The sequence below is a fragment of the Nomascus leucogenys genome, chromosome 23, assembly GCF_006542625.1.
Source record: "Nomascus leucogenys isolate Asia chromosome 23, Asia_NLE_v1, whole genome shotgun sequence".
NCBI lineage: Eukaryota > Metazoa > Chordata > Mammalia > Primates > Hylobatidae > Nomascus > Nomascus leucogenys.
In genome coordinates this window covers 11,368,248-11,490,143 of record NC_044403.1, presented here as the reverse complement: position 1 = coordinate 11,490,143, position 121,896 = coordinate 11,368,248, and the positions used below count along the sequence as shown (strand labels likewise).

At 36.7% G+C, this 121,896-nt stretch overlaps 2 protein-coding genes across 2 annotated transcripts; both read left to right on the top strand.

The window, feature by feature from the left end:
* The first annotated feature begins 456 nt into the window (after window positions 1–456).
* Window positions 457–66,095, top strand: ETNK1 (ethanolamine kinase 1). The gene is made up of 8 exons (XM_003265594.3): window positions 457–968; window positions 19,514–19,773; window positions 34,613–34,753; window positions 36,666–36,808; window positions 46,927–47,010; window positions 48,846–49,006; window positions 59,885–59,958; window positions 60,284–66,095. The coding sequence occupies exons 1-8, from the start codon at window positions 546–548 to the stop codon at window positions 60,354–60,356; spliced, it is 1,359 nt and encodes a 452-aa protein (XP_003265642.1). The 5' UTR covers window positions 457–545; the 3' UTR covers window positions 60,357–66,095.
* Window positions 66,096–97,966: 31,871 nt separating this feature from the next.
* Window positions 97,967–98,206, top strand: LOC115832911 (40S ribosomal protein S27-like). Its single transcript, XM_030804720.1, has one exon. It carries the CDS (start codon window positions 97,967–97,969, stop codon window positions 98,204–98,206), a length of 240 nt encoding a protein of 79 aa, XP_030660580.1.
* Window positions 98,207–121,896: the final 23,690 nt, after the last annotated feature.

Below are 121,896 nucleotides of genomic sequence, written 5' to 3'. Positions count from 1 at the left end.
ATGGTCGAACATCTTACTCCACAAATAACTTCTGAAGTGATGCAGTTGTCTTACCCAAATACCTGAACTCAGCTTGTCCCGATTACTGCGATCCCGTGTACTGCTAATGGGGAATATAGTTAACCCAACTAGTATGAGGTCCCCAGTACACAGCAGCTCCATGATCAAGGCGACCGAGTAACACTGCTTGCCTAGACTCAGGCCAAGTTCGGAGAGTGATCCTGGGGTTATTTTAGAACGTGTCCCTAGCTTCCCAGAAAAATTCAGTCGTTAACTCGAGTCTGGATGCCCACGACCATTCGGATAAGGTGAGCTAAAGCTTCAATGCCTTGAGGGGCTTGGCAGGGCTCGGGCTCATCCAGGAGAAGCAGCCCCGCTTTCCAGACTAGCAGTTCCCAGGGATGGGTGTGTGCTAATCGCAGGCCAACAAGCCCAGCGCGGTACAGCGGTCCCATTGTGACGGGAGGCGAGAAACCCCGCCTCGGCCCCCTGACGCAGCGCAGGCCCCGCCCCGCGCGTGACGCCAGCGTCAGGCCAGCCCCGGCATGCTCCGCGGCCGCCCGCGGTCCAGCGCCGACAACGGGAATTTTCCCCGAGAGCGGGCCGGGCTCAGTTCAGCTGCTGTCCAGACCCGGATCGGCGACAGTGCCGCCTCCAGACGTTCTTCTGCCGCTCGCCCGCCCGTCCCAGCGCCCCCAGCCCTCCCGCGAGGGCGCCCCGGGACGGAAGGATCCACCAGTCTGTCGGCGCCCGCCGTTCTCGTGGTCGCCGTCGCCGTCGTCGTGGTGGTAGTCTCCGCCGTCGCCTGGGCCATGGCCAATTACATCCACGTCCCTCCCGGCTCCCCGGAGGTGCCCAAGCTGAACGTCACCGTTCAGGATCAGGAGGAGCATCGGTGCCGGGAGGGGGCCCTGAGCCTCCTGCAACACCTGCGGCCTCACTGGGACCCCCAGGAGGTGACCCTGCAGGTAACGCCCACACCTCAGCTCTGGGTCTCTTATGCCCCTCACGCGGCTCTGGGGGTCCTCACCACAATCGCCTGTGTCCCACGATGACCGAGGAGGACCTAGGGCAACATCTCCTTAAGTCTATTGGGAAGTGACCCTGTATTTCCCCTCACACCTAGGAAGGTCACTCCCCCTTCCTGTCGCAGTTGCTCTTTGAGATTGACCTGAGGGCACATTTTCTCTTTCTAGAAGCGGCTGCGTAAGTGACGGACCCATCCACGGGGGGAGATTCCTGTTGATAGTCGCCCCTCTTCCCACTCCCCAGTCCACGGTCACTGCAAAATGAACCTTTCCACTCCCCTTGCACGGGGTCCTCGTCTACCTCCTCCCCTCCCACCAGTAATGCAGTCATTAATCCTCTCTGATCTTTTCCTTCCTCTCCCCTCCCCCTGCGCTGTGCTTTCATTGATGCCTCACACTGCGTTTTGTCTTCCCAAACCCTCGGATTGGCGAGCGTTCTCTATTCCCAAAGTAATGACCACGACCAGGCATCGCTAGGTCGGTTCTTAGGTAGCACCACACACATTGTTTTGTTTGAGTCGATATTTCTGAATTATTAAAGTCGTCTTAGTGAAATTAATACCTGATACTAGAAGGAGCAGTGGCTTGTGACTATTTCCTTTTCGTCAGACACCGTGTTGATAGATAAGAGAAAAAATTGGGAGGAAAAAAATCCCTTAGACGCTACGAGTTTTCTAATAAGTTGGAAGTTATGATTTCCACTACGTGATTATTTTTGAATACTAATTTGTTTTTAGCTTTAGTTTCAGGAACTAGATACGAAAATAGATCTCTTTTTCTCCTTTTCCCTTGCAAACAACAACAAAAAAACCCAGTAATTTTCAAGATTGGGATATTTGGGATTTGTTCTAAATCTGAGCAATAATGTAAGAACGTTCATTTGAATTAGCCAAATCATCTGCCTCGTTTTGATGACTAATTTATTCACCAATATTTGTTGATTTATTTGCTAAATTCTTTGCTAAACTAGCCAGCCACCCATACAAAGATGAATAAAACATGAGCAGTGCCTAGGGCTCAGAACAGTTCCTGACACTTGGGTTTTCATGTGTTAGTTTCAGTTCTTATTACCTAGAAGAGTTTTTAAGCAGATTAAAAGGACCCGAATGTTTTGGAAAAGAAACTTGTTAGACAACAAATTTTGAAATTTAAGGGAGTATTTGTTAGCCGAGTATATAGGAAATAGTGAATCCAAAGTGATTTTTATGTCATTTAAAAAATATATTTCCTTTAAAGGAAATGTGTCTTCCAAATTGAAATTCAGTACTTGTTTAGTTTATCAATTTATTTGTATTTTATTATATAAGGCTCTAAAATGTATTAAGATGATTCATTTTCTGGCAGTCACTTATACATAAAACATTATTAATTAAAAAGTGCTACTTCCTGGTAAACTCTAGTGTTGGCAGATCAGTTACTTTTAAGCAGTGACTTTAAAGTTTAAAGCTTTGAAGACTGGAATTTCCTTTGATGTATTTGTCTGTAGAATAGTAATGATAGCTACTGTGGGGTTAGGTAAATTGTATTTTTTTATCTTAGTCGCCCAAACAACCATATTAGGTAGGCACTATCTTTTTAGGTGAAACTCAGTGAAGTAAGCCAGGATGTAGGTAAAAAAGGGCAAAATGTAGTGACATTAAACTGTTTTTGGTTGTTGGAAAGTAACTACGTGTGATTAAATCTTGATTTCTTGTAGCAACTTTTAACCTAAAGACCTTTGGGTTTATAATCCGAATTTTTAATATTTATAAGTGCAGGTAAATACTACCATTTATTTTTCCCTAAGATGATTATTAGTTAGAAATACATTCCGTCCATGTGCAAGCAAAGCTTTGGTCTAGAAGGTGTCCTAAAAGCATCTGCTAAGCTGAATTGATGATTATTCACCTTTCAACTCAGCAGATCTGGCTCCTTGCATTCTAGGTCATTACAAACCCTACTTTCATAATGGTTCAGAATTTCTTTAGTAAATCTCAATGGAAATAATTTTCTTTTGAGATTTTATTGTATTTCCCTTGAAATAGATAAAAATCATACCTCACATTTCAGAGGAAGTATGTATTATATAGTCAACAGAATATAATGTAATTTTAGAGCAGTCAAGTATCAGTAATTTAGCCTGTTTTTTTTCTCAGTTTTTTTCCAACATTTTTGTATGTTTAAGATATACTTTAAATGTACTTTAGAAACTTACTGTAGTAATACTTATCTGGTGATTGATTATTCCTGCAAGCTGAACTATCCAGAGCATATCAGAAAATAAAAAGAAAAAAACAAGCTAAAAAAGACTTACTAGAGTCAAAATGATAGAAGGCCCAGTCTTTGCTCAGAACTTGTGGGCAGATGGAATAATATATCTCATTTTAGACAGAATTCCTGTTCTTACTAGATTAAAAGAATAAATTATAAAGGAGATGGTGAGGTTTTCAGAGTATAGTAGCAGAATAGGCGGAGTAAATCTAAAACAACAATACGGCCACAGTGCTTTGTATTTAATAATCCTTTACTGTTTATAAACCACTTTCACATACAGTCTCCCAACTATCCTGTGAGGTAGATGTAGATGGTACTGTTAATATGTATTATATAGTTAATGAAACTGAATTTGCCATTTACAAATGGCAGATCTGAGATGATAAACCATCTTTATTGTTCTTTGACCAAGAGTTTTGTTTGTATATTATGATTTAAGCAGGGAAGGTGCTTCTGTATAAAATTAATTTCTCTAAAGCTTTGGCCCATAAAAAGATTCTGCTTTAGAGTTCCCTTGAACATAAATTTGCATTACTTTTTTCATATGTGACACCATTTTAGGAAAAAGGGATCACTTCAGCTTTCCTTCACGAATGACTTTTGTTGTGTAACAACTCTCTAACTTATGTGAAGATTTGGATTTTTGATTTTTATACTTTGGATCGTCATTGTATAAAGGAATAAAGAATCAAGTCAGATCTCAGGTCCATGATAATTCTCAACGGACTCTTAAAATTGTTTTTCATTTTCTGAAGAGCTGATGAATTAGTGTTTGGAATATTCCAGTTATGCTGTCTCAGGGTCTTTCTGTTTGCAGTATTAAGCAATGTTGTTTTTCTCACTAACTTGTCACTGTGAGTTTTTCCATTACTTGGGACTTATAGTAGATAATGGCAAAGGCTTCATTGGTAGGAATTAATACCGTAATTATTATTTAACATTACAAAACTAATATATTTATTCCTTTATTGGGTCTAAATGAGATTGCTTGCTATATGGTACCTTATAGCAACTTAGCTTTTCAATAACAGTATGTTACAGTGCTCAAGAGCATGGAGTTTGAACACAGTGCTAGTTTTGAGTCCAGATTCTGTACTTTACTAGCTTTGTTACTCTGGTCAAATCATTAAACTTCCTGTCTCAGTATCCTAAGCTGTAAAATTGATCCAGTAGTTATCCCTACCTCAGTGGGTTATTGTGAGGGTAAAGTAAATGCTGTCTTTCATGATAATTATTATTGCTGCTGAGCACCTACTATATATTGGATACTTGAATCAAAAAACAAATATTTGCTCTTTGAAATTCCTAGTCCGATGGGGAACACAAATAAGAAAATTATAACAACGTAATGTTTATGGAATGAATATTCAAATTTAGTTCACATGCAAAGATTACCCAAGAAGTTTAAAAAATGTACTGTTCTTTCTGCTTTACTACAGGTTTTTGCATGTTATTGAATGCATGTTTTAAAAGATCTTTTCATTTTTTTTTTAAGCATATGTATTCTATCATGGAAATTAATCTTTGTGTTAGGTTGTGTAGCTACACAGCAGTTTTCATATCCTTCCTCTTTCTAACAGTGTTGGAGGTAGTTACCTAAATAATCTATTAAAAACCTGTAACTCCTCTTAATATTGATAGTTAATATTTTATATTGGTCTTTGTCTTAAAGGGAGAAGAAAAAGCCAGATCTATACAATTGCTGTATTAAGTTCTGTCTCCATTAGTGTTCTAATATAATAATTGATTTTCTTTTCTGTTTTTAAAAAGATGAGTCTGTTCCTTTAAGCAGTAGCTTCTGAAAAGTCTTAGGTAAGCTAATATATTAAGTTACGGCTAATTTTTTAATATATTAAAAAAGTAAACAGTGTATTAGTTTACTTTCCCTAAGATTATAGGAAATCTTGAGTCCTGTAGATACAAATAAGGAGTCATAGTTTATATTCAGTGTAACTTTTAGTATTAGTGGTTATATCCAGTTTCCTGTTTCCTGTTCCCTCCCTGTCTTCAGCATTTTAGAATAATGAAGTATATAATGTTTAATAGATGCCCACCAAAAACATGAAATGTTTGTTAGGCTCCCATGTATTTTATTTAGATGTGACTATGAAGTCAGGAGCCTGAAGTGCTAGTTTGTTTTCATGTATAATAGCCATGTAACTTGGACTACGCAAACTGCGTCACGTCTTTTTGGGGACTGAGCATAATGTGGAAAGAGGATGGTTTTTGAATATTATTTTCAGCCATTTGTAACCTTTGGCAAGTTTTAAAGTCTCTATAAAATGGTATAACCTTGGAAAATAGTCATGAGAATTCAATGAAATACCTACAATTATGCATCACATGTTTTGCTACTGTGTTCCTCCACCTCTCATTTCCAATTCTCCCATCCCAACTGAGAGAATTGTGAGCTCCTAAAATTCAGTAATTCTGACCTGTGTTTTTTGTACTAGGTGTAATGCTAGTTTTCAGTAAGAGTCCTTGTACAACTAACTGTAGCACAAGGTAGGCATAGAAGAATGTAGTACAGAAGGCTTCATAGAGGTGGGGGTACCTGAGCTAAGCTTTGAAGGGTAGATGAGATCAGATTGAAAGGGGAAACATTTCTGAGCAAGGAAAACTATCTCACAAAGGCAATGAAGCTAGACTTTGAGTAGCTTACTCATCATTTAGGACATCATGGGAAGCCACTGGATGTTTTTCTTTTTGTATTTTATTTTATTTTTTTTGAGACAGAGTCTCGCTGTAGCCCAGGCTGGAATGCAGTGGTGTGATCTCAGCTCACTGCAACCTCTGTTTCCCGGGTTCAAGTGATTCTCGTGCCTCAGCCACCCAAGTAGCTTGGATTACAGATGTGCGCCATCACGCTCAGCTAATTTTTGTATTTTTAGTAGAGTCGGGGTTTCACCATGTTGGCCAGGCTGGTGTCGAATGCCTGACCTCAAGTGATCCACTCACCTCGGCCTCCCAAAATGCTGGGATTACAGGCATGAGCCACCGCACCTGGCCTGGATATTTTTAAGCAGGTAAATTATATCACGTATTACAGAAGTGACAGGCAACAATGTAGAGAAGGGCTGTTTGAGGGAAATGTTTTAAATTGGGAAATAAGTGATCACTCAGGACATTGGTTTTGAAACTAGTGGTTACCATAGATTAATAGGATGCCAAATCAATATAGTGTCTTGAGACCACTACAGTTTAAAAAGATGAGTTAGAGTAAGTTATGGTAGAGGATACATCAGACAGAGCCTTGCAAGTAGTAAGGTAAGTACTCTTTTTTTTTTTTTTTTTTTTGAGATGGAGTTTTGCTCTTGTTGCCCAGGCTGGAGTGCAGTGGCGTGATCTCAGCTCACCGCAACCTCCGCCTCCCAGGTTCAAGCGATTCTCCTGCCTCAGCCTCCCGAGTAGCTGGGATTACAGGCACCTGCCACCACGCCCAGCTAATTTTTGTATTTTTAGTAGAGACGGGGTTTCTTCATGTTGGTCAGGCTGGTCTCAAACTCCCGACCTCAGGTGATCCACCTTCCTCGACCTCCCAAAGTGCTGGGATTACAGGTGTGAGCCACTGCACCCGGTGGTAAGTATTCTTTTGTGAAGCATGCTTTAGTTTTATATAAAAGTGTCTATGTACATATTATATCAAATGATAAATATATTTCTTCCTGTGTATTGCATTTAAAAAGTTTGAGAAAATAATTTGAAAGAGACTGTTGTGTTAGTCCAGACAAGAGGTGCTGGGCCCAGATTAGGACAGATGAGATGGAAATAAGGTACAGATTTCACATTTCAGAAAATAAATGTGCAGGACTTGTCAATTGATTACAGGTTAGGGAAGGAAGAAGATTAAGGGTGTTTTTTTGTAGGGGAAGGAGTGGATGACAAAGATAGGGAAGCAGTAGAAGACCTTTATTTAAGAAATCAGAGGTTCTATTTCTCTTTATTTTGTTTTCTAAGGAGTTATTTTACTCTCTGATATACCAGATTGGCTATAAATACATTTTTAACATTCTTTTAAAAATTGTAAAAAACAGCAAACATATAGAAAAATGGATGAATCATAAATTGTTGTAAAACATATACCCACCCCAACCCAGGAAAAGAAAATTAATTTCCAGCAACTGTGTCTTCATTTTCCTTCATAGTCTTGATCTCTCCCTCCCTCTAGTGGTAATCATAATAGCAGATTTTTTTTTCCAATTAACAAAATAGAATGTTTTGAATTAGTTCCGTTTTGAAAGTAAGTACTCTGGGAAGATAATAAGTGCGTGAAGGTCTTTGTACAGGAAACCATATGAACATGAAATAATTTAGTTTTACTAAAAGGTTGTACCACAATATTATATTAAAACTGAATAGGAGAAAAAAATCAATTTCCTATCATCAATATTCTATTCACAACCGTTTTATTTTTATTACCTTCTACTTCTCCTAAACATATTTTACATAGTTGCAATCATATACATAATTTTATATTCTTTTTTTCACTAGCCCTTTATAAACATTTTCCCATGTTTGAATGGTATTGACTAATTTTTGATAGTCACAAACCTAATATTTGATGATCATGTTAAGCATAATGTGACTTAGTTATTATTTATTATTTTTTAAATTTTTACTTTTTTTTTAAGAGATGGTGTCTCGTACTATCATCCAGGCTAGAGTGCAGTGATGCTATCATAGCTCACTGCAGCCTTGTACTCCTGAGCTCACGCGATCCCTTCTACATCAGCGTCCAGAGTACCTGAGACTAAAGGTGCATGCCACCATGCCTGCCTAATTTTTAAATTTTTTGTAGTGATGTGGTCTTGCTGTGTTACCAGGCTGGTCTTGAACTCCTGGCCTCAAGTGATCCTCTTGCCTCAGCCTCCCAAAGTGCTGGGATTACAGGTGTGAGCCACTGTGCCTTATATCAGTGTTTTTCCTCTTTTTGAATTTTATTTAATGGCATCATATGAAATATGTGTTTTTTAAAAATTTTGGTTTGGCATATGCCCAGATTTTAAGAGATTTATTCATGTGTATATAGTTGTAGTTCTTTTCCATGACTGACTAGCATTCCATTTTAAGAATATACCTCAATTTATTTGTCTCCTACTGTTAATGGACACTTGGGTTGTTTTCATGTTTTGGCTATCACAAATTATGCTTCTTACAATTATACTTTTTTTGAACACGAATATCCATTTCTGTTAAGTGGATACCTAGAAGTAGAATTTCTGAGTCATCTAGTTTGTGTATTTTCAGCTTTGTTAGACACTTTCAGTTTTCTGAAGTGAGTGTCCCGATTTATATTCCTAACGGCATTATGTGAGAGTTTCAGTTATGGTATATCTTTACCAATAATTGCTATTGTCTGTCTTTATTTTTTTCTTTCACCACGTTGGCCAGGTTGGTCTTGAACTCCTGGCCTCAAGCGATCCACCTGCCTTGGCCTCCCAAAGTGCTGGGATTACAGGTGCGAGCCACGGCGCCCGGCCTATTCTTTCCTTTTGGTCCATTTTGTCTGTTACTGCAGCAGCACCACTCTGTGTGGATTACTCTCAGTCATTGCTACAGGACTTGGTATTTGACGTAGTTATTATAGGCTTTGGTGTAGGACTCCAGCTTTGTTCGTTTTTAAGATTGCCTTGACTATTCTTGACTTTTTAAGTTGCCATATAAGTTGTAGACTCAATTTTGAGATTCCCACAAAAGAAACTGGATAGGATTTTGATTATATTTTGTGGAACCAATAGATAAATTTGGGGAGAAGTGAATTCTTTTAACAATACTGAATCTTAAAATAAATTTTTAATTTCTCTCAAACTTTTGAAGTTTTCACTGTGGAGATCTCACGTGTTTTGATTTATCCCTAGGTATTCATGCTTTTTGATATTATTGTAAAGGGTATCATTTAAAAAATTACTTTGTTGTTGGTATATAGGATTATAATTAATTGTTGTATGCTGAATTTTTTTCACACACTCTAAAGGTTTTTACGTAGATTATTTTGCATTTTCTCTATGTATAATCTGAAAATAATACATATTGCTGTCTCTCCTTCTGTCTTTTTGTCTTACTGCACTAGTAAGGACCTCTCTAACACACTTGAAAAAGAAGATAAAAGGTGATAGTGGTCATCCTTTATTTCCCAATCTTAGAACATTTTCAATAATTTATTGTTAGGTATGATATATGCTATAGATTTTCTTTAATGACTCTACCAGATTAAGCAAGTTTCTTTTTATTCTTAGTTTGTTAAGTATTTTCATCATGAATGATGAATTTGGCCAAATGTTTTTTCTGCATTTCATGATGATTTCAAGATTTTTCTTAATTTTTCTCTTATTGAGGTGAATTACTTTGATTGAAAAAAATTTGAATGCTAAGTAACCTTTGCATTCCTGGAGCAAACCCTATTTGGTTGTATATATTCTCTTTTTTATTATTGTATCAATTGCTAATATTTTGATTAGGATTTTTGCAGCTCTGCTTATGAAAGAGATTGGTCTGTAATTTTCCTTTCTTATAATGTCCTTGACAAGTTTTGGTACCAAGTTCGGAGGTGTTTCTTCTTTTTCTATTTTTGGAAGAGTTGCTTTTAATAATACATGTTTAAAGTCTGTAGTGAAGTTCATTTCTTTATCATTTGTGTTGCTTTATTGTCTTCATACATTTTGCTAAGAAGTTATCAACTGTAGTAATCTTTTCAAAGAACAATTTTTGTTTTGAGGCAGGGTCTCACTCTGTTGCCCAGGATTGAGTGCAGTGGTGTGATCATGGCCCACTACAGCCTCGACCAGGTGCTCGCCCCATGCCCGGCTAATTTTTGTATTTATTTATTTATTTATTTGTTTAATTAATTTATTTTTTTGTAGAGATGGGATTTCATCATGTTGCCCAGGCTGGTCTTGAACTCCTGAGTTCAAGTAATCTGCTCACCTTGGCCTCCCAAAGTGTTGGGATTACAGGCATGAGCCATCACATCTGGCCCAAATAACAATTTTTGACTGTTGAGTTTTTCTATTTTATTGATAGTTTTGTCCTTCATTATTTCCTTCCTCATCCTTTTTTGAAGGTTAATTGGCTGTTATTTTTCTAGCTTCTTGAGCTGGAAGCACTAATTTTTTGCCTTTTAAATTTCTATTATTCATTACATGTCTTTGTAAGTATCCACAAGTCTTGACGTGTTGGAAAAGGCCGTCTCATGCACACAGCCTTTCCACCCCTTCTCCAAATAAAAATGGGCCTTGGGCCTGAAACACTTTCTTACCAAGAGATAGAGTCCTCACAGCCTGTGCTGGACCTGTCACTCTGTGAAATATTTTTCCCTGTTTTACACTCAGTGTGTCCTCCTTTGCTCTGCTTCAGCATGTGTGTCATATGTCACCTGGCTCACCTACAGTATCTCCCCATTGGGGAGGGGATGGAGGGACGGGGTTGGTCTGCTGTAGCCCAAGAGGGGTGTGTGTAGACCAGTTGTTGGCATCAGCTGCTGGGAGGAACTTGCTCACCGTGGGATACCAACACCTATTACTGAAGCTGATCTTGCTTTGTCTCCTCTCTGTGTGAATAAAGCATTGTTCCATGCAGTGCGTGACTGTGCATCGTGTTTTCTTTGGTGACTATAATACCAAGATACAATGAACAGAAGTTCTAAGACTTCTACTCCTGATATTAGGTGACAGATACCACTCTTGACAATATGTGTTTATTATCATTCAGTTCAAAATGTTTTCTAATTGCCATTGTGGTAGTTTTTTCTTTATCTCACTCATTTTACATGTGTATTTGATTTATTTCCAATGAGTTGATGCATATTTAATTTGTTAAAAAAATTGTTATAAAAACATAAAAATTTATTATCTTAACCGGTTTTATTTGATGTGTGTGTTATTGATATCTAGCTCATATCCACTGTAGTTTGAGATGATACTCTAAGTGATTTTCATCCTTTGATATTTGTTGAGGCTTGCTTTATAGTCAATTTTGGTAATGTTTTGTGTAGTCTTGAAAAGAATGTATGTTCTTGGCTGGGCACAGCCCAGCACTTTGGGAGCCTGAGGTGGGCAGACTGTTTGACTCCAGGAATTCAAGATTAGCCTGGCCAACATGGCAAAACCCTGTCTCTACAAAAAAATGCAAAAAATTAGTGGTGATGCACGCCTTAGTCCCAGCTACTCGGGTGGCTGAGGTGGGAGGATTGCTTCAGCCTGGGAGGTTGAGGCTGCAGTGAGCTGTGATTGTGTCACTGCACTGCAGCCTGGGTGAACAGAGTGGGACCCTCTCTCAAAAAAAGGTCAGAAAAAGAATATTCTGTTGTTGAGTGTAGAGTTCTGTGTATGTCAGTTAAGTTGAATTTTTAATTTTGTTGTTTAGAGCTCTTATTACATAATGATTTTTCTCTGCTAAAAAAATGAGGTCTTGGAAAAAATAGTGTCATCTATAAGCATTAAAAAATTTAAAATGAGGTCTTGAATGGTGTGCTCAAATTTCCTACATTTATTATGGGATTTGTTTAATTCTGTAAGTTTTTGCTTTATATCTTTTGAAGCTGTATTGTTGGATGCATGCACATTTAGAATTTTTATATCTTCTTGGTGGATCAATCCCTTAGTCATTATAAAATGTCCCTCATCTTTAGTAATGTTACATTAAGGTCTATTTTATTTATTTAATGTGACATTAAGGTCTATCTCTATATGAGATAGCTACCTCAGCTTTCTTCTCTATGTCTTTTGTAAGCAGCATATAGAGTTGTCCTTTCATATCCATGGCTTCTGCATCCATGGATTCAAGCAACTGCAGATTGAAAATATTAAGAGAAAAAAAAGATAGTTGTTTCTGTACTGAACACATGCAGATATTTTTTCTTGTCATTATTCCTTAATACAGTATAACAACTATTTACATAACATCTACATTGTATTAGGTATTATAAGTAATCTAGTGATGATTTAAAGTAAATGGCAGAATATAAATAGGTTATGTGCAAATACTACATCATTCTATATAACAGGCTTTCAGAACATGTGAAATAATATGAACAAAAAAATTTAAAACAAAATATAACAGGCTTGAGCATTTGTAGATTTTGGCATTGTTGTGGGGGTGGGATCCTGGACCGAATCCCCCTCGGATACCAAGGGGATACAGTGGGGCCATTTGCAGATCCTCTAGAGTGCTCTCTCCTTTCTATCTCCCTGTCTTTCCGCTTTAATACTCTGTCCTGCATACTCTAGCTGTTTTGACATCCTCCGATGTTCAGTTTATCTCAATTAATGAAGTCCACACAAGCTCCATCTGGGTTCTCTTTCCCTTTGCTGGGACCTGAGAATTCTCTCAAGACATTAAGCTGGGGTAGTCATAGAGTTCATGTTGTTTGTTTCCCATCTCTCAGAGATCACTGTTCTCTCTAAAGTCCCTTGTCTTAAAAATTGTCATTTCTTATGTTTTGTCTGGTTTTTATTTGTGGGAGAGGGGTTGTTTCAAGTAAAAGGGTGAAATCCTGTCCCCATTACTTTGCCTTGGCCAAGAGTGAAAGTGGCCCATTAGATGATTTTTATCAGTGATGTTCAACCTTTTCTATAGGGTTAGAATTCTTTGTTCAAGTAAAATCTTATCCCCAAGTGTATGTATATGTGAAATAAATGAGGGCAAGATGGTGGTAGTGTAGTATATGTGCACATGTGCCTTTGTATGTGTTGGGGTTATAGCAGAGCTTTTTTGCTCACTTGGATTCCTATTCCCATTCCCTGTGGGCTTTATAGCCCAATTTGAAAGTCACTAATATAGAGAGTACAAATAGGTATATAAAAAAGTAAGCAAATAGAAAATAAGCTAGTTATTAGTTAAAGAGGAAACAAACTATCCAGGAAATGAAATTTACAGTATATCTCATGTTGGGGTTTGGAAGGATGTGTACAAAATAGTGTAATTGAAGATTGATAAAATAAAAAATCTAATATACTTATATTGGGTAAAGGAAGATAGGAGAAGTGACAGAGACAGTGAGAGAGTGTTTATGTGTGAAGAAAGTAAGAAAGCTCAGTCTTATAAGAAGTCTCAGATAATGTGTAGACTTTACAGAAAAGCAGTTTAAGAATGGTATTTAAAAATAAGGAATTAAATAGCATGAGAGTTGAAAAGTAGTTTAGGGGGAGGTCTACTGTTGATTGATAAAAATAAAAATTACAAAAAAAAGCAGATGGTAGGTTTGGAAGTGGAAATAATTCAATACAAAATTCTCTTGCAAGAAATTTGGCAGAGAAGGGAAGGAGAAAGAAGTTGGCCTCTAGAAGTGGGTGGGCTACATGGCCACATAATCTATTTTTCCATCTCAAAACACTTGGACCTTTGGACCTTTTAAATTTTTTCCCCCTTTTTAACCTATCTTTAAGGTGGGTTTTTTTTTTTTTTTGAGACGGAGTCTTGCGCTGTCTTCCAGGCTGGAGTGCAGTGGAGTGATCTTGGCTCACCGCAACCTTTGCCTCCTGGGTTTAAGTGATTCTCCTGCCTCAGCCTCCCGAGTAGGCGGAATTACAGGCCTGCAACACCACACCCAGCTAATTTTTGTATTTTTAGTAGAGACAGTGTTTCACCATATTGACCAGGCTGGTCTCGAACTCCTGACCTCAAGTGATCAGCCTGCTTCGGCCTCCTAAAGTGCTGGGATCACAGGCATGACTTTAAGTTTTATCATTTATTTGTTTTGGAATCTGCTAGCAAGTGAATCTTATATACTTGTGCTATATTATATTATGTAATTCTCTAATAGACACTCTAGAATTTCTCATTGATGCTTTTATATTTTGTAATTCTCTAATAGAAGCTCTAGAGTTCCTCACTTATGCTTTGATTAGTTGTATCATGCAAGTTAAAAACTATAATTTGTAACATACTCAAATTGAGAGAATAAAATATTCATATATTACCCAGAATCCATATTTGCTTCATTTGTTTTTTAACCCCTTTAAAGTATTTTAAAGCAAGTCTCAGTCAGACCTTGTCATTGTCTTTGTGTATTTCAGTATAAATTTGTAAACATAAAAAGTTGTTTTTTTTGCATGATCACAGCACCATTATAACACTGAGCAAAATTAGCAGTAATATCTAAGTACTGTTGAATACCCAGTTCATAATAAAATTTTACCTCAAAAAGTATTTTTATACATATTTGTTTGAGTTAGGAAACAAACTAGATCCATGCATTTGTATAAGTTTCATAAGCCTCTTTAAACTAGACTGTATGCTATTGACTATTTATTGGTGGGGCGTTTGTGTAAAAAGACCTACATTCTGGATTTGTATATTTTTTGTTGTTCTTCTTTGTGGTGTTTTTTTTTTTTAATTTTTAATTTAATTTTTTTTTAGAGAAACGGGGTTTCACCACGTTGGCCAGGGTTGTCTTGAACTCCTGACCCCAAGTGATCCTTCTGGCTCCCAAAGGGTTGGGATTATAGGCATGAGCCACCGTGGCCAGCCATGTGGTGTTTCTTTAACCCGTATATTTTCTTAAGCATAGGAAGATCTGCCCGGGCGCTGTGACTCACACATGTAATCCTAGCACTTTGGGAGGCCGAGGTGGGTGGATCACCTGAGATCAGGAGTTCTAGACCAGCCTGGCCAACATGGCGAAACCCAGTCTCTACTAAAAATACAAAAATTAGCCGGGTGTAGTGGCAGGCACCTGTAATCCCAGCTACTTGGGAGGCTGAGGCAGGAGAGTCACTTGAACCTGGGGGGCGGAGATTGCAGTGAGCCGAGATCGTGCCACTTCGCTCCAACCTGGGCAAAAGAGTGAGACCCTGTCAAAAAAAAAAAAAAAAAAAAGAAGATCTAGAAGCTTGATTAGATTTCAAATCATGGGTAGTGCAGTGTATTTCATATTGCATCACATCAGAAGGTATAACATGTCAGGTTGTTTCATGAAATCAGGGGGTGACAGATGACTCCTACCGTTATAAAATTACCTATCAATCTTTCATCTAATGGTTTTATTCATTGAAGATTGTTTCCTGAATACTTTTTCTGTTGTATCTTCCACATTTGTCAACTGGAGTTCTTTGGTAGATAACTTTCTCTCGTTAATTAGAGCGGTTTGGATATTATGAAATATGGTTTGTAGAAAATGTAGGATAAATGCTTAATTCTATTTTAATTGCCAATTTTCAGAGTAACAGTGATAACTTCACCAATATTAAGCAATTAAAAAGTAGACTCTTGGGGTGTTGGAATTTGTTAAAGGGTAAGTTTAAATTGTATTTTTAACCAATATAGATGTTGTTTTTAAAAATTATGTGATGAGGTAAGGCAAAAAAACAAATTGAGAATCCATTATTAATTTCCCTAGTATTTAAAGCTGTGAATATTTAAACTAAAGATTAGAAGTGATTAGTAGCTAAATTTACTAGCTTAGTAGTATACATTTTAGGGATTAAAGTTTAACAGGATATAATTCGTCATGCAAAACCAAACACATATAGGGTAGTACTAACTTGAGAAGTAATGTTGAATGGCATTTCTAACTAAATTGAAAGCCTTTTTTTTTTTTTTAAGATGTGAAAGAGAATTTGCCCAGAAATGATATTTAACATTTAGCTATTTGGATTTAAGCTACTTTTAGAGACATATTGAAATTGTTGTTTTTAAATATTATTTTAACATATATTTTGGTCTTAGTTATTATTTTATAATTTCATCATTACTTTGCTGTTTTGTATTGAAATTTAAATGTATCATTGGCTACATTTACAAGCTTACTGTGTGCCAAGCACTGTTCTGAGTACTTTTATGCATATTAACTTACTAATCTTCAGAACAATGCAAGAAGTAGATTCTAATATGCTGATTTTATATATGAGATAGAGACACACAGGGTAAGTGACTTGCCTAAGGTTACTTGGTTTGTATGTAACAAAGCTGGGATTCAAACTCAAACTCTGGCTCTGTAGCTCATCCTCTCAACTACTACTATCTGAAATACTTGACAAATAGTGCAGGATAAACCCCATTAAAAGGAGCTCACTAAGATTTATATTTTGTCTCAACTCTACTGAGGTGGAATTTTATATTTCTAGTATATATTTAATATAGTATACATAGCTAGAGTGTGTATAGTGTATTTTAATAGTATATTTTAGATGGTTCAGCACATTGAGTTACTTGTGGTTTATATATGAGGTGGGAACAATGCAAAGGTAAGAAGTATTACCTGTACATCTTTAAACTGAAGTCATTGTTCTCCAGCCAGAGACCAGTAGAAACTCATCTGTAGCTGAAGAAATTGGGTTTATTACTCACTGCAGTAAGGGAGAACTACATTGAGAATGGTGGGGATTTGTCTGGTGGAGGGTTTGTCTGGATTTGGGGGAGGGTTCGAGGTAACGGTATTCTCTGGATTGGATGGTGTCAGGAAGGAAGTGGGACAAGCCTATGACTTACGGGTATCTTAATAGTACCTAGAAGGCTGAAAAAATGAAGCAGGGCCAAAGTTTGACTGGAAAAGAGCAGCAGTCACTCATATTAGCCAGGATAAGGAGGTATTTGGTAATTTTCGTCATTTGGACAAAGTTCCTATTTTTTTCTACCTTCAGACATGATTACAGAGTGGTTTTGTTGTTTTCTTGATCCATTATGATCACAGAGTAACCCTGTCTAATGTTGAATGTTGATGTTCTGTAAAACTGTTTATGTTCAGCATGACTTCAAGGCCTAGTGAGTGCCAGGCCATTGTTTTGCTACTTATTTTTTCCACTAGTAAACCAGGTTCATTGCTGTAAAAATACAAGTTAGTAAACATACATAAGCCAAAAGAAAAAAGGTTAAATTACTTATATAGAAACAAGAAAATAAAGAAACAAGATTTAAACTACCTAGTATCTTTGTATACAAATAAATATTTATACATAAAATATTTTGATAAATCGGATTATATTATTCACGTATCTTTTTATTATAGCGGTTTCTTTGCCTATCATTTCATTTCCAATTAGGTAGCTGCTGCAATACAGAAAGTTAGGGCTAGGGTCATTGGAGTCGTGACACTCTGTCATCTTTATAAATGTTTAATTAGTGTTCAGTAATCTGTATTGAGTAATCATATTTGTCTCCAGCCCTTAAATGCACACATCTTTTTATGTTTGTACAAATAAATGTATAATATAGCATGGTCAATTTAGGGATATGTTTAATCATTATAGGCAAGAATAAGAGAATGCAATTTTTATAAGCTAGATGAAGACATTAATGTTGGTAACTACACGAGTTCTAGTGTTTAAGTATTAAGTACCTACTATTTGCTGTGAAGATTCAGAAAATGGAGATGATGATTTCTGGAGTTTGAGGAGCCTAGAGTTTCTTTCATTATGAGCATTTCACAATGTTAAAAGGTTTCTCGATCTTTATTGCCGTATTTGAAATATTTTATCTATGACATATGAAGAAGTTACAGAACAGCATGTGTGAATTGATAGTGGCATTGTGATAAGAAATAACATGTTTTTCAATGCAGATTTTAATAAAATTATGGTTATGATAAAAAAATAGTCGTTTTAAGTATATATTCTTCCTGACAGTGTCTTTCATACAGTCTTTTTGAAATCTCGGTGGCAGGCAACACTAGTATGCACATTTTTAAAAGATGGGGATATTCAAAATAAGTCCCTTTATACTAGTTCATGAAGCTTTACTGCATTATGTGAATAAAGGTAACAGCTAAGCCCCATATATAATAAAAACCATTATATAAACACTGGTTAGTTGTATATTATTAATAGTTTCAGTAAATACTTTCACATCTTTTTTCATATGTCATTAAATATCATATCAATCTAATTGAAATAGAAATATTTACCCTCTTTCTTAAGCATTAGTTAAATGTATATACATACTTTTAAAACTTCTGTTCTTTTTTCCTATTCTTGCCCCATTGACATGAAAAAAAATGTTCTGAATTCTTGCTTTCGCTTTCCTCTTTTCTCTCTTTGTTCCACTTGGGAGCCTTCCAAAGTTCTGAATTATAATGGAAGTGAAGTGTTAGTTCTAGTGTCAGATTAATACAGAGGAAAATGAAAATTACAATTTTTAATAGACTTTTATAACTAGTATTGCTAATCACCTGTTTCCTTTTGAAATACACCGTCTGTGCTCAGATCTTAAAAAGGATTTGAAGTACTTGACTTAAAGGTCTTGACAAGCCCCAAAATTCTCATTTTAAAAATACCATAGAAATCTCTACTTACCTCTTTTTTCTTCCTGTAAGGTTGCGTTTTTGTTTATAGCCAAAGTGGTTAAATTATAATAGTCAAAACTGTTATACTCTGAGTGTATAACACAGTGTTTAATGCATGTTATGTTAGATAATCTTTAAAATTAATATATAAAATTGAGTTTTTGGTAAGTTGGAGATTTGCCATAATGTAAATTATGGTAGATTGTATTTGTATATTTATTAACAAATCTATGAACGTTGTTAAGGACTTCTATAAGTAATGAACCATACTAGGAATAGGGCAGTGTTCCCATTCTCAGAGACTTTCCAATCTGTTGGACATAAGAGAGATTCCCTGTATGTGTACACACACACACACACACACACACACACACACACACGTGCAAAGATTGTGATACAAGGCAGACTGTGAGAAATGGCAAGTATCAAAAAAGTTATATAGAAATATTGGGCTGGGCGCGGTGGCTCACGCTTGTAATCCCAGCACTTTGGGAGGCCGAGGCGGGCGGATCACGAGGTCAGGAGATCGAGACCACGGTGAAACCCCGTCTCTACCAAAAATACAAAAAATTAGCTGGGCGTGGTGGCGGGCGCCTGTAGTCCCAGCTACTCGGAGAGGCTGAGGCAAGAGAATGGCCTGAACCCAGGAGGCTGAGCTTGCAGTGAGCCGAGATTGCACCACTGCACTCCAGCCTGGGCGACAGAGCGAGACTCCGTCTCAAAAAAAAAAAAAAAGAAATATTGAAGACAGAATGGATAATTAACACTTTGGATCAAGGAAGGCATGTTATATGAATTAAGGGCGATATGTTAACATTGGTGGTCCTCTTTGTTTAAATATAGAATTTAAATTATAGATGTTAGATAAAATTGTGTTCAAAGATGGTTCTTTTATGTGAAGAAGTTGGTGTTTTCTTTAATTAGTATTTACCTCATGATTTTCAATTTATCTTCTGTTCTCTAAAGATAGGTAATTGCTTTTTTTTCCCATTCTTTTTTTTTTTTTAATTTTTGGCAGCTCTTCACAGATGGAATCACAAATAAACTTATTGGCTGTTACGTGGGAAACACCATGGAGGATGTAGTCCTGGTGAGAATTTATGGCAATAAGACTGAGTTATTAGTCGATCGAGATGAGGAAGTAAAGAGTTTTCGAGTCTTGCAGGCTCATGGGTGTGCACCACAACTCTACTGTACCTTCAATAATGGACTATGCTATGAATTTATACAAGGAGAAGCATTGGATCCAAAGCATGTCTGCAACCCAGCCATTTTCAGGTACATTTTCTTTTCTGAATTTTTCCTTTTGAAAAATATGGGCATTTAAGTGCATTAAGGAAATATTTTTTAAAATTGCATTGTCTTTGAGCAACTATTTGGTTAACTTAGAAACTTTCTTTAGCTAGGGTTTTTGTTTTTGTTCTTGTTTTCCCTAAAAAGAAAGAAGTAAATTTCTTTATATTTGCAGTTTATCATCGTTGACTCTTTGCAAATGAAAAACTACAAGAGCTTTTGGATTAACTGGCTGCAGAGAGTCAAGGCTTCTGCTTAGTTTTTTCTAGTTAGTGTTTGAGTTGAAGTGTTATACATTTCTTACTGCCAATTGCTTATTACTTAATTGTTCATGTTTTCAGAGTTCTTGCCTATTAAAATTTTATTGATTTGGTTAACAATTCTTTGTTCTTTAAGTTATTCATTATTTAATTTAATATATTATGTTTTCTATAAAGAATAACGTCACATATGCTTGATCATTTTTCCAAAATTGCCAACTTTAAAAATTCTCTTTCTGCTCTTGAAAACTCTAGAAAATGTTCTGGATTTGAAAATAGCATTCATAGGTTAGACCAGCAGTTCGCAACCATTTTGGTCTCAAGACCTCTTTATAGCTCTTTGAGGCTGAGAGCACAAAGAGCTTTGTTTTAATATTTGATTAATGTTTATCAATATTTACCATATTAGATATTAAAACAAATTTTTTAGAATACAAGAATATCAAGTACATGTCCTGTTAGCTATCATTGTGATGAAATTATCACATATCATGTAACCTCTTGAAAAGTACACTGTACACTTGTGAGAGAGTGAGAGTGAGAAAGGTAAATAATGTCTTGTGAAAATAGTTTCAACTTTACAAAGCTCCTGAAAGGATTTCGGATGGCCAGGGGCTCCCTGGATCGTAGGTTAAGACTTGCTAAGTTAATACACTGACAAAAACGGAATGTACCAGTATCACTTACCTATTGTAAACCTATATCAAATAATATATTAAAATATTTTGTCATAGAAATCTGTTCAAACCCTAGTTTTTAGCCATCACATATATTTTCTTCTTTTACATGAGTCTAGTCTTTAGATGTATTAAAAGATTCTGATTAATACATTTGTGTTTACTGTGTGTCAATTGTTTCGTGGTCTTAGGCTTGCATATATTTATAAATCCTCAATCTTGTTCACAGTGGTTGACAAATACCTATATAACAGCATTAAAAATTAATAGATGCATAAATTGGATCCCCCCAAAGCTGGGTTTGTATATATATAAAAACATATTTCATGAAGTTCCTAGAGAAGGACCACATGAGTTGCCTTGTAACTAAAGCAGAGAGTAAAACATGATTGATTGATTTCAGTAAACTCAAATAGAAAAAGTAAAATAATTATAGTTTTTGATCAAGAACAGTGAAGGTTTGTCAAGGCTGACTTTGGTATTTGATACAATGTTATAAACATGTTTTCAGTAAAAATATCCTTTTCTATACTTTTTGGTTAGATCTACTTACTTATTATTTCTTTCCAAAATGCCAAAGCCTTTATTTTTTCTCTACTTAGATCTTTTTAAAAATATATTTTTTATTGATATATCATAGTTGTACATATTTTTGTGATACATGTGATGTTTTGATACATGAATATACTGTATAATGATCAAGTTAGAGTAATTGGTGTATCTATCATCTCAAACATTTTTCTTTGTGTTGGGACATTACAGTTCTTCTTTTCTAGCTATTTTGAAATATGCAATAAATTATTGTTAACTATAATTTCCTTGCTGTATTATTGAATGCCAGAGCTTACTCCTTTGATTTAACTGTACTTTCGTACCCATTAACCAACTTCTTTTCATTACCCCCCTTCCTAGATTTACTCAGAATATGTGTAAGTGATACTAATGTAGGCATATACACATTTCATAAAAAGAATCTACTGTGTTAGAAACCAAACATCAATACTCTGAATTCTTTGACAGCTGACTTGTAATAAGTGATACATTGAATTGCCCCACAATTTTGCAGAGGAGAAGCAGAGTGGAGGCTGAGAAAGTAAGCAAAAGAAGATGACACTGAAGAACCCTGTATGATAGGATATTGTTAGTTGGCATTATGAATAGTAACATTTGGTATTTAATTTGTTTTGCTGTTAAATTTATTTCAGATTGTATTCTAATTCCTATGGCATTTCTTATTGTTAAGCAGGTCTTAGTCATTATAAAACAGAAAATACGAAAAGAAAAGCTAAGGGAGGGAAAAGCAAGTTTTGATTAACAAAACATCTGAATTACACATGATTTTAAACAGGAGTGTGGTTTCATTGTTTTCAAATATGTACAGTGAAATACTTCTAAAATACCAAGTAAGCAAATCAGTAGACGATGGTCTGGAGCCCCAAGAAGAGGTTAAAGATGTAAATTTGGGATGATGTGCTTATTTAGCCCCTTTTAAATGAATTTTATATTCTATGGTTAAAAAGAATCTTTGATTTTAATTTAATAGGGACTTATTGACAATTTGGGGTTAGTTGTCACATTTTGATTAATCCTTACGAGCTTTAATGTTTGAATATAATCATAAACTTTTAAGACACTATTGATTGTTAGGTCAGCCTAATAATATGCATGCAATGATCTGGACTGATTAATCAGTAAATGTTGATTAGCGCTTTAGATCAAAGCCGACAGTACTTTCTTGAATTGGCTCATTCAACCATAGCTGTATGCTTATATTATGATTATGACGAAGGTATCTCATTTGAATGTAAAAAGCTTATGTTTATGTTTGGACTAGTCTGGGGGAGGAAGAAGAATCTAAACTGTCCTTGCTGTCTTAGTAATTTACCATTTGTGACACAGTAACCTTGGGGGAAATATGACCTAAATATTGTACAAAGAAGAACAGAAAAGGCTTTCAGAGAAAGTACAGGTAGTAGATTTTGGGCATACATAGGAAATTAGTATGTTTCACTGTGATCACATTTGAACTGAACTTTAAAGGACAAGATAGCTTGTAGGAGATGAGGAATGGTATAGGTAAAGACAATGAGCTGTAGTGCCTGACGGGTAATTCCACTTATGGAAATTTATCATTCTCTGTTTTATTTGAACTTTTTTGTAGCAATCAGTTATTACGGACACCTTCAGAAAATTTTGTAAAATTCAAAACTGTTTAGAAATTTTTTCAAATTTCTCATCAGATATTTCTTAGAAATTTGCCTCTTGTCAAGAACCTAGCTGAAGTTTAATGACAAACCACCCAGTGACAGACATAATGGAAGAAATGCAGTTTCAAATCAATTGTTGCAAGTTTATCGAAGAGCATACTGAGGGTACTGTAGTGGAACTGGCACCTTGTGGGTTGTGTGCATGTAAAATTGGTAGTGTTTTCTTTTGGAAATCAAAAGGACAATATATAATAACTCAAAAGAAAGTTACATGCTATATTTCTGGCAGCAACAATTAGAAGTCTCTTATATTCAGATATAACTAAGGTACCTCAACACAAAGGAGAATTATGCTACTGTTGAAATGTAACTTTTTGACTATTGTCTAATACAGGCAAAATGGCTGATGCAGGGCCAACAGGAAAAAATCAGCTTAAAAAATAGCTTAACTGTGGCTACAATTAGGCAGTAATTTGCTCATGCAAAAACTCAAAGGGGATATATAAAAATGAAATACTATGGGATGGTAAGATTAAAGATTATTTTTCAGTTTCAAAATATTTTTGTTATTGTTAGAGTATATTAAATTTTTTAAAAGCTTTCAAGAGAAGTAACAATTAGTGTTAGTGAATATTTGAGGAATTCTCTGAAGCCTTGAGGGTTTGAAACATTTGGCTTTAATGAGTGTGGAATTTTAAAGCAGCATTTGACTTGATGTTACTGTAGTAAAACCTCGCTTACTGAGACAAGGTAGGAGAAGGACCAATATATGATAGTGAAAATCAGATATCTTTTAAAGATTTTTAATTACCTTATATATACAAAACAGAAATTAATGGTTATTAAATAATGCTAAGTTATCTGAAAGAAGAGATTTTCCTTTTAAAGATTTTAGTTTTTTAGTGCATTTTTGATTCACGACAAAACTGAGGGGAAGGTACAGAGATTTCCCAGATCCCCTCCTTCCTCCACAGATAACCTCCCCCATTATCAATATCAGAGTGGTACTTTTGTTATAATACATAAACCTATATTGATACACCATTATCACCCAAAGTCCACAGTTTACATTAGCGTACACTCTTGGTGATGTACATTCTGTGGGTTTGGGCAAATACATAATGCATGTATCCACTGTTAGTAGTATCATACAGAGGAGTTTCATTTTCTAAAAAAATCCTCTGTGCTCTGCCTATTCATCCCTCTTTTCCCCTTAACCAGTGGCAACCACTGATATTTTTACTGCTTCCACAGTTTTGCCTTTTTCAGAATGTCATATATTTAGAGTCATTTAATTAAGTAGCCTCATTAGATTGGCTTCTTTGACTTATACTTCCATGTCTTTTTATGGCTTATTGGCAGATTTGTTTTTAGGGTGCTGAATAATGTTTCATTGGATATACACCAAATCTATTTTGTTCATTCAACTGCTGAAGGACATTTTGGTTGCTTCCAAGTTTTAGCAATTATGAATTAAGCTGCTATAAGAATCCCTGTGCAGATTTTAATGTAGACAAACAAATTTTTAACTCCTTTGGGTAAATGCTGACGAGCATGATTGCTGGATTGTATGGTAAGAGTATGTTTAGTTTTGTAATAAACTGCCGAACTGTTTCCCAGAATGGCTGTGCCATTTTACATTTCCACTAGCAATGAATGAGAGTTGCTGTTGCTCCACATCCTCACCAGCATTTGGTGTTGTAAGTGTTTTGGATTTTGGCCATTCTAATAGATGTATAGTGGTATCTTATTGTTTTTGTTTGCATTTCCCTGATATGTGATATGGAATATCTTTTCATATGCTTATTTACCCATCTGTGTATCTTTGATGAAATGTCTGATAAGGTATTTGGTCCATTTTTAAATTGGGTTGTTTGTGTTCTTATTGCTGAATTTTAAGAGCTATTTGTGTATTTTGGATAATAATCCATTACTGGATACGGGTTTTGCAAATATTTTCTTCCAGTCTGTGCTTTATCTTTTTATTCTCTTGACAGTGTCTTTTGCAGAGGAGAAAGTTTAAATTTTAATGAAGTCCAGCTTATCTGTTCTTCCTTTCATGGATCATGCCTTTGGTGTCATTTTTAAAAAGTCAATTTATTGAAAAGTCTATCTTTTCTCCATTATATTTCCTTTGCTCCTTTTCAAAAATCAGTTGACTGATTTATGTGGGTTTATTTCTGGGTTCTGTATTCTGTTTCTTCATCTGTTTGTCAAATCTTTTGCAGATGTCACACTACCTTAATAACTATAGCTTTATAGTAAGTCTTGAAGTCAGGTAGCATTAGTCCTCCAACTTGTTCTTCTCTTTCAATATTGTGTTGGCTATTCTGGGCCTTTTGCTTCTCCCTATAAACTTCATTTTTTACATTTTAAAATTGACTTTTTAAGAATTAATTTTTAATTGACAAATAGTAATTGTGTATATTTGGGATACAGTATACATGTAAACTTTAGAATCAGTTTTTCAATATCACAAAATAACTTGCTGGGATTTTGATAGGAATTGCACTGAATCTGTGTATCAAATTGGGAAGAACTGACATCTTGGCAGTATTGAGTCTTTTTATCCGTGAACATGGAATATCTCTTATTTAGTTATTTGGTTTATCAGAGTTTTATAGTCTTCCTCATATAGATCTTGTACATAGTTTGTTAGATTTATACCTAAGGATTTTATTTTTGTGGGTGCTACTGTAAAAGGAGTGCATTTTACTTTCAGTTTTCACTTATTCATTACTGGTATGTAGGAAAGCAATTGACTTTCACATTTTTTTTATCCTGCAAGCTTGCTATAATTGCTTATTCTGGGAGGTTTTTTTGGTCCATTCTTTTGGATTTTCTCCATAGAAAATCATGTTATTTGTGAACAAAGACAGTTTTATTTTTTTCTTACCTCTTATTTTTTTTCTTGTCTTAATGCGTTAGCTAGGACTTTCAGTACAGTGTTTAAGAAGGATTGGTGAAAAATGATGTTCTTTCTTTATTCCTGATCTTAGTGGGAAATCTTCAAATTACTTGTCATTAAGTAGGATGTTAGCTGTAGTTTTTTTGTAGATATTCTTTATCAGATTGAAGATATTCTCTCTTTATTCCTAGTTTGCTGAGTTTTTGTGAGTGCTAGATTTCGCAAAATGCTTTTTCTCACATGTCGATAGGTTCATGTGATTTTTCTTTTTTAGTCTGTTAATGTAATGGATTACATTAATTAATTTCAAATATTGAACCAGCCTTGTATACCTGAGATAATCCCGCTTGGTCACAGTGTATAACTTCTTTTTATATATTGTTGGATTTGATTTGCTTATGTTTTGTGTCAGCAAATATACTATATAAAAAATAAACATTTAAAAATAATCTTTTAAATAAATAGGAAATATAAAAATATACCGTTTTCTGTTGTATATAATATTTGCTAATAGAAAACAATTGAGGTATACTTGATTAAGTGTTTTTAAGAACCCTTTTCTTTTTCAATGAGCATTTTGTTTAGTTAATAAAAATTTGATTTGTTTATAGTTGTTCTGAAAAAATTTGATTATGGTAAATACTACATAAAATTTACCATTGAAGCAGCATTTTTATCTGGGGTAATACCTGAGGTTGGTTGTCCCACAACTACAGAAAACTAGGATGCAGACAACCAGAGTGAGGTTAAGAGCGGAAGTTTAACAGGCAAAACAAAGAGAAGAGCTCTCTGTGCAGAGAGGGGTCAGCGAAAATGGGTTGCCAGTTCTGTGGTGAAATGCACAGGGTTTTATAGATTGACTTGAGGAGGCAGTGTTTGATTTGCAGAGGGCACGAAAGATTGGTCGGACCAGGCGTGCCTTTTGCATAAAGCGTGTAGAAGCTGGTGGCCCCACTTTAATCTTTTATTATGCGGATGGTTCTCTACTTGGCCAGTGCCATATTGCCTGCTTCTTTTACTGGACACATGGTGACAAAGAAAAGGGAAGATGGAGGCTCCATTTTGAACATACCTGGCTTCCAGGTAGCCCTTTTCTATTGGCACAGCTGCCGGCATTCACTCATGCAAGCTTCTAGCTTGCTTATATATATCTGCAGCTTGAATTTTCAGGCTGCTCTTTGTTAGAAGTGATTTGGGGGCTGCTTTCTATTAAAAGGGAGCCCTTACTGAGAACTCCTTTACCCTCACTATCTGCCTAAATAATTTCTTTCTGGCTCCAGTGTCACCATCTTAACCATTTTTTAAAATGTACAGCTCAGTAGTGTTATTGCTTTCACATGGTTGTGCAACTAATTTCCTAAAATTTTTTTTTATCTTGTAAAACTACAATTCTATCCTTTTTTTTTTTTTTTTTTTTTTTTGAGACAGAGTCTCGCCATGTCGTCACCCAGGCTGGCGTGCAGTGGTGCCATCTTGGCTCACTGCAACCTCTGCCTCCCAGGTTCAAGCGATTCTCCTGCATCAGCCTCCCGAGTAGCTGGGACTACAGGTGCCCACCACCTCGCCCTGCCAATTTTTGTATTTTTTAGTAGAGACAGGTTTCACCATGTTGGCCAGGCTGGTCTCGAACTCTAGACCTCAGGTGATCTGCCCACCTCGGCCTCCCAAAGTGCTGGGATTACAAGCATGGGCCACCACGCCTGGCCAATTCTATGCTTTTTAAACAACAAATCTTCCTTCCTTCCTCCAGTCCCTGGCAACCATCATCTACTTTCTATCCCTAGGAATTTGACTACTTAGGTACATCATGTTAGTGGAATCATGTAATATTTGTCTTTTTGCGACTGGCTTATTTCACTTAGCATGAACATGTCAAGGTTCACCTTTGTTGTATAGCATGTGTCAGAATTTGTTTTTCTTTCAAGGCTTAATAATATTCCTTTGTATTTATATACTACATTTTGTTTATTCATCCATGGGTGTATACTTGGGCTATAGTCACTTTTGGCTATTGTGAATAATGTTGCTGTGAACATGGATATGTAAATATGTTTTTGATACCCTGCTTTCAGTTCTTTTGGATGAATGCCCAGAAGTGGAATTGCTAGATCATAATGGTAATTCTGGTTTTAATTATTTGAGGAACCACCATACTGCTTTCTGTAATAGCTGCACCATTTTATATTCCCATCAACAGTGCACAAGGGCACCAATTTCTTTACATTCTTACCAACAGTTATTTTATTTTTGTAGTAACCATTCTAATGGATATGAGGTGATATCACATTGTGCTGTTGATTTACATTTGCCTGATGAGTAGTAATGTTGAACATATGCTTATTGACCATTTGTTTACTTTTTCTAGAGAAACACCTATTCAAGTCCTTTGCCTATTTTCTCATGGGGTTATTATTTTTGGTTGTTGAGTTGTGGGAGTTTGTTGTATGTTCTGAATATTAACTCCTTGTTAAATATATGATTTCCAAATATTTCATCTCATTCTGTAGGTTGCTTTTTCAGTCTGTTGATTGTGTCCTTTGGTGGGTAGTTTTTAATTTTGATGCGGTAGAGTTTATTTTTACTTTTGTTGCCTGTCTTTTGGTGTCATATCCAAGAAATCATTGCCAAGTATCCAGTGTCATGAAGCTTTCCCCCTATGTTTTCTCATGAGAGTTTTAATAGTTTAGTTCTTACATTTAGATCTTTGGTCCATCTTGAGTTAGTTTTCGTATATGGTGTAAGGAAAGGGTCCAGCTTCATTGTTTTGGATGTGGATATCTAGTTTTCCCAGTGCATTTTGTTGTCCTTTCCTCATTGTTCTTCTCTTCCCATTGTTGTCCTTTCCTCATTTAAGGTTCTTGGCACCCTTGTTGAATACTGTTTGTATAATTCTGGGTTTGTTTCTGGGTTCTCTGCTCTATTCCATTTATCTATATGTTTTTCTTTGTGACAGCACCACAATATTTTGATTACAGTAGCTTTGTGTAATAAGTTTTGAAATCAGGAAGTGAAAGACTTCCAACTTTACTCTTCTTTTTCAATGTTATTTTAGCTACTCGGGTCCCTTGAGAGTCCATGAATTTTAGGATAGCTTTTTCTTTTTCTGCAAAAATTGCCTTTGGGATTTTGATAGGGATTGCACTGAATCTGTGGATCACTTTTGGTGGTATTGACATATTAACAATACTGTTTTCCAATCCATGAACATGGGGTGTCTTTCTGTTTATTTGTGTATTTAACTTTTTTCAGCAATGTTTTATTATTTTCAGTTTACAAGTCTTTCACCTCCTCAATTACGGTTATTCCTGAGTATGTATTTCTTTTCGATGCTATTGTAAATGGAATTGTTTTCTTAATTTCCTTTCTAGATTGTTCATTGTTAGCGTAGAAGTGCAACTGATTTTTGCGTGTTGATTTTCTGTTCTGCAACTTTGCTGAATTCGATTTTTAGTAAAAACTAAATTTTCTTAAAATCATTCTTTACAAATTTCATGCTTTGTTCAATCCTTATTTATCAAAAATTTTAGATGAGTATGGAACTTGTAATTAGGCCGTGGTTAATTTTTTAAATCTCTTCACAAAGTCTAGTTTTTAAGTATATAGGTGGCTGCCATGGTTACAATTGAAGTATACTTATTTCCATGAGAAGATTTGTGTTGTAAATGAACTTCCTTCCTTTCTGCTATGATCTGAATATTTGTGTCCCCTCAAAAACCTTTTGTTCAGACCTGATTCCAGTGAAATAGTATTAAGAGGTGTGTCCCTTTGGCAGTATTAGTCATGGGGGTGGAGCACTCATGAATGGCATTAATGCCCTTATAAAAGAGGCCCAAAGAAATTTGCTTGCCCCTTCTACCATGTGAAAATGCAGCAAGACGGTTCCATCTGTGAGGAACAGAACTGTGAGAAAGAAATTTATGTCACTTATAAGCTACCTTGTTTATGGCATTTTTGTTAAAGCAGCCTGAAAGGACTAAGACACTTTACATGTTAATTTTGTTATATAAAAGATAAAAAAGACCAGTAATTCTGAGACCTGTAGATACTGGCTTGAATTCTGGAGTGTGAGAAGAAGATGATGTGGCCTTATTATCAAAGAATCAACGGTATTTTAAATGGATGCTCATTTGGTTTTTGTATAAGAAAACATTACTTTTGTTACAATTATTAGTACATGAGATTATTAAAAATCCAAAATAGATTTTAATCCCCCTGACAATAAACCTAATACTGGAAGACTTCTCTGGTCTTATGGTGAATTTCTAAATGTATTCCAGGTCTGTTGCTAAGATAACTGACTCTAATTTAGAAAATACCTGTTAAGTACCTCCTCTAAGTTCTGACCACAAGAACAGATCAAAGAATAAGACATAGTCTTTGTCCCTTGAAGGATATCTTAGTGGTTGTATTTATCAATTGTATTAATAAAGCAATCTTTATTATTATTATTGCTATTCTCTTTTGAATTGTATAGGAAGATGCTGACTAACATTTTAAATAACAACAATATATCATCTTATGTGGCAGATGTTTTAAAATTATATAAAAGTAATTCTCATTTTATCTATAATTTTAGAAATTTGTTCAAAGGAATAATTGTATTTGATACATTTTTAATAAAAATCACTGTAGTTGGAAAAATTTTACCTCTGTCACTCCATGACTTGTGTGCATTTAATCTTTCTATTGTCACTTGTAGGAAGTTTTTGTTTTTGAAACGTAGTTTTTCACTCTTGTTGCCCAGGTTGGAGTACAATGGTGAGATCTCAGCTCACTGAACCTCCGCCTTGGGTTCAAGTGATTCTCCTGCCTCAGCCTCCGTAGTAGCTGGGATTACAGGTGCGTGCCATCATGTCCGACTAATTTTTTCTATTTTTAGTAGAGACGGGGTTTCACCATGTTGGCCAGGCTGGTCTCGAACTCCTTACCTCAGGTGATTCACCCACCTTGGCCTCCCAAAGTGCTGGGATTACAGGCGTGAGCCACTGCGCCCGGCCAACTTGTAGGAAGTTAGTGTGAAATGGGAAGTTAGTCTATAGGATATTTGGGGTTTTTTATTTTTATTTTTTATTTTTTATTTTTGTTTTTTTTGAGATGGAGTCTCGCTCTTGTTGCCCAGGCTGAAGTGCAGTGGCATGATATCAGCTCACTGCAACCTCCACCTCCTGGGTTCAAGCAATTCTTCTGCCTCAGCCTCCTGAGTAGCTGGGATTACAGGCATGTACCACCACACCAGGCTACTTTTTGTACTTTTAGTAGAGACAGGGTTTCGCCATGTTGGCCAGGCTGGTCTCAAACTCCTGACCTCAGGTGATCAGCCTGCCTTGGCCTCCGAAAGTGCTGGGATTGCAGGCGTGAGCCACCATGCCTAGCCTATAGGATAGTTGTATATGAATCTGAATGTGAAGTTCATATTGTCATTATTGAATTTTAAAGTTTAAATAGATCAAATTTTTTGTAGATGTTAATTTTTTTTTCCTGGTGTTTGGGGACATATGACATTAGATCTGAAAGATAACTTCAAAACTATATAACAGGCCAAATATTTCGCTTTCCTTGTAAGAAACCCAAAAACCAGATGAATTATTTGTTTAAGTTCACAATGCAAATACAGTGGCAAAGTCACAATGAAAACCCAACTAATTTTGTGCAGCGTTATAGGGGTATTCTATAGTGATACAACTTGGCCTTTGCATCACATTATCAGTTCAAATCCTAGCTTAGCTCGTTAGGTACCTTCTTGCTAGAAAAGGCAAGACTTTCAAAATTAGTTAATACTTTCTCTTCTAACTGCTATTGATGTTCAACAAATTTCATTAACCTGTAAATGCCCCTTGGAGTTGTGGCCATACTGTATTATTCATTTTTTAAGTATTTACAGTAGAATTGTCATTTCAGTTACTATAAGCTGAGTAACTGGAAAGCTTCTAAGATTACATTTTTTTAATACACAGAAAATTCAAGTAATTTAAAAACTGCTTTAGATTCATCTTGAAATATATATTTGCTCTGGAATGACCATATTGCAGCATGATTCTCATGAACTTCAAAATACTTTATTTCAAAAACAACTTGAGGCAGCAAAAGTATTATAGTTGTCTGACTTTATCCGTGTGATGTGCAGGGCCTCCTTGTCTTCTGATCTCAGGAAGCTTACACTGATTGTTTCAGATCAGAAGAGCAGAAACGGCTTAGTTCTAAAGAGACTGTTTGGAAAACATTTCCAAATAACTGCAGCACTTGGATGACTACTTCCCTAAGTTTTGCTTATTCACTGAAAGCAGAACTACTGTGCCGAGCCCTTCAGTGACATGGGCCTTCTGCTCTCCCAGACGCTTGCCTCTCTTCATACCTGTTCTGAATCCAGCATGGAGCAGATGAGAAGTCATGGAGTTCTGACAGTTCCAGCACGTGTGTCCCCTTTGCAAAGGGAAAAATTATGTTTTGTGAGAGACCCCAAATCAGAGTCTCATATAAACCCTGGGGTAAAACTATTAAAAATGACATTATTATTCATTTATTTTAAAAAACCAAAGCAAATAAAATTTGTTAGAGTTAAATACATGTGACCCCCTCCTAAATCATCTGTTTCATTTCAGTAAATATTTCTAAGATATAATATTCTGTTGACATAGATCGCCCCTTGTGTTTCTTGTAACACAGATTGCATCTTTCTTTGAGCTTTTTATTTCCCCCTCTTTGAAGTTTTAAAACCAGTTTTAACTGGCTTACTGTGTGTGTGTGTGTGTGTGTATGTCTGTGTGTGCATGTGCGTACGTGCATGCATTTGCACTTTCCTTTGTTTTGATTTTATCACCACCTGGCCTTTTCATCAAGTTGCCTGGTGCTTAAGTACCACAGTTCATTTGGGCTTAGCTTTCTGTGTATATATGAGACTGACATAAAAATAGATTTGTTTTCTGTGTTCTTGTGGACATGAGTGTATGGTCTTAGGGAGGGTCATTCAAAATGACTTAGTTTGTAAAAATAAATGTTTATTTACTCATTTGTTTGAGAGGTATGAAGCAAAGTACACTTATATAAAAAGGTTATGGATTTTAATATTTTAATGTATTGGATTAAAGATGAGGCTAATACTGTTGCTTGAGGATGATAATTTGACAATTTACAGTGACATAAAGGAGAAAGAATTTATTGATACTTGTAATTGAGAATACTGAGTTCAAACATGGGGTAAATCCAGGGACTGTAACAATGTCATTAGGAATATCACTTTATTCTGTTTATTCTTTTACCTTTTTTTTCTTTTTCTCACAAACTTTCCTTAGGACTATCCATAATAATAATCAGTAGGTTTCTCTAACTGGTTTAACCACCCCAAGGGGAAAATTTTCTTAATTTTCTAATAGCTTCAGACAAAGTTGATAGCTTCAACAAAATTAGGATTAAGTCTCTGGCTTAACTTGGGTAATATGTGCTGAACCAGTCACTGTGGCCTGAATGATAGAATGCTCTGAGCAAGTCAGGGTCATATGTTCACTTACTACTGAAGTGAGTGATGCACATGGGATGCAGTTAGGATTGAGATCAACTCTGTAATAATGACATGAACTAAAAGTAAGAGGGATAGAAGTTTCTCCAAAGGAAAATCAGGACTCTTTAGTTACTAGGAATGAGATAAAAACAAGAATATTCACAATAGTATAGAAATGTAATAATAAAAATGTGTTATTTAAGGATTGATACAACTAGATTCTCTATGGGCCTTACTTAAGTGGTTTTCAAATGTTTTTGCATATTAAAATCACTTGGGAAGGTTTTAAATATCTCAGTGTCCTGGCTGCACACCAGGCCAGTTAAATCAGAGTTTCGTTAGTACCTAAGCCTGTATAATTTGTTTTGAAGTTCCTTAGGAAAATCGTGCTAACAAGAACTAGGTAGACAGAGCTGGTAGAGTCAAGGTGCAAAAAGAGGGATTTCAGGGGACAGAGAAGTTCACATGGGAGAAGCAGGATCCAATGGAGAGAACAGAGGGGCTTCAAAGAGAGACAGAAAGAAGGACCTCCAGCCTAGGAGGTACCTTTCAAAAGAAGCCTGGGACTCCAATCTACTTTCAGAGAGTACACTCAATCTTAAGTATCAGAGTTCTTGCCAGCTTCAATGGATGTTCAGTGGTTCAGGAATCTGACTCACCAGTGGATCCCTATTAATCAGTCAGAAGTGAATTCAAAGGTGCAAACATAGGGTCCTGGGTCCAGTGATGAATCTGATTCTGAGTCACAGCACCATAACTGTTAAAGAAAAAATTATTCAGTGATACTTGTTAAAGCATGATAAGGCTGAGTTTCTTCAGAATCATTGAGATATAGGTATAGGGACCACAGCAGTGGGATTTTGGAATTGGAGAAGAGAGACTGGGCCCAACTCCAAATACAGTATGAGCAAGTGGGAACATATACCCAAGGAGCAGGGTCAGGGTTGGCGGATAGCAAATTAAGAGTAATATCAGGGTAAGGGGTTTCTGGGTAAAACAACCTAATGGTTCTTGCTGAAGATGGCCAGAGTAATCAGAGTAATTAATTTGGGGAATGGTGAAGGATAAGGAACCTGATCAGATATCAAGGGTGGGGATACTCTTGCTAAACTGACTCAGCAGGGTTCTTGCTAAAACTGGTTTTTACAAGAGAGAGCACAGGTAGGTCTACAAGAAGATTCAGGAGACTGACTAAAGTTTCATCAAGAATCTTTGTCAGGAGACATGACCTTTATGATACTTAAGTTTTTCTTTTTATGCGGTTTTGTTTTAAACAGGCTAATAGCTCGTCAGCTTGCTAAAATCCATGCTATTCATGCACACAATGGCTGGATCCCCAAATCTAATCTTTGGCTAAAGATGGGAAAGTATTTCTCTCTCATTCCCACAGGATTTGCAGATGAAGACATTAATAAAAGGTAAAATTATTTTTACATTTGAAATTATGTTTTACATTGCTTTGCTCTATGATAGGGTTTCAAAGGTAATTGTAAAGTTTCATTGTATAAAATCTGGTTTTCTTTCTTTGCATTGAAGTAAAATAAGCATTGATTCTTTGGCTGTCAGATAGCACTACAGAAATAACTGCCTCTCCATCCCCCTCAGTGTCCCCTCCCAAAAAATATGCCCTACAACAGCAAGGGGCAGAGGTGGAAGTAGGGGAACACCACTTAAAAATAAAGAGGTAGGTGGTAATGGTGAAGCAAGATTTTTCTTGACTTTTTAAGGTACTGCAGAGTTGAGAGACAAGTCTAGTATTATATAGAATAAGAGCACAAGAGCCTGGAGCCCAACTGAGATTAAATCTCAGTCCTGCTAGTTAACATTTCTGTTGTGTAACTCACTCAACTAGGAAACTTAACCTAACTGTTTTCTTATCTATAAAATGGAAATTACAATAGTAGTATATTAACCATATAGAGTTTTTGTGAGGATTGAGATAGTATATGTAAAGTTCTTTAAAACAGTGCCTGGTCATCACTTATGTGTTGAGGTAGCTGCTGTTTTAAAAATTACTATTGTTATTCAAAGAAGGTTATTTGAGTTATATTTTTTCCCTAGGCTCTCCAAGGTATACTTTAAATCCTTGAGGTTAATGATTCTTTGGAAAAGCTGGAGGTGTACTATGGTAAATAATAGGAGGAAAACCCTTGCCCCAATAGAAAATAATACAACTAGAACATAAAACACAATTAAAATATTAAATAGATTTTGTGTTTCTTTTATTCCATTTTGTTTGTTCATGATTATAAGTTTTATAATCCTTTGAATCCCACAATTTTCATTTGACACTACCTTTAAAAAACAAACAAACAAAAAAAACACCGCGTTTTTGACCAGTCATACCATTTTGAAAAGAGCATTATGAGGATTACTTATGGAAGTTGTATGTAGAGAAGAATACAGTAGTGGGGAAAATATAGGTAGAAACCACCTGAACAGGCAAATTAAGTAATGTAAAAAGAATCTGTATTATACTGTTAATGGAGAAGCAAGGAGTAATTTGAGAGACTTTGGAGAAAGAATCAAGAGGTCATGACTTAAAGTATTAAGGGAAGGAGGGAAGGAGTATAGCCGTTTTGTAAGCCTGATTGGTGTTATTGAGGAATTAGTGGTAGTAGCCCAATTTTGTTTCCTTTGATTTTTTAATCAAATTAATACAAGTATAGATAATAATCGATATAGATGAGGATAGGACAAAAAGCTTCGATTTCTAGTCCAGCTTACCATGCTGTCTCCCACCCTTCACAGTCTCACTACTGTGTGGCAATTTCTATAATAGTTCTGTTTTTAACATAACTGGATTATATAAGGATAACTTTACTTTTTATCAACTGTAGACAGTAATCTTTTGACTTTTCTGAGAATTTAGATTTATATTGCATTCACCCTTTCAATCTTGAAGTACGTATTTTTAATTTTTAAAATAGTTTTTGTAACTTTAAATAATATACTTAAACCTCTGTTTATTAAATGCTTTGTGTCTTAGTTTTGTCATCTATAAAATTGACATAAATGTAAATTACTTAGAATAGTACTTAGTAATTGTTAGGTATTACCTATATATATTACTTAGAAACCCAAGTTTTTAGTGAGTTTTTTGACTTTTGTCCTACATTTTAATTACTGCTCAGTTTCTTTTATTCATGTCTAAACTTACTATATAGGTTTTCTTTATTCTAACTTTTCAAATAGAATAATTGGTCTGTTGTTTGAATTCAGCAGTATGTGCGATTAAATTGAAGGGATTTATTCAAAATAGATTTTAATCCTTAATCAAACTTGAAAAAAAAGTCACACAAGATATAACTCTTCTTTTAAAACTAAAAGGTTCCTAAGTGATATCCCAAGCTCTCAGATTCTCCAGGAAGAGATGACTTGGATGAAGGAGATTCTTTCCAACCTGGGCTCACCTGTTGTGCTTTGCCATAATGACCTATTGTGTAAGAATATAATCTACAATGAGAAACAAGGTAGGTATTTGACCTTAGCAGTAAGTAAAATTGATTTCTTTCATGTTCTTAATGGTCATTTTATCTCTATATCAATAAAATAAATTTAAATGCAAGGAGTAAGATCGTGCATGAAACCTTTAAAGATTTTCTTTTAGTTTATCAGGTTAAGGTAACTGTGAAATTTAGGATATATATTCTTTTTATATTTGTATAAAATATATTTTTTAGAATTCGTTAGAAACAGTTTGTGATTTCTGTGGGATTTTAAAATATAAAATGATGAAATGATTTGTTTATAAATTTAATTGCAAAACTTACTTGGTTATTCATGAGTTGAACATGTACCTGCTTGTAACGGGGGATGTGGAAAATCAACAAATTGACATTAAACTGCTTTATAAATAGAAAAATTGTCTCACAGTGTTGGGAAGGACAACAGTATTAAAAACAAATGTGTCTCCAGGTTTTTTATTATCTAGTTATTATGTTGATTTGTTAGACATTTTGATACTAAGGAGAGAGCTACAGATAGAGGAGAAATTATTTGTAGTTGCTCAAATTTATATCTACTAAAGTAATCAAGAAACCTTGGTAAATAATTTCAACATTTTTTGAGGTAGACTGATACTTTTTGGTGAAATGTTTTTGTGTTCATATTTGTACACTGTATTCAATTTCTGTTTTCATATTTAAGAACCACTTGGTTGTATTATATTACTGGGTAAAGTGGTTTGAGGTTTGGTTGCTAAATGATAGATGCCCTTCAATGCTAAATTGAAATTCAAAAATAAAATTTTGGTTGAAGGATTCTTACTAACTTAAAAAGTGTTTTTGAAACTGTGTTTTCATTTTATAGGAAACTAGTTTTTTTCCCTTTTTTTTTTTTTTCTTTTTTGAGACAGAGTTTCGCTCTTGTCACCCAGGCTGGAGTGCAATGGCATAATCTCAGCTCACTGCAACTTCCGCCTCCCAAGTTCGAGTGATTCTCCTGCCTCAGCCTCCTGAATAGTTGGGATTACAGGTGCACATCACCATGCTTGGCTAATTTTTGTCTCTCTCTCTTTTTTTTTTTTTTTTTTTTTTAGAAGAGATAGAGTTTCGCCATGTTGGCCAGGCTGGTCTCGAACTCCTGGCCTCAGGTGATCCGCCCACCTCGGCCTCCCAAAGTGCTGGGATTACAGGCGTGAGCCACCGCGCCCGGCCTTCCCTTTTTTTTTTTTTTTTTTTTTTTTTTTTTTTTTTTTTTAAGTGACTGGATCTCAGTATGTCACCCAGGCCTGGAATGCAATGGTGTAATCATGGCTCACTGCAGCTTCAACTCCTGGGCTCAAGCAGTCCTCCTGTCCCAGTCCCCTGAGTAGCTGGGACTACAGGTACATGCCACCATGCTTGACTAATTTCAGAATTTGTTTTTGTGGAGATGGAATCTTGCTCTGTTGCCCAGGCTGGTTTTGAATTTGTGGCCTCAAGTGGTCCTCCTGCCTTGGCCTCCTAAAGTGCTGGGATTACTGGCATGAGCCACTGTGCCTGGCCTGGAAACCAGTTTTTGAAGATAGTTATTACAGTTGGAAGAGCTGATTTTGAATCAAAATTGTGCTGTTGTAAATATACTAAAGCCTAAGAATTCACATTAGCATGGTCATAATTATATTAAATTACTGTTTATGACCCTTCTTAGAGTGTAAGGCGGGACTATTCAAATACAAAGGTTGATAGATATAGCTGACTTTCACTTTAAGAAAACCAAAGGTACACTGTCAAGAGTGGTAGGCTTAAGCACATATTGCCAAAAATATATTTGAGAATTTTTTATGTTTGATATTTCAATGTTGATTAGAGATTCTATTTTTCAAAAACATACTGAGCTAACATTTTTGTTTTGAATCATCTTGAAATGCTTGTGTGGAATGATTTTAAAAATTTCGAGTGTACCCTAAAACATTAAGTACTTGACAGTGTCCTTGAATGTCTTATTGTCTGTTATATATAATTATCATAGTACATATGCACTAGATTATATACTGGTAACCAAATCTCAATGCCATTTGTGAGACTAGAGCATTAGTTACGCATTAAAGCAGTGTATGAGCTTGTAAATTCAGTGCAGGACCTAATAACACATTTTATATAATGGAATTTCAAGTGAGGGACTTCATCTTACATTTGAAGTGGACACTCAGCTTTATTTTTAACTGCAAGTTGATCAAAGAGAATCTGTTATTTCCTTTAGAATATAATTTTAAACTTTCATATTTTTATTTTTGTAAGTTTCTTTTGCATATTCATTTCACAGAACAAAACTTGTTTATAAAACCAAAAAATAAGGGACCAAAAAAATCAGATTACTTTGTCTTGGGTATTAAAAAATACATTTTCACTTTTTACTTAAATGGTCACTTATCTCTAAACTGTTGATCAGTTATGTGAAAAGTTCCCATGTTTTCACATAAAATCTTTATTCAGTTTGGCTTTAAGAATGCAAGGTTGTCATTTGTTTTTGTGCCAAGTTACTTGAATCATACTTTTGTGTCTAATTTTCCTTTCACAGAAAAATTTTACAGCTGTACAGATGAACTATTTTGATACATTTTTTAGAATTTGCCTTTTTTATTGAAGTCTAGTTTGTATCATTTGTTTTTTCTTTGTCTTTGTGGTTATGTATGTGTCTTAGTTACAGAAATGTTCTGTTTTTTTTTTTTCTCTCCTTACCAGTGGTTTTATAATGTTCATTAGGAAGGCTAGTTTTGATCCCATGGTATCCGTTTAAAAAAGTAATTTCTATGTGATTAGCTCAAACATAAGCATTAAGAAATATGGTTAGAATGTTCAAATAAAAATCTAAAACTAAAGTATGACAAGAAGCTTACTTAACCTAGTCTTTAGTATTATGTTTCAAGTAGGAGCTAATGGTTTTAAGGTAATTTAACTATATGACATATTTCAGTGTTTACTATAGGTAGAAGATGCCATGCCTTATACTTAAAAAGTATGGATTATATTATTTAATAAATTTAATAGTCAGAAATAGTCAATATTGAGTAAATTTAATATGCAAACTAGTTATGTTTGCATTTAATATGCAAATAATGTAATATGCATATAATATAACTAGTAGATATGTTTGCATATTAAATGCAGGCATATAACTAGTAGATATAGGACTTAATTAACAGATATGACGATTCAGTTCACTAAAAGTGGAACTTTTAGTTTCTATCTTAACTATAACTTGAGAGATTAATTTAGATTAGAATTAAAATGTGTATGTATATGGGTATATGTATTAGTAACATATTTATTCACAAGGCACACATACTATGAGCACCCTGCAATTTGTAGGCATTTTTACATGTGAATGTTATTGGAACTGATAGGCATCACAGGAAGAAATTTTATGTATTTGAGATTGTAGCATAGCATTAACACTTATGGCAGCAATTTTGGAAAGGTTAATTAAAGATACAGACTGCAGTTATTTACCTTCTTTTGTTGCCTTATTATAGCATATAAATGCCATGTTGAGTCTTTCGAGATTAAGATAATTTCCATATAGAATAAATGATTAAGCTGCATATTCACAAACATGTTTGATTTGTTATTACTTCTTAAGTCATTCATATGACTTGAGCTCCAGGTTTCATTATTGTGTACCCAACTTTGAGATACCAATAGATAAAACTTAATAGGATGAAAGCCAAGGGACTGGCCTTGAAATCATCAAGCTCAGTATTTGTCTGCAGTATGTTTCAGACCCCTAATTTCTCAGAAGTACAAATTTTAGGCAAATTTCTTAAATTTATACTGGATTATCTTGATGTCTCTGCGTATATGTTTAAACCATAGTAACTTAGATTTTGTACTAGAAAATCTCTAACTCTTAAAAGCAGATACATTTATAGCTTAGTTACTACCAAGAGAAGTCAGAAAGAATATAGATTTTGGAACTAAGCACATTTGAGTTTAGATCCCTACCCAATTACTTACAGAAATAAGTAGTATTAGACATATTTTATCTCTTTATGTCTTTATGTCAACACAGACTGTTCTTGACAATTTACATCAGAATCACCTATGGTACTTGGGAAAAAATTTGGATTTCTGGGCCCCACCCATGACCAATTACACAGTAATTTTTATAGATAGGCTTAGAAATTTTGTGTTTAACAGATTTTGAGGCAGTTTTTGTACTATTGATAGTCTAGAACTTTAGTTTGCTTTGTAACTTAGAGACAATATCTACTTCAGATGGATGCTAACAAGATTTTAGATCATGCATATAAAATATATAGCACTGGACCAAGGACTTAGCAGCTCTTAGTTGTAGCTATTACACTAACAGGGGTTGGCAAACATTTTCTGTAAGGGGCTATGTAGTACAACTTTTAGGCATTGTGGGCTGGATAGTCTCCATTGCAACTTTTCAGCTGTGTGTTGAGGCATGAACACAGCCATAGACAATACATACCTAAATGAGTGTAGCTGTGTTCCAATAAAACTTTATTTCCAAAAATAGGTGGTGGATTGGATTTGGGCTGAAGGTACGTGGTTCACCAATCCTGTATTATGTTTATAGCATTTGTTTTACAAAATGTATCTGATTCTGAAAAAATGAAAAATGGTTACTATAGGCTAGAAGGTAGGTAGTTAAGTCCTGTAACTACTAGTAGGTAGTTACAGGGCTTAATTAACAGATAGATATGATGTGACAATTCAGTTTGTCTTTAAGTGCAACTTTCAGTTTCTATCTTAACTATAACTTGAGAGATTAATTTAGAATTACAAATGTGTGTGTATATATATATATATGGGTATATGTATACATAACATATTTATACACAAGGTACACATACTGTGAGCACCCTGCAGTTTGTAGGCATTTTTACATGCGAATGTTATTGGAACTGATAGGCATCACAGGAAGAAATTTTGCCTCTACCTGCTCTCACCATGTCAGTTGACAGGACTCAGGACATGGGAGAAGAGTGAGCTTCCTTTCTGAAGTTGATGGTAGCTGTCAAGATTTTTGAAAAGTTAGTGCCAGGAATTAGGTGATTGGTAAGCAGCGGCCCATTCCTTGCCTTCAGTGAAATGACATCCTAAAAAGGTAAGAAAAGAATACTTAATGATACGGTGATAGAATTTGATATATAATAAGGAAACCAAAAGCAGCAGTTCTTGCTCCAGAACTATAGGAATTATCAGTCATCTTTTAAATCAATCATTAATTTAATAGACTTTATATTAAGTAGAACAAATTGTAATATTGCCTATGACTAACTTCAAATCTAATATTTTAATTTCAACTAATCATTTAATTACTGACGTCAAGAAATTACTAAAGCTGTTGAGATTTCTATCTCATGTCTTGATGCTCTCTCAGAATGTTTATTGGTCTCATGACTTTTGGTGACTTTCATTTCTCCTCCTGTCCCCCATTTCTTCATAAAAGCTCATGTAAATACCTAATATTTAACTTTAAATTTCAGTAATGGCAATCACTGTTTATTTTCTCTGTCAGCAAAATACAAGAAGCTGATTTACAGCTGTTTAAGGAAATACAAATGAGTGGAAGAAAAGGAAAGCTTTTTCTGGGAATTAAAGAGTAAATCAGGTTTTGTTTTATTTTGCTTTGTTTTAAGAGTTCTATACAATATAAATAGAAGATGGGTGAGTCCCCATAGTCACTTGTTTGGCTCTAAATCTTATCCACTCTATTATTACTCCTGAGAAAGCTTTGTAGTTGTCATGTTATTCATGTTTTAATGACTGAGAAGAGTTTTTTCTTTGGTAGTTTTTAAAAATTTAAATAAATACAAATTGATTTTTGTGTTTGGTAAACTATGTTTTCTTAGGGTGGTGTTTTTAAATGTAGTTTAATCCTTAACTCTGTTTTAATTTGTATTCTCAACCACTAGTTAGCAGAAAATAAAATATCTGTAAGTCAGATAATAAAAAACTTAAATGAACTGTAAAAACCTGAAGTTATTAAGAAAGAGTGACCTAATATAGGTACTAGTTTGTTTGTTTTTTTTTCATTCATGCATTCTGGCCCACTGTGTTCAGTCTTGTACTTGAATAAAAATGTCAGAAACACCACACTTTTTTCTTCAGTTTTTCATGCTTTTTTGTCTTTTCCGCTCCCCCAGCAAATGTGTTATTGTGTGTCAGCATTTTCTGCAAACTTCTATTTTTTCTACTAGCATTTAAATATTTCCTGTATCCTAGGGATTGCTCTGTGGATTGCAGGATGAAAGAGGAAAGGGACCCTACTGCCCCTCCAGGAGGCTGTGTATCTTGTAGCGGAGGAGTCCAATCACTGAACAGATACTTACATTTAGAATGATGAGTGCTCTGGTGAAGGGGTACAGAGTGCTACAGGACACCAGCCTGAGGACTGAAGGGAAAGTGTTTCAGACGAGAATACTCCCTGTCTTTTTCTGTATAAAATAGAAAACATTTTGCTAACAATAGTAGGATTATAGTTACTTTTCGTATTGTTCTCTTTGAACCTGCCTAACATTGCAGAGCAAGTAGGGTGAGTTGGAAAGATTTTTCAGGTTCTCATATTGACTATTTTGCTTTTCATTTTTATTCCTTTCTCCTAACAACAAAATAAAGGAATTCAGACAAACATGTCATGTGATAATTATATAGCCTTGGGTAATACATTATTATTTTTTGGTTTTAAAGTACTTTAAAAATTGGCAGACTGTTTTTAGTATACTAAGATTTGAACAGTTTAACCAATAGTGTGGGGATTTGATTACTCTGATAAAGATATGCAAGAAATAAAGTAATAAAAGACAAAATGTAGGTTTGGAAAATTTAAATTGTAGTTTTATCCATGAATCATATACGTTACCCATTATGTGCTTGTCATTGTGATAATTACATAAAGATAAATAAAATAACACTCTTAGCCCTTAAAGTAGTAGTTCTTTACTTTTTAAAGGTCAGGGGTCCCTTGAGAATCTGAAAAATTGAGAATCTCTTCCTAAGAAAGTGCACATACACATAAAATTTTAGGGAATATTCTAATTGTCTTTTCATCCTTGAAACCCCAATTAAAAATTCATGTCTTAAAGAACTGACAAGATGATCATGCTATATGAGCTAGTTAATTATTAATGCTGATGTGGATATTCGTTTAAATAAAGGGAAATTTTAGAAATCAGAAGTTAAATTTATAGAAGGAAAAAGTATATTTTCTGTTGTTAGGAAAGCATTTTCCAGTAATTTGATTTTTCTGGCACCCTAACTAAGGGAAGTTGGCTTTTTAAATTTTACTTTGTTGCAGAAGATTAAATTTAAGGTTGAGTTCCACTTTGTTTGCAATAGTTTGAAAAAGAATAGTTAATGCAGATTTTTTTTTAAATTTTTTTCCTTTTAAGCTTTGTGTCTTGTACAATGTGAGTTTGCCAAATTTTCTTCATCTGCTACAGATTAGGTATGCCATTGTTGCTGCCATGTGGCGGCGCACCCCGTGCTTCTTAAACGCACTGACTGGAGGTTTATCGCATCACTTGTTCACATGCACGGAGCCTGGTAACAGCCTCATCTGTATCTTGTTAGCTTCATTTTCTTATTTTTAAAATTTCATTATTTATAAACTCAACATAGCATTTAAAAATAAAGGCTAGTTTTAATTAATTAATGTTACTACAAAAAGTCATTGCTAAAATTTTCATAGTGAAACAGATTTTAACTTTTGTTAAAATGTGCTATGCTTTAATTAAATTGTATTTACTCTACAAGCAGGCATGTTTTACCTGCCATTTTAACTGTATTTGCCAAATTCTAAATATAATTTTGAAAATTGAAATTGAAGCTTATGTTTATGTGGCAAAAGTAAGCTTCAGGACTGGGCTGTGTATTTTTATTGGCATGTAACAGTTAATATGAGCTCTACAAGACTTTGTTTTTAAAGAGCTAAAGCTATCAACAGCTGCAGATTTAAAAAATTATATATTAAAACTGTTAGGTTAGCTCAGTTGTACAACTTAGTGAATCTTGTATCCTGAGTTTCTGAAGGCTGGTGGATAGACATCTCTGAAATCATTGTGTTTTATTCTTTTTATTGATAGTTTTGTATAGGGAATTCATCTTATTCTCTTTTAAAATAACTTTTTTCTTCTAATTTATTTCTATTACTTATCGTACGTAAATTTTAAAATAACAAAAATAAAAGAAAAAAGTCACTTGTCTATCACCTGTTAATAGTTTAAACATTTTGGTTTATTTCCATTCATCCTTCCCCCCATGCATTATTTACATATATATTTTTTCTCTGTAGGCATATTTTAATTTGGATCACATTTTACTACTTAGTATCTCCTTTTCATATGACATTTGTAATTTCCCTGGTCATTATTTTTGAAAATGAGATTTCTTCATGGTTTTATTTCATTTTATTTTCATGCCTGTGAGTATTTTATCATGATGGTTGTCTTCACTCTCCTACTCCCAATGATTCCCTCTCCTACTCCCAATGATTCCTAGAAAAGAAACTTTAAAACATGTTTCTACTTCCCATTCTGCAGTTTAGTAAAATGATTTGGTTAACTCTAAGACTTTTTGTGGAATAATATTCTGTGAATTCAAGTATACAAGGCAGGAGGATCACTTCAGGCCAGGAGTTCAATACCAGCCTGGGCAACATAGCAAGACCCCGTCTCTACAAAAAACAAAAAGAGAAAAAAATATATAATACTCGAGGTAGTTGAATTGCCATGATTTATTGTCACCAATATTTTTAAATCTTATATTTATTATAATAATACACATTACATTTTAATAACTGGGTTATAACATTGATTATTCTCACTTATTCTAGATGTGACATATTTAAGTTTAGAATTATATATTAAATACAATTATATTAAAAAAATTTTTGCTTTTATGTAAAACACTATTTGCCATGACATTTTTTGTCATATAATTTTGTTTTTCTTTGTGTTTGAATATGATCAAATACTTCCCAAAATTAAACTTACAAATGTATATCAACGTATTATAATTCAAAAGCTGTTCTTATTTGGGAAATAAATAACAATGTGTAAAGACCGAGAATTTGTTCTCCTACCTAAGCCTGATGATTAAAAGACAGTGTAACTATGCAGATGTTAAACATTTTCTATATTCTTACAGCCATCTCTGTTCATATATCCATTTTAACTCCACGCCCCTGTAAGCCTTTGAGTTGTGATCCCTGGTGAAGACAGTGACCCACATTGATATATATATTTTTTAAGGTTTCTCTCTCTCTGTTTTGCTTTTTCTCTTGAATATAGAACCTATATCTTTGTTAAGGCAAATCCTTTATAATATTCATTACTCAAAAGTTAAAAGTTCCTGAGTAGTAGTATGAAAGAACTAGATTATCTTTGGAGAGTTATAATGACATGCCTATATATGGAGCAGTAATTTAGAATAGGCATCTATTTAGCTTATGTGAAAATTTCTCACACTTATAAACGTTAAAAGAAACCATACTTTTGCTTTTTATAAGGTAAAACCACTACCTTAATGCACCTTAATGCAGCTCAGATATGGAAACCTTAGTTAGGTAGTATTACAGGAAAGTATAAGCGTATGATAGCAACTAACTTCTTGTTAGTGATCTTACATTGCTCAGCAAGTATAGCATTATTGCAAGATTTACAGAATTCAGGTCTTTAAAAGTTTATATTTTCCATATGTAGACAAGCTTGTCAGTTTACTGTTGGAGTATCATAGATAAAGTTTTTGTTAAAATTACACAGATTATTAGCAATTTCCAAAGATAAAAATTATGTTTCTAATTAAACTTGAATTTTTAAGTAACTGATGCCCCCATGTGGCAAAAGATGTATTTTGCTTTTGCTTAAACTTGGAGAATGACTGTCTTTTCATTTTTCTTTAAAAAAGTGGACATTAGTGTTTACAAAGAAGCTGTTGACCAAGAGACATAATTTGAATTTTGTAAAGCTCATTGCCATAAAATTCACAGCCCCTTACCCTGTATTGTCTCAGAAGTGCATGTAATCAAGCACGTACAATGAGACAAAATATTGGAAGCTATTTAATTACAAATAGCATAGGGATTTTCTGATCTTATATGTGATTTCTTAATGTCTTTGTTTTTGTGTCTCACATAGGTGATGTACAGTTCATTGATTATGAATATTCTGGATACAACTACCTAGCATATGATATTGGAAATCATTTCAATGAATTTGCAGGTATAACTAATGGAGTAACTTATTTAGCTTTGAAACGATATTTTCAGAATATTTTGTTCTTTTTTTAAAGTAGATAAACCATGAGCAGGAGCAACGTTTTCCCACGTGTTGTTGACCGTTTTTCTTTGCTTTTGTTTATCACTGGCGGAAAGCAGAGATGACCAAAATTTCTTCCTTAATTGCTATCAGAAAGTAATAGATAGAAGAAAAATAATGATTGTGGCTTCTGTTGAGACCAGACATAGCATAAGGTGCTTCATAAATCTTACCTCATTTTTTTCTCCACAGCAGCCCTACAAGGTAATACTTGCCGTTTACCTATCAGGAAAGAAATTCACCAAGGTCACAGTAAAATAGAGAGAACTAAGATTTGAAGCTAATTTTTAAGCATTTAAAAAGCCTTTACTGTTTCCATTGTAAACTGAGGCTTTTGGAATATTAGTTCACTAAAAAGTTCAATAACCTTTTTTGACTTTGTGTATAAATATTGAAAAGTTGCTTATTTTTATCCCTGTTAATTTATAATTACTTAAATTAAAATTACTAGTTTTTAAAATGTAAGTGGGAAGAATTTAAAATCCATTTTATCACTGTTTATTTAGAAACGTGAAATGCTCTAAAAACTAAAGATTAGAACATAACCCTGAATGGCTTATATCTAGTAGGAATTTTTTATTGTTGAATTTATATTTGTATAAATTTATGTATTTATATATTTTTATATACTTCAGATTACCAGACTGGGAAATACTCTGGGAAAAAATTTTAATTTGATGTTTCCAGTTATTTTGGACTACCAAGCTTATTATATACATATAAGCTGTACATATTTTTACGTATCTCATCTATGGAAGGGGAACTAGCTGTGCATATAATAAAATATTACCATGTTAGTAATATAGACGGTGACTGCTGTGGATATGAACTAGAAAGCTCCAGTGATTTTCTAATGATTTGGTGGACAAAAAAGGTGAGCTAAACCTTGCGAGTTAGGGAGAGGTTGGATGTGCACACTAAAGAGAAGGAAAGGGGAAAAAACTTTAAGATGAACTACTTACTTTTATAGGATATAAAATTCATGAAGGAGACTACAAAGATATAGGAGTAGTGAGGTAGATTTAGACCAACTTCTAAAGAACCTTGGATGACAAAATAGTATGAACTTTGTCTTCCTGGTTAGTATTTTCCAAACTATAGATCATGAAATTAAATTTGTGGGGTAATGACTTTTTTTTTTTTTTTTGCAAGGAATGGAAAAGAGAAACAAAATCTCAGAGTTGGAAAATGTTGTTGGGATAAATACTGTTTTGTGAAATTTAGTATCAGCTGGTTCTGTGTATAAGGTCTCAAAGAAAATGTATTCTTGGTTGCAGTGAGCCGAACTCATGCCACTGCACTCCAGCCTGGGTGACTGAATGAGATTCCGTCTCCAAAAAAAAAAGTATTCTTACCATGAGTCATGGTTTAAAAAGTTTTATAGCCACACTTTGAGGTAGTGCTCCAAATGTCAGCATGCTTAAGAATTTCCTGGGTTGCTTCCTAAAATGCATAGTTTGGGTTTGTGATGCACCTGGTTCAAGCTACACACTTTGAGGAAAAATTGAAGCTATGAGAATTGATTTGGTGATCAACAGTAATGTGCCTTAGCGTTTAAGCTGAAATACAGAATGATTGGTTTATTATTTTAACAAATGCTATTTACTTAACATGCAGTATTCCAGCCAAAATGGAACTTTTCATTTTTTATGAAAAAATGGTGGTTTTAGGGATTATTAAGGTATGCAGAAGAGTTTATGTTTTAAAATTTTTGAGTGTATTTTTTTTTTCTTCTAAAGGTGTGAGTGATGTAGACTATAGTCTGTATCCAGATAGAGAACTACAGAGTCAGTGGCTGCGTGCTTACCTTGAAGCCTACAAAGAATTTAAGGGCTTTGGGACTGAAGTTACTGAAAAGGAGGTAGAAATACTCTTCATTCAAGTCAATCAGTTTGCATTGGTAAGTTTAAATGTACACAATTAATGAAAGGTTCTTACTGTAATTTAAAATGCTTCTAAATTTTCGTCATCTTAGACAATTTCCTATTTTATGTTTTGTGAATTTTTGTTCAAAATAATGAAAATACATGACCATTTACAGTATGCATTACCCCATTGCATTGGTTTTAAGGACAAAAATTTTGTTTCATTTCCTGCTATATCCCCATCCCCTAGAACAATGCCTGGCCATATGATAGGTACAAAGTAATTATTTGTTTAATGAGTAGATTCTTATTAGGGTTAGGATTGATGCATAAAACAATTTCTTAGTCTATTCCTTTCTTTACATCAAAGTCAAATTTTACAGGAGAGGAGCTTTTCTACAACACATTTTATGGTTAGATCTTATGTGATAAAAGTAGGTTGGAAGAACCTGTAGGATTATGTTTTTTATGACTTATCCAGTGTTTTGTCTTCTTGACCTTCATTTGATAAGCAGTTATTTCCAGCTTTATTGGTGTCTTAAAGCTTTATTATTAAGACCTACTTCTCTTTACATGCATTTATATTTTAAAAATTAGCTCATTATCTTTTGAGAATAGTATGATACATTAGAATGATCTTTCAACTAAGGTGTTAGATAATTAAATGGAATAATAAGCCAAAGCTGTTTTAGCTGCTGCTTTTTAGTTTTAATATAATTTTGTATAGTTGAAATGGGAAATACTTGTTATGTTGTCTGTACAGATAGACCCTAGTGGTATACAGGTATACCATTTTTATAGTCTTAAAAGTACCATATGCCCAGAGTTACTCAGAATACATCCCAAGTAAGAAGGTGTCCTGAAATGTTCCTTTACCTGCTGTTCTTTTATCTATTTTCAGTACAATTACTGGTTCAATTAATTACATGCTGTACAGCTGGTCCTAGGATGCCTGCTTTTCTATTTATTGTACTTAAGCATGATCTTAGAGAATGTAGGGTTTTCTTTCTCATTCGGTGATTTAATGAATTTCAGAATCAACCTAATATTCCATTTATGCACTGAATTAGTTAATTTCCACGTAAAGTACACATAGCTCATCAATTCTTAACCATCAATCCCATTGTTTGCTATTAGAAAGCTGACTTGGATTTCCTTGCAAACTTTTGATGACATTTAACATTTTTGGGGGATGCTGTGACTGTATCCGTACATGGCATTGAAAAATACCTTTGCTTCTGATTTGATGAATTGTTTATAAATATTCATCAATCAGATACTAAGTACTTATTGTTATTCTAGGTCAGTAGATTGGAAAAATAAAAAAAAATGCATTGTTTTAAATGCTTGTAATTTAGAAGGCCAAATAAGATGTATAGAATAATTCTTTTGGTGGTAAAAGTTGACACTCATTTCTTTTTAAATTGATTTTATTTTAATATTTACTTTTATTTTTATTTTGAGACAGTCTTTGCTCTGTCATCCAGGCCTGGAGTATACTGATATGATCACAGCTCATTGCAGCCTCAACCTCCTGGGCTTAAGCAGTCCTCCCACTTGAGCTTTCCGAGTAGCAAGTGTCACCATGCCTGGCTAATTTTTTAATTTTTTTGTGGAGATGAGGTCTCTCTATATTGCCCAGGCTGATCTTGAACTCCTGGGCCTAAGTGATTCTTCCCGGCTCAGCCTCCCAAAGTGCTGGGAATTTGTAGGTATGAGCCATCATGCCAGACCTATTTTTTATTAGATACAAGGTCTTGCTCTGTCATGCAGGCTGGAATGCAGTGGTACGATCATAGCTCACTGCAACCTCAAACTCCTGAGCACAAGGGGTTCTCCCAACTCAGCCTCCCAAGTAGCTAGGACTACAGGTACACGCCACCATGCCTGGCTGATTTTTTTAAACTTTTTGGAGAGGCAAGGTCTTGCTATGTTGCTCAGGCTGGTCTTGAACTCCTGGCCTCAAGCAGTCCTCCAGCCTCAGCCTCCCAGGGTATTGGGACTACAGGCATGAGCCCTGTGCCCAGCCATAACACCCATTTCGGTGTAAAATTATTAGTAAATTGGAATTAGAAGGAAACTTACTTACTCTGATTTAAAATGAAAAAGAATATCTTCATGAAATGAACAACAGATATATTAATAAATGTCATACATTCAGTAGAAGGTCTGATTGAAAAAAAGATAAAGGACCATTAATAGAGACATAAAACTTCAGTACCTTTTAAATAACATTTCTGAATAATTTAATATGTCCTCTGAACTTACATATACTAAGTTTTTTCATAAGGGCATATAGTAAGTGTTATACTCTGAGATTCTGATACCAATTTCTAGTTCTTCCTCATTAAGAAACATTAAAAGCCCTTTATTTATTTCAATTTAAAAAATTTTTTAGTATTATACTTTAAGTTCTGGGGTACACGTGCAGAACGTGCAGGTTTGTTACATAGGTATGCATGTGCCATGGTGGTTTGCTGCACCCATCAACCTGTCATGCACATTAGGTATTTCTTCTAATGCTGTCCCTTCCCTAGCCCCCACCCACTGACAGGCCCCAGTGTGTGATGTTCCCCTCCCTGTGTCCATGTGCTCTCATTATTCAGCTCCCACTTATGAGTGAGAAAATGTGGTGTTTGGTTTTCTGTCCTGTATTAGTTTGTTGAGAATGATGGTTTTCAGCTTCATCCATGTTCTGCAAAGGACATGAACTCATCCTTTTTGATGGCTGCTTAGTATTCCATGGTGTATATGTGCCACATTTTCTTTATCCAGTCTATCATTGATGGGCATTTGGGTTGGTTCCAGGTCTTTGCTATTGTGAATAGTGCCTCAATAAACATACGTGTGCATGTGTCTTTATATTAGAATGATTTGTAATCCTTTGGGTATATACCCAGTAATGGGATTCCTGGGTCAAATGGTATTTCTGGTTCTGGATTCTTGAGGAATTGCCACACTGTCTTCCACAATGATTGAACTAATTTACACTCCCACCAAGAGCGTAAAAGCATTTCTGTTTCTCCACATCCTCTGCAGCATCTGTCGTTTTCTGACTTTTTAATGATCACCATTTTAACTGGCGTGAAATGGTATCTATCTCATTGTGGTTTTGATTTGCATTTCTCTAATGACCAGTGATGATGAGCTTTTTTTCATATGTTTGTTGACTGTATAAATGTCCTCTTTTGAGAAGCGTCTGTTCATATCCTTTGCCTACATTTTGATGGGGTTGTTTTTTTCTTTTAAATTTGTTTAAGTTCCTTGTAGATTCTGGATATTAGCCCTTTGTCAGATGGATAGATTGCAAAAATTTTCTCCCATTCTGTAGGTTGCCTGTTCACTCTGATGATAGTTTCTTTTGCTGTGCAGAAGCTCTTTAGTTTAATTAGATCCTCTTACAGCTTTGGCTTTGGTTTTGGCTTTGGTTGCCAAAACCAAATTTAATGAATTTCAGAATCAACCTAATATTCCATTGCTTTTGTTGTTTGTAGTCATGAAGTCTTTGCCCATGCCTGTGTCCTGAATGGTATTGCCTAGGTTTTCTTCTAGGGTTTTTATGGTTTTAGGTCTTACGTTTAAGTCTTTAATCCATCTTGAGTTAATTTTTGTATAAGGTGTAAGGAAGGGTCCAGTTTCAGTTTTCTGCATATGGCTAGCCAGTTTTCCCAACACCATTTATTAAATAGGGAATTTTTTCCCCATTTCTTGTTTTTCTCAGGTTTGTCAAAGATCAGATGGTTGTAGATGTGTGGTGTTATTTCTGAGGCCTCTGTTCCATTGACCTATATATCTGTTTTGGTAGCAGTACCATGCTGTTTTGATTACTGTAGCCTTGTAGTATAGTTTGAAGTCAGGTAGCATGATGTCTCCAGCTTTGTTCTTTTTGCTTAGGATTGTCCTGGCTATGCAGGGTCTTTTTTGGTTCCATATGAAATTTAAAGTAGTTTTCTGTAATTCTATGAAGAAAGTCAGTGGAAGCTTGATGGGAATAGCATTGAATCTATAAATTACTTTGGGCACTATTGCCATTTTCACGATGTTTATTCTTCCTATTCATGAGCATGGAATGTTTTTCCCTTTATGTATGTCCTCTTATTTCATTGATCAGTGGTTTGTAATTCTCCTTGAAGAGGTCTTTCACATCCCTTGTACGTTGTATTCCTGGGCATTTAATTCTCTTTGCAGCAATTGTGAATGGGAGTTCACTTATGATTTGGCTCTCTGTCTGTTATTGGTGTATAGGAATGCTTGTGATTTCTGTAAATTGATTTTTTTTCCTGAGACTTCGCTGAAGTTGCTTTTCAGCTTAAGGAGATTTTGAAAAGCCCTTTATTTATCAAGTCAGTTTTTGTTTTGATTCCTGTTCTTATTTTATCAGAATTTTGCTGATTGTCTGTTGTGTGCTTTTCCTGCCCTTCTGGGATGTCACAACTTTCTTGCATCAGGGCCTCTGTTGCTATCTTCTTTGGACATATCTTCTTTTCTTTTTCAGGACTTTCTGTAGCTTCTTTTTAGCTAGCCATTTACCTTCCTTTCTTACCAACTCTTAATTTCCTCCGACTGTTTATTAAGTATGTGATTCTCACACCTCAAGCATTTGAATGAATCAGTAATTGTGATTGCAATGTGAAATAAAAGGAAACCCTCAGTCTTACTCCCTTATCCTTCATGCATTTCTCAGACACTGCAATCTGCCTTTTCCCTCACTACTATAAAAAGGAAATCAGGTAAGGCTTACCAATCATGACATAATTGCCAAGTCCAGTGTAAATTTTTCAGTCCTTATCTTACTTGATCTGTCAGTAGCATTTGACAGTATTTACCATTGATTTAAAAAATGTTCTCTTGTTGACTTTTGTGGTAGTTTTACGTATGGTGAAAATAAGGAAATGATCAAAGTCTAGTTTCATGAATTACACACTTTATTGCCATACAAAGATTATTTTTTCCCCTTAGGTTCACAATGCTTAAAGAGAGGAAAAACAACCTGAACACATCTCACAGGGAATATACTCAATAGATGAGGGACATTAACTACATAATGAGTGAGTTCCAAATTGTTAAAAGTCTAGTCCAATTAGGATGAAAGCAGGAGAGGATTGAGCTGTACCTTTTTACGATTAGTTTCTCGGGCTTGACCAACATAGGAGAGATCCATGAAAACACTTGAAGTTCCTGGACACAAGAAGTTGGACGTCAGTGTTGTGATGACAAGACTTCAAAGCTCCAAGGCCTAGAGAGGCCTGAACTCTGCTTTTGGAGAAGTAGCTGACAGAGTGCAGTCTGTCACAGACTAAGTGTTCAGAGTGTCAAACTGTTAGGTTTATATGTATTTTGAAGTCCACTAGTTAAGGTCAGTTATTCACATGGGGTCTGAGAAAGTGTAATGTAACATTCCCAAGAGGAGAAGGAGTTCACCCCAAGTACTCACATATGGAGTTTGTATTAGCGTTCTCCAGAGGGACAGAACTAATAGGATATGTGTATATGTGGAAGGAAGTTTATTAGGGAGAATTGGCTCACCTGATCACAAGGTGAAGTCTCACAATAGGCCGTCTGCACGCTGAGGAAGAAAGAAGCCAGTAGTGGCTCAGTACAAGTTTGAAAGCCTCAAAACCAGAAGAGCCGACAGTGCTGCCTTCCATCTGTGGCCAAAGGCCCAAGAGCCCCCTGGCAAACCACTGGCGTAAGTCCAAGTGTCCAAATGCTGAAGAACTTGGATTCTGATGTCCAAGGGCAGGAGGAGCAGGAGGAAGCATCCAACATGGGGAAAAAGAAGGAAGCCAGAAAACCCAGCAAGCAAAGTTATCCTACCTTCTTCTGCCTGCTTTGTTTTTGCCATGCTAGCAGCCAATTGGATGATACCAGCCCACATTGAGGGTGGGTCTTCCTCTCCCAGTCCACAGACTCAAATGTCGTCTCCTCTGGCAATACCCTCACAGACACACCCAGAAACAATACTTTCCTAGCCAACTAGGCATCCCTCAATCCAATCAAGTTGACACCTAATATTAACCATCATAGGGTCTGATGAGACTTCGCATTCTCCTAGGGAGTGGGAGTAGTTGCATTTTACATATGCAATCTGATAGTTCTCATATTCGTGTTTTTTTTTTTGTTTGTTTGTTTTTGTTTTTTTTTTTTTTTTTTTTGATATGGAGTCTCTATCGCCCAGCCTTGAGTGCAGTGGCGCAATCTTGGCTCACTGCAACCTCTGCCTCCTGGGTTCAAGCAGTTCTCTGGCCTCAGTAGCTAGGAGTACAGACGTTTGCCGCCACACCCAGCTAATTTTTGTATTTTTGGTAAAGACGGGGTTTCACCATATCGGCTAGGCTGGTTTCAAACTCCTGACCTCAAATGATCCACCCACCTCGGCCTCCCTGAGTGTTGGGATTACAGGTGTGAGCCACCTCACTTGGCCATATTCTTGAAGGGTGGGGGAATACATCATTTTAAAGCTGTGTGACAAATTCTCTTTTTGTACTGTCTTGCTCAGTCTCTTAATCTGGCTCCTCTTTCCTCCTCTTCTCCCAGCCCTCTTACATTTTAACAGTATTCCCTAGTGTTCTGATTTGGATCTACCTCTTCCAAGTTCTGTTCTTGGTTCCTAAAATGTTCTTGATTTCAGCCCCTTCTCCTTTTATTTTCGACTTTTGATTGAGGACTGAATCTCTTACCAACATTAGCCTTTACTGGTCTCTTTGCCTTCAGTTTTTTTTTGTTGTTGTTGTTTTGTTTTTCCTGTCTTTAATTTATTCTGCATATGAAAAAAGTGATCCTTTCTAGTAATTAGAATTTAATTAATTAGATTGTGTCACTTTTCTATTTTATGGCTCCCTGTGACCTACAGAATGAAATCCAAATGACAGCATCTGCAAACTCTTATTTCCCACTACTTCACACCTCCTACTTCTGCTCTAGCAGAGTCATTTTGTGCTGGCATACTCCATGATGTTTCATGTCTGTGTACTTAGAAGCTTATTCCTTCTACCTGGAATGCCCTTTTCCCTGAATCTCTTGGCAGATTTCTCTTATTCCTTATGGATGTATCTTAAGTGCTGTTTCCTTCTTAGATAGTTTATGAAGCTGCTTTGATAAAAAGAAAAGCAGGTCTGAATAATAAGATCAGGGCATACATGTTTTGAAATATTATAAATGGTTAGTAAATGTTGATTGCTCAGGCCATGATACAGACTTCTAAAGATTATAAGACTTCACTTGTCATTGATTGTTTAATGTTGAGATGGTGGCAAACAAAAGTAGGTATATGCATTATAAAACCAAACAGAGTACACCTAATGGCTTTGTGGAGCTTTTCTTTTTTTTCCCCCCATTATATCCACCCTGGGGATTTATTTTAGTTATTTATTTACCATATAAAGCTTTGAATATTTCTTTGAAACAGGGGTAAGTAGTCTAGAAATTAAAATACCCTTTAACAGAGAGACTTCCATATCCATAACTTCCAAATGTGAAAGAGATAGTATAGTTACAGAATTTATTTTTTGGATGTACTTGTATTATAGGGGAATGCAAATGATGAATGGGCTGTTTTCTGCCTTTGTTTCTCATCCATTTAGAATCTACTGTTATATATTAATTTATCACTTTTCCCCCTATAAAAATGGTTGCCTACACAAATGAGATTTCAGTGAGGTTTTATGGATAATGCTTCTCTAGTGTAGGATCATTTAGTTAATTTATATAAGTATATGAATAAAAAGTGATTGAGAAATATAGTTACCATCTCTGCTTGACAATGGTGATAAGAGCTAAGTTGGTATGTTTTTAAAATGCAGAATGACTCTTGATTTCTCAGTCTTTTCCACTACAGAGCAAATTTAGTAGGAAGAAGAGATTAGGATACCATCTATAGGTGATTTTATATCAGCGTAAAATATGCAAGGCGATTTAGACTAGTGGTTCTCAAATTTTTCAATCTTAGGACCCCTTCATACTTAAAATGTTTTTGAAGACCTCTACAAGCTTCTGTTTTTGTGAAATAATTAACAGTATTTACCATATTAGAAGTCAAAATTCAAACATTTAAGTATATATATATATATATTTAAAATAAACTCATTACATTAACGCAAATACCATAAATAGAATAGCTATTTTTCAAAACAAAAAACAATTTAATGAGAAGAATGGCATTATTTTACACTTCTGCAAATTTCTTTAATGTCTGGTTTAATAGAATACAGCGGGATTCCCGTATCTGCTTCTGCATTACATCTTTTGTGATGAATTGTTTCATTTCAAGTATATGAAAAACAGTTTCACACATGCATGTTGGAAAAGAGGAGTATTTTGCCTTTTCAGATAATTGCGGATATTATTTTTTGATACTAGACCAAAACTCAACAAGTGATAGTTTCTTAAAGGTTAGTTGCCATGAATAATCTGAATGTATCAATTAACTTTTTACTCTATTACATTAAAATCTACTGGTTTATCTTGCACATTGAATGATTCTTTTACCTGTATGTGATTTTGTAATTTTAACTTATTAGTTATTTGGAAAATAATTGATTCACTGAGTTGTATAGATCTTCCAAATGTTGACACATCTCATTATAAGATAGCTAAAGATCACATGTGTTGATATCACCACGAGTGTCATCAGAAAAACTTATAGTACTATATTGAGAAGCTGTTAAGCTCACAGAATCACATACAACTTTTCTCATGTTCTAATTTTAGGGTGAAAACTTGAATTTTATCATTGGCAACAAATACTGTCAGTTATTTTCACTGAAATGACAAGTTATCTTTTTTATAGTTGAGAAAATGTCTGCCAAATACCCAAGTCTGATAACTCTAGTTTGATAACTCTAGTTTGTATATTAGTCATTTTTTTGAAGTAAAAATTGTGTTCCATTAAAAATGTGCACATTCAACTCAAAAGTCAGTTACCCAAGTGTTTTTCCTGGGACAACCATTGTACTTTGGATATGCAGTAGACATGCTTTATGTGTACTGCCTATTTCCTCCCACAGAATACTAGAGCATGTACTCCAGGGTAGAGATTTAATAAAATTAATAGTTTTAACGGCTTCCCAAAGGACATTCTTTAGTGACATTGGCTTTTTACTGTTACTGTGTGATGGTGAAGAATAAGACTATTACACTAGTGTGATTTGCTACCACTGCCTTGACTTAAGGTAATAGTAGTTTCACCCTCACTGCTTTTGAACCATTGGTGCAAATGTTAACATAGTCAAAAAGGCAGGTAACATATCAGTGTAATTATGAAAGTAATTTTGGGCCTCCAAAACCTCCCATAGGTTCATCGACCACTTTAAGAACCTCTGATGTAGACTTTGAAAAGAAGGAAGTCCTCTAATTTCATAATTACATTTCTCAATACCTGATATGCTTTTTTAGATAGAAGACCATTTTTGAAAATCTTTATCATTTTTAATCATTCTGGTTTCATATAGTAAGAATAGCTAGCATTCTATTGAATGTTTGTTATATGCCAGGTATAGGTACTATTATGACCTACATTTTACAGATGAGGAAATAAAGGCACCATGTTAAGTGCTTAAAGCCACATGCCAGAGCCCAGCTTGTTTTTTTAACTTTTATGCTTCATGTGCAAGTGACTTTAGTTGTCTAGTCTTTGCTACATTGTTTATTCTTTTCTATCCCTCTATCAGGTAAGAAATTATGTTCCTGTTCTTTTTTTTTTTTTTAAGAGACAGGGCCTCACTCTGTTGCCCAAGCTGGAGTGCAGTGGCATGCTCCTCACTGCAGCCTTGAACTCCTGAGCTCTAGCGATCACCAGCCTCCTGAATAGCTGAATAGTTAGTGGTATTTTTTTGAGGAAGCCAAAAACAAAGTGCAGTGTGCTTTTTAAATAGAGATCTTTAGGTTGAAAATTTTTTTTTACATATATTATTTCCTTTAGTCTTTAAAAGAATCCTGTGTAGAATACAGAATGGCTAATATTCCCATCTTGTAAATGATAGATCTGACACTAAAGTTTGTGACTTATTAAAGGTTGCAAAGGTACTCAGAGATAGAGCCTGGACTGGAACCTCTACATCTTGTAATTCAAATTAAGAATTCTTTTTGGTATACTGTGCTGCTAGACCTTGGTATTTTTAAATGCCAAGGTTTGTTGAATACTTTTTTGTTAGAGCCCCTTTGTTACTGTTGCTGTAATGAATTTAGCTGAAACGAAAACCTTGTCTTTAATACTTTTTCTACTTAGAATATTTCTAGTTAGAATATAGTATTTCTGGGGAAGTGAAATCTTGTTCAGATTTTAAAATATTACCATGTTTAACTGAAAATAGATTGTAAAGCACACATAATTATTTTACAGTTACTAAATACATGCTAATTTCCCTGTAAGTCCAAAACCCATATTTTTCCTGACATAAGTTGTGTTACTTTATGTTGTGGTCTGTTATGCAGAATTAAGCCAATAAGATCATTTTCAGATGTTTGTCACCCTTAGAACATTTTTCACATTTAAATATATTTATTGCTGGTGAGATTTGGATTTTCTTTTGTGTTTATATTTTTATGTCAAGAAACAAAGGCCTTTGATATACTAATGTGTAAGCCTGTTAGCAATTATAACCATTAAAAACACTAACATCGATCAGTGCTGATGGTAAACTTTGCTTTATAAAAAAGCACGTCCCAAGAACTGGCCTCTGTTTTTCAAGTGATTATAATTTACCATAACCTCCTTTGGTGTTAATAAAAGTGATCTGTAGCCATCTAGTAGGTGTAGATGTCAGTAGGATCTAGGTTTTAGATGCTTTATATAAAAAGAACAGCAAGAAAGTGTGGTGCATGGAGTTGATTTAGAGGATAGAATTAGCAATTCATGTGTGTTTTACAGAGAAATTCATTATCATAATTTTTGATTTCTCTTTCCTTCTTTTAAGGCTTCTCATTTCTTTTGGGGATTGTGGGCTTTGATTCAAGCCAAATACTCCACTATTGAGTTTGATTTCCTTGGGTAAGTTAAATTTTATTATATGCTTACATTGGTCTCTGCTTTTGTTTGGATTAACATTTAGAATTCACAGGGAATATTGTAGTTATTTGCAATCAATTATAAAAGTTGTATACATTTAGTAATTGGTCTGTGAAGAAATTGCTATAAGCTGTTAAGTGCTCACAGGATTAGAAAAGTGTCCAGTAGGTGGTGCAGTAAACTAAAAATATGTCCTTTGAAAATCTTAAACTTTAAGAAAACCAGCTTAGAGGACTGAGTGAAAATAAGGGAAGCACCAAGTTTTTCAACTTTGACTAATTTTTTTGTTGTTCTCTTTTCTCACTAGGTATGCAATTGTTCGTTTTAACCAGTACTTTAAAATGAAGCCTGAGGTTACTGCATTAAAAGTGCCTGAGTAAAGAAGAGATTTAATTATTCTCCAGTAGCTGAGCAATGCTTGTGAATCTTTTCTTAAGAAATCCCAAAAAGCCAATATTAGTTAAAATTCTGTTATTTCATTTGGTTATCTTGCTTTATAAATTATGCCTCTAAACAATCAAATCTATTTTTGAAATAGACTGAATGATGTCAAGAAATATACCTACTGCTATCCGTATGTGGTGGATTAGAAATGTGTTAAATGTGCAAAAGGTATAAAGATGTCAGTTTAAGCATTTCTTTGATAATTTAACCTATGTTGTATGTGAATTATTTATTATAAACTTAACACGATTCTGTGACTGTTTTTCTGTTTCATGTTCGTTGAGTGTAAGCAATGAAAATGTCCCAAATACATTTTTTTAAGTTTTACTTTAATAAGATTAATTTCAGTAAACATTCTAGTTGTTCAATGTAACCTTTTTGTCTTGATGCATTGTTAGTAAAATGAATCATTTACTCTTGAAATGCCAGTCATTGACTGATGTAGATAATTTAGGATTTTCATATAAAAATGTCTGTTTAGGAAGGTGAAATACATTCACTGTCTCTGTTGGTGGTACATCTTGTTGAATTCAATATTAGAAAGTATTTCTTTTTGAGGTAATATAACTTAGAATTAAATCCCTGTTTCTCTATGTAGTCTGGCAGTATAAATATAAATATTTACCATATAATCTTGGAATAAGTATGAGTTAATGTTACCAAAATCTGTATTAAATAATGTTTTCAAATGCTAAATACGGTCAAGTTACTATTTTCAGTTCTAAAAATTTTATTGTATCAAATTGTTTCTAACCAAAAATTTCCTTTTACTTCTAGAGATGCTGTATGTTTTTGATTATTAAATAGTCACTAGTATTGCTAATTTTTGAAACAAATATACAAAATTTATCATATGTAGAAATAAGAAAATATTGTTTAGGTTAATTATTTTTTACCTATCCAGAGTCATTCCTTACATTTCAGTTTCATGTTTTAGTTTCATGTTTCATTCCTTACATTTTAGTTTCATGTTTTAGTTTGATTCTATGTTTTTAGACTGATAGCAAATGATTACTTGATACATGTAAGTTCAGCATTATATGTTGAGGCAGTTATATAATTAAATAAGGAACACTTAGGGCATTTATCTTGTACACTTAAAATCTGAGAAATGACAAAATGTGAATTAAGCATAAATAGTCATGGCAGGAGGGCTTTTGTTTATTTCTCTTGTTTTTGTTTAACTGTATTTTTAATTTTGTTTGGTGGTAAGAGGGAGGTAATTATTGTATGGAAAGAAGTTAGATCTTTCAGATAGATAAATAGGCTTCAGGTTTTGAAGTCTGCTGTGTGTAGTTGAGCAGTCATGGTTAACTTTGCTTAGAAAATTAGTCTGACAAGCTTTGCACTTCGGTCACATAAGTGCCCATGTACAAAGTTGGCTTACTGGATCTGCATATTCAAAATATGCAACTACAAATTTATCCTCTGAGAAATCTTCTGAGGAGTCTAATGTATTCCAAATGACTTAATATTCTCAGACAAATGCTTTAAAATACTTGGATTATCTCAAGATTTTTGAAGCTAATAAAGTAAACAGAAACACAGGCCATTTTAAATGGTAAATTCTAGTTACATAAGTAGAATCTTAAAATATGTTTGTATCTATAACAGTGTTAGACCAGATTTGGTTTCTACCTCCCCAATGTTATAAATGTTCACTTTTGTTTTTATAAACCATATTACTGTAAGATCAATAGAACTTCGCCTAGTTGATTAAGTGAATGGAACCAATTAAACAACTAGTAGCTTTTTATAATGTTAGTGTGAACTTGAAGAATTGTTTTTGGTGGAATTTTTGTCTATGGTTAGAACATTTTCATAAAACAGATAAAGAATGTGTAATACTCTTGTTTTTTTTTTTTTTTTTTTTTTTTTTTGCTTTCTGCCTTCTAAAGTGCAACAGTATATATCTTGTAGAACTGTGAGAGGAGAGAAGATAATTTTTCTACCTTACTCCATATTCTTACTTCAAACTATTTTGAATAGAGGTTCACTGAGCCATTGCTGATAGACTGTGCATAGCTACTAGCTGTCACACTATTGTAGGTTTTTTGGAGAGATTCATAGGGAAGTGAATGTAACCAGGAATAAAGGCTCTCACTTTAGCTCTCGGCATATGCAGTGGATCTTGGGAACAAAATAAGATATTTAATCTATTTTCCCTATTCTGGCTAGATTTTGGTTGTTGTGATGCTCCTACTTCCTGTATAGGTTTTTGGGATTGTGGTGCAGGCTAGTAATAGGGTTCAGAATTGCTTCCCTTTTATATCGACCATGTAAGGGATTCTAAAGGAGGGTAAATCTCAAAGTGCTCTAAAATCATCCCTCTAAAATTTGTCCTGTGGTGTGCTGAGATGTCTGTTGCCTTTTTGTGTTAAGCTAAGGAACTTGAATGCCTTACCTAATAACTCAACTAGTAGTAAGCTCATTTTGTAAATATGAAAATGGCTGTAAGAAGTGGCATTCATGTATATTCAATGTTAGTTAATAGACCATAGTGGCCTGGATGCTTTAACGAGCAAAATTCCGCAATTTTTTTTTCCTTTTTTTCCCCTTCATACTTGTATGATCTCACCTGACCAGTGATTTCTTTTCCTCCTAACCCCATGCTACCACCATTTTCTGGAAATCAAAGAGATGTGGTAGTAAATCATACAGTACACATGATCATCTGAGATCAATATGAGCACAAAACTCATCAAGTAGGTCTGCCTGGAATGTATATAAAATAATGTAAATAAAAATTTGTAAATTAGTGTGAATTGTATCTTGCATATGAGATTGTGTATTGTTTTGCATTCTCTTCCCTTTTGTAGAAATTTTTCTGTAAGGAAATGATTCAGCTTGTTGGTTTTAGAGTAAAAATAGCCAACAGTTATGGCTACACAGTGAGATCACAGGAACTGGAAATAGGGTTTGTCGGCTTTGGTTCAATGTCAGTACTTCTTTATTTAGCCTCTCAGTGCTTAATAAGACTTTTCTTTATTTTTTAGTTAGCCGTTAGGTTTTGTGAGGTTAAATTCCTGGAAGCAGTGAATTTATACACTGTTATATTAATAGAGCTCCGTTCTTTGAGTCATGATTCCAAGCTAAAGGAAATTAAAAATGTAATTTAATAATTTCCTATTTTTAGGGTTGTTGATTTTTTTCTACAAAAAGCCTTGAAATTTTAGATATCCCAATGTGAATCTAAGTTCCATATATACAGAAATTAGACAAATAATAAGTCTTTAGTTCAACTTAAGCATATCTCAAATGACTTCTCTAAATTTAAAGTTGATCACGATAGGATCATAAAAGACAGAAAAGACATAAGTAATCTTGTAATGACAATTATTTCCATTTTTGCTGAACTAAAAATATTTAACTTCATAAATATATGTTACTACAGCTTCCAGATTTAAAGAAAAAAAGTTTCCCCCAAACACCCTCAATTAAAAGTTAGAACCCTCCACTTTTAAAATTATACAAATATTTCTTTTTTATATTACACAGAAGCCGCCTGTACCATTTTATGAATTTCATAATATAAGTGAAAATACTGTCATTTCGATTTTCTGCTTTAAATTGCTTTTAATACGCATTCCAAAGTGATACAGACTTAAGCTTTTAATCAATCAGTCATTCAGTTGATAGACAAAGTTAGCGATGTTTTATGCTAGGAAACTTGTTGACAGTAACTTATGCGACTTTATGCAGAAGACAAATGCTAGTAATTATTATGCACAGAGGAAAAATAATTTTAAGTATGTGGTAAAGCAGCTTCATCTTTCAAAATTGATTTGCTCTGGTTTTTCTTTAGTCCATTAGATTGCAGAATGTCCTTTTACTGGGAATTTAGTTGTGTATTAAGATAACCTGTTTTCAGTTCTTTTTGAAAAGAAGACATTATTAGTTATATTGAACCACCTTATTTTAAAATTTTTGACTTTTATATACCACTTGTGTGATTCCAGTGTCACGTCTTGGGTTTGATGTTGTTGGACAGAAAAGTGTACCAATTATTTTAAATGAATTTTTCCCCATGTTTGAGGCTTAGTCTGTAAATGTGTTGCTGTAACAGAAAATACTTGGGTATGCATTACTTGAATACTTGAAAACTGAAATTAATAAGATGTATTACATAATGAATTAGATTTTTCTGAACAGTTTTTACACTGAAAATCTTCATTTCTGGATTGCAATTTGAAATGGAATGAAGGCCTGAATTATTTGGGTAGAAAAAATTATGATAGTGCTTATAAGAACTGTAAACTCTTTTAAACTCTTTTGTGTTTGACGCATCAAACTTCAAGTTTTTTATAAGTTTCTCTCCTGAAATTTTCTTTCTCTTCTGTACTTTATGCACTTACTATACTACTGATGTAATAAATGGGCAGGGTTAAAAATATTGTATCTGTATTCATTGTGAATCCTATAGCTTTTCTAGTTAACAAAAAATCGCTTTCTAAAATACTCTTCATCCCATTGTTTTGGTTAACATCTTACCCATTTGTGGTATTTCAAATGCCATTAATCATTTTAGTACAACACCTATGTTTATAAAAATTCGAAACATTACATATTGTGTTTGAAACTAATTAGTGAAGAGTAAGAAAAAAACTAGCCAACAGAATTGTAGGTGATGCATTAGTTAAATTTCAAAACTCAAAATAAAGGAACTTTCAGAGATCGGTTGAAATCCAGTGGTATCCCTGTAAATTAGCTCCTGTGACTGGAAAAGACCCCAAAAAGGCAGTGGAGGAGATTAGTGTTCACTTGCTGTGGTTGTGGTGTGCTGCTACTTAATTATAGGTAGTGACACACTGAAATTCTTACTGTCCAATAATCCGAAGTAGTTTCCTGTATTTATCTGTACTAAATTGACTATAAATTGAGTCTGCAAAGGAAACTTTTTGACTCTACTGTATTTAGGAGCCTTTGTACAGCTTGGTCAAATCTCCATGATATGAAGTATTTGAGTTTTAAAATATACTGTTATTAAAAGGAAAAAGACATGGCCATTATTCCATGTGCTTAAATGATAATTTCCTTATTCAGTTTCGGAAGAAAAAGAATGAAATTGGGTAACTGTCATTGCGTTAGCTGTATGTTGAATTGGGAAATTGTGGCATAAAGCTTAAATTCGTGTTTATCAAATGTGAACCATAGTAGTATAATGCTGCTTTGTATATAATGTAAGTGCTACAAATAGTCTCAGCACTGAAAAATGTATTGATACCTCTTAAATGAATGCAACTTTTGATGTAGGTGTTTTGATATGCCTCAGAAAATATCTGAGTGTCTGAGAATTTGTTAATCTGTTTGGTAATGAAGATACTTCCTGTTTTTTTTGTTTCATATTTTCATGTTTAAAATTTAAGTTTTACATTTTTACTACTGGTTAATTTAAATAAAATTTGTTCTGTGGATAAAATGAGGTTGGCAGTGAAGAAAATTAAAAACAGCCTCATTCATGTAACTGGTTAAGTAAAAATACATTTTCACTATGTGTTCATAAACTTTTAATTGAAGCTGTTTGTCTTTCAGTTCAAATATAAGTGATGTTTAGGCTTTATTTCTGTTAATAAGGCTTTTTACCATTGATTAAATGAAGGAATGTATCTTTTTGAAGAGATTTATATTCTGTAAATAAAAATTGGTTGTAACAATAAAGTTGAGTTCTAACTACAGTGTATTCATAAATTTTATTGTTACTTCAACTTATTTTTGAGGTTTTCCTTGTGAATATCTGCAAACAAGACTTTCCAAAGTTAGTGTATAAATGTATATGTGGAGTGATTCTTTAAATTCTAGTTTTTTGTTTTTTGTTTTTTTAGTTTTATATAGATTAAAAAGTTTTGAAAAAATGTTTACTTTTGGAAAAATTTGATTGAGATGAGACTATGGAATTTACATAACTTATAAACATTTCTGTTTACCTAGTTTAAAAATTCATTATTCTTCTAACTATTATGCTTTGTGTCTTCACTATTCTTTGGAACCAGAGTTGGGAAACATAGAGGAATAAAGACACTGTCTGAGACGTAGCATCTTATGGTCTAGGCAGGGATTATCCATTTAAACAACAAACTCTTAAAATTATCAGATAGTGTGATAGATGATCTCTGCCTTCAGGTAATGTTTATTTGCCATGAGGATCAGTTGTCCATAACAAAAATAGTCACTAATTTGTCTTTGTGTGTGTGGTTTTGGTAGAATGTTTTCCAGTTTGGGTTTGTCTGAGACTTTCTGATGATTAGTTTGCAGTTATGTATCCCCAACTGGGGATAATATCAACAAATTCCTCATCTCACGTACGATACCTTAACAAGTGATATGTCCTTGTTAAGGTATCACATGTGAGATGAGGAACTTGTCGACGTTAACTTTGATCACCTGGTTAAAGTATTGTTCTGTGTCTTCACTGTATATTTCCCCCTTGCAACAAATAGGCAATCTGTGGGAAAGTGCTTTAGATTGAGTATTTTGTTCCCGTTTTCCTCCCCTGATTTAGCAATACTTGATGATTCTTACCCAATCCAGTCTTTATTATGATGATTGTAAGATGGTGTTTTAAAAATATTGCTATGTTCTCCTTTTCTCAGCATTTTACTGAAAGGAATTTTCCTCTTATTGGCATCTATCTACCTACCTACCTACCTACCTATCAATCATCTATCATCTGTTTGTATTTTAAGTATAGACTCGTAGATTTCTGTTTTATTCTGTGCATTATAATCTGCTGTTACTACTGTATTTATTCGTGTCATTGTTAAAATTGTCTGAGATTGGTCTTGAGGGAGCCCCTCAAATCTGGTTCCTTTTTGCTATGCTCCCAACATGTTTTGAGCACTTACTTTCTGGCAAAAGAAGTCATTCTAGATTCAGCTTGTACCTTTTCTGCCTCAGCCCTGGAATCAGCCATTTCTCCAAAGAACCTGAAGGTTCCATGTAGGAGGAATGGTGTTTAGAAACTAAGATCTGAGATCTCGGTGTGCTTATTGGCTCCTGAGATATTACTGATCCATCCTAGGTTCTTTTGGCTGGCAGAGCAAGAAAGCACGCGCACACACACATTTATGTACAAATCTCTTTTTTAGAGATTGTGAGTTCATACCGTTACCTCCAATTTCTACACTTGATCTTAGCCAAAAGGCGAAGTTATACCTCCAGCTTCTAACTAGAATTTTTCCTTGCCTCTCATTCATATTTGTTTCTCCCTTTACCCGCTATGATTACATTTGTGTGTGTTTTTAGGAATTCCACATAATTGATGTGCTTGTTTAGAATGTGTCACATTGTGTCCGAAATTGGTGGGTTCTTGGTCTCACTGACTTCAAGAATGAAGCCACGGACCCTCGCGGTGAGTGTTACAGTTCTTAAAGATGGTGTGTCCGGGGTTTGTTCCTTCTGATGTTCGGACGTGTTTGGAGTTTCTTCCTTCTGGTGAGTTCGTGGTCTCACCAGCTTCAGGAGTGAAGCAGCAGACCTTCCTGCTGAGTGTTACAGCTCATAAACGCAGTGCTGACCCAAAGAGTGAGCAGCAGCAATATTTATTGCAAAAAGTGAAAGCACAAAGCTTCCACAGTGGGGAAAGGGAGCCAAGCAAGTTGTGGTTGCTGGCTCAGGCAGCCTGCTTTTATTCTCATATCTGACTCCACCCACATCCTGCTGATTGGCCCATTATACAGAGAGCTGATTGGTCCGCTTTGCCAGGGTGCCGATTGGTGTGTTTACAAACCTTGAGCTAGACACAGAGTGCTCATTGATGCATTTACAATCCTTTAGCTAGACACAAAAGTTCTCCAAGTCCCCACTAGATTAGCTAGACACAGCACCAACTGGTGCGTTTACAAACTTTGAGCTAGACACGGAGTGCTGATTGGTGCATTTACAAACCTTGAGCTAGACACAAAGTGCTGATTGGTGCATTTACAAACCTTTAGCTAGACATAAAAGTTCTCCAAGTCCCCACCCAACTCTGGAGCCCAGCTGGCTTTGCCTAGTGGATCCCTCGCTGGGGCTGCCGCTGGAGCTCCCCTCCAGTCCTATGGTGCACTGCCACACTCTTCAGCCCTTGGGCGGTGGGTGGGACCGGGCACCGTGGAGCAGGGGGCGGCGTCTGTCGGGGAGGCTCGGGCTGCGCGGGAGCCCATGGGGGTTGGGGAGAGACTTGGGCATGGCGGACTGCAGGTCCGGAGCCCTGCCCTGCGGGGAGGCGGCTGGAGGCCCAGTGAGAATTTGAGCATGGCGCGGGAAGGCCGGCAGTGCTGGGGGACCCAGCACACCCTCCACAGCTGCTGGCCCAGGTGCTAAGCTCCTCACTGCCCGGGGCTGGCGGCGCTGGCCAGCCTCTCCGAGTGCGGAGCCGCTGAGCCCACGCCCACCCGGAACTCGCGCTGGCCTGCGAGGGCCACGCGGGCCACGCACAGCCTCGGTTCCCACCTGTGCTTCTCCTTCCACACCTCCCTGCAAGCAGAGGGAGCCAGCTCCGGCCAGCCCAGAGAGGGGTTCCCACAGTGCAGCAGCTGAAGGGCTCCTTAAGCGTGGCCAGAGTGGGCACTGAGACCAAGGAGGTGCCGAGAGCGAGCTAGGGCTGCCAGCGTGCTGTCACCTCTCAATATGAGAGTGTATAAGGTGTACAAATTACTCGTTTTTGTAAACTTTAATCATTTGATTAAAGTGGTATCTGCTGGATTCCTCCCAATTCTGCCTCTCCCTCATCCCTCCTTTTTTCCCCCCGTTTTTCCCTTTTAATTAATATCCTGTGTGTGTGTGTTGAGGGGGATACTTTGAAACTATGCAAATCTTTTGCCATTAATTTTAGCATCCATTGGTGGGTTTTGTTTGCAACAATTAGGTGTTTGTCTAACATTGATTTTCTATTTCCCTCTTCTACATTTGGAAATGGGAATTTTGCTGGAATGAGGAGTGATACCTTTTTTTACACTTATTTACTTAACTATATCAGTAAGGACTCAGATACTTAATTCACTGGCCTATAATCCACTACAGTAATTTTTTTGTCCAAGTTTTTGACCGAAAAATAATTTTATTGCTCAAGTTTTTCGTTTTGGCAATTGGGAACTTTTTCAGCTTGGCTTCTGTATCCTTTCAACATGCCTATGGTACAGGAATTGAGAAGAAATTACTGATGCAGATAGTGAGGGTATGGAAGTCCTCAGTAAGGTTTTCCTTTTAACCCGGTGGCTCACGCCTGTAATCCTAGTACTTTGGGAGGCCAAGGCGGGTGGATTGCCTGAGCTCGGGAGTTCGAGACAAGCCTGGGCAACACAGTGAAACCTTATATCTACTAAAATACAAAAAAATTAGTCAGGTGTGGCGGTGTATGTTTGTAGTTTCAGCTACTCGGGAGGCTGAGGCAGGAGAATTGCTTGAATCCAGGAGGCGGAAGTTGCGGTGAGCTGAGACTGGGCCACTGCTCTCCAGCTTGGGCAACAGAGCAAGACTCTGTCTCAAAAAAAGAAAAAAAAGAAAAGGCAAGCAGCCCCAAATCATTTTCCCTTCTAACAAAGAGCAGCCTGTAAAATTGAGCTGCAGACATAGATGCCGGCAGTTGTGCCAATCATGTTCAGAATGGCGGCTGGTCTTCCCTTCTTTGCCAGCCATGTGTACAGTAAGGAGCAGATAAGATGGTGCCGGCCAAGGGGAAAGTTCATTTGCTTAATAAGCTTAGGGTGGGGCGTCCAGCATTCCCAGCCAATATGATGGAACCAATCTATTAGCCCAATCTGTGAGCCCTACATAAATCAGACACTGCCTCCTCAAGCCAGTTTATAAAATCCAGACATAGGTGGTTGGCTGGCCTTTTCCTGTCCAAAGTCCCTTCTCTCTCACTAGATAGCTGTTTTCCTTTCTCTTTCTTTTGCCTATTAAACCTCTGCTCCTAACCTCCTTGTGTATGTCTGTGTCCGAAATTTTTATGGCAGGAGATGACAAACCCCAGGTATTTACCCCAGACAATGTAGCCACTTCATCTGCATAATTATTTTATGTATTTATTATTTCTTAACCTCTAGCACTTGCAATGTAAGCCTACATAATTTTTTGAGCACTTCTTTTTCTAACAACATGAGGTGTTTCAGGCTCATCTTGTACCTTCCCTGCCCCAACCCTCAATTCAACTATTTCTTCAAGGAGTTCTGATCTCTCTCTTTTTTTTTCTATTTATTAGAGAATGGTATTTAGAAACCAAGACTGGGTGCCAGGTGTGCTTATTGCTACTGAGTTCTTCCTACTTCTTTTTTTTTTTTTTCGAGATGGAGTCTTGCTCTGTCACCAGGCTGGAGTGCAGTGGTGTGATCTCAGCTCACTGCATCCCCCACCCCCCAGGTTCAAGCAATTCTTCTGCCTCAGCCTTCTGAGTAGCTGGGAGTACAGACATACGCCACCACACCCAGCTAATTTTTCTATTTTTAATAGAGATGGGGTTTCACCCTGTTGGCCAGGATGGTCTTGATCTCTTGATTTTGTGATCCACCCACCTCAGCTTCCCAAAGTGCTGGGATTACAGGTGTGAGCCACCACGCCTGGTCTGAGTTCTTGCTACTTCTACATTCCATCAGTGGACATTTAGAAAATAAATATGCGTAGACTAATATACACACACATGCCTCTATCCTTTTTCATCCATGTTTGTAACTTTTTATTTTGAACTCATTTCAAATACACAGAAAAGTCACAAGAATCATTTAGTGAACTATTTTTTCCCATGTCCTCCAATAAGTATTTGTTTTATCATTTTCTCTCTACATGTATATTTTTGTGAATTATTTGAGAGCAAATGGCACACATAAATTTCCTTTATTCCTCAATTCTTGTATTTTCTAAAAACACTATTTTGACCCCCATTGTTTCTGATGAGCAGTTGATCATTCAAATGAATGTCACTCTGTATATAGTGTGTTATTTTTTAGTGACTACTTTCAAGATTTTTTTTTTTTTTTTTTTTTTTTTTTGTGAGACAGAGTCTCGCTGTTGCCCAGGCTGGAGTGCAGTGGCGCGATCTCGGCTCACTGCAGGCTCCGCCCCCTGGGGTTCACACCATTCTCCTGCCTCAGCCTCCCGAGTAGCTGGGACTACAGGCACCCGCCACCTCGCCCAGCTAATTTTTTGTATTTTTAGTAGAGACGGGGTTTCACTGTGTTAGCCAGGATGGTCTCGATCTCCTGACCTCCTGATCCGCCCTTGCCGGCCTCCCAAAGTGCTGGGATTACAGGCGTGAGCCACCGCGCCCGGCCAAAATTTTCTTTTTTCATTTGGTTTTCAGTAATTTGATTATGGTATGCTTTGGTGCAATTTACTTTGTATTTATTATCTTGCTTGGGTTTTGAACCACTTGGATCTATAAATTTATGTCTTTTATGAAATTTGGGAAATGTCATTCTCATTTTTTTGTCCCTATGATACGTTAAAGTTTGATATGTTGAAGTTCCTGATCGTTATGTGATTCTGTCAATTTCACCTTGTATCTCTTGTAGTTTCTGCTTCATATAGGTTGTTGCTGTGTTATTTGGTGCATAAATATACATAATAGATGTTCATTGTAAATTGTGGCTTTTACCATTGTGAGGTTTCACTCTTCATCTCATTTAATAGTTTTTGGTCTGAATTCTAGTTTGACATTAGGATCATAACCCTCCTTTCTTATTTCTAATTGCCTGGTTTATATTTGTTCATCCCTTTAACTTTTTTGAGTTACTGTTTTAATGTGTCTCTTATATACAATATATAATTGGATTTTACCCTATGAGTCAATTTGAAAATCTTTTCATGTTAATGTACCCATTCATATTTTTTGCATGACTGATATGTTTGGACTCAACTCTGGCCATGTTAGTCTGTGTTAAAATTACCATGTATTGTTAACATTTGTTATTTTTTCTGTATCTAGTTTGTCTTTTTTGTTATTTTGCTATTTGTATTCAGGAAGGTTTGTATTTTTGTTCCAGTGGTTTTCTTTATATAATTTTTATAGGGGCCTTTTCTCTTATTTAGCTTTTCCTGTCTTGCCTGTCAGTTTTAAATTCTATCCTCTGACTCCAACTTATTTATTGAACAGTCGGTGATGTTACTCTACTTCTCTCTCTCTCTTTTCTTCTCCCATTTTATTTAATTAACATTCTTTGAATGTTAGAACATATAACATTTCCATACAGTCAAACAATGTCCCTATCCTTGTTTGATTCTTACCTCTACAATTAGATACACTAAATTCATTTTTTGTTGTTGTTATTCATACTTTTCTTCTAATGCTCTTGACCAGGTTAACTCTTACTCTGTTAAAACTTTTAAAAACTGTTTTGGAGGTAAGACTTTCAGGGAGCCATCTTTCTGCTTCGTCAGCTGTCTCTTTTGCCCCCATCCCCTTCTCAGTGCAGTGCTGTAGGAACACATTCCACAAAGACACAAAGACAGGATTTGATTTTGGAAAGAGATAAAAACTGGAAATAATTGTCCAGAATAGTTTTTTTCTGAGTTGATATGATGCTCTCAAATCTGCTGCATTGAAGAACCTATACTTCAGTACTTTGGAAGTTGTGAATTCATTTTTTTTAACCACATATTTCTACATGGTTTGGTTTTAATTTATTTAGTTGAGCCTGAATTGAGGGAAGTATTTAAATACTTTGTAAACTGCCATTGATTTCCTAGAGGTGACTAGAATTCAGTCTTCTTAGAATCTAGCATCCCAGCAGCTTTTGAAGTCCCACCAGTGTGTAGTCTTAAAAATGTGTGTCCATAACATTGAAACAAGCTTTAAACGATTTTATCTCTCTAGATGAGTTTCAGCCAAAGCCTATAATTGTTTTTCTCAGACTATTGCATAAAAGTCAATAAAACCCAAGCCAAGCATTATTGACTTTTGATACCAAAACTTTATTTTTAAAAATGGCTGTCATTAAGATTTGGCAGTTGCATTGCTTTATCTCCTCTGACCCCTTCTGTCAATGAGATTATCACAAAAGAAGAATCAGCCTAAAACTCTTCTTTGACATATCAGGTATTTTTACTGTATTATTTTAATTCAACACAACATCATGAATCAAACATTCTGGTTTCTACTGTTGGTTTTCTCAACTATATTATGACTCTTAATAGTTGAAAAATTATTTAGACTTATAAAAATATATATTTGGTAATCAGTTGATAAGGATTGCCATTTTAATCTTCTCACCACATTTCAAGAAGCTAACTAAAACTGTTCTCTTTTTTTTCTAGTTTTGTAACACTTGGAAAGAATTTAAAATGTTATTGTGCTTCTTGCAGGTTTTCTTTTTTCTTTTCCACATGGAAACAGAAGGCTGTGTAGGTGCCTTGTAAAAGTCTGTCTTGGTGACATCCCTAACAAGAACCTAAAGCAATCTTGCTAAAAAATATTTCTGAGTTACAGCTTTGAAATATTCTAAAACAGAAAATTCATTAACTAGGAAGAAAATGTAACCATTTGACCACATTTGCCAGTGAATTTCCTTCCTTGGTTAGAGGAGGAGAATTCTTTGTCTTAAATTACCTGGTAATTTTATTGACAATCTCAGCTCATTTACCTTTGCAATACAAATGAAGGATGAGAGGGGGGTTGCTAATTGCACCAGTCTTTGTAAAGTTTGAATGGAGTTTAGTTTTTCTCTTGTTTATCCTTGTCAACCCTGAGTATCTCACTGGAGACAGAAAGTAGAGGTAAAGTGTTACATAGTAGAAAGGCCCTGTTCAGGTGGCAAGAAGTCCCATTAATGACCATGGGTTTTCTGGGCTTCATATTCTCATTTACAAAATGATCAGATTAAATAAGATTACCTCTAGAGTCTTTTCTATTTCTAAAATGCTCAGATACGGTAACCGAAATGTTACCAGAAAGGGATCCCAATCCGGAGCCCAAGAGAGTGTTCTTGGACCTCACGCAAGAAGGAATTTGAGGTGAGTCTATAAAGTGAAAGCAAGTTTATTAAGAAAGTAAGAGAATAAAGAATGGTTATTTCACAGGCAGAGCAGTGGTATAGGCCGCTTGACTGAGTATATAGATAGTTATTTCTCGATCATATGCTACACAAGGGGTGGATTATTCATGAGTTTTCTGGAAAAGAGGTGGGCAATTACCACAACTGAGGGTTCCTCTTACTTTTAGACCACACGCGATAACTTCTGGACATTGCCATGGCATTTGTAAACTGTCATGGCACTGGTGGGAGTATCTCTTAGCGTGCTAATACATTATAATTAGCGTATAATGAGCAGTGAGGATGACCAGAGGTCACTTTTGTTGCCATCTTGGGTTTGGTGGGTTTTAGCTGGCTTCCTTTTCGCTTGGTGTTTTAGCAGCAAGGTCCTTGTGAGCTGTATCTTGTGCTGACCTCCTAACTCATCCTGTGACTAAGAATGCCTAACCTCCTGGGAATGTAGCCCAGTAGATCTCAGCCTTGTTTTACCCAGCCCCTATTCAAGATGGAGTCACTCTGGTTCAAACACTTCTGACAAAAATACTTCTAAAAATCTTTAATATAGAAATTGAGATCTTATAATATTTTTCTATTACTGTGGTATATCACTTCTTTCCCTTTGTGCATGCTACTTAAAACTTCAACTCACTCAGAAGATACAGGAGCTGACTGTCCCTGTGGCTCTGCTGTATCGGAACACTGCCTACCTTAAGGAAAGAACTTTGGAGGTCTCAGGCTTTGAATTTTATTTCCTGTAGTTTTTTCTCTCTGAAATCTTATATAGGCTTTTCCTGAGTAAGGGTCATTTTCACTTAGCTTTTTGATGGTATAATGGACTGAATGTTTGTGTCCCCCCTCTAAGTTCAAATGTTGAAGCCCTAACCCTCCTTGTGGCTGTACTTGGAGATGGGGGCCTCTTAGGAAGCAATTAAGGTTGGATGATGTCCTAAGGGTGGGGCCCTGATAGGATTAGCATCTGTATAAAAAGAGACACCTGAGAGCTTCGCCTACACGCTTCCCCACTGAGGGAAGACCATGTGACTACACAACAGGAAGGTGATTGTTTGCAAGCCAGGAAGCGAGACCTCACCAGAAACCGAATTGGCGGGCACCTTGATCATGGACTCCTGGGCTCCAGAACTGTAAGAAAATACATTTGTGTTGTGGAAGCCACCCGGCCCGTAGTATTTCGTTATGGCAGCCTGAGCAGAGGTGGTAGCTATGTGGACTGTTTTTGGACTTCTCTATTGTAAGTACCTGAGGGAAATGTGTGTATGTTGAGGGTGGTGTTTAGGGATGCAGTAGAAAAATATTTTACAAAGTACTTCCCTTTCTTTCTTGCTTTAGCTGAGAACAGTGTTTCTCCTGAGGATACCACTTAGTCACAGTCCCCAAAGGCTGTTCATTCTTTCATTAATCATTTTTCTAGGGCTCAGAGGCTTGTGGATATTTTCTTAGCCTCCCACTGCTATCTCTTGCCAATGAACACTTGCCCTGTGCGAAGTTCATGAGATATGGCTATGTCACACCCGACTTGTCTTTCCTATTGGTCATTTCCTATTCTGGTCGCTCTTTCTTCCTCATGAAGAGCTTTAGTATCTCTGAATCCCATTCTCCCACTGCTGCTATCACCACAGGCCGCTTACTTGAGAATGACCCCTCCAGCAACTCAGGCTGAAAGCGCCTGGGCCTCTTCATATTTTAGTATTATTCATTTCCATTTTATCTCAACATCCCATGTGGATAGTCATAATCTGTGCCTAACTCCTGACCTGAAAAATGCATCACCACTGAAATGTAAAAACTAATATCAATCTTTGGCTATGCTTTTCTGTTCATCCAGCGTTTTTCTTTTCACTTCACCTTTTCTTTTACCTTGTAAAACCTCCAGACTTTGGACCGCATTCATTTCTGTCCAAATATCCCCCTTTTGGCCTATTATTATCTAGGCTAGACTCCTGCCAGCGTCTTTTTTTTTTTTTTTTTTTTTTTTTTTTTTTTTTTTTTTTTTGAGACGGAGTCTCGCTCCGTCGCCCAGGCTGGAGTGCAGTGGCGCAATCTCGGCTCACTGCAAGCTCTGCCTCCCAGGTTCACGCCATTCTCCTGCCTCAGCCTCTCCGAGTAGCTGGGACTACAGGCTCCCGCCACCACGCCCGGCTAATTTTTTTGTATTTTTAGTAGAGACGGGGTTTCACCGTGGTCTGGATCTCCTGACCTCGTGATCCGCCCGCCTCGGCCTCCCAAAGTGCTGGGATTACAAGCGTGAGCCACCTGCCAGCGTCTTTAACTACTGGCCATCACCATTTTTCTCTCACCAATATCCAGCCAATTCTTAGACTTGGATATATCCAACCACTCCTGCCTCTGGGGCTGGCCCTGCCCCGTGACAATTTTGCTAGTTGATGCTGTTGTACCCGAGCGAGTTAGAAAAATGACACACTTTGAGACGAATTAAGAGTCCTTTATTAGCTGGCGACCGAGAGACGGCTAACGCTCAAAATTCTCTCGGCCCCGAGGAAGAGGCTTGATTAACTTTTATACCTTAGTTTAGGAAGGAGAGGTTGGGGGGGGGGGGTCTAGTTGACACAATTTTACACAAGTATAGTAGTCAAAAAGTTAAAAGGATAAATGGCTACAGGAGCGTAAACAGTTCCAGGTGCAGGGGCTTTAAGACTATTACAAGGTGATAGACCCAGGGCTTTGGGCGTTATCAATCTGACAAATTCCTGGCACCTGCGGATATAGCTTGCCGCAGTATCTTATCAGTTAATTGCATTCTTGGATGTGCTGGGAGTCAGCTTGCACTAGTTAAGTCCTTGAGGAAGGGGCTGCCAGTGAAAGCCAAGATGGAGTCTGTCTGGCTCTCTTAGCCAAGGGAGAGTCAATTCAGGTGGAAACAAGGCTAGGTGATTAAAGGAAAGGGAGAGTCTAAAAACAGAGTTAGTAAAAACCGGGTTGGGCACTACAATGCTCCCCAATTCCAGAGTCTCCATTGTAGACTGCACCTTTAAGAACAATTGACTTCAGGAATAGGGCTGAGTTAATCATACTCTTCTGTTAAAGCCATGTTAACATTGTTTGTCCTTGCAAAGCACTTCTAGTCAGTTTGCTCTCTAATTTATTAATTCATTTCCCTTTTACCCATGCCTTCCACTCTTATTCCACTGCTCCTAATAAGCAGCCATTTTATTGTATATATTTTTAAATTTGAATGTAGTTTTACAATATGTGTATAATTTTATGGCCATTTAAATTCACATAACATTAGTCATTGCATTCTTATTCTCACTTTTTTCACCGAGCACTATATTTTCAAGATGAATTTTTGTAGCTCTGTGAATATGTATTTCTAAGGTATTGTTTCTGTTAGCTGCACAACTATTTAGTTTCCATGGAAAACATTTCACCTGTCCTTTCTCCCAGTAATGGACACTCAGCTTGCCTGTAACTTTTGACACCACAAACAATAATGTATGTCCTCATCGTATATCTCCTAATGGACATAAGTTATAATTTTCCTGGGATATAATTTTTTTATTATCATTGTATAATGTTACTAAATATATCCGTTATCATTATTTCATAAGGAACGTACCACATAACAATGTTTTGGTTAATGATGGACAACGTATATAATGGTGGTCCCATAAGATTATAATGGAGCTGAAACATTCGTATGGCTTAGTCTGGATAATCTTGACCCTGTGTAGGCCTAGGCTAATGTGTGTGTTTGTGTTTTAGTTTTTAACAAAAAAGTTAAAAAAAAAATTTTTAAGTAGAAAAAAGCACATAGAATGAGGATATAAAGAAAAAATATTTGTGTACAGTTGCACAATATGATTGTGTTTTAAGTATTATTATAAAACAGTCAAAAAGTTAAAAGAATTAAAAAGTTTATTCAGTAAAAAAGTTACACTAGGCTAAAGTTAATTTATGATTGAAGAAAGAAATATATTTTAAAATACACTTAGTGTAGCCTAAGTCTACAGCGTGTATGAAGTCTACAGTAGTGTACAGTGATGTCATAGGCCCTCACATTCACTCGCCACTCATTCACTGACACCCAGAACGACTTCCAGTCCTGAAAGCTCCATTCATGGAAAGTACCTTATACAGGTGTATTACTTTGTATCTTTTGTGCCATATTTTTACTGTAGGTTTTTATGTTTAGATATATTTATATATACAGATACCACTGTGTTCCAATTGTCTACGGTATTCAGTATAGTAACCTGCTGTACATGTTGGTAATCTAAGAGCAATAGGCTGTACCACATAGCCTAGGTGTGTAGTAGGCCGTGTCATCTAGGTTTCTGTAGTTACACTTTATGATGTGCACACAATGATAAGATTGCCTAACAGCACATTTCTCAGTACATATCCTCGTGGTTAAGCAACACGTGACCTACTTTCACTAATGAACTAGGATGGTGTGCTAGTGGATTGAAATCCATTGGTGTAGTGTGATTATTCAGGAATTTGAAATGAATAAGGGGAATGATAAATATAAAGATAATTGACTTGTTGTTATAAATTGCACTGATAACCTGTACATGGATGAAGAAAAGCTGAGGTCAATTAGCAAACAATTGAAAACTAAATAACAGCTGGTCTCTTTGGTAACTTACAATGAATTTATTGAGTTGATGGTAGTCTCTTGGGATATGCAATGTAACATTCTGGTAAGGGCTCCAGGGGATGATGCAAACTTGCTACAAGGGAAAAAAATGATGGCCCACATGAATGAGGCTGAAATTCCCAAATTGCCATAACATACATTAGAAAAAGATATTACAGTAAAGAATTGAGAACAGTGGACAGGCTGGACATATAATATTGTATATATAAGGCCAGAAAACACATCAGAAGGTTGTTTTATAGGGAGGCCCAGAGGACACATCATTCACCAAGGCCATCAGGAATAAGCTGATGAAAGAGCCACCAGCCAGGAGGTTCAGTGACAGTTCTCTGTAAGCCAGTGCTGTAGGTAGCAGAGGCTATCACAGAACTTTTCTCATTGGTAGCATTGGAAATGATAGTGCTCTGAAGCGTAGAGGCCAGATGGTGGTGCTTAACTGCCAGAAATGAGGGGTCATGATTATCAACACAATCAACAAGCTTGAAGTAACAGCCTAGGGAGCTTGACCAGTTGAGAATTATGGAGACTATTATCACCATCAGTTGTGAGCACATAGAGCCCCCGCAGTAGTCCCCATGCTTTGCTGTACTATCTTGGTAATTTTAAAAGTCTCTTTATGGTACTGTGACCAGCTGAGATTGGGACTGCCATCCAGGTGGGATGCCCCAAGACTAGACCAAGACCCTCGTGAGTTCTGGTTCTCATTTCTCCCTTTTGACCCACTAAACTGCATGGGGAGTCAACCATATGCCAAGGCTTTGTTAACAGCATCATGATGTGTCATAATATAGTCCAAATAGATCTAGACCATCTGGATACCCCAGAAATCATCATACCAATCCATTACATCAGCGACATCCTGCTGATCAGGCAGGATGAACAAGAGGTAGCTAACATGCTAGAGGCCTTGGCAAAACACATATGTGAAAATCCTTAAGATTTAGGGACCTGCGACTTAAAAAAATTAGGGGTTCAGTGGTGAAGATCATGCTGGGACATCCCCTCCAAAGTAAAAGACAAAGTGTTTTATATTGCATCTTTGCCTGCAAAGAAGAAATCATAGTGCCTAGGAAATCTCTTTGAATTGCAGAGGCAACATATCCTACACCTAGGAATACTGTTTCACCCCATATTGTTAATGATATGGAAGACCGTCAGATTTGAGTGGGGCTTGGAGCTGATAAGATCTTTTCAACAAGTCAAGCCTATGGTGAAAGTAGCCTGGCCACTTAAACTATACAGTTGGTAGCCCGTATGGATGTTGGAGATATCAATGGTGGAAAAAGATGTAATACGGAATTTCTCCCAGTGGAGGAATGTCAAATCGGGCCCTTTAGGTTTTGGAGTAGTCTTGCCATCTGCAGCATAGAATTAATTGACTTCTGAAAAATAGCTGTTGGTGTGCTACTGGACCCCAAATAATCAAGAGATGGAGCACTTGATTATGGGCCCCCAATTATTATGCATCTTGAACTGGCCATCATAATCTGGATTCTGTTGGTCCTACCAGATTAAAAACTCAGATGGGCCCAGTGGCAATTCATTTTAAATTTAAAATAGGAAATTGGGGACTAGACATGAACAGGACAGAAGATAAAAGCAGGTTGAATGGGTGGTTAACCCATTCCCCCATGCTGTTCATCATATTGGCACCATCACCCCTCCCCAACTTTATATATGGGAGGTCTTACGTGACCAGCTGAAGGTAAAGGAGAAAGCCTGGGCTTGCTTTATAAACAGGTGGCTTCATACGAGCGTAAGCTGGATGTGGATAGCAGTTGAATTACTGCTTCACTCAGGATGGTCTTGAAAGACAGTAGTGAAGGAAAATATTCCCAGTGGACAGAGTTTTGGGTGGTTTATTAGGCTATCCAGTTTGTGTGGAAGGAGGTTATGCTATACAAGGACTCATGGGCAATGATGAGCTGGTCAGAGATGGAGGGAAAGAAGATGTGAAGATTAGTGACAAGATCTGGGAGAGAGACATAGAGTTAGACATACGGGAGTAGGCACAAAGTTTAAGGATCTTTCTGTCATACACTAACATGCCCCAAACACAGAATCCACCGTGGACGAGCCACTAAACAACTAAGTAGACAAAACGGCTTGGCCATTTCATATTAGCCAGCTTTCATCAGTGGCCACCCTAGGGCTAACATGATGAGCACATGAATGAAGTGGCCACGTTAGCAGGGATGGAGGCTATTTGTAGGCTCTATTTGAGTTCCTACCTATCAAGCCTCATCTGCTGCCTCTGAAGCTCTGACCAGTTAAAAATAGAAGGCAAACTGAGCCCCTCATAAGGCACGATTCCTCTTTCATAGGTGTTACTCCCTGATAAACTTTTGTACTCTCTACCCCTTTCCAGACTCTGCTTCCCAGAGAACACCACCTGGGACAACACATATTTCTCAAGAAGACATTTTCTGCTGCGTTTTTCCCAAAAACGTGATACTTCTAAAACCACTGTCTGACGCTCGTAACCCTCTCTCCCTAGCATTTGATCTTGCCTCTAATTTCACAATCAATTAAAATGTCCCACTGCATTCCATCCTCAAAACTAAAAATATTATGGATCCTCCTCATCTACTTTTCTTCAACCTCAGAAGTAAAAATGCTCTTTAGTCCATTCAATACTAGTGACTTCCTTTGTGTCCTCTCTTCTTTGTTCAATTATTTTCCTCTTAATAATGTTCCCCATAAGACAGGAAATGCAAATGTCTCTTCTTAAAACAAACATGATAACAATAAATATTTTCCATTACCTGCACCCTTTACAACATCATAGCTGAAGTTCGTGAAAACTCAGTGTACTCTTGGTATCTCCATTTGTTTATCTTCAGCAAAGATCTGTTATGGTTTTAGTGATTTTTTTTGGTCTGAACAAAATAATTCTCCACACAACTATTTTATATTTATATTTATTCTAATGAGACCAGAGGTTGTGTTAAATATTTAATTTGTAAATCAATCAGTGGAAAATTTTTGATGAAATCTAAACGCAAATTTCTAAGCACTTGGAAAGAATTAATCTCTCCTCTAGTTAGGGGAGGGGAAGTCCAAGGCTGGAGATGTAGATCCAGATAGAGGGGTGGGCGTATGGCATAGATATTCTTCTTGTGCTACTTCCACAGATATCCTTCTTTTCTCCATGAGGAAGGGAAGTCTTTAGTATTCTCCAAGTCCCTGTAGTAAGAGTGGAGGTCTAGTGGTGGGGTGGGGTGGGGCAACAGAAGGAAGAAGGGTTATGTGAATAGTGTGACCCATAATATTGACAGATATCGCCTCTTCCCCCTACCTCCCTCCTCTCCAAATAATTTCCATTCACTGACATTGACCTCAAGTACATATTGATTTGAGGACTTGACACTAAGGCACATATAACCAATTGGCTTAACCTTCTGTAAAACTCCATAGGTCTTTCTGTTATTAAGATTCAGATGCTTTTTAAAATTCAGGTGAGCTTCCTATAGTCTCCTGGCTTGATGGCCTTACGGACTTAGCAGCCTCCTTTCTTTTCTTCTTCCTCTTCTCTTAAAAATGTGACCTTTATTACCTCCCTCTCCCCCTTATTATTACAAAAGTGATACTTGTTCACTGGAGAAAAATCAGAAACTACAGAGAAACCAAAAATTAAATTATTTATAACCCTATTTTCATTTTGGGATAAGTATTTTCTAGCCTTTCATTATGCTGGCTGTTTGTGTATGAATGTCGTGTACGTACATAAGTTTATTGCATTAGGCCATGAGAGAAATGAACGCACATGCACATACAGATGCACACTAAAAAACTGACCACAGTTGTTTTATAACTTTTTTTTGCTTTTCAGAAAAATGTTCATTTCATTTTTAATAGCTGCCTGAGTTTTATTATATGTTATACCATGATTAACTTTGGTAAGTGCCTGTTCTGGACATTTCAGGTTTTAGTTTTTTTTTTTTTCATCATATTAACACTGCTGTGAAAAACAGTATTATATTCAAATATTTGTGCCCATTGTCAATTTCACTTCCTACAAGTGTAATTATGGGTCAAATGATATGCATATTTTTGATATATTTTGTTGTACTTACTTCTGAAAGACTTAAACAAATTTTTACTCTTACCTGAACTTTGAGAACCCTTGCTGACAGTAGCTAATCATCATTAAAAAATACCTGCCCAATGTGCTAAGCCACAAATGGTATCTCCTTCTTTTTTTCCTTTTTTTTTTTTTTTTTTCTGAGAGAGTCTTGCTCTTTCACCCAGGCTGGAGTGCAGTGGCACAATCTCAGCTCACTGTAACGTCTGCCTCCCAGGCTCAAGCAATTCTCATGCCTCAGCCTCCCTAGTAGCTGGGATTATAGGTGTGCACCACCACACCCAACTAATTTTTTGTATTTTTAGTAGAGATGGGGTTTTACCACGTTAGCCAGGCTGGTCTCAAACTCCTGGTCTCATGTTGATCTGCCTGCCTAGGCCTCTCAAAGTGTTGGGATTACAGGCGTGAGCCACCGCGCCCGGTCGGGTATCACCTTTTCTTCATTAAAGAAGAAATACTCCTCCACCTTTATCTTGTGGAGATCAAATTCCTTCAAACAACGGCAGAGTAGAAGGCAGCCAATCTTCCTTATATACCCATGCCTTACTGGGCACTGTGCTTGGTTCTGGGACTGCTGAAATAAATACGGCACAGTTCAGTCTCTACCCTGCATTGGAGTTTTGGGAGCTGGGGTTCAGGGCTTATAGAGAGACCAGTAAATGCATCGTTACAATACAGGGAGTTAAGTGTAATAGTGTGGGAATGCTGTGGGAATACTCGGTCGGGGAGTGAGCCAAGTCATGAGTGTTAAGTCTGAGTTAAGACTAATCAAGATTAGGAGTTAACCAGGCATAAAAGTTGGTTTTCAGACAGGGATACAGCTTGTACCAACGCAAGGAAGTAGGGAGTATGCGGTGGCATAGCTGGGAACAGCAAGGCCTGGTTTGACTGCAGCAGTCTGTGTAAGTTGGGGGAACAGCAGTGAATGATCCTAGAAAGCAGCAGGAGTTGTATTATTAAGAAGTTGGCTGTTAGCATTTAGTATTCTTTTCTTGTGGGTGTTAAGAAGTGCTGGAAGATACTAAGTGGAAAGTCACATGATCCCATGTGCATTTTGGAGAAGTCACTGGTGCAGTGTGGAGGGTCAGTTGGAGGGGCTCTGGACTGGAAGTAGAGGGGCTTGCTAGGAGTCTAGTGCATCAGTCCATGCCAGAGATGAGGACTGCAGGGGCTCACACAGGAGGAGAGGACAGGAGGGTGAATTTAAAAGATAATACGGGAAAATGGTAACAGCATTTGGGTTACTTGGACTGTTGAGTATAAGAGAGATAGAATGTCCTGGCTTGGATCATCTGGCTGAATAGTGGGGCCATTACAGCCATAGATTCCTTTTGGTTCGACAGTCCAATCCTTTCCTGTCTTATGGTGCCACATTATATGAATATATTATGCTGCTTTGTCACATGCTGTAAGAAAAGTAACTGCTATGGAGTTGAGAAGGTACGAGAAAGGTGAGTAGAATGCTCAAAAATATAAGGGTCAGAAATTATAAGATCAGTCAGGCAGGAGATATAATGGTAAAGGGCGACAGAGCAAGACTTCATCTCGAAAAAAATACTATAAAACCAAAGGCAAGAAAGTATTAAGTATTTTTAGTAGAGACAGGGTTTCACCATGTTGACCAGGATGGTCTCGATCTCTTGACCTCATGATCCGCCCGCCTCAGCCTCCCAAAGTGCGGGGATTAGAGGCGTGAGCCACCACGTGGTGGTGGGCACCTGTAGTCCTAGCTGCTTGGGAGGCTGAGGCAGGAAAATCGCTTGAACCTGGGAGGTGGAGGTGGCAGTGAGTGGAGATCACGCCACTGCACTCCAGCCTGCTGACAGAGCAAGACTCCATCTCAAAAGAAAAAAAAAGAAATCATTAAGTATTTGTATAAGGTGAATAAGAATTTTTTAATTGTTAATTAACAAATTCTTTGTTAATTTGTGAATAAAGTCTTGAAATACCAAATTGGAAGCTAACTCTGAATATATAAAGGGAGAAATTTGGGACAATGAAGCATAGAAATATTAAGACCTTGTAACAAGTGGGGGTAGAGTCTGAAAATATTAGAAGAGTCAAAAAAGTTTATATCACAAATGAGAAATCTCCAATCTGAAGCTTAGACATGGCCTTTAACTAAATTACACCTGGTTCAAGCATAGGGACGATACCCCCACAAATGCCTACAGGTGTGAAAAAACATCATCGTTTGAGTATTTCGAGGCAATATCCTAAAACACCACAAGGTGGTAATGTAATTTCACGTCTGTTTTTGAGTCTTTAAATTTGTGTTGCTTTCACTCTTATAGTGCCCTCTTTTTCTGTTCGTGTTTATGCCTTTATCTCTCTGTGTTTTGTCTTTTACATTTTTCTGCTGTTGTCTAATTTATGTATCCCTCTTTTGAAATTTTTTCTCTCCGTCACTTCTCATGTTATCTCCTTAACTGGCCATCACCAGAACTAGTGGAATTTTTCCATTATTCACTGAATAGAATTTAGTTTTGTCACTACATTAAGCAGAATTTATTACAGAAAAATTAAAACCTATATGAAAGTGCACAGAATAGTATAATAAATCTTTTGAACCTATCATAAGAACCAATCACAGCCTTCACCATAGGTCAATCATCCAGATCAAAGGTCATAAGTTCATGGCCCCTCTTATTTCACCTGTATTCCACTCACTTTCCTGCTTCCTATTTTATCTGAAAGCAAGTTCCAGTTCAGTAACAAGTCCATCTGTAAATATATCTGTATATGTCTGTCATTCGTGAGGATTCTTGAACCTAATCATGATGCCAGTATTGCTCCTAAAACTAGTAACAATTTCTTAGCATCACAAAATCCAGTTAATGTTCCAATTTCCAACTGCCCCTTAATGTCAATTAAAAATAATTTTATAATGTGTCCATCGGAATCAGCATTCAAATGCAGTTCAATCCGTGGTTGTTTTTCTCTTAATATTTTTTATTCTACAGGTTTCCACTTTCTGTCTCTTTTTTTCAACTTGCAATTTATTTGTTGAGGGAACAGTTATTTTTCTGTAGTTTCCTTCTGTCTGGATTTTTCTGATTGCTGTCAACTTTTAAAATGGGTAGTGAAGCATTTTGTAATTTTCCAAAAAAACTTAAGATGAAGCTAACAACTTGCTTTCTTTGTTCCTGTTGCTGGGCTTCTGAACATTGCAGAAAAAAAAATTATATACCTGTACAATTTGTGGCACTAGTATTTAGCCTCAGGTGAACTATCAGTATGGGTTAGATCATCATTTTTCTTGCCTCTAATAAATTTTATATTTTTCTGTTTCAAACATTTACCATGCTTTTAAAACTCTGAGGTGCATTTTGTTTTTCTATCTCCTCCTGCACCATACTCCATCTTTTCTCATTATCTTAGATTGACTTCACTGGTCCTGGCATTCTGGTCTCACTATTTTAAACGAATTCCTTGTCTGAATCCTAGCAAGGGCCATGCATGATTTTGGGCAGCCTACACTCTGCGCAAAGGAACTCATCTCGAGGGGAGGGGGTGCTCCACCTGTCAGTCTCTGTGCCTTTGTGTCTCTGCCAGGAAGGGGTGTTTTTCTCTAATTTGCACACATGGGTTAGTGAGCTGGTGGTAGCCCTCTTCCTGCCTTCTCTGTAACTTTCAACAATTCACATTCAGTCCTCCCCTCCATGCCCCACAATGTCCTCTATAAAGATTGTAGTGATCATCTAGCTTCTAAATACAGATGGTCTATTTTCTATCTTCTTTCTCTTTTACCTGTGTGTAGTCAATAGCACATCTGACTGTCCCCAAATACACTGGGTTCTGCTTTTCAGAACGCTTTCCTCTGGTGTTTTCAGGAACACCCTTCTCTCCCAGTTCTCTTATCTTTCTCATTGTTTCTTCCTTGTTTCTTTTGCTGGCTTCTCCTATCTCATAAATGTTGTGTTTGCTCATAGTTTTTCTACTCCTCTCCCCTGTTCTCCTCGTAGGCTCTGTGTGGTTTTTTTTGCTTCCATAGCTTCAGCATCATCTCTAACTCTATACTGGTGATCCCCAAATCTCTGAAACCAGTCTCCACCTTTCTCTTGTGCTGCAGTCCCAAACTTCAAACAGCTTTCCGCATATGTCAATCTGGAATCCTGTAGATACTTCAAAACCTTTCTGTCTTGTATTCTTGATCTCTGTCATGATCCATCCAGTTTCCCAGGCTAGAAATTTTATAGTAATCTGTCAGTCACTCCACTCTCTCGTGTATTAAATCCACCCAACCCCTAAACTCCTTTTAGTTTACTTCATTTATGGAGGTTTTGTAAGGCAATGTCCTCAACACTAAGAACTCAGCAAAAATCCCTACTCTCATGGGACATACAATTTTGTGGGAGACAGAAAATAAACAAATCTATAAATAAATACATGCTATAAAATATGGTGATAAGTCCATTGGAGACACTTTGACATGTACCTTGTCTGGTGTTTCCTTTCCACCTGCTTTCACTGTTGTCCTGGACTGCAAACAGGTGTCTCTGCTTCTGGCCTTTCTCTCTACCATACTTCCACTTGGTTAGTATTCCTTTAAAACCCCCCAAAAGTCAGGCTTCATAATGCAATGCTTTTGCTCAGAAACAATGTGTGCCCTTACCTGAAAAATACTATCTAGACTCTTAAGCATTGCCACTAGGGCCTAACCTAACCTTTTCCATTGCCTGTCACTCTCCTCTTCTTCCTCCTCTTCCTCTTCCTGCCTCTGTTGCCGCTATTACAGTCAGGTCAAGCTTCTTGCCTTTCCTAGCACGTGCCCTTTTCTAACAGTGTGCTTCGGTACGGCACCCGTTCCTCTTTGAATACTCTTCTATCATGTTCACGGCTTGAAGGTCACTCCTCTGGGGAGTATTTCTTCAATCTTCTAGGCTGAGTTCATATCTGCATCCTCCATGCTGGACTATGTCTCTGTTCTTAGCTCTGTAATAGGTTTTAACCTGTTTTTATTGGAATATAAGCCCCAGGTGGGGGTGGAGCAGAAATATTGTCTTATGTATCCATGTGACTCATCATCCACGTGACTCCAGGGCCTACCGTGGGCTTCACCAAAGTTGGTGAAAGAGAAGGCAGTCATCAGCGAGGACAGCCCAGGCTTTGGGGCTGGGCAGACCAGGGGCTGACCTGCTCTTGGCACTCGCTAGCTTTGGACAGGTTACTTACACTGTAGTGCCTCAGTCTCCTCATGTTTAAATGGATGTTGGTAATTGAACATATCTCCAAGAATTGTTGTAAAGACTGGTAGAAATAATGTATATAAATTGCTTCACACAGTGCATGGTAGCCATAAATGCTCAGTAATCCTGGCTTTACCAGATGCTTATAAAACGAATAGAATTAGTATGACCTGTATTCTTGTGATCCCCTGTTAAATGATTATCCTGTAAGCTAGTATCCCCAAGGGAAAAAGAAAAGATTGCTCACCACTGGTTTAGAAAATTCAGAGGGAGTAATTCCATGAAGTACAGTTAAGGGAATCTGGGAATACTTTGATATTGTATTAAATAAAATGGCCCATGCCATTTTATTTTTATTTTATTTTACTTTTTAGTTTTTGAGACGGAGTTTCCCTCTCGTCACCCAGGCTGGAATGCAATGGCACAATCTCAGCTCACTGCAACCTCCACCTTCTGGGTTCAAGCGATTCTCCTGCCTCAGCCTCCCAAGTAGCTGGGATTACAGACAGGCACCACCATGCCCAGCTAATTTTTGTATTTTTAGTAGAGACCACCACGTTAGCCAGGTTGGTCTTGAACTCCTGACCTCAGGTGCTCTGCCCGCCTCAGCCTCCCAAAGTTCTGGGATTACAGGCGTGAGTCACCATGCCTGGCCCTCATGCCATTTTATACCTCCATCTGGGTCTAACCTGTACCCTTTAGTGGGAGGCAAAGTCTCAGTGTCAATTTCTTTAGGGCATCATCACGGCTGTTATGAATTGCGGCAAAGAGTTTGTTTTAGAGGAATAATGGAGGTAGAGGCTCTGAGGGGACAATTAACTAGCCCAGCTGCCATTTCAGATGCAAGAAGGAGCAGGTTCACAGCATGTGCCACTCAGGGAGGGAAAAGAAAATGTCAAGGATTGTACTGGGAAGGTGTGGGAACATTTTGTGTGAATGTGGATATTTGGATGAAATGCTTCGAAGGCCTCAAGATGATACCACAGGCTGTAAATAGACAAGGGAGAAAGACAACAGAGAGGGGTGCGCTTCTTTATGATGAGCACATAGGTTGTATATGGCTCAAATGGTGCAAGGATCCCTGTTATAAAAAATGTTAGCGAAAACTGTTTCCAAAACAGCATCACGGAATAGCTACAATTCTGGATTTGTGGTTTAATTCTGCCGCTGCTCCTGATGCTTCTAGAATGACTAAAAATGGCTGAGTTAATGAATTCTGTTTCACAACATTCAGGAGGTCTGATACACTTGTTAAAACCTCTGGTTCTAGTGCAAAACAGAATTCCTATGGATGTTCTAAATATTAATTGGAAATGCTTCATTAGTATGAAGAGTATCAGGGTGTATGTTTTCTTAGGTTGATTAGTAGCTGACTTATGCCATCATGTGGGGAGAATATCTGTCAGCATCTCCCCCAGACCTTAGATACCTACTATTAATCACTTGTGTTGATGTCACCCACTGGTGCGCAGCCTGGAAGGCTCTGCAAAAGGTTAATCTTTCCTAGTTTCTTGGGATTTGGAGGGCAGCATTCTGAAAACCTAGTTTTAATTTTGATAAATGAATTTAGTAAGTAGTTAATCCCTGAAAAGATTCAAGATTTACAAGTCAGTCAAGAGATGAAGTTAGCAATTTATTATTCATGCGGGGCTCTCCAGTCACAAGATAACCCCTAAGCCCTTTGACAAATCAAATGAGAAAGAATCGAACGCCGTGTATAGAGACAAATTCATTACTAGGATTTGCCCCTCCTCTCTGCAGAGCTATAGTCTGTCTTCCCTTCATCAGGAGACCTTTTTCTGCAAACCCTGCTGCGCATGGTTCACTCCCTCATTTTGACCTCTTCTGGTTCTTAGTTTACTACTTAAAATAATGCAGATGATCCATGTGAAAAGTTTTGCTCAGAGTCTCTCTGGAATGTTGGTTCTTCCCCTAAACAATTCTAGCCTGTGGACCCGGTGTCTTTGTAACTGACCAAGTCTCTTGTACCCCTTTGACTTCAAAAAAATTTAAGAATATTTTATCCTAAGTGGAAACCATAAGTGAAGATACAGTATACATTTTGGTGTGCTAACCTTCTCCCCTAAATTTTATTCCCTTCTGCATTTTGACCTTTGCCCTCTCTCAACTGCTTTTTCAAAAACCATTCATGTACTTTTGTGGCATGTTAGAAGAAGACAGGTATATGACTATTTTTCTGGTTATCAGCTTTGTCTCTGGGTATAGAATAGATGCCCAGCAATTGTTTTTCAAATTAAAGAACTTCTAAGTGCATGGCATAGTATCGAGGGCAGCTTCTAGAGTTATTTTTGTCGCACGCTCCCCTTCCATCCCACAAATACGTGTTCAAGTGGAACCTTCCTCTTTCTCCTTCTTACTGCCCCCTAGAGCCGTCCTTCTAAAGTGCAGATCTGACCATTTCATTCTGACATTTTTGTTCTTAAAAACCTTCAAGCCCTTCATTGGTTTCTAACTGTTGCTGGGAGGAAGGTCACATTCCATATGTGGCTTGTAAAGTCCTCTGTGATTCGGCCTTTATTTCTCTAGCTTTCTCCTACTCATGGCCACCTGTCACTTTATGCTGCAGTGATTTTAAGTAAGTTGTGGTTTCTGGCTTAATTAAGGTCTCTAGTCAGTGGAATGTGTGTTAATCAAAAGGGACATCCTAGGAGGGCCTGACCTAATCAGGTGAGCTCTTAAATGAAGTTAGAGAGATCTGAAGCATGAGAGAGATTCTCCTGCTGTCTTTGAGGAAGTAAGCTGCATCTTGTAGGAGCTGAGGGCAGTCTCTAGGAGCTGAGAGTTACTCCTAGCCAACACCAAACAAACATATTGGACCCTTAGTCCTATTGATGAAAGAAACTAAATTCTGACAACAATCTGAATAAGTTGGGAAGGGAACTCTGGGTCACAGATGAGATCAGAGCACTGGCTGACAGCTTACTTTCATCTTGGTGAGACCCTGAACAGAGGACCCAGCTAATCTGTTACTGGCCTCCTGACTCACGGACATTGTGAAATACTAATTTTGTTTCGTATTGTTACGGGTTTTTGTTGTGGTTGTGTTTTCAGAGATGGGGTTTTCTTTTTTTTTTTGAGACAGAGTCTCGCTCTGTCGCCCAGGCTGGAGTGCAGTGGCGCAGTCTCGGCTCACTGCAAGCTCCGCCTCCCGGGTTCACGCCATTCTCCTGCCTCAGCCTCTCCGAGGAGCTGGGACTACAGGCGCCCGCCACCACGCCCGGCTAATTTTTTGTATTTTTAGTAGAGACGGGGTTTCACTGTGGTCTCGATCTCCTGACCTCGTGATCCGCCCGCCTCGGCCTCCCAAAGTGCTGGGATTACAAGCGTGAGCCACTGCGCCCAGCCTCAGGGATGGGGTCTTTCTATGTTGCCCAGGCTGGCCTCAAACTCCTGGGCTCTAACGATCCTCCCACATCAGCCTGCTGAGTAGCTGGGACTAAAGATGTGCACCACTGCACCCAGATAAGTTTTTTGTAATTTGTTATGCAGTATTAGAAAACTAGTACAGAAGGACAGAGAGAAAGGATAGAAGGAGGAGAGAAGGAAAATGAAAGCAGAGGGAGGAAGGAAGAAAGGAGGGAAGGAAAGAAGAAAGGAGAGGAGGGAGAAAAAAAGGACATTCAGTTAGGATTTTGTCTCCCTTCCTGTCTTTCCGAGGACAGAAAGGCATACTTAGCCATAATTCATACTTTTTTTTTGGTAGAGTAATAAATAAGTCTTCATGAAGTCGTGTGTGGTTTGTAAGCTTCTAGATTATAATTTATTGGAGATTTGCAAATTTACCACAGTATATCATAAGCACGTGCCACTTTTGTTTTAGCTTGATTCTTTAAAGGTTGCGGGCCACTAAAAATGTTAATTTTCCTAAAGGAGTTTGTGTATTTCTTTCCTCCTGGATAAGCTTTTTAGATTTTTCATCCTTTCATCCTTCTGCACTTGCCCATTTTTTGCTGTAGGGTTGTTTGTCTTTTTCTCAAGGATTTATAAGAGTACTTTATAAAATATGGATATTGATCTGTTTTCAGTTATATGAGTTGAAAATAACTCTTTCCAGATTGTGGGATAATCTTTTACTCTCCTGATGCCATCTTTTGTTGAATAGCCGTTTTAAATTTTAATAAAATTGATCAGTCTTTTCCTTTGAGTTATACCTTTTTGCTATTAAAAACTTTCTATTTTATAAAGATATTTAAAAGACATTCTCTTACCTTTTTCTTAAAAGTTTTAAAGTTTTGTCTTCAATGTTTTCTTTTCCATATGGATAACCAATTTTCCTCACACCATTTACTGAAGAGTCTATCCTTTTTCCACTGATCTCTAATGTCGTATCTGATATAGAGTAGGTTTTTATAGATGCCTGGTCTGTATCATATTCTGTTGATTCAGTTGTCTGTTCTTGCACTAATACCACACTGTCTTAATAACTTTCACTCAGAGTTTTCCCATGTGGTAAAGCACTTTGTTCTTCCTTTTTAGGAGCATCTGGGCTTTTCTTAGCTATTGGCTTTTCCAAGTGATTTCCCCCCCACCAAAACATTTTGTTGTTAAAAGTCCAAAAGTAGAGTTAAAAGGATTTTACAGTAAACAAACACTCATGAACCCACCACTTAGATTCTATAATTAACATTTTATTATTTTTCCTTGTCACATAACCGTCTTTCTATCTGTCCATTAATTCTACATGAGATTTTTAAAAATTAGCTTTTAATGTCCCTTAAAAACCTTATTGGACTGTGACTGAAATTAAATTGAATGTATAGAATAATTAGGGGTAATTGACATTGCTATAATACATACCCATTCATGTAATTCATGAACATGGTATGTCTCTAATTTATGTAAGTTATCTTTCATACCTTCCAGTAAGGTATTATGTTTTTTTCATAGAAATCTTGGAAAGCTTTTGTTAAGTTTATTCACACAACTTTGTTTTATTGTTGGATTTTAAGTGGTATTTTAAAAAGTTATTTACATATATTTTTGAGATGGAGTCATAGTCTATCATCTGGGCTGGAGTACAGTGGCGTGACCTCAGCTCCCTGCAAGCTCCACCTCCCAGGCTCAAGCAATTATCATGCCTCAGTCTCCTGAGTAGCTGGGACTACAGGAGTATGCCAGTGTACCTGTCTAATTTTTATATTTTTAGTAGAGACAGTGTTTCACCATGTTGGCCAGGCTGGTCTGGAACTCCTGGCCTCAACTGATCTGCCTGTCTTGGCCTCCTAGAGTGCTGGGATTGCACACATAAGTCACCACACCTGGCCCTAAAATTTATACATTCTAAAGGTCTATTTCTGGTACATAAAACTATAATTGTACTTCTTACCTGGGTAATAAAATAATCAGTACACCAAACCCCCATGACACAAGTTTACCTATATAAGAAACCTGCTCATGTAGCCCTGAACCTAAAATAAAAGTTTTTTTAAAAACTTAAAAAAAAAAAATGCAGTTGGCTTTTTAATATTGATCTTCACACCAGTAATCTTATACCAGGCTATTTAAAATTTTTTATGATTCCAACATTATATATTCTTTCTAGATTTCTATATCTATAGCCATATAGTCTGTAAATAATAGTAGTTGTTGGTTTTTCTTTTCCAGTTATCATACTTTTTTTTTTTTTTTTTTTTTGAGACTGAATTTCGCTCTGTTTCCCAGGCCAGAGTGCAATGGCGTGATCTTGGCTCACTGCATCCTCCACCTCCCGGGTTCAAGCGATTTACCTGCCTCAGACTCCTGAGTAGCTGGGATTACAGGCATGCGCCACCATGCCTGGCTAATTTTGTATTTTTAGTAGAGACGGGGTTTCACCATGTTGGGCAAGCTGGTCTCTAACTCCTGACCTCAGAAGATCCGCTTGCCTCGGCCTCCCAAAGTGTTGGGATTACAGATGTGAGCCACTGGGCCCGGCCCTGTTATCACACTTTTGACTTCTTTTTTTCTTTGTTTTTTTTACTGGCTCTGATATCTTGTATAAAGTGAACATAAATAGCGATAGCAGGAATTTTTGTCTTAGTTCTAATTTTAAAGTTAATGCTTTTACTTTTTTAGCATTGAGTAAATGTTTGCCGTAGAATTTATTTTTGTGGGGGGGTAGATGTTTTTGTTTGTTAGCAAATTTGACGTTTATTTTTGAAACAGATTATGAATTCCCATGCAGATCTGAGTGGTTTGGAGTTTGAAACTACGAGTTTCTGTTAGAATGAGAATAAAATTTCTCAGGGGAAGGTCTGTGTCATATTTTTATTTTTAGCCACTCCTCAAACCCCCACTCCCAAGTGCCACCTTTCTCTAAGCCTAATATTGTATAAGCACTCAATAAACACCCATTGATTGACACCTAGGTTTTTTTTTTTTTTTAGACAGTCTCACTCTGTAGCCCAGGCTGGAGTGCAGTGGCGTGGTCTCCGCTCACTGCAAGCTCCGCCTCCCGGGTTCACGCCATTCTCCTGCCTCAGCCTCCCGAGGAGCTGGGACTACAGGCGCCCGCCACCACGCCCGGCTAATTTTTTATATTTTTAGTAGAGACGGGGTTTCACCTTGTTAGCCAGGATGGTCTTGATTTCCTGACCTCGTGATCCGCCCACCTCGGCCTCCCAAAGTGCTGGGATTACAGGCGTGAGCCACCGTGGCTGGCCAATGCCTAGGTTTTTATATGCTTCTAGTCCTGGGAGTTGATAGTACATTTTGCATAAAAATCCCTTGTCAGCTTAACATTGTTCATCCTGAAGCTGACCTATTATAGATGTCCATTTGTTTGTCTTTACATCTCAGATGAAGCAAGCACCCACAAAAATGTTCGTGTGTGTGTGTGTGTTTGTGTTTGTGAGTGTGTGTAAACTTTTAGCTCTTTAAGTAATTCATAGCTTCTGTGAGTTACTCTTAGAACTCTTTTTCAAATAAAATCCTTAACTTCCAGCAATGAGCACAGGTTAGAGCTAAGGTATCTAAACTGAGACAAATAAGCAGTATGAAAGAAAACTGGGAATATGAGGATTTTTAAATTTATTTCAGCCTTTGTGATAAGCAGACATTCTTTCTCTTTGTCTAGACCTTCGTATTAGTCAGCCATTGCTAAAATAATGCCATATACCAAACTGTCCAGAACTCAGTGGCTTACCACAAGCATTAATTTTCTTGGTTCATGGGCCTGCAAGTGTTTGCGGGCAGATCTGCTTCGGGATGCCATTGCTGAGCCTTGGCTCTAGGCTCCAGGTTGAGTTTAGGTTTACTCCATGTGTTTCTTCGTTGTCCTTGTCCAGCACCAATCTCAGGAATGCAAGATGGCAAGTCAAATGACACAATTTACACAATTAGAAAAAATACTTTACTCTTGTATTTGTGTGACATATGTTAACATCCCATTGATCAATGCGAGTCACGTGGTCAAGCCCAACATCAATGGGGTGGAGAAATGTACTCTGCCCACTACAGTGCATCAGAAAGTTACATGGCAGAAAAAGGGAGCGAGTGAAGATCCGAGAGCAATAATCTAATCTACCACAGCCTTTCATATATGATGATTAAATGAGATAACATTATTATAAAGTGCTTAAAACATAGCAAATGCACAGCAAGGTTTTTTTTGTTGCTATTGTTATTATTTTATGTAAGATGAATGTATTAAACTAGTTGATTTTTAGAATCCTCGATATATTTACATTTTTATGATTTTGTTTTTCGGTTTACCATTTAAGATTTCTTCTCTTTTTCCTTCTTTGTCCCTCCTTTTCTTTTCTATTATAATATAAACAATAATAACTTCAGCTTATACTTCCAGATTTTGGCTTTAATTAACAAATCTCTTTGGTATTTGTATGATTACATTCTTGTAATCTTTAATACCCTTAGAATCTTTAACTGCTGTAAAATTCAGTGCTGTGCCTGGTTGAGGAAACATGGGTTGTTTATTTACTCTTCCGTGTCTGCACTGGTTGAATGTTATCTTGTGCAGAAAACTGCTTTTGATTCAAACAGTCAACATGATTTCAGACCTAATTACTACAGAAGTAATTGCTGCTTGGCAAATGGGGCCTGCCAGTCTGCCCAGACTTTGAATGTCAAAGAGCCAACTGGAATACAGGGCATGTTCAGATCCTCTAATGGAAATCCATTGACCGTCTTGGTGTGACAGTCCAAAGGACTAGGGCTTTAGCCATCAAAATGTAAAATAGGACACTCCAAATCCCTGTTTCATCTAAGGCCTCAAGACAATAGTTGCACCATGTAACATTTTGAGAAGATGGTGCTATAAACTGATTTTGCAGATCACCTACCTTCAATTTGTGAAAGAAATGGAAGAGATCAAAATATATTGGTTGGAGATTAAAGAAAAAAATTTAGAGAGAGTTTTTAGTATGCTGCTGATACCCTGCCTTCATGGCTATGGAGTAAGAGGAAGGGGCTTCCTCCTCACCTAAAGTCAAGTAAAATAGGCTTCACAGGGATAAATTGAGGATTCCCTGCCGTTTGGGGGATACAGTGGACTGGTATCTGACACATGGTTAAAGCACCTAAAAGCAAGATGCTCTGGCCAAAGCTTCCTGCTTTGTTGGTGTGACAGGGAATGACACATGAGTCTTTTTCATGGACCAGATGTGGGCAACAAGTGAGAGAGAAAGCTACCCTTGAACTGCCTTAAGCCCTGCCCATCTACCTGGTAGAGGGAAGGCAAGGAGACCTCAATAGAAAAGGCTGAAGGTGTACAGTGAAAGTCAGGTGCTCAGGGAATTGTGAATCACCAGCTAGAGGAAATGAATCCACCTAGTTCTGTAGGTGAGACATCTCCAGCGATGACAAGAGCTCTTCAAAGAACCCTTAATGCATCTCATGAGCAAGAATTAGCCAGCCAGGGGGAAGGAGGGTCAGGTTGCATCAATACTGGTCAGGTAAGACCTTTCTCTCTGTAATCTTACCTCTCTTCCTTTCCTACCCCAGCCCGTAGTCCCACCTTCAATCTTGCATGGGGGACAGGACGCTTATTGAGTGAGGGAGAAGAGGTGGAGGAGCAGGAGGGGAAATTAAGAAGAGGTTGAATGTGCAGGCCCAAACTGGGGGAGCAGATCCCCACTCGGAGCGGAGAGAAATTTTAACTTTAAACTCTATGGTTTTTGACTTGACTTTTAATTGTAACATGAGACTCTTTCAGGCAAAATAATTTTATTATCTGAAAATGCCAGGAAAAACCAGTTTCAGCTTCTCAGAATTTCTTCCAGGAGCAGAGAAAGAACTTGCCCCGTAGAATGAACCAGGGTTGAGGTGGGTGGTGATAACAGTTGTTTTATATTTGCACCCAACTAGTTCACACTATCAGAGCAAGAGCGTTCTGTTTTGTTTTGCTTCATTTCTCTCCAGGCAGTTCCCTGATTCTCCATTCCAAAGGCAGTGGTTTTCAAATCCTACTCACCCCGTGTACTATATTCCCTCTCCAGTAGGAAGCATGGAAGAAACTTGGAGGTAGGAGCAGAGGATGTATGAAAATTGAAAAGTTACCCAACTGATAACTTCCATTTCTAGCACCAGCACCTCATTTGAAAATTTCTCCTACAGATAGACCATTAAAGATCCCTTTAAATAGTTCCCCAATGTGACCATCAGAATCACTTGGAAAGATTTTTTTTTAATGACATATTTCCCTTTCTAGTGGTGACTACCTATCCATGAGAACATGCCTCTCACAAAAGATCCCTTTTATCCCTCTCCAGAAGAGGAAACACAGGAGTGCCTGATGCAGAGCCCCAGGCACTTCATGGATATGAAATGCCCAGGATGCTGTAAAATCACCACGGTCTTTAGCCAGGCACAAACAGTAGTTTTATGTGTTGGTGGCTCCACTGTTCTCTGCCAGCCTACAGGAGAAAAAGCAAGCCTTACAGAACAATGTTCCTTCAGGAGGCAGCAGCATTAAAAGCACCGTCTATCAAGGTGAATGAGAACCATCTTGATAAGCATATTTTGTATTTAAAAAGAATTACAGATTACTATGCTGCACCCTGGATCCACTGACTGAGAATCTCTGGGAAGTTTAGGAAATGTCTTCTAAATCTTTTGAACAATTGTGGCCAACTGGGCTACAAGTTGGGCATTTGGGAAGATGGGTGGGACATTTTGAGGGTGCTGGAATCTGCGGTAAATTTATTGCTCTGAAAAGACCATGTATTCAGGTGAAAGGAGTCAGGCTTAAAGAGTTTTTGCTATGTTTTCTATTTTTTTCCCTTCATGTTTAGAACATTTAGATTGCTATTTTAAGTCACTGGATAATTGTTAGAGTGTTTACTGGATTGGTCTTTTTCCACTGTACTGGAACATTACTTCTGTTCTAATGGCTTTTTGGCCATCTGGTAATTCTGTGGATGGGAGCAAAAATGGAAAACAGAGGGCACTATTAGCCCACAACTCCAAAACATAACAGTTGTCTGACTTTCCACCAATCCTGCCAAAACTAGGCCAATGACAATATTGTTTCTAACCCACATGCCTCCCTCAGGCCAATTTGGAAACCCATCCCTTGTAGCAGAACAAATCTGTCACTAATGGAAAAGGATCAATAGGTTAAAAAATAAAGATTAGGTCCAGGAGTTTTGCCAGCATCAAGAAATATGCTCCATCAGGAAAGCTGGGTGTAGGATAATAATAATTCTAATTTTCTTTGTCTTTTTCTTTGGAACTCTTTGCAGTTGTTGAATAAGGACCAAATGAAATGCAATGCACTGCTTTATTAGTGTTCTCTTAGCCAGTATACTAATTATTTTTCCTGACAAATGTCTGTGAAGAGGGTGTTAGAGTAGCCTGATTTATGGCTACTTTGCTTTGCAAGTCATATGCTCATGTTAGGAAAGCACAAATAGAAGAATATTTTAAGTGCCAAAAATATGAAATGTTAAACTTTATTTTTGAGTGACTTTATTTTTGTTCTCGATTTAGAAGCATTAATATATTTTTTTGACAACTGAACAGTGAGGGAGATCTTTTGGCTGGTGTGAATTCTTATAGGCTAGAGAGAAATACATTTATCTACTTCGTGAGTTTTGAGTAGGTTGTTGAGAAATTTTAGATAACGCACCTTCTATACCCACTTAAACACTGGGAGATAGGGGGACTGGGGAATGGCATTTTATTGTACCCAGGTTGAAGGACAAGAATTGGTTTGTTTGAGGGGTGAAGGAAAGAAGGTGATAATTATTCTTAAATGACTGAAGGGTTGTCATAGGAAAGACTTTTGCGATGCTCCAGGGGACAGAACTACAACCTTCTCCTTTACTCCCCATGCTGAGTTGATAACTAAATACTGATGAGAATCTTATTTCATATCTCCTGGATCTGTTGATTCATCCACATCCTTACTTCTGCTACCTTAGCCTAGACATATTTTCTCTTGCAGGAGGAGGGAACGGAGAGAGGGCAGGAGGAAGAGTGGGGAAGAAACTAATACACTGTTTACAAGTATCCTCTTGTTCTTTCTTATGTTTTCTTTTTTCTCTGATTCATTCTCTTCACTCAGAATAATTTTTCAAATCAGAAAGCTAATCATGTCACTTGCTCACATAATATTTTCTACTGATTCCCCATTGTGATGTACAAGTCTCTTCTTAATATGCATCTTATAGATTTTTGCCCGTCTTAGCATCTATTCCACAACTTTAATTTTGGACATACAGAGCTACTAGAGGTTTCCTAAATGTCCTGCTCTTCTATGCTTCTGTGCTTGTATCCATACTCTTCCTGGTACCTGGAATGTTGTTTCTCTTTTGATTTCTATTCATCTTTTAGGGCATCCTCCTCCAGTTTCTGAAAACATTCTGTACCTCCATATATTGGCATTTATTAATTCTGTCATCAGACCCTCTGTCCCTACCTCCAGGACACTGTGAGTTCCCTGAAGGCAGCTGTGTCTCTATCTCTAGCTCTTAGCACAGTGCGTTTCTGCAGGGAGCTCTGTTGAAGCTATTTACAGGAGGATTTCATGTTAATGTGAGTTAGAACTTTTAAACAATTAGGGTTGTTTAAAAATTGAAGAGGCTGTCTGATAGGAGGTGCTTAGCAAATAAGTAGAATATTGAATGAGCTATGAACACTTGAATTTTCCTATCACCAGGAAGTACTCCAGTCAACTTTGACAGGCTTATTGAAACACTGTAAGAAGTGTTTCATGATGAACCATTGAAAAATTTCCACCGAGTTATTGCACTGTACTTTTACTATATATGTGTGTAAAATACACACAAACATATATGCATTTTGAGCTATATAGATCAGATTATATAAGAAATATAGAATAATATATATCTTATGTTATATATAATTTTATATATAAAATAACTGATTTTTTTCCAGGTCATAATTCTTTCTCTTTTTCTTGCTGTAAGAACAGTCAACTGTGAATATTATTTAAGACATTATTTTTCTTACTTTCAGCACTAGGGCTGTTCATACCTTTTTAGTTACCTTGAACAAGTCTTCAGGGTAATTCTGGCTGCTATAGACAACTAAAGTACCTATGTGATGGGAGCAGATTGGAAAAAGTAAACAGTTTGGAGAGGAAAAAAAATCCCATATTTTCTCCTCAAAATTAGAGAAAAAGAAAATTATGCAAAAAGGGAAAATATGTAAGTCTCATAATCTTTAAGACTAACATATGACAATTTATAAAATTATCTCTTTGAATATAGCACATTATGTCGCTTTATTGTTTATCCAACTTATCAAAACATCACAAGTTATATAGGAAAGGTACTACCAATTATTATGATGTATCCCTCAGTATAGGCAAATACAAACCTTGACGTGTAGTGGTAATCTTGATACTATCTTTGAGATAAACCATATGTCCCGAAAGAAACTTGTCTATACAAGGTCAGGATTGTATTACATAGAGGCACAATGGAGGTGTAGTTAGAGATAGATGAGGTGACAAAAATTACAAAGTCTCAAGCAAGACAAGTTTATTTCTCCATCATATAAGAAGGTGGAGACAGTCCTGGGAGAGTAGGTGACTGCTCCAAAAACATATTCAGCCAAACGTATTCCAACTGATACTTTGCAGTCTGTGCCTGGATCACCCGGAGGGTTTTTCTTTTAAAACAGAGTGCCAGGCCCCAACTCCAGAGTTCCTGATTGAACAGTTCAGGGGTGGGGCTTGAGAATTTGCTTTCTCAAGTTTTCGGGGGAAGCTGTTGCTGCTGGTCAGGGAAGTACACTTGATAATGCACTACCCTATGGTGCTGTCCTCATCTGGACCAGCCCATGGGAAAAGAAAAACAGAGGAAAAGATATGACCTGGAGATAATGCACACTTTTTTGCTGAGATTCTTTTAGGCAGATTGGAGTCAAATGGCCTCACTTATCTCCAAGAAAAATAAAAATGCAGCAGCTTCCATTATTAAAGGGAAGAAGAAATCATTCCAATATTGAGACTTCTGACCTGTGAACAAGATATAGCTCTCCAGTTGTTCGGGTTTTCTGTAATTCTCCCAGCAATGTTTTGTGGTTTTCGGGTACACGTCTTTCACATCTTTTATCAGATTTATTTTTAAGTATTTCATAGTTTTGGTGTTATACGTGGTATTTTTAATTTTTGAATGTTTCTTACACATATAGAAATACAATTCAATTGTCATTCTCTTTAAATTGATCTAAAGATTTAATACAAACCCAATAAAAGCTTAGCAGGTTTCTTTTTGGGTAAAAATTGACAAGCTGATTCTAAAATTCACGTGGAAAGGCAAAGGACCCTAGAATAGTCAACATGAAGAAAATTGGAAGGCTATAATAAATCTCGATTTCACCTGATGTCGAGATTTATTATAAGGTAATCAGTTATGGAGATGGAATATCTAGTAAAAGCACTGTTGGATTGAAGTAGAAATTGTCACTATTACTACATCTTTCCTTCTTACTCTACCCTCAGACTCTCAGGGCATGAATAGTATGGTTTTATGGACTGAATGTTTGTGTCCCCACCCCCAACCTCCATTTACATGTTGAGGCCCAAAGAGTGGGGTCCTATGATGAGATTAGTGCCCTTATAAGAAGAGGCACCAGAGAGCTTGTTCTTTCTCTCTCTGCCATGTGAGAATATCATGAGAAGCTTTTCCAACTCAGGAAAAGAGACTTCACCAGAAATTGACCATGCTGGCATCCTTGTCTCAGGCTTCTGGCCTCCAGAAATGTAAGAAAATAACTTTCTCTTGTTTAAGCCACACAGTCTATGGTGTTTTGTTATGGCAGCCTGAGCTAACTAAGACAATGGTAAAGACATAAGGATAGACAAATAGGTCAATGAAACAGAACGCAGTACAGAAATAGACCCACATATACATGGACAACTGATTTTTCACAAAGGTGCAGAGACAATTCAGTGGGGGAAAGGATAGTCTTTTCAACAAATGGTGCTGGAACAATTGGACATCTACATGCAAAAGAAACCAAACAAACATCAATCCAAACCTTGAACTATATATAAAAATTAACTCAGAATCCCAAATTGAATCATAAACCTAAATGTAAAGCCTAAAACCCTAAAACTTGTAAAAGAAAACATAAGTAAAATCTTTGTGACCTTGGTTAGGCAAAGAGTTCTTAGATACGACACCAAAGGTTTGGTCTATAAAACAAAAAGATGGATAAATTAGATCTCATCAAAATTAAAAACTTCTGCTTGCCAAAGGATATTAAGAGAATGCAAAGACAAGCCAGAGACTGAAAGAAAACACTTGCAAAGAATGTATCTGCTAGAGAACATGTATCCATTATATACATAGAACTCTTAAAAGTCAATAATATAAAAATAACACAACAAAAAATGGGCGGCAGATAGACTTAACCAAAGAAGATATGTGGATTTGAAACAAGCACATGAACAGATGCTTAATATCATTATTCATTAGGGAAATACAAATTAAAACCATAATGAGATACCACTACACACTTGTTAGCACTGCTAAAATTAGACTGATATACCAAGGGTTGACCAGAATGTGAAGGAATAGGAATTCTCATACTATGGTGTTGGGAATGTAAATTGGCATAGCCAGCTTGGAAATGTTTGGCAGTTTCTTAAAAAGGTAAACATACCTTCTCATAAGACCTAGCCATTCCACTCTGAGGTGTTAAAATCATATGTCAATAGATACCCTTTGGCATGATTGTTCACAGTAGCTTTATTTATAATAGCATCAGACTGGAAAAAATCAAAAGCCCATCAATAAGTGAATGAATAAGCAAATTGTGTCATATTCGTATAATGAGATGCTACTCAGCAACACAATGGGAGGAACTGTTGGTCATACGACAACATGGCGATATCTTGAGATTATTATGCTGAATGAAAGAGGTCAGACATAGAGTACATATTGTATGAGTCTATGCTTATAAAACATTAAAAATGAAAATTTATTTCATTGACAGAAGGTAGATCAGTTGTTTCCTGGGGTGAATGTGTGGGAAGGGGTAGACGAGAGGAATTACAAAGGGCGTGAGGAATTTTGGATGTGTGGAACATACAGTCGCCCCTCCACATCCGTGAATTCTGCATCAGTGAATTCAACCAACTGTGGACTAAAAATATTTGGAAAAAACTTGTGTCCATACTTAACATGTACAGACCTTTTTTTGTCATTATTCCCCAAACAACATAGCACAACAATTATTTATATAGTATTTACATTGTATGAGGTATTATGAGTAATCTAGAGATGATTTAAAGTATATGGGAGGATGTGCATAGGTTATACGCAAATACTACAGCATTTTCTATAAGGGAATGGAGCATTTGAGGACTTTGGTACCTGAGGGAGATTCTGGAACCAATCCCCCAATGATACTGAGGAATGACTGTATTGACTCTCTGAAGTGTGGTAATTATTTTATGGGTTTATACATACATCAAAACATCAGATTGTATACTTACTGTGTTTATAGTATGCCTATTTTATTATACCTCAGTAAAGCTGGAAAAAGAAAAAATATATAAGATAATGGCATATGAAGTTATCACAGATTATATATATATTTTTAATGCTAGAATTCACTTGAACTAAATGGGTATCTGACTATTTTCAACTATTTTTTTAAACAGATTCATGTGCATAAAAGCCTAAGTATGGATGTGGCTCAAGGGATGTTTTAGTTATGTTATCTTCCTGTTAGCAAATGGGAAACACATATCTAGAGTAACAATGATTGAGAGGAAGGTATCAGAAGACCAGGATTTTAGTTCTAATTTCCCAAAATGCATGGGGAAATGTATCTGACCATTCTAATTTTGCCACTTGTTAAAATGGCCAAAATAATACTTAACGCAGAGGACATAATGGAAAAGGGAGAGGAAATATCTGGTAAAAGTACTGTCACATTGTTTGAAAAAGGAATTATTACTATCACTACATGTTCTTTTCTCCTGCCTTCTCCTTAGTTTTACCACTCCCTGGAAATCTTTTACCATTCAGCTTCAGTTGGCATCTTTCCTATTTAAAGCAAAATGTGTTGAGTCGGCAGATTTGACTGACTTCTAAAGCCTCTAGTGACTTGAAGCTGACAAACTCTTAACTCTTTTTGGCCCAGAACCTGAAGCTAAGGGATTTGTCAGTTTCAAGTTGCTTTTGAGGCTACTGTGGCTTTTCCCCAAGCTTGGTCTTGCCATAGTGGCAGATTGATTGAAGAGTGAATTAGTGTTTATGTCTAAGCTGAAGCTTTGAGTAAAACTTAGCTACCGTAAGAAGATTAGGAGGGGAGGACTGAAATGCATTCCTTCACAGATAGGGATGTTAGGATTTTCCAGAGGTGTCTATTTAGGGTGAGCCATTTTGGCTGTCTGTCAGTGCCCAGCACAGGGACTGCCCACCCGTGAGATGCTTGCATGGGTGCTTCAGAAAAATAGCATCGGCATGTCCCTAAGTAACAACATTACTGTAGCATTATTACCAAGCATGAGGGTATAATGAGCAGCCTGTGAGGCCGACCGAACATAGAGGATTATGGGCATTTGTAAAATGCCTCCCCGGTGATGACCTCTCCCTTTCTTACAGGATGGGGGAGCGCTTCAACCAGCGGTATACTGGTAAATGTTGAACCACTGGCTCTGGGGAGTGGGGAGAGCCCTGATTTTTAGTGTTTGCCAATTTCCATGGTTTAAATATTATCGCTATGGCCAATTTTAAGCTTCCAACATATTGTCAGTTGGCTCACAAAATTCCTGAAGATTTAGGTTGGCTCTCAAAAGCTGGTGAAAGCTGGCTGCAGAGCAATACTGGATCCAACAAACCAGCGGGCGAGGCCCACCCATTAAGTAAAGGATAGAGCCATTCTCTATATCTTGCTCCCAGCTCTACCCTGGACACTCAGGGCATGAAGAAATGCCTGTTACAGTTCATGAATTGCCTAAGGTAACACAAGCTCTCAGAGATAGAAATGAAACTTTAAAAATGAAAGCATGGATGTGATACTGTCTTTTTCCTTCTCATACTTTTTGATTGGCCATCAGTGTGTCTTGTACAGTTTGAGTCATACCAAAGAAGATTTCTCAACTAGCAGGATCAAAGTTCTTTTTAAAGAGTTGATTTTTTTTTTTTTTTTTTTCTGGAGCTAAAATGGTCTCCCCAGCTGCTAAGAAAAGAGGAAACTGTGGTGTTTTCTCTGGAACTTTCCCCAAGCACTCTAGTTTTCAGTGGGGTCAGTGTGATACCATTCCCTAAGAATGTTTTGGAAATTCACTGGGAAGATGTTTAATCATCCCAGTGATTTTAGGTTTCACAATGGCCTGGCTATTAACAATAGCATGCGAGAAGGCAGGAATGCTAAGGATCTTGTGCAGCACAGGACAGTCTCACACAAAGAAATGTCCTGTGTTCTGCACAACTTCACATGTTCCCCCCAGCCATTCTTGTAGGTGAAAAAAGCCACTTACAATTTTCTAAGCTTGGAATGTAACTTTATTTTACCTATGGACATGAAGTAAGCTTGTACCGCCTAAACATACATGAAATTTTTAAAGAATGCAGCTGCCATGTAAACTGAAGGGAAACTACCTGACGCTTAGTTGAGAACATTATTGAGCATGACATCATGTTTCAGGGTTATCCCACAGTTTGGAAAAGCATATCATTGCCAATAAGATGACCCAGCATTGGTAGCTGTTACACATTCAAGGTGATTTTAAGTAATAGGAATATAGTTATTAATTACCTTTGTTTAAAAATGTCAAATATAAATTTAAAAGTGTCTCTTAAATGCAAACATTGATTACAAATAAGTGCAAGCACGTGACTGCTTCCTTATGTCTTTGGACATAATTGTGTTTGAATATTTTCCTTTTGAAATACATATAATGTTATTATATGTAATTGGTTTGCTATCTGCTCAAACTACTCAGGAAATCCTCAACCTCTCTCTCCTCCTTACTCCTCGGGGTCATTCATTTGAGTTCTGTTGGTTCCATTTCCTAATTTCCCCTTCTCCTGTTTATACCAATGCTACCTTAGTTCAGGCTCATACTCTTTCTTGCTTGACTATTCCAAAGTCTACCCTCATTGTACAATTCCTAACTGTACAGTCTTTTATCATCCCGGCCCATTCTCCACATAAATGTTAAAGTGATCTTCCTAAAACACAAGTCAGGGAGTGTTATTTCCTCACTGAAAACATCACTGGGTCCTAGCTGAATAGAGGATGAAACCCAGACTTCTCAGAATGGCACATATGACAATCACTGTTGATCTTCATCTGTCCTCAAGCCATGCATCAGCCACAGTGACCAGACCACCCGTGCCATTTCATTTATCCAGGTTTGAGCATGCTATTATCTTTGAGGAATCTTTCTCCTCCCTCCTGCCAGCTTGGAGAATTTCATTCTTTCTGACTCAATCCAAGTTCCCATTCCAAACCTCACCGACTTGAATGGTTTCAAGTGATCTGTGCAGTCATCTTTATTATGACGCTTTAGTGTACTCTATTAGAACAGGCCTGTGACCACCAGGCACAACCTGAGCCCATTCCCCACCCCTAATTTGTCTATATGAGAAGACTGGGAAGTGGGGGAAAGAAAGACACCAGGATCCTTTGCCTCAAGGGGAGGGTTTGGAATGTAACTTCATTTTACCTATGGACACGATAGGCCCTTGCTTTCCTAGCATGTCAAAGACAAACGAGGAGAGGAATCCAAGAGGACTTCTTGGAAGAAGAGGGCCACCTGCATCTTGACCTCTGCCTGGATGCTTGCTGCACAACAGAATCCATAAGGTCACTGGGTTGTTTTGTAGTAAAGTGTGCCAAGAGATTTCTTGCCATAACAGCAGTAATAAATACCATTCATCAAGAGGTTATTGTCTACCAGCAATATGCTGGTACACAATTTATGACCCACAGAAAAACCTTCTGTGGTAGATATGATGTTCTGTTTTGTAGAGATGAGGAAGCTGATGCTTTGTGAAGCTAAGTCACTCTTGGTGCCAACCTGTAAATGGCAAAGGAGATCAATTTGTTCTAGGGCTGCTGATGTAAACTTCATCCACTTTCTACTATGCCAGGCCACAGAGTCTAGAGGGTAGGAGGAAAAAGACCTTGTCATTTTTAAAGATAGGCCAATTATATCAAAGTAATGAAATTAAAGCTGAGACTAAATAGGCAATCCGGATTTATTACCTTTTGCAATTTTTAAAGCCATTCTATAGCAGGTGCAGCAGTATTTCCGTTTCTAGTTTTAGAAAGGACAGTAACTAAATAATATGTTGCTAATGTTGTTATTTTAGTTTGTTTTAAATATTTGATTTCTTTCTGGCATGTTATAAGAATTTTTAATTTCTCCACCATTTCTAGAAAACAGAATATTTGTGTTTTTGAACTAAAAATCATATTCCTCTTCATTTTTTTGGAGATTTCAGAGCACATATACAAATATTTGCTAATTTGTTCCTCACAATCGCACTATGCTGGAGAGAGGTGGCTATCAGTATCTTATTTCACACATGATGAGATTCCGGGTGCAAATCAGAGATATTCAGCAACTCCCTCAAGGTCACACAGTGATCCAAAATAGAGTTGAGAGTCAGTCTTACATCTTCCTTCTCAAAACCTTCCTTGTCCTGCCTCACTAGCAACAGATATTTTTTATTTACTGAATAAGTATATTTCATGTAGCTATTTATCAGAATTTAGAAGCTGGAAGCTGAGGGTATGCACAAGTTGTTTCTGAAATTCCACTTATAAAAATGAGTCTTAATATAAATTACAGTTGCATTACATGGTTGCCATAGCTAAAAGCTATGAGGTTTTCTTATGTTTAAATTTTTGAATAATTAAATGAACAGCAGCACGTACAATGTAAATTCCTTAAATTTAATTAAATGATACCCTTATATAAAGGACTATTGTGAAATGTATGTGTAATGATTAAAGGGTTTAGTACATACAGAGTAATTTTCCCTAGTGCTTAAAAGGTCACCAGAAAGAAAAAAGTGACAAATATGCTGTTTTAAGCTTTTTTTTTTTTTTTGCCACTTTAAAAATGTCACAGTGAGTGAAAGGAAAAAGCTGCCCGATAGCAGATGAATGGGTATTGACAGCTGCACCAGTGTTAAATGCTGCATGGCAGAAAAATCTAGTGAAGAAAAAACAAACTGTATTCACGTTTCCATATTGCTTTTTATTAAATTTAAGTAAAGCAACTTTAACTTTGATTTATATCTGAATTTGGTAATGAAGGCAATTTGTTAGACAAATCTATGTACACACAGAAAAGATAGGTATATAATATAGGACATTTTAATCATGCACTAAATATAAAATTATCTTGACAACACATGTGATATTTTATGGTGTCCATATGGTATTGCATATGCAGTTTATAATATACAACTGGTATCTGGATAACATATGATATAGATATAAAGCACACCCTACAAGCTTAGAATTCTATGATTACACGTACACACACACACACACACACACACATACAGAGACGCAATATTCATGGTTTCTCTGCTTTAAATATACATTTAACCTCTGCACCCATGTATTCATATTATGAAGGGCTCAAGTTACTTCTGGGGGTGTGTGAGATTTCTTTTGGCTTGAACAATTCTTTCCCCAGAAGCCTGGAAAATTCATCATATTGGATAGCCAGGTGTTCTCCATTTGCAAATATTATTACCTTATAGGATTAGAAAAAGGTTTAATTATGAGAAAGGGAAAATAAACAATGCAGTAGGCAGAAAATGTCACCATGCTCCGTAGTCAGGCAGCATCCTATAGATGGCATTGTCTTTGGGCATTCATCATGCATGGGGTAGGGGGTAACTTTTAAGCTGGAGACCACAGAGTTTCTGCTGGCAGTCTCTAATGCTGTCAGGCTGCCACACAGGAGCTCTGAAACTAGACTTTTTGCCCTTTGTCATTCTTAAACATGACCATCTTCCTCTGAGGCAGGCCTGACGAATGTTTTTCCTGAATAATCATCGTTCCCAGGAGAAAGTCATCTTCAACATGCAATCTTAATCACCACAAGCAAATCTCTTGTGTATGTGTCTACCCCACTAGACAAGAGCAAAGATCCATCCTGTTTATTCTTGGATCCCTGCCACCACAGTACATTACATGTCATCTAGTAGGTGCTCAACAAATTAATTCAATGAATGAATGAATGATTGCAATAGTATTTCTACCTAAAGTGGAATACCTTTCTGGAGTTCTTTAGTACTGGAGGTAATTTGTTGTACTTTTGTTGCCAGAATCACAAATAAATGAAGCCTGTCTTCAATTTTCATGAGTTTCTCAACTTTAGGAGTCTATTTTTGAAATAACTCTTTCATACTCTGCTGTCACTGTTGGCTCTGGTAACAGTACTCCTGCAAAGATGATGTTTCTCCTTGTGCTTGGGGCATCTAGTTAGGCAGATTAAGAAAAAGACTTGAAGAATGAACAAACGTCACCTTAAGCTACATAGTTATAATCCATAAGAAAATAGTGAATAGTGCTAATGGAAAACACCTGAACTTTGGAGTTTTAATTTGTTTTAACTTTGCAAACATCTGCAGTGTAAACTAATATCAAAAAAATTACATGAACAAAATTACTTTGTTGTATAATTAGAATATCCTACCAGCATACATAAATTTTGAAGTGAATGCTGTCATTTTTTGTTTCTAAAAATATATCTTGTGATGGGTGAATAATAATCACACCTGGAAACAGTTTTATAAATAAAAAATTAAATTGCATAAAATTATATTCAAAGGTGCTAATGGGTATCAGAATTGGTTAGAAAAGATTATTATTTAGACCCTAAATACGTGCTTATGTGTTTACTAGATGTATTTATTTTTTCACAGCCAAATATGCTGTAATTTAAATGCGTGGAAATGGTATTAATGCATTCTGAGCTATGGTCATTTTTATTGTTTTCCATGACAGTAATGCCTCTAACCCTATTACCAAATAAATCTCCCCCTAGATTTCGTAGATCTCTTGAGCTATGTGCTGACACCAAAACAAGCATATGAAAAACCAAAACCCTGTCAATCTATTAATGGCTATGTGATGTCAACCCATAGCCTCAACTCATTTTTCCTCACTGAATCAACTGATTTTTCAAATGGAATCAAACAAATATCCAACTATTTAGTTTCCTATTACACACTTGTAAGACTGAGGATGGCTGAAAAATTATCTAGTCCATGGCTTCCCATTCCAAGTTTTAATGGAGACTGGTGGTCCACTACATGTATTTACCTTACTGGCCCAGCCACTTGATGTCATGTTGGTCTGCACCCCTATCTACCCACGATGTTCTTAGGAAAAAAGTAAAGATCATATTTCTGAGTTAGGTAAAATAATGAAATTGTTTGGTGTTTTCTAACCTCCACTTCTGGACCAGTAAGGCAAATGTCTGTTTCCAAGGGGAGTAACAGCAAAGCTAATTATTTATTATCTCTTCTTCCAGAAGGAGTCGAAACTCAACAGCTTTGCTCCCTATACTTCCCCTTCTCTCTATCACAACTGGAATGGTCTATAGAGAAATTAGGCGGCTGTAAATGAACATCTGTCAATGTTCTGTTCATTTGATCCTGCCAATGGACTAAAGACACATCCCTTTCTAAAAAGGCTTAAAATATGTAGATTTATATTGTTGAGTGTATGATAGTTGAAGAGGCTTATTCAAACCCGTGAAGACTTCCATGTTGTTGAGTTAGACCAGGGAGAGTTTATTTTGGGGAGATTTCCCACAAGGGAAGCTTGTGGTTGGGAGAAGCATATTAGCTCAGGGTGGTTGTCCTTTGGGAGTAGGCCACTTAATCTGAAGGAATTTGGGAAGGGTAGACTATAAATCCATAAATTAGAATTTGGCTGGAATACTGGGATCAATACTTCTCTTTTTAATAAAATTACTAAGGGACTGTTAATAATCCCTGAAGTCTGACCAAGAGCCAGACTTATAGAGCACTTATTACTTACTAAAACTCTGACTACATAAAACCAATAAGTGAACCATTCTTTATTTAATTGGCTTTGCTTGCCAATCATAATGGCCATTTGGACTAGCCACATGGTAAATAGGTTCTGTCTTTAATCTGAATATTTCAGATTGACCCTTTTCCACTCTTTTGTCTTTAAGCAAGTGAACACAGTGGCTTAAGAGTGACTTTCACTTGTTTAGTTGGATTTTCCAAGTGGCCTAAATTATTTGTCAATAAATTGATTAGCACTATTGGGAGTCACAGGAACTCTTGAGTGATGAGGAGACTATATGGTTTCTGGAAGCCATAACCTGAGCCCAGGGAATAAATGAAGTTCTGAGAGTAATTTAGGAGCTAAGAAAATTTAGTATATCAGATAATAACTTACTAAATAGTACCCTGGAGGTTTGAAGAGTTAATGTAATTTCTGAACCTGTGTAAGTTATTGCCAGAGAGTAGCTTCACATGGATGGAAGAGAATTCAATGTACCATCATAATCTTTCACAGTATCTGGGTTCACCTTTGACATCTATTTTGGACTTGCTTCATCTCTGATTTTAAGTTTATGAAATGTGAGCTTCTTGGTGGCATTTTTAATCACCTCACCACCTTAGAAATTCTTTCCCATTCATACTGTCTTCTCAGAATTTATAAAATAGATTTCAGAATTCACTGTAATAAATTCCTTGCTCTAAATTTTGTTTGGATTCTAATTATTTTCCAAGTAGAAATGGTCACTAGTTTTTAGTCATATCAACTGTCTCTGAAAAGTTTTGTTTGAAATATCTCATTTTTAGAAGCAATTTTAAGAATATATTTTAAAAGATATATGAGACACATGAGTTGCATGAGATATGCAAGTTTTGTGTATTCCCAATCTGTATTTTAATACTACATATACTTCATATATATATACTATGTGTATATAATACTATGTATTTTTATACTGCATATATAGTAGATGGAGTGTACATCAAAACACATAGTAACTTTTTTTTCTGGTGAGAAAGCAAGGAGAATTGGACTAGTATGGGAAATAGAAGGAACTTTAAATATATGTGGAAGGTTTTATTTCTTTCAAAAAATTATCACAAACTGTTAGCATTTATTAAAACTGTTTAGTATATATATGTGTTTATAATATCATTCTTTGCACTTCTCTATATTCTTAAGAAATTTTCAGTAGAAGAAAATGATTTAGAATGTCTTCCTTGATGATGATGCATTCTTAATGAACTCTTTCTTGGAATTAATTTTTGTTTAAATTCTTAAATTTTTCACTTTTTTCTTCTTTAAAATCAGAAAGTTACTTTGGCATTGTTTAAAGAATGATGAAAATCTCATTTAGATCTGGGTTGAAAAATCCTTTCTAATTCATCAAAGCATTTATATTTTTTTAAACATTAATTTAAGTCTGTCCCTCAGACTGTCACATCTTTCTTAAGGGGTTTCTCATAGTCTTTTGACTACTCCATCTGCTCTTCTAAAAGGAGAACATCAAACTAGTTTGTTTGACGTGACACAATTAGATCTCAGATGCTCAGTTGCCTGACCATTTGTAAAAGCATTTTCTGGAAATTAGGAATAGACCAAAGAACTTCTGACTTTCTCTAAGGCCTTTATTTAGTTGATTTTCCATCACTTTGGTTTGTATTTCTATTCAACATCTTCAGCTGAAAACAAATAATTTATGTTCAGGGTCGTTTTTCCCAAATAGCACTCCCATTGGTAATTAATCAGTGGTTATTTCTCCTCCTTTTCCACCATTTTCTTTATCTTTTTGTTGAATTGTGTACTTTAGCATTAATGGCATCTAGCCCATAGTCAAAAGATGTGCTTCCTGAGTTTTAAAAATTGTGTTGGCTTGGAAAAACAATGCATGAAAAAAATGAACACACATATATTTAGTTAGACACATAATAGCTATGTAATCTAGAGAGGTGAGGAGGTCAGCCACCTTCCCAACAGAGTCTCAGGATGGCAATACTTTGGTGTGGTTACTACGTTTTAGGTCGAATAACTCAACTTTGACAGCTTCGTCATATGAACAGACTTGACTTATTCCAACTCACAAAACACTGATGTATAAGCCAGATGCCAATTTATTAATTTATTCTGAGAAAGCTATGAAGTGATGCCAATGGTTCCTTCATTCCTTTCTTGTAGGGAAAAAAAGAAAACACAAAAAATAAGGCCATGGGCCAGGTGCGGTGGCTTACTCCTGTAATCCCAGCACTTTGGGAGGCCGAGGAAGGTGGATCACCTAGGTCAGGAGTTCAAGACCAGCTTGACCAATGTGGTAAAACTCTGTCTCTACTAAAAATACAAAACAGCTGGGCATGGTGGTGAGTGCCTTAATTCCAGCTACTCGGGAGGCTGAGGCAGGAGAATTGCTTGAACTCGGGAGGCGGAGGTTGCAGTTTGCACTCCAGCCTGGGCAACAAGAGTGAAACTCTGTCTCAAAACAAACAAACAAAAACTAATAAACAAAAATAAGACCATGACCAGGAAACTTGGTAATTATGGTATCAGAGCAAGAGGGGTTGGTTGAATGGCCTTGATCTGAAACATGTCTCTCTGAGACCAAGCGGTTTGGACGGCACCCACCATTTGGCCAGAGTGCTGTCTCCCCTGGACTATCCTAAGTAAACCTTAAGAAATCCTTCCTCTTTCTAGGCTTTTTTTTTTTTTTGAAATGGAGTCTCGCTCTGTCGCCCAGGCTGGAGTGCAGTGGCGCAATCTTGGCTCACTGCAAGCTCTGCCTCACGGGTTCACACCATTCTCCTGCCTCAGCCTCCCGAGTAGCTGGGACTACAGGCGCCCGCCACCAGGCCTGGCTAATTTTTTGTATTTTTAGTAGAGACGGGGTTTCACTGTGTTAGCCAGGATGGTCTAAATCTCCTAACCTTGTGATCTGCCCGCTTCGGCCTCCCATCTAGGCTTCTTGATGTTGTTTTTTCAGACTGGCTGAAATAGAACTGAGCATGACCATTTGTTTATGTTAATAGTTTAGATGATGGATATGAAACACTCAGCTTAGCATCAGGTATCGAGGAATAAATGTTGCTTGCTGGTGCTAGGCAGTCTACATCTTAGTGGCAAAAGCTTGGGCTCTGCAGACAAAGCTCAGATTTGAATTCCAGTTCTTCCCCTTCAAGTTGTATGGCCTCGAACAAGTTACTTATCCTGTTTATGCTTTACTTAGGGACAAAATGGGGAAAATGATTGGACCAATCTTATAGGATTGTTGAAGATTAAAAGAGACAAAGCATAGTGGCACTGAGCGTGCATTTAATATTGCTAATTTTTATTGAGATTACACTAGTCAGTCATCATTGGTCTTTTGTTTCTTTCAAAACTCAGCTATCACTCATAGTTTTTCTCTTTGGTAATTACGCATCCATCTTGTCATGCATTTCTGTTGATGCTGAAAATATTTTTTTCCTCTGGATTTGCTAAGTTCCGGTATGGAGATGTTAAAAAATAAACTTAGGCACATTAAAATTTTAACAGGTTTATTTGAGCATTCAGTGACTTATACGAACCGAGCAGTGCCAGACTGCGAACAGTTCAGTGCTCCACTGGGTGGGTGGAGCTGGGCAAGAGAGAAAACTTTTACAAGGTGTTTGCCAAACCAAGACAAAGAAAATACATTTATTGGTGAAAGTGGAAAGTCCCTAGCTGGAGGTTAGTTGGCAGTTTCTGGTTAGTTCAGCTTAAGTGTTGTTTTACTATTTACATTGGGGTTTGATTTGGTTTGCTCCTATAAGAACCCAACGCATTGGAGCTGTCTCAGCCTAATGGCTTCCCAATTAATTTTTTTTTCTAACAGCAACATACCAACTATATATTCTATAGGTTATTGTTGTAATAAAATAAGACTCCCAGCAAGGTAACTTGACTCATTTAATGTTATGAATACTCCTTATTATAAAGCAGGATAATTGGGAAAATGCTTAGAAGCTTCAACATGAGACAATCATTTAAGTGGTTTTTACAGAGCCAGATGGATAACCTCATTCGTTCTCTAGAAGTTAATGAATAGCATGGATATTTTCCTGAGGCAATATATGTTTTCATCCTCACTGTTATTGTCTATATACCCATATAGATTTAAAGATAAACATTCTTTCTTTTTTTTTGCTTTCTTTTTTTTTTTTTTTTGAGATGGAGTCTCGCTCTCTCGCCCAGGCTGGAGAGCAGTGGTGCGATCTCAGCTCCTGGCAACCTCTGCCTCTTGGGCTCAAGTGATTCTCCTGCCTCAGCCTCCTGAGTAGCTGGGATTACAGGCATGCGCCACTGCAGCTGGCTAATTTTGGTATTTTTAGTAGAGATGAGGTTTCATCATGTTGGCCAGGCTGGTCTTGAACTCTGGGCCTCCAGTGATCCGCCCGCCTCGGCATCCCAAAGTGCTGGGATTACAGGCCTGAGCAACCATGCCCGTCCTTAAAGATAAACGTTCTAGATCAAAATGAGCTGGAATCCACTTGCCCTTTTTGGCCTTCCTGCATTCTGCCCCCTGCAGTCCTCTCCTGTGGGTCCTCCTCTCTCAAAGGTCCCTTCCCATACTGTAGAGTCGCACAGCTCCAGGGACACCTTTCACATTGCATTCTATGTTTATAATGCTCCCTGGAGCTGCTGTGCCTCAGAGTTGCCCTGAGGGTGGCAGCTCAGTGGCGAGTGCATCCTGCTTTCCGCTTCCCATCTTTCTACCTACCTCTTGATTGGCACCTGAGGCTTGTGGTCCAAGCCCTGGAGCTGTCGCTGACAATCTGAGCTACTGTAGGAAAAGGGGAGACATGAAGCAATTAAACATCACATCTCTGGTGAAGAGTGAGAAACTGGACATAGCCACAGTTTCTGCGTGCCTCACCTGACCCTCCCCGTCCCCAGCCCATACCTTGAACTCTGGTCTTTAAGTTTTTTGTGTTTGTGTAAATTTGAGCTCAAAAGATAATTTTAGGGGCTAAAATGAGAGATTTACCTAACTCTGGGCCAGTAGCCTACTTGAATAGATTCAGTCACTCTGACCCTGAAACAATCAATATTTTCAAAAAGGGGCAATCTATCTGACAGCATCTTGAGCTTCATTGGTATGACGGCCATGGTGAAGAATGATGAACCCAGGCACAGGGGAGGGGGCAGGCGAGGTAGGAACCATCTTTGTGTCTTCAGTGTTTGCAAGTCTTGGAGCAGAGGGGGAGGGATTAGCCTTAAGGAGTGGGTAGAGTGAGGGAGAGGGAAAGGGGCAGCCAATTGGTGTGATCTGTGATGCCTCAATCTATGATGCTTGAACAGTCTCTTTCAAACTTCTGAGTTCTTGGGGAGTTGGTCTCCTGTGGTTGTAGCCAAGGTCTCTCTCCTTTAGAACATGAGGATCCTCAAGATGGTGCCAGAAGGGAGGCATCTCATCCAGCCTCATAAAGCCATGAGGATGGCTATAACATGACATCACGGGTAAGAAGACAGCCCTGTTCCCTACATATTTCTCCCGCTTTGCTCACTGATTCTTGAAACTTTTTTTTTTTTTTAACAGAAGCAAAGGCTTTCACTTTCTAGAGTGAAAAGGGAAAGGGACCGTGGACATGTTCCTTGAATGGTTAATCACCCTGCCCCCAAATGATGCCTGTGTGGCCCAAGCTTTCCTCCTTCCTTGATAGTCACTTGCCCCAAGACTTCTACACATCAACTCCCCACTCTGGAGTTTCCTCTGTTGTCACAAACCACTGGGTTGTTCAGAATCTTGGTTCTCAAAACATGGTCCATGAACCAGCAGTATTAGCATCACCTATGAATTTGTGTCCAACCTAGACTACTGAGTCAGCATCTTCATTGTAACATGATATGCAGATGATTTGTGATTTGTATGAACATTAGAACATTAAAGTTTGAGAAGCTCTGGCCTGAAATACTTCTTCATATCTAGACTTAACTGAAATCTGATCTATAATGGTAATCATGATTTATAATGATACCATGATTTATAGTGGGGGTAATCATCACTATACTTTTAAATAGTACATGTGTTAGTTAATTTTATCATGTTTTCAGCAAGTGCCTACTGTATTCCAGGTACTACAAGTGCTGCAAGTTGGGGATGTAAGAATAGTATCCCCACAGAGCTCACAGTGTAGCAGCTTATAAAAACAAAACAAAACACTCAAACAAAAAAAAAATCACAAAATTGTATTTCAAGCTGTACAAAGCTATGCCCTCTAATTAATGCTGTATTTCTCTCTTCACGTCTTTCACTTTTCTCCCAGAATCCATGTACTCTGTGAGATAGAAATCTGACTTGAAATCTTACCCTCTTTCCACTTCTTTTCCATTTCAATGCTGTTGTTGCATTGCTGGCACAAGCCTCTAGAAGTAGTACTCTCAGGCCCAATTGGAAAGGCAAATAAACAATTTTTGAAAAATTGGATTTTAAGAGAGCGTTTGTGTTCCATTTTCTCATGACTTTCTATGTATGTACCTCATCTTCAATTAGCAAGGCTTCTGCCATTATTACAGGGCATATTCTAGAATTTTTCTTGTTTTGGTTTTGTTTCTGTTGTGGGGTAGGGAGAAAAGGAATGATTGAACATGTTTGTTAAATGCAGCCAAGCCTGTTTAGGTTTTGGAGATACCAGAAGGTTATGTTTTATAAAATATAATTGACACTAGCATCACAGGGCATGGGCTCCAAGGATAACATTACATCAGGACCTTAGTGTGTTTACATGAGCATAAAAGAGCTGGTTCTGGTGAATCAGGAAATGATTTGGAAAGAGTAGTGCAAAAGAGGCTAAATCTTCCACGGGAAGATGCTGCTGCTTCTGTTGCCAGGGCTGCTGCAGTTCTTCAAAGTCAAAATCTATAACTGATTTGAGTTTAAGTCTCTTGATCAATATCAGATGATACAAAAAACCTGATTTTCTTATCTTATGGGAATTTATGGCATCTCCCCTAGTCTTGAGATCACTTCCTAGCATGTATTTCAAGATAGTTTTCTGTATATGATGTTATACCATTTTGTATATGATCTTATTCCACCATTTTGCTTTTCCTAGAACTGAATACTGATACAGTTACGAACACGGCACTCAATGAAATTTCCAATATTTTGGCTTCTCTTCAGTAGTTTTTGCCTTCTTTGACTTTTACTGCCTTTGTTGGCTAGAGTTTCAGCTGGCACTGTGCTGACCCAGCAGGTCACTTCAGTGTGGAAAAGAGTGAGTAGCATTTGTGTTGCTTACTCAGCATGTTATTTCTCTTTGGAGCAAAGTGCAATGGCTTCTGGTCAATTTTTGAATTGATTTTAGGATGGTTTTAGTGATTTATACAGCAGCATTTAATCCTATACATCTAGGCTTTGTTTGCTTCATGAAATCAGCTACTACATGAAATTGTCTAAGGTTATATAGTTCATCTCCTAAAAACAAACACACAAAATTACTCCTTGGAGAAGAGTTGATGTCAATTTCTGCTTATAATCAAAGCTTCATATGTGGTCATTTGACTTTTCAAAAACTGAATTTCAGGCATTTCATCTTTCAAAAATAATATATTTCAAAAGATGAAAAATATAACTTACATAAGTACAAAATGAACATGCATCAGACAAATCATTTGTATTTCTGCTGAATATAAATCTGTGAGTTAGCATGTAACTTCACGTGGGTTATAATCAATGGCAAATAGTAAGTCAAGCACAAACACATTCTTGCAGAGAATAAATAGGTTTTGGGTGGACCTATTAGAGAATGCTATGATGTGACAGTAAAAAGATTAGCTGTCATTCTTTTGCTTTATTTTCAAGTTTTGGATAATTTTTCTTAACAGTCCTCCTTTCTCCCAATAATAAATAATACCTGAAGATTATTCTTGATCACATGAAAGGTTAGTTACATTGTGTTTTGTCCCTGTTCATTTATATTGATGCAGCAAGATATGAGAATTTGCATATATAGGCCTCTTTGGAGTATAGTCAACAAATCTAGAGCCATGTGGTATTGAGAGAATTAACTTCTATCTGGTCACCTCTGGGTCTCCAGTTACACATATTTCTACAATTCGATATTGTTCTACAAGTTCTTGAGGCTTTACTTTTTTTCCCAATCTTTTATTCTCTTACTGCTTCACATTGAGTAATTTCTGTTGTCTGTCTTCTAAGTTTGCTGATTCTGTTTGTAAAATAGTTAAGGGCATAAAAATTCAGCACAAAGTAGATAAAGTTATTTTGGTGAGATGCAGAATCCTGTTACCTGGGCAGATAACAGAAAACATGAAGAATACTTTTTTACTATCTCTTATTAAGAGCAGACCAATTAAGAATAATTTTTCATTTTCAAAGTGAGAAACCTAATTCTTAGCCTTTCATTAAAGCATTATATTTGGAGTTAGTGTATCAAACTAAGCAAACTTTGCTGATTTTCTTTTTACATATTGCATTTCTTCTTTTTAATCTAATTTTTTAAAACTATAGATTCGGGGTGTACATGTGCAGATTTGTTGCATGGGTATATTGTGTAATGGTGGGGTTTGGTCCTCTAGTGAACTCATTGCCCAAATAGTGAACATGGTACCCAACAGGTAGTTTTTCAACCCTAACCTCTCTCCTTCCTCTCCCCATTTTGGATTCCCCTGTGTCTATTATTTCCATCATTATGTCCATGTGTACCCAGTGTTGAGCTCTCACTTATAAGCAAAACATTTGGTATTTGGTTTTCTGTTTCTGCATTATCTCACTTAGGATAATGACCTTTAACTTCATTCATGTTGTTGCAAAGGACATGATTTCATTCTTTTTTTTTAATGGCTGTGTATATGTATACATGTGTATGGCGCATATATACCACATTTTATTTATCCAATCCACTGTTGATGGATATGATTTTGATATTGTGAATAGGGCTGTGATAAGCATATGAGTGCAGATGTCTTTTTGATAAAATGATTTCTTTTCCTTTGGGTAGATACCCAGTAGTGGGATTGCTGAGGTCAGTGGTGGTTCTATTTTTAGTTCTTTGAGAAATCCCCATACTGTTTTCCACAGTGGTTGAACTAATTTATATTCCCACCAACAGTGTATAAGTGTGTTTCCTTTTCTCTTCATCCCTGCCAACATCTGTTATTTTTTGACTTCTTAATAATAGCCATTCTAACTGGTGAGATGGTATCTCATTGTGGTTTTAATTTGCATTTTTCTGATGATTAGTGATGTTGAGCATTTTTTCATGTTTGTTGGCCTTGTGTATGTCTTTTGAGAAGTGTCTGTTAATTTCATTTGTCTACTTTTTAATGGGGTTGTTTTTTATTGTTTTTTTATAGATTCTGAATATTAGTTCTTTATCAGAGGCATAGCTCGCAAATATTTTCTCCCATTCTGTAGGTTGTCTGTTTACTCTGTTGATTGTTTATTTTGCTGGCAGAAGCTCTTTAATTAAGTCCTATTTGCCTATTTTTAATTTTGTGGCATTTGCATTGGCTATCTTAGTCATAAATTCTTTGCCTAGGCCAGTGTCCAGAATAGTTTTTCCTAGGGTTTCTGCTAGGATTTTTTTATAATTTCAGGTCTTAAACTGAAGTCTTTAACCTATCTCGAGTTAATTTTTGTGTTCAGTGACAGGTAGGAGTCCAGTTTCATTCTTCTGGATATGGCTACCTAGTTTTTCCAATACCATTTATTGACTAGGGCATCTTTTCCTGATTGTTTATTTTTGTCGACTTTGTTGAAGATCAGTTGGTTGTAGCTGTGTGGCTTTACTTCTGAGTTCTCTGGCCTGTTCCATTGATCTGTGTGTCTATTTTTGTACTGGTGCAATGCTGTTTTTGCATTTCTTCTTTTTAGACATTTTTTACAGGGATTCAAAACCAAAGCAAATAACATTCACTTTCTGTAGCCTTCTACAACTTTCTATATCCATTTAAGTTTTGTCTTTCATTAATTTCTTCCAGATTCTCAAACAAGACATTTTACTTCAAAACAAAACCATTTTGCTTTTCTTTTGAAAAAAAAAAAAATCTCTCTCACACACACATGTCTCATTTTCTTATGCATTTGTACTACTCTTCCATGTTATTCTAGTATAGCATCAACGATTCAGCATTAACAAAGCAACTAACTCCTATTAATCAGAAAAACATTGAAGGTAGGTAAATGTCAACTGT

What these genes read in the sequence shown, in the direction of transcription:
- ETNK1 (XM_003265594.3), top strand. Translation starts at nt 546, where the DNA reads ATGCTCCGCGGCCGCCCGCGGTCCAGCGCCGACAACGGGAATTTTCCC. An exon ending in AATCTACAATGAGAAACAAG is followed by an intron (nt 36,809 to 46,926) that starts GTAGGTATTTGA and finishes TGTCTCACATAG; the next exon opens with GTGATGTACAGTTCATTGAT. An exon ending in TCATTTCAATGAATTTGCAG is followed by an intron (nt 47,011 to 48,845) that starts GTATAACTAATG and finishes TTTCTTCTAAAG; the next exon opens with GTGTGAGTGATGTAGACTAT.
- LOC115832911 (XM_030804720.1), top strand. Translation starts at nt 97,967, where the DNA reads ATGCCTCTCACAAAAGATCCCTTTTATCCCTCTCCAGAAGAGGAAACA.